Below are 128,723 nucleotides of genomic sequence, written 5' to 3' on the forward strand. Positions count from 1 at the left end.
ACATATTATTTGAGACATTTTCTGGCTCTCAGCAATTGTTCTCCTTCCGTTTGTTGGTCTCCAAATTATTAAATCTGGAACGGGTTTTCTTCTGAGGTAGGAAGGAAGGTGATGTGATGTTGGGTGTGTCATATGGTCTGGTGATTTTCGAGGAGAAATGGTGGAGGTGGACTAGTTGATGGATGAATAACCTATGGTTGTCTAGGTATCCCCATTTGTAACATAGTCACACATAAGTCATACACATAAGATATACAGCTTTTGGCAAACATAATTCCCCCCCCCCCCCCCCCCTTCATATTTTCAACATTTCACGCAGCGATGGATTTTTGGGATTTTGATTTGGAAACAAATCCGAATCCGCCAACGTATAATTTTACGAAATTGTCAAACAAAACTTTAGGTTAATTTTAATGATGTAACCTAGTCGAGCCAACTAAGGAAACTAATCAGGTTTGTGAACTAAATCGAGGGAATAAAAGTAAATACATGCATGAATAGTGAGCAAGTGTAGCGGGACTTCAGAGGCAGCCATTCCAAACTACACATCAATTGCAGGCGAAATCGATTATATTGATATAACCATTATGTTAGGTCGAAAACAGCTGGCTATCGACTACTAAGTTCCCAATGGATATTGGTCCCAATGGTCCAAATGAAGCTGCCACTAATACTTATAATCTGACCCATAAACTGGGTCTGAGCCGCTGTTTCTCTGCTATTCCAAATCTGACAGCGGCCCCCTTTCAGTTATAGTTTGACTTTGTTAGTTTGCCAAAGAAATCTATAAATATGCATAAAGCGGTCTTAGTGGTAGACACAAACATGGATTGACTTGGCTCCTGGTCTTGCGAAAGCCCCAGGCACTGATCCAGGCACTCACCACGATCCGAACCAGTACCATTCCGCATCGGAGCTGAGTGTTGGCCGCAGTATTTGATTGCTCTTAGTGCAGAGCTCTAGGAAGTGACAAGGAATTAGTTGATTTTTTTATACCAGGTATTCGAAGAGTAAATAGGGTATATTGTATTTGTGTGAATAACGGTTGTATGTAACTCACAGAAGGAAGCGTTTCCGACCCCATAAAGTATATATATTCTTGGTCAGCATCAATAGCCGAGTCGATAGAGCCATGTCTGTCTGTCCGTCTGTCCGTCTTGTTTGTCGGCTAGTTCTCAGAGACTATACGAGCTAGAGCCACCAAATTTTGGCTCCGGACTGCTGTATGCTTACACTGAAACCAGTGTATTTCAAAAATTAGCCCCGCCCCCTTCCGCCTCCGCAAAAGAGCGAAAACCTCTTAAATCTACAGTTTTGAAGATATAAGAAAACTTAAAATGCCATTCCGTAGGAAATGGCCATATCTATCAGATCACCAAATTGGGATCCGATTGGATCATTATTATAGCCACAATGGAGAAATTAATTTCCAGTGGCTAAACCCACCCTGTCCCGCAGAGTTTGTTGCTCATTTTACATTCTCTCATTCACACTCTGCTTCTGCTTCACTGGGCCCCTGCCTCTGCTCTCCCCCTGCCGATGCCTCTTCCGACTTTTAACCCACCCCGTCCCGCACCTTATATTCGTTTTTTTTTGTGTGCGGGCGCTGCCTCTGCCGCGAGTCTGCAGTGTGTGGGTCTAGGGAAGGGCGGCGAGCTAAAGGAGCGTGTTGGTGTTTGAGTGTTGTTGATGTAGATGACAGATGAAAAAAAAATTTAAAATTTGACAAATAACCGCTAAGGTGCAGATGTAGTACTGAGAGCCGGGTATAAAAGTTGTGACGCGTAAAAAGCGTCTCACACGTCCCTTCTCGTTGTTTCTCAATTGCATGCGCAATCATTCGAAATAATTTTGAGTGAAAAATCACAGAGAAATCGGGGCAGATTGGAGGACTGGGTTGATGTTGATGCTTCTTTGTGCCGTTTTTGGTGAAACAATCAACTTTACACTTATGTAAGTTATACTGATTTTTCGGATACAATTTAAAGAGCTATATAGCTTTGCCGATGTAGAGGAAGCTAAGGAAAAGGCTCTAAAATATATAGATATATATATAAAAAAAAAATATATATATATAGAGAGAAAATATATTTAAGTGGGTTCAAGAGAAACCATGATTCATTTTTGGGACTTTACAGAAGCAGCTGCCATCGGGTGAGTCTTTCCATTAATATTAAATCAGAAAAGTTCATTGGCAGGACGCGCAGCCGAATGCTAATTGATATCTGAATCAGTGCCCCAATCTGATGATGATCGGGGCGATTTGTTGGCCAATGGCCTATCATGTAATGAAACATTGGATAACAAAATTGTGTTTGAGAAATATGTTGAAAGCAGAGAACAGTCCAGATTGTTACATGGCTTGGAGTGTTACTGGACTCGGATCCCATAAGCCTGCCCTTGCAATGATCGACTGATTAATTAAGTCGAGATTACAAAATGCGCACTCAAACAAAAGACTGAAGAAACGAACTTGCTGCAGACGTCTCGTGTGATGGCTCTTGGGCATTGATTTGCACTTTGCGGAATGCTGCTGAAACAATTTTAATGCAATTAGCACACTATTAATCTTAATCAGAATCGAATATCCAACGAACTTGCCATTAGAACTGTACTCAGTCACCTTTCCACCTTTATCATCAACAAAAACCGATTTCTTTCAGTTTTATTTATCGATCGTTGAGCTCAGCGGCGCTTGAGACTGACCTGGCACTGAGGCATCCTTCTCCAAAAATGTTCCCTCAGTTTTTATTGAATTTATTGCGCATACAAATTTTCTGTTTACGCAATTATTTTAATTTGCAGGAAAATCATTCAAACTAAAGATTTTGATTAAATGCTAACAAGAAGACATTTTTTTTAACCCTTAAACGTGCACATGTACTTAGCTTAATACACTAACCAAATAGTATACTATACTATACTATTTGGTTAGTGCTTAAGATTATCTTCTGTGACAGAAGTTGTTTGCAATATTCAAAAATTACTTCTAGCCCTAAGGAGACGAAACCCAGATTTTGGTCGAGCTTACAAACTAATTTAATCAGCTAACTGCACCCACGTTCCCAAAGCGTCGTTAAGTTTCAACCGAAGTTCCTTAGCCTTTTGCCTGAATTTTCTCCGAATCGAACGTGCGGGCTTAGACTCATTTAAATTTGGGTTAATCAGCGATAAAGCGCTCATCGCCATTGCCAGCACCGAAAACCGGCAACACAGAGTGCGAAATAAATATTTACATTTACATATCTTGTAAAAAATAACAATAATAAGAACGTTCAATTAATAAAGCGGCTTTGTCTCGCACTGCTAATTGTTCGTCATTAATTTGCATGATCAAATTAATTGGCGGCATTTATGCAAATCCAAAACAAAATAACACAAAAAATCACTTCCTAGGCAATGTTTGGAACATGACAGATCCCAAAAAGATGACACCCCAGTCGAACATGACTTGGTTCAGGCAAGATCACCTCAGAGCCGAAGCCACTTGAGTTGAGGTTCAAGTTTTTGCAATTGACCCAAAAATTAATTATTCATGCAAAATGCTGGTAACTGTAATCTATACGTAATGCTTCTCCTCCTCTATGATTGTGTTATTTCCGTCAACATTTCATATCGCTTGTTAGATACTCGTACAATTTGCAGTTGATTTCAATTGTTTTTTATCTGAATGGTTTTTTATCTGTATGGGAACTACTGCTGATGTATTTTTGAATACATGGTCCAAATGTCATGAGCGTTCAACTGTGGGCCAAGGCTCAGCCAAGATTTGAAAATGTCTTTAAGCCTTCAAACACCCAAACAAACCTTTTTTTTTATGAGTAATTACCGCATAATAACATCAATTTCAGGCGCCACAACCATAAATATATATCCGTACACTTCAATAAACTAAATTCGAAGGGACGAATACTTAAATAATCTGAATTGAAACCATTTTATTCCCAACACAAAGAGATAATCAAATAATAAATTCATTTTTTCCTGCATGTAAACGAATTGATCGATAATTTATAAATTGGCTTAATGCACTGCAACCAACTCATATTTTTGTTCCACCTTAACGATATTCCGTCAGTGTAAAGTAAACCTTGACCAGAGCCCTTTCCTGGCTGTCAAAACTGAACGTAATGAAGAGGGCATAGTCCCCGGATGGCAAGGGCAGCATTTCCAAGGCCTTTACCGGGAATCGAAAGTGCTCCAAAATAATTTCCGGCTGCAGATAGGCAATTCGAAGAAGATTTTAAGTAGAATGAGGATATTGTAAGGATATATCTGGATTCTAATAACTTACAGGAAGGGGGCACCGGTTCACATTGGTTCGATTGGTGAAACTGTTGAAAATTATGTTCACGAAGGGGTGATTCCGCTTCTCCAGATACTCGCACACGTCCGACTGGCAGATATTGTAGAGGAATGGCTTATAGCCACTGGCCCGCTTTAGCAACTGTATCCGCATCTATAGAAAAAAAAGTATATTGATATGTTTTATGTTTGTTCATGTATCAAGTGAGGCTTTGTAATGTCAGATCTGTCTACACAAGACAGACATATATTTAAATCACTTTTCATTTGATTACGATACGTCGATGTTAAAACTAAAAATATAAAGCAAAGAACAATTCAAAATTATTCAAAATATTTTGAATTAAATCATTTTTCAAAATTAATTCTTTTCTTAAAAACCGAAAACAAAGTGAGATGTGTCTCTTCAGCTGTGTAGCGCGTGTTCTCTTTTACACCAGCGGTACCATTTTGCCGGCTTATCACACATTCAAGGCTCTCTCCAATGGGATGGAAAAGGAACTCGCGGCCTGGGCCAAGTATTGGATTGTGTATGCCTTCTTCGCAGCTATCGAGGTGCTGGTCGATATGCTTATCTCGTGGGTTCCACTGTATGCCATCACCAAAATGGCTATGATAATTTGTGTTGTTTTCACGGCGCCAGCTGCCAATGTGTGGATTTTTAATTCAATCCTGGGTCCACTACTTTTCAAGCGTCAGAAGCAGATCGATCATTTCTTGCAACGAGGCAAGCAGCAGATGCTAAACGACGTCGTCAGCTGGGGAACGCAGTTTATCATCCAAAGCCGTGCCGCCGTGCTTCCCATTTTCTTTCGACTGCTGAAACATGATTCCATTGAGAAGCGGCAAGAGTCTAATGTTGCAGACGGTTTAGAGGAATACGAACTGTTTGATACTTGTTGTAATGACAAGGAATCTGTCCCCAATATACATCCTGACGCCGAAACAGACGCTGAGAGACTGGCTTTATCGGCCGCCATGACCCACATAGCGATGGCTCACTCGCCTAAGAACTCATCTTGCGAGCTGGACCTGAAAACGGTCTTGCCTTCGGAATCATCCGGAACCTTTCTTAATCGCTTCGATCGCAAGCGTTGGTCTTCATCCTTGTGTTTCTCTAACGCGAAAAATGAACAAAAAATGGATGAAAATGAAGGTAGACCTCCAATGGCACTCCCAATTCAAAAGGATGAAGTTAACGATGAAACAGAGAATCTCCTAGCCAAGTCGCGAAAGGAAGGCAGTGGTCGCACCTTCTGCCAATTCCTAAATCGTCGAGACAATAAATTGTAATCAGATCACACCAAACGCTATTCAAGAAATATACCTAGAGTGAGCACACTAAATGGGTACAAGCACAGAAATCATATAGAATGTACATACATATATAAATATGTATATGACCGCGATTGGGGTCACTTGTGGCTACCTTTGAATTGTCTGTTTCCGCACAGCGTTCAATCGTTATACGCAATTATTTCAGATCAAGTCGTCGTTGCCAAAGTGTGCGGTACTCATTCAACCGAAACAAAAAACTCATCAACACAGAATACACAATGTGAATCAAAAGCCAACTGAGTCAAACTCACCGAAACTCGACGCTTGGGCCAATGTAATACCTTGGCGATCAGGCTCATCTCAACCACATCCCTTTTTACGGCATAGAGACGACACCGAGAAAAGTTTGCGAACATTTCATCAACACCAAAACACTGGACATTGGTGAACTTGGCAATGCCACAGACCTGAGAAGAGCAGAACCGTAATTCGAAACATAGCTAGATATGAGGAAGGCTCCTAACTTGCCTGGATAATATGCCAAAGCCCAATCCACACGAAGAGGTGGCACCACAATGTGGCCATAACCGCAGACAAAGAAAAACGCTTTATGACTGAACCAATCAGTCATCAAAAACGAAGGTGATGTGCCATCAAAAACCAATTCATGCGAGAAAAAAAGCTGACAAAAATGAATCATTATGGGCAATTATTAATACCATATCAAATAATTACTTGAGCTGTATTCTGCTCTTGAAGTTTTAATTAAACAAAAACATAATTTTTAGGCGGAACTTAACAACTATGTTTGGGTGGTTGGGCGTGACTGAATTATGGAATAGGGTTGAATGGCTGGGAGTCTAATCGCTGCCCTCATCTTCCTCCTCATCGTTCTCTTCGCTGGCATTGCTTTCATCATCGCTATCCTCCCCTTCGCTTTCGCTTTTCTTCAAGTTCTTATCCTTGTCATCAGCTGCTGATTTGCCTCTCTTCTTTGGGATTTCTTTGCCCTTTTCTTGATCGTCGCTGGTGGATTCATCATCAGAGATGTATTCCTTGCTCTTGAAGCCACTGCCCGAGGTATTTGCTTTCTTCGTAGGCGATGGCTCTGATTTGCGTTTCTTGGTTTCCTTGATGGTGCCGCCGTTGTCGTCCTCACTGCCGCCGCCCACTCCGGACTTGTAGTTGCGCATCTCTTCTTGATAGCGAAGCTTATCCTTGTTAGCGGCCTCTTCCCATTTGGACTTGTCCTTCAGCTCTTTCCACATTTCGCCGCCCTTTTTGGCTATCTCGGTGACTTTGATTCCCGGATTTTCGCGCTTAATGCTTTCACGGGTATCATTAAGCCACAACATAAAGGCAGAAGTGCCCCTTTTGGGCTTTCCGGTGTCCTTCTTCTTGGTTGGTTTTATCTGGAAAGTACAAAAATGTTTAATACAGTTGAAATATTAAGATTTTCTCTTTTCTACCGTTTTTTCCCTTTCCTTATGTTTTTTTTCCCTTTTCTCGCTCTTTTTTTCCTTGTGCTTCTTGATGGACGAGCCGTCAAGGTCGCCATCTCCACCGCCTCCACTTGCATCACTGTCATCCGAATCACCTTCCACATTGCTGTCATACTCTTCGGCCACATCCGATTCGTTCTCATTCGGTTTGAAGTCCTCATCGGTCGACTCTTCATCGGAATCATCGCCGTCATCATCATCATCCTCCTTTTCTCTAGCCTCGGCCTTGAGGCGGGCCAGGTAAGCATCGGGCTCGTTCTCATTATCCGAGTCTCCAAAGTCAACATCTTTGTAGCCACTCTTGTCCTTGCCCATATTGCTCACATGCAACTTTTTCTGTGTTATGAAGTCAAATAGCTTGGCATACTCTTCCTTCTCAATGGACGAGAATATGTGCACGGTTCCGTTTTTCAGGGTGACTTCGAAGTCAAAAGATCGTGTGGATCCGCCACTACGAGCGAAATTCACCGAGCTAATCTCCTCAAAGCGGATGTGCAGGGGCGGCTTGTGAATGTAGATGAAGCCACGCTCAAGGGGATACAAGTAACCAGCGGCAGCCTTGAAAGAACAGCCCACAGCTGCCGTGCCCGAGTGGCCTATGAAGTTACCTGGCCCGGTAATCTTTCGCCCAATGAGCACCTTCATCACCTTACCCATTACCTCGTAGACTGGCCCCGACAATTCCTTCTCCAGTTTTCCCTCGTATTTGTCTCTCAGCTCAGCTTCCGAGAATGGCAGTTCAATGGAGGTCTCCTCGTCAGGTGCGAAGAGCAACACCAAATAATGATACCGCGTCTGTCCTTGCTTAATTGGAGGATCCAGTGAAAGCACGAAAAACATTTGCCGGCTGTCCTTGTGTGGCAGCATGAACAGGCGTAGCACCGAGTCCATGGGTATCTTATAGTCAAAGGTCTTGCCATGCAGCTGAAAGAAGGTCGAAAAGATCTTGATATCGTAGCGACCGCGTGGTGTTAGTATCTGAATCTCTCTGAAGATGGCAATGGACTCGCCAGACGCTGAGATGACCGAGGCCTTACTCATCACATTCTGATGGAATTTCTCCACTGGGTCATCATCCGACGACTCTACGGCAGGAATGTGAAACCTCATCTCGAGGAGGCCAACTGGAGCATCGTCGTTTTGATGGTATTCCAAAGTGACCTCATTCTTGCCAGTCACACACTGAGACACATGGGACAGCGGCACTTCAAATATGGTCTTCGAGTCCTTATCGAAGCTCAGAACGGAACCCATGAATCGAGCCGTGCCCCAGTTCCAGCCTTTGACACACATCTCCTTCTCCACCATCTCCTGCGAATACGAATCCTTTATGAATTTTGCCAACTTCTCATGATCGCTGTCCCGAAAGCCGGTGAAGCGATGAAGCGCCCCGGTTTTGGTGAACACTCGTAGTCCCCAGGTGCCCACAAATTTTTGAGAATTAATTAGATCAATATCATCCACCGAAATCTGCTCCACCTTGCCCGTCTTGGTGTTTTTGAATATAATATTCTGGTCAGTTAGCTTCAGACGTCCGGATGACTGACATGTGAGGGGATAAACAAATCAGACGAATTGTGCGAAAAACTATTGCATTTCTTGCGACTCACCAGGACACCGCGGACTTCGGCATTTATGTCGTTATACTCCAAGGAATCCGTCATGTTTGATTCCCAGTGCACGAAGAACTCAAAATCACCAAATAATTACGCCACCAGCGGAAATTAGTTAAAAATCTTTTTAAAGTTAACACGAGCAAACGCCGCAGACAACAAAAAAAGACCGCGGATTTATCGATAACGGATACCGCACGACCCTGAAAAATATACCAAAATATCTTATTTCAAAATTTACCTGAAATCTTAAATAATTTTCCTCGGTTTTAATATTCTAATTAATATTACCAGCAAAAGCCCAGTTCTCAGTTGCGTAATATTTTCTTGCGACAGAGAGTGCCATTTATTTCGCTCTGTGCCCAGTATGACAAAAGTGGACAGAGTGTATGCTTTCTAAGTATACTGTTGTCTGTTTGTTTACAAAATTAAACCAGTTAATAGTTCATAGTTTATTTGAAAGCAGGAACAGTGTGATTTTTCAGAGTGGATATTGAGGTTGGAGGACAACCATGCATGGAGCAAGCACCGCATTATTGGATAAGTCAGTTCGGTGGGACAGGAATGCCATAAACATATGTTTTGTTTAATAATAAATGAATTAATATATACAAATTAATACATTTATTTAATAATAAATTAATAGTATAAGATTCTTAAATTCTAATATCCATACAATCAGTTTTCTTTCGACTGCACTAATAAGTTTTAAATCGTCCTAATTTAAGGCTATTACTGCCTTCCTTGTTTTTTGTCTCTGTCGACAAAATATATATACATTGTTTCTTTCGCTGTGGTATGTGTAGTATTAAACCGGCTGCGTTTCTGGTATATTTTCTGCCGATCTAAGTACTCAGACTGTAAATATCATCCTTGATTCCGTCGCAAGAAAATTGTGCGCAGCTGAGTCAGTGTGACCGCGAAATTATCGATAATTATAGACTCATCGTCTGCGACCAACCAATTTCGCTGTAGCAATTAAATAACAAAAATAAATAAAAAAGGTATCAAAACCATATTATTTCTTTATTGGAGATAATTTATTTCCTTTCTTCGTAGACCTTAAACGAAAAAAACATTATTTTCCTATTATTCACCCTATTCACTATCGTCATCCCTTCAATTTCCTTTTGGTTAGGTACTTTATTGTTTCTATGTTCTTCAGAACATAATCGCTCACGCGAAATCGGCAATTGAAGTCAATTTCTCTAAACGGTAGGTAGTGCTCTGAAGCAGGAGCTATTACGTTCATTCGGCTCTTCTCTTCTTTTCTTCTTCTCTTCAAATCAACCTATAAGCCTAGTACTCAGATCGAAAAAAACTTGCTAGCAAAATGTGCAATATATATTTCTAGCAGCAGAGTGGGACCAGAGGTGAAACCCGCATTCCGTACGGTTACACTTCTCAGGCAGCTGTGTTGTTTTGTTTACCTTTTGAAAATGTGTGAATATTGAATAAAAGGTTTTAAAACAATGAATGAAAAACGGATGGATGACTCTTGCATGATCGGAGGAGGACACCTCCTCGCCGCCTTCGCCCCTTGGCACGACCCTGTGGAGCAGTACTTGGTCCCAAAAGGAAAACAACTTAAAACATTTTGTTAACAGCCCAGCCGGGTCTGTGTCTTGGCAACATGAAGATACTGGCGTTCAAATAAGTTAAACAAATTAAAAACTCAAATAAATTCAATATAATCTTATTAATCTAATAATTGTTTCCTTCTTTGTCGTTTGATGGCCTTAAGCTCGTTTAGAAGCACGGTGGTCAACTTCAGTGGCATTGTTGCCTCCATATGACTGAGACTATACTCTCTGTTTGCAGTCTCTCGGACATTAAAACAGATCTTCATTTTTCGAGCTGCTAGCAACATACCAACGAATACCACACAAATACTATGAATACCACACAAATACTATCGGCCTGTTTTTTTTGTCGATCTGAGTACTGCCTGGCGTCACTAACCAAATATTATAGGTTATACTATACCTAAAGTATAGGTTATACTATACCTATAGTATAGGTTATACTATACTTTTTGGTTATAAGTTATAGGTTATACTATACTATTTGGTTAGTGCTGGCGTACAGTCGCTAGAAAGCAACTTGTGCGCACAAAAATTTCTTATCGGTTCCATACGAATATCATCCCTGATTTGTTTCGCGGCCCCAATTTTTCGATCTGAGTACTAGGCTATAAACGAGAGACGAATATGTTAACATAGCGAACAAGAATCTAATAGAAGCACATTTTTTATACCCGGTACTCGAAGAGTAAATATTGTATTTGTGCACAAAGTGAATGTATGTAACACACAGAAGGAAACGTTTCCGACCCCATAAAGTAATATATTCTTGATCAGCATCAATAACCGAGTCGATTGAGCCATGTCTGTCTGTCCATCCGTCTGTCCGTCCCTCTTGTTGAGCGCCTGGGTCTCAGAGACCATAGAAGCTAGAGCCACCAAATTAGCATCCAGACTTCTGTATGCTCACACTGTTACAAGTGTGTTTCAAAAATGAGCCACGCCCCCTTCCGCCCCCCTCAAAAGGGCGAAAACCTCCCAAACCTACAATTTGGAGGATAAAAGAAAACTAAACGCCATTCCGTAGGGAATGGCCATATATATCAGATCACCAAATTGGGATCCGATCGGACCATTATTATAGCCAGAATGAAGAAATTAATTTGCAGTGGCTTAACCCACCCTGTCCCGCAGCTTGTGTAGTTCGTTTTACATTCTCTCATTCACACTGCTTCACTCGGCCCCTGCCTCTGCCCTCCCCCTGCCTCTGACGACTTTTAACCCACCCCGTCCCGCAGCTTATATTCGTTTTTTTTTTGTGTGCGGGCGCTGCCTCTGCCTCTTGGGAAGGGCGGCGAGCTAAAGGATCGTGTTTGTGTCAGAAGTGTTGTAGATGGAGATGACAGTTGAAAAAAAAATTTAAAATTTGACAAAACACCCCTAAGGTGCAGATAAAAGTATGGTATACAAGTTGTGACGCGTACAAAACGTCTCACACGTCCCTTCTCGTTTAAAGTATGTTTGATCGTCCGCAAAAGAATGTAAAAAATACGCACTTGTTCTTTTTAGTATCACCGTGTTGTCAAATTGATACAATGCGACTCATAATGTCGTTTTTGAAAGCCTTGAAATAAATATCGACCCCATTTTACTCCTGAAAAAACAATTGTTAGTGGCTTGTAGAGCCTCCCAGTCCGGTCTATAAATTTTTTGAAATCTGGTTGAAATCTTCTCAAATATGTGTTACCTTCTCAAATATATAATATACCGTAATATACCGAAAAGTATAAAATATACCGTAAACGGTCTCCCTGATCTGAGTACAGGGATTAACAACAACAAAAAATAATATATTTATTTAAATAAAAGCTAAGCATTAGTAGAGGTTCTCAGCCATGCAACGTGGTAAAATATCCTTCGGGAAAATCCAATTAAGCATTAACCAATCGCTTGACGGGACAAATGCAGGTGCGAATGAAAATGTGAACGACTCTGGAAGCAGTGGAGTAGGCGGCTTTAAGAAAATGGACAAACAGCAAATGATTCGACAAATTGAAGATGTTGCGGAAGATTTTGAAAGCCAGCACTTAAAGGAAGTGATGGGCATCAGCGGATTCGGACGCAAAGCAGCCCAAGTGTTTGACATTAATGAGCAGATAGCCAAGGCGAAGATCACACATCCAGTCGTGGAGAAGAAGAGAGAGGTACCTGAGCAGGAGGACGAAGATGTGATCGGGCCATTGCCACCGGCAGCACTCGAAGATACAGAAAGAGACAACAGTGACGAAGCCACCAATAAGGTGAAAGACTCCGATGACGAGTCCACCTCTGATGAGGACTCCGATGAAGAGCAAAGCCTCTCAAAACGCATACCCTACACACACGAGGTCCAAATGCAGCATGGCTCACGAGCTGTCTTGGCCTTGGCAGGCGATCCTTCCGGTGCCCGTTTAGTATCCGGCTCCATAGACTACGATATGTGTTTTTGGGACTTTGTGGGCATGGACTCAAGCATGCGGAGCTTCCGGCAATTACAGCCATGCGAGAACCATCCGATTCGAGCCCTACAGTACTCAGTAACCGGGGAGATGATACTGGTCATCTCTGGCAATGCTCAGGCCAAGGTGTTGGATCGCGATGGCTTTGAAAAGCTAGAGTGTTGCAAGGGCGACCAATACATATCGGACATGTCCCGCACAAAGGGGCACGTGGCGCAGCTGACCTCGGGCTGCTGGCATCCCTTTAATCGGGAGCAGTTCCTGACGGCTGCTCTAGATGGAACACTTCGCATTTGGCAGGGCCTGAAGGCCAAAGAACAAGTTCAGGTTATCAAGACGAGGGCAATGGGGGGCCTGCGGACTAACGCCTCGTCCTGCAACTTCAATAGAGATGCCACTCTGATAGCAGCCGGTTGCGTGGACGGCTCCATTCAGACTTGGGATACACGCAAGATGTTTGTGAACACAACCCACTGCGTGAGAGGGGCCCACCAGAAGGGCTCGGAGATTACATCCATTGTTTTTTCATACATGGGCCTGCAGCTGGCCACCAGGAGCAACGACGAGACCATGAAGTTATGGGATCTGCGCCAATTCAAACAGCCCCTGCACACTTGGAGCAATTTGTATTCTCGCTACGACTCCACTGACTGTTGTTTTAGTCCAGACGATCGGCTATTGGTCACTGGCGAGTCCCTCCCGAAGAATCAGGCGGAAGCTAATCTCTATTTCTACAGCACAAAGACCTTTCAGGAAGTTCAACGCACCCCCGTGTCGAACTCGCATGTGGTCAAGACGCTCTGGCATCCGAAACTAAACCAGCTCTTTGTGAGCTGTGGAAACGGCACTATTAAGTGCCTGTACGACGAGAAACGCAGCATACGGGGCGCCACGTTGTGCGTGGTCAAGACCCACAGAAAGCGGCAGCAGATGGAGATGGTGGGCGTATCCCAGATTATCACTCCTCACGCTCTGCCGCTGTTTCGACACGAGAAGTCCCGCTCCTCCCGGAAGAAGATGGAGAAGGCTCGTATGGACCCTGTAAAGTCAAAACGTCCAGACTTGCCCATCACCAGCGGACAGGGTGGGCGTGTGGCCAGCTCCGGTGGTACGCTATCGTCCTATGTTATTCGCAACCTCGGTCTGAGCAAGCGAGTAGACGATGATCAGGATCCTAGGGAGGCCATTCTCAAGTACGCCAAAGATGCGGCTGAAAATCCATATTGGATAGCACCAGCTTATAAAGATACTCAGCCCAAGGCAATATTCTCGGAAAAACTGCCCACAGACAGAGACGAGCTGCCCATAAAGAAGCCCAAGACGGAAGCGGACAAATAATTAGTTAGCCAATTTGCATCTAATAAGTCATGTAAATAAAAATATCCACGTTTCATCTTTAGTCTAGCTTGTGTTTGTAAAAAACATTATGAACTAAGGGTTCTATGTGATCAGAGGGTTACTTCCTGCAGGCGATAGCAGTCCGAGGCGATCTTCCACTTGTCGTCCTCGGCAGTTACAATAAACGACTGCTGGAAATTCCGGATCGGCTGGTCGTGGTACTTGACAGTGCCGCTAGCCATTACTAAGTACGTTAGCTGATTTCCCACTGCAGCATCCAGTATCGGCTGGGCGTCTAGGGTGTTCATCTGATGGCTTGACGAAGGCAACTCCAGAAAATAGCGTTCGATCATTTGCCGTCCATTAGCTCCATTTCCATTCCAGCTGAAGACGGCATTTTCAAGGTACAGACGCCCCAATTGCTTTAATGTATTCCATTGTTTTGTATGTTATTTCGCATTGCAAAGAAGCCGCCGCCCGGCGTGGGGAACTTACATGGCGGCGATTGTCGAAGGAAGCGTAGTAGAGGCGCGTGAAATCCTCCGCTGTGTGTGCACAGCTTTCGACTTTGGTCTTCAGTTCCTGCGAACAAATTGTCCTTATTATTTACTAGTTAAATAGTTTACTTCAGTATCCATACGCTGTTCATATTGTTTTGTCCGGATTTGTAGATTACCCATTTTGACCCTCAAATGTATACCGAAATATACCGTTTTCTTTTCAAAATATACCGTAAATATACCGACGAAAAAGTTAAACTTAACCCATTGACCCACTGTTAAAGCCGTTAAAGGTTCTGTAGCATTTTAAATTGTAAAAGTGTATTAGCATTGGTATTTAAATAAATACTCAATGAACTATTAAAACATCTAAAACATCTATCTAAATTACAACATTTTATTGCGGCTGCTTCACGGTTGTTGTTGCTCCAGACAGCTCCACAGCAGCGAGGCATGACTGAACTCATAAGCCTCTGCAAAATTTAAATTGATCCGAAAAGGGGCATACACGGGCAAAAAGCGTCTTAAGAACCATATGATTCTATAATAATTGATTAATAGCATGTAACTTGATCCTTTGTGAAGTGGTGTGCTGAACAGAGGTAACAGTCCACAGAACACACGTGCAATTGCTAGCTTAAAGCTTAGAATACACAGGAACAAAACATTGGACAATTAAAGAACTAATCACAACTATAAAAATACATGTATTAACAAAAATGATTGAAATACCTCGACCTTTTATTTCCATATATTCATTTATATTTAATCTTTGAAATCGAGCTTAAATAAAATATGCAATGTTTCCCGCAATTTTTCACAAGTCAAAGCACCTCTGGAATCAACTGACTTTGAAAGCGCTCAAAAATATATGGTACTCCGTAAAATCTTCTAAAACCAGTTTTATTCCAACTTGATACTTAGGAATCAGAAAGTTTAAGTCGAATTCAAATATTTTACCCAAAAGAAAATTACATTAATTCCAAATATTTGGGTAAAAACCCATATATATATTTTATTTGATAGACGAATATATTTTTCTACGGAATTTGACTCAATTTTTGCTGGTCAGCGCTGGTTTAGCTATAAGCATGGACATTTTTCCACCGTTTATCCACTAACACTATCCGACACGATTTTCCCTCAAGGAAAGCTTAAATCCCTTCATTTGTTGTAAAATACAATGTAAACGAAAAGAGACTTGTAAGACGCTTCGTACGCGTCACAACTTTTTTACCCGGTACTCAGTTGGTATATCTGTTACCTTATTGTTTAATTTATACCCGGTACTCGAAGAGTAAATAGGGTATATTGTATTTGTGGGGAATAACGGTTGTATGTAACGCACAGAAGGAAGCGTTTCCGACCCAATAAAGTATATATATTCTTGATCAGCATCAATAGCCGAGTCGATAGAGGCATGTCTGTCTGTCCGTCTTGTTTGTCGGCTAGTTCTCAGAGACTATAAGAGCTAGAGCCACCAAATTTTGGCTCCGGACTGCTGTATGCTCACATTGAAACCAGTGTATTTCAAAAATGAGCCACGCCCGCTTTCGCCCCCGCAAAAGGGCGAAAACCTCCCAAATCAAAAATTTTGAAGATAAAAGAAAACTAAAAACGCCATTCTGTAGGAAATGGCCATATCTATCAGATCACCACATTGGAATCCGATCGGATCATTATTATAGCCACAATGGAGTAATTAATTTCCAGTGGCTAAACCCCTGATCACGCAGCTTTTGTTGCTCTTTTTACATTCTCTCATTCACACTCTGCTTTTGCTTCACTCGGCCCCTGCCTCTGCCCTCCCCCTGCCGATTCCTCTACCGACTTTTAACCCACCCCGTCCCGCAGCTTATATTTTTTTTTTGTGTGCGATCGCTGCCTCTGCCTCTTTCGCGTTTCTGCAGTATGTTGGTCTAGGGAAGGGCGGCGAGCTAAGGGAGCGTGTTGGTGTGAGAATTGTTGTAGATGTGGATGACAGATGAAGAAAAAATTTAAAATATGACAAAACACCGCTGATTTGCCGATGCACTATTGTCCCAATGACCAGTTTTGGTGTCTGTTTACGCGAAATTAGCGCAAAGGCCTCATGGCCGGGAGCAATTAGTATTTTGTATAAGTAAAATGAATTTTTAGCATTAAGATATTGAATTGTTGCATTTACGACATACTCACCGAAGTTTGTTGCTATGGAACATACATGTAACATGTGAGAAAGAGGAGGAACATGCATTTAATAGGTGAATATCGAAATTGAAAAGAAGAAGAGATTAAATTGATTTGAATTCCGACTCGGCCGAACAGCAGCACTTGGCTTTTTATTTCGAGATTTTGATTCTGAACTGGTTGAGAGGAGTTTGCGGAAACAGTGGCCAAAAGCTAATTTCTTAAAGTTTAAACCAAGACTCGGTTTTTAACGCTCTGTATTAGAAAAAGAGTGACCATCAAAGATGCGTATAAGAAATTTTCATAGAAACTTTCGAAAAATCTGCTGTGAAACCTAGCGGTCATTATTGCACAGAATGTGCAGGGAAAAAGTACCAATTTTATTGCTGTTTTAAATATCTCATAAATTGGAAAATACGATTAACTGATTCAATTTTTTTGATGCATTTTATTTAGTAGGCTTTTTACTTTGTGTTCTGTAATGTGAACGATATCTAGTGGTTGGCGATGTCTTCTACATCTAGATGTAGTCCTGAGTGCCGGGTATAAAAGTTGTGACGCGTAAGAAGCGTCTCACACGTCCCTTCTCGATTAATTTCATATTTGAAATTTTTAATTTTTTCTACATCTGTCATTTACATCTAGATAACTTCTTACACCAACACGCTCCTTTAGCTCGCCCCCCTTCCTAGAGCCGCACACCACACGAAGCAGAGTGTGGAAATAGAGAATGTATGAATGGGCGGAGTGGGTTTAGCCACTGCAAATTAATTTCTTCACCCAATTCGGTGATCTGATAAATATAGTTCTTCCTTACGGAATGGCGTTTTTAGTTTTTTTTAATCTTCAAAATTGTTTCTGTGGGAGATTTTCGCTCTTTGTGGAGGCGGCAGAGGACGGGGCTTTTTGATATGCTGTGGTTTTAGTGTGAGCATACAGCAGTCTGGAGGCAAAATTTGGTGGCTCTAGCTCCTATAGTCTCTGAGAACTAGCCGACAAACAAGAAGAAGAGACGGACGGATGGACAGCCGGACGGACGGACAGACATATTCGGTTATTGATGCTGATCAAGAATATATACTTTATGGGGTCTTGAAGCGATTCCTTCTTTGCTTTACATCCACTTTTCCCCTCTTTACTCTTCGAGTACCGAGTTTAAAAATACGTTTTTAAAAAAGCTGTAAAAGGGAACTCTGCCATAGAAAACAAAAAAAAAGTATTGTAAAGCATGTTTAAAGTCCCAAATGTATCAAAGGGTGTAGGGTGTGATATAATTCGATCGTTTAGGAGTTATGAGTGCAACAATTTATTGAATTCCTTTTCACCTTTAGTAAGCTGAAATCTCCCACTTTGGAACGGGTCTGAGGCTCGCCTGTAGCGACTTCTGTCTCGGACAGCAGAATAAAGGGAAATTGAGACTCAGCTTTTTGGTCGCCTATCCTACATCTTGCTATAGTGTATGTATTGTGCTATGTATCATGCATAGAGCAACTTTGAAACATTACCAGTTGGGCATCAGATCGTGCATATCCATCGTCCATCGACATGTCGATTATGTTAATAGACTGCTATGTGTGTACATATGTATGTATATGTACACATGCATGCATGTATGCATGGACACATGTATATATGTACGAGTATACTGGTTTAGAAAATACATTTTCTGATTTTGAAAAATAAAACCAGTTAATTTCATCTAAACTAACTTTACCATTTAGATATTTACATATGTATGTCTGTATTATTTTATTAAAAAAGAGATACATTTTAAAGCATTTTTATCACAATTTTAATTGATAAACGTAGTGCGTGAAGATTACCATGTTGGAATGACTGATGAACACTGGAAAATCTATAGATTTAAAAACCTGCAAGGCACTACGAATACAGCTAAGAGTACGCCATATAATAACTAAGCAAACTAATTATAATCTTAACAGGCCTGTATAAAATCTAGTCCCCTTAAGAGTAATTTAAGCGCTTTCCGTTGCGTTTCCTTTGAGTGGTTGTAGGGACGTGAGCTTTACCGTCTTGTATCCACGGTCCCGACGGAACCACAGCCAGTTTTTGGCATTGAAATAGTCCTCGATGTGCTCCAGGCTGCGACCCTTCGTCTCGGGCTGAAATAGGCACATAAAGATGGTTAGCAGGAAGCTGGAAAAGCCAAATACCAGAAAGACCCCTCTCATCTTTAGCAGCGACTGTAGGGCAGGGAAGCCTTTGGCAAAGATGAACAGTGCCACGTTCATGGAGGCAAACACTCCGCCCGCCGTCCGGCCACGAATCCTGGCCGGAAACAGTTCACCAATCATGATGCCCGGCATCACCATTAGCGCTGTGTTGAAGACGATATAGCCCAATAGGCAGCCACCAGCCACCAAAACATCGTACGACATCTTTGTATGACCCACCCGAGCGTACATGAAGCCACTCAAAGCCAGGCAGAATACGCCCGAGCCGATACCAGACAGGATCATGATGCGACGCCTCCGCACAAAGATTAAAATTGCACAGAACATCATACAGCAGACGACCCGAACAGCAGCCGTCCATATCGCAGCCTGTTTAGTATCAAAGTCGGCTCCGAACTCCGACACAATATCGATGGCATAAAATATCACAATGAAGGTGCCAGAGAACATCTGCAGGAGCGAGAACACAATCACGATGAACAGAGGCTTAATAGCAACCCGCTGACAGCACAGACTAAAGATATTCTCGTTGGTCTTGGTCGTGGCCCGCTCCTTGTCCAGCCTCATCTTCATTTCATTCACCTCCTTCTGGGCACTGATCCCGCTGCCCCTGAGAAAGATCAGGGCTTTCAGGGCTTTCTTCTCATGGGCGTTGCGCAGCAGCCAGGCCGGCGTCTCGGGGATGCAGTAGATAGAGACGACAGCGAGGAACGGCAGTACGTTGGCACACCAGGCTACATTCCTCCAGTACATTAGCGAACCCAGTGAGTAGACAAGCAGTATGCCACATGAATACGCTACGTAGGGTGCCCCAATCAAAAGACTTCTAAGATTGGGTTCCGCTGTCTCGGCTATGTAGACCTGTGGGAGTTGACAGAGATTTAACATTAAGCAACTAATATTAAGCAACACAAAATGGTATCTTGATCAAAAACTAAAATCAAAATACCAATTGTTGAATTGTAGAAGTGACCCAACTAAGCCCTGACCTAACACAAGAAGAAAAACATTTTCTGGTCGCAGACAAACAAACTATTTGATGAAATTGATGGTCACAAAAGCATCAACATCATAATCCTAAGTCGAAATCTCAATATTAATCTTCTGAATGGGGGAACTCTTGGGTGGTAATCATAATATCGTAAATCAAACCATTAAGAAAACGAAAAATTGTTGAGAAGACACACACGCGCAACAGTCGCATTAAAAAGGCATCCATCCCATTCCCCATCGCACACCCACCCACCACTCTCATGACAATAATCGCAAAGCATTATTGTAGACTAAGGTCAAGAATCCGGAACTGGAGCGGTTGTGTGTGCGGAATGATTGTGCTAATGCAAATGATGCGCGGCCATTTCAAGTCGACACTGATGAATTGGAATGACGAAGACCTCAGCGCTTATGTGTCCGGCTATCGGTATCATTTTGGCCGCAACATAAGTCACGGACAAATCCATAACATACGAGTAAATAAATAAACAGCCGGCTTACTCGCATTATCACAGACACAATGGCAGCCCAGCTTGGACAACTTGTCAGCAGCTGTCTGTCCCGCACACGGTATGGTTCAAGGATGAGCCATTTACGGCCATTTATGGGAGGAAAAGTGAATGAACTGATGATAGCGTTCTGAACGCACATACACAAAAGGATAACTCACCTGTCCTGGTCCGCCCAGAATGCCAGTGGCAAAGCCGCACAGAAAGCGTGCAAAAATCATAATTTTAATGCTCTTGGCTGTGGCCAGCGTGGTCCAGCCTAGAAAGAGGGGAATCACCGAAACCAGCAGAGTCTTGCGGCGTCCCAAATAGTCAGCCAGGGGCCCGGACAGCAGCGAACCAAAGGGCGTGGCCAAGCTGTGGACACTCGCTAAGGTTAAGAGAGAGAAGAAATTAATTATATCCAGAATCTTATTCAGACTAGAAGGATGTACTAAGGGTAACCAACAGCACAGATCTTGTCGCAGTTTATAATTTTCGCCTCAACATACCTATCCACGAGCCTGTATTGACATCAATGGGTATCTCTGTGGTATTTCCATCACTTAGCTGGGGCAGCAATACCGCTGAGAATCCAATGGGCATGCCACAGCCGGCGGACAGCAACAAGACCGCGCAGGTGGCCAGAACCTGGAAAAATCAAACGAAAATGTCAATCAAAAGGAATCATACCATCAAGAGCTCAATTGAGTGAAAATGCAACAAGAGTCCCATGCTTAAAATATCATGCAAAATAATTGGCTTTATTTGAAGTTGCGACTCATAAACCACACGCCGTTCGATGTAGTAGGGTATCCGTTCCATGAACATGAGACCATTTATGATTTCTGGTGATAGTGATAAACGATCTCGCGACTGGTTCTTGATTGCCCTTGCTGCTACATAACCAATTAAATTGTTTTGCGGGCACGTTAAAGTAAATGAAAGCCAATTCAGCCCCAATCGATTCCATTCAATTTGAGCGCCTTCATCACATGAGTGCCACATGTAGCCCCCACCAATCGCGTTTCATAGCATTGTGTAAAGAAATTTTAGTTCAATTCCGTATCTTATCATTTTGTCGTTCACAAAATATATAGGTAATATCTTCCACGCCTTCGCATGTCTCGTCAGTACCGAACTTTTACAAATCTTTGACAAGGGACTGACCAGATTGTAGAGTTAAGCAATGTGAGCATTCCCTACGGAATAAGTTTTATCTTTAAAATTGTGGATACAGCAATATATAAACTTTATGGGGTGGGAAATGTTTCCTTCTGTGCGTAACATATGTACATCCACTTTTCATCACAAATACAATATAATCTATTTACTCCTTGCGTACCAGGAATAAAAATGACACCTGACGAAATTTCCCATTTATATTGACAAAGCATGTCCATTTAGCTTCAAAGTCGATATAAAATTGGCTTACCTGATTTATCATTCCTCTTCGATTAGCCTTTTCATAGTCCTGCTCATCGATGGTCGATAGCTTCCTAGAGTTTTGGTGGACTAGTTTGCACTGGAACTCAGTTCCGGGCACCACACTATAGTCAAGTTTGTTCGGCATAAAAGTGCTGTATACGTCATCCCTGTTTTTGAAGTAGGGAGGAGACAAATGTAGTGGATTTAGTACATACATAAATTGAGTCGAAAGAATCAAAACAGCTTACAGTTGTAAGTACATACGTACATAAGTGAAATATTAAAAAATAACATCAAAGGCAAGTTGTTTCTAAAACTGTGTGGACCAATTAAGATGTAGCCAGCATAAATATATTTCTTGTTACAGTTTTCTGTATTTAACTTTATCACATTTCACGGCAGTAATTCAAAACCTAAGCAATTAGTTATGTATTGCTATCTTAAATTGCCCTAACCATTGCAATTGTCGGGGATCAGGCCCTACGATTGTCTGGTCTGGTCTCTTATCGGTTCCATGGTAATTAGACCGCTTTTAGCACGCCACTCGGTGAGATTGTACTTGCACCTTTTTCATTTATTGTTGTACTCGTCAATAAACTTGAAAAATTAATTTTTTTTGGATTAGTCACTTAAGTTGCTCTCTCTTTCCAGCACGCAAAATAGAGCGCGGGCAAATATGGAAACATCTGTGGATATAGGGCCGCCTGAGAGAATGGGAGGAAGTGTAGAGGTTAATGCCTACGTTACAAATTTAGCGTTTGAGTTTCTGTTGGCTCTTGCTACGCGATGATAACGCAAAAAAAAAAAACGATACAAAAAACAAACTAGTATTGGTATTTATTATTATTATATCCCTTTTGGTTTGCTATTATTTGTGCGTTTGGAGGTTCAATATCTACATTTCGAACTACATTTTGGTGCCAAGGCCATGAGTATTCTTTAAGTATTCCAATAAGTGCTTGCCTTGAAGATATATTGTACAACTTTTAGCATTGGCCACACCATACATCCGTTCTTCGTGATACGCATATTAACAGAATACAGTAATGCAGCCCTTTTCGGCAAAGTAACAGACAACAATCAGAAATTTCGGGGGAAATGGTTAGACTTTGATTAAGGAAGTATCCAATATTCCAAATCAAAACACCAGGCATTATATTATGTGGCGTACCAGAATGGCGTACCATAATATACAACATAATTATTTTTTAAGCGGCTTTGCTACTATGTCACCTAAAGATGCTTTTTGATAAAGAATCGCACGATGGACTTGCCATTCTAGGTAAACCAGTTAAATCGCAGCCAGTCAAATCTGTTTGGTTATCGATTTTTGGATGTGTGAAACACAAAATATTAATTAATTATTAATAGAAAAGGTATGATATGCTCTTACACTGTTGACGCCGCAACCTAAGTATTTAATAACAGATCACTCGCAGAGAAATCGCTTATCGCGGCATGAGTCAGTCCAATCAATAAGCACAAGCCTATTACTACGGGTAGCCATAGCCCGGTTCACCCGGCGTTTACCTACCAATTAAATTGCATCGCAGAATTGCGAAAGATAAGATAAAGCGGGCCAGAAGCGTGGGAATTTCGTTAGTTCCCTTACATAAAATTCTAAACGAGGACAATGGGCTTATCATCCAATTAATAAGCGGGTAATTTCTGGAGTACGCAAACCCAATTAAGGAACTTAAGAAGACATCAGAGCACACCGTTTGAGAATACGATAAATTTCACAATATTCTAAAAATATTTTATTTGATCAATTATGTGTTATGTTATCTTTAAATGCTTTTAAGGTTAATTAACAGTAACAAAGATTCCTAATAAATTTCAGTGGTAGCATGTTCTCGTATAGTGACAATTGATTGATCTGGTAATCAGTCAATTTCTAGATAGAAAGCAAGTACATATGCATGTATGTATGTATGTAGCACCAGGCAACAACATTCGTCATCACGGCTATTATTATTGTTAAATTCTAGAAAAGTAGGAGTATACAATGCACTGCGAAGTTATTTACTTTTAACTTTGCTTTTTTACCCAACAGCTTGGCACGTGTTTTTGTCTGCAAACCCCCAACTATCTAATCTCAGTCATATAAGAAATACAGCAAAGAATATGTTTTGTATTAATTTTTTTACAAATCTGCCCCTCTCCAAAATTTTATTGAGCAGCCAAGAACCAAAAAATCGCATTTGGCCAACGGAAACGAATTCAATTCACAATCATACATGCACATGTACATACATATATACATACATACTCATAGTACTATGGCCACCCACACTCGCTGAGATAGCACTGAATTAGGCGAATGCTATCGATGGCGGTGGTGCTGCAGAATACAGTAATCTCAGAATTGAAGCACTAGTGCTGTCTACCTGACCCTGACAACAGGTGAAGGCTAAACCCGGCAAAAAGAACCGAAAACTTGTTATATTTCATACGCTTAGAGGGTTTAAAGTCGAATATTGTATTTTTAGCTGTCCAGGCAGAAAATTCTCATACAGTTCGGATGAATATGAATTATTAGCACAATCGAAACAAATACACATGTTTGTACGTGAACATATTATGTTCGTAAATACGAGTTTATTCTGTATTACTTTGTTTTATTTTGCTTGAATTACCTTTCGACGCTCATTTTGACGCACAGATAGAATTCGCCTTCTTTGTTATGCACTTATGTAACTTGCACTTTCCAGTCCCGATTTAATTCGCCTGTTTAGACAACATTTGTTAAACAAAACACAACACAACACGCGATCGGTGTTACAGTTTGGCGCTTTTAATGGACAAACGTATAGAGACGCACCATAGGGCAGCAGAGAGCTACTAGACGATCGCACCTACAATTTTGATTTGAGCAAGTAGTTCAAAAACGGCTTTTATTTATGAGAATCGTTTGCCCGGCACGGCGATCACAACACGCACACATGCACGCAATTAATTTCGCTCTCTTCGCATTCCGTCTCAGCTCGGACAACAATAACAACGACAATGAGAAGGGACGTGTGAGACGCTTCTTACGTGTCAAAACTTTTATACCCGGCACTCAGTACAAAATCTGCACCTTAGCGGTTATTTCAAATTTTACATTTTTTCTTCACTGTCATCTACATCAACAACACTACTCACACCAACACGCTCCTTTAGCTCGCCGCCCTTCCCTAGACACACACACTGCAGACTCGCGGCAGAGGCAGGGCCCGCAAACAAAAAAAAAAAAAACAAATATAAGCTTTGAGACGGGGTGGGTTAAAAGTCGGAAGAGGAATCGGCAGGGGGAGGGCAGAGGCAGGGGCCGAGTGAATCAGAAGCAGAGTGTGAATGAGAGAATGTAAAAAGAAACAAAAAAAGCTGCGGGACAGGGTGAGTTTAGCCACTGGAAATTAATTTCTCCATTGTGGCTATAATAATGATCCAATCGGATCCCAATTTGGTGATCTGATATATATGGCCATTTCCTAAGGAATGGCGTTTTTAGTTTTCTTTTATCTTCAAAATGTAGTTTTGGGAGGGTTTCGCCCTTTTGAGGGGGCGGAAGGGGGCGTGGCTCATTTTTGAAATACGCTGGTTTCAGTGTGAGCATACAGCAGTCCGGAGCCCAAATTTATTGGCTCTAGCTCTTATAGTCTCTGAGAACTAGCCGACAAACAAGACGGACAGACAGACGTGGCTCTATCGACTCGGCTATTGATGCTGATCAATTCTGTGCGTTACATACAACCGTTATTCCCCACAAATACAATATACCCTATTTACTCTTCGAGTACCGGGTATAAAAACAGCTGATCAAAACACGGCACTATGGGAAATTGTACCACTTTTTCTGACCGGAACTCTTTTTTCAAAAGTACCTGAAATAATATATTTTTAACATATATCTTTAAAGTTGTGTAGTCCAAATTTTAACATTGACTGCCACTGTTAAGTTAACATTTTTGTGACATAGCTGTTAGCTCCATAAATAAAAAAATATTTCTTGCCACTTTTAATTGGTATACAATTTAATACAGTTTAAACAAATAAAGTTCAATTTTTAGAGACGCTTTATTTTCTTTTATTTTCCGTAATATGTGTTTGTGTGCTTTTCTGTGCTTTTTATGAGAAATTAAAATTTATTGGAAATAACCTAAGGCTTGAAAATTCAGGGTTGTTGCAATGTTGAAGTCAGTGAAGAAGAAAATTGCATATACATATGTCGTTGCAACAACAGCGTCACATAACGGTTTCTTGTGGCCTTCTTGCGAACTTGTGCTATTTCGCTGTTCCATCTCGAAAGCTTTTGCGGCCAAGCAAAGACCAGAACCACAACGCATATTACACCACTCGACAAAATCAAACTTTTTTTCCTTTAGGAACCAAACCTAATTTTCTGATCTATTTCGGGTATTAAAATGTTGTTAATTAATTATGGTTTTTTTCGGTTTCTCTTTTCAAATTACTTAAGTAACTTAGATCTGACTGTGAAAAACGTTCGTTGCATCAGCTTGATGCAGCTAAAAAGGTTCTAAACACTTTGTGGTTTTAGCTTACCGTCTGGGAAATATTAAGCTTTAAATGCAAAAATGTTGATTTGTGCTTCGTTTAAGGTACTTTCATCAAAATCTATAGAAAGACGCCCTTAATTAAAAGAAAAAATAAAAAAAGAACGTTTTTGGCCAGAGTAGTTCGATAAAGAGTTCTTTTACACTCTTTCGTCATGGCACCGTTTCTGAGTTTTAACTCTAGAAAACATTCCAGGCAATTTTATACCCGGTACTCGAAGGGTAAATAAAGTATATTGTATTTGTGGTCGGAGCAAAGGGCGTAACGCACAGAAGGAAAGGTTTCCGACCCCATAAAGAATATACATATATTCTTGATTAGCACCAATAGCGGAGTCTATGTCTGTCTGTCTGTCCGTCCGTCCGTCTTGATGAGCGCCTGGATATCAGAGACTGTAAGTGGTAGAGTCACCATATTTTGTGTGAAGACACATGTGATATGTTAATGTTACTTATTTAAAAATGTATAAAAACTCAATTTTTTAGGAAATGACTATATCTATCAGATCTACGGATCATTATTAAAGCCAGAATGAAGAAATTAATTTGCAGTGACTACCCCCATCTCAACCCCCATCCAGCAGCTTTGCTTATGCATGCTTTTTGTTGCAATTCTTTCTGTTTTCTGGGGGAGAGTGGCGGTCTAGAAGGGCGTAAATGGTGTAAAATTAGAAAAAAACCACTTAGGTACACATATATTGTCTGATGTCCGGGTATAAAAGTTATGACGCTTACGAAGCGTCTTACAAACGTTCCTACTCGTTATGGGTACATATGTAAATTATCTTTATGTCGTAATGGTCCGAGCTGCGGTATGCGTTGCGTTGGCTCCGGCGGCAGCGATCGGGTTCCCTTGGGCCGCTCTTGTAGCGGGGGACGGTGGTTGCGCAACCGTTGACTCAGAAGATGGCTTCTAATACAACTCTCCCATTGACGGGAGATAAAGCAACCGGGAATTCCGAGTTGTTATATTAATATAATTATGTGCAAAATGCTGAGCACAGTAAATAAGCAGGTTAAGATTTGACTTCGAATGAAGATTTGGATTTGGCTTTGATAGCTGGCGAGCCGGCAGCGCACAAAAGAGCCGCCCGCGCACAAAACAAAATCATGCGATCGCTGCAACGGGATCTACTGCATCGGCGCCCTCAGTATCAGACTGGATAAGTTAAGGCGGCTAATGATAATTCGTATTTCTTATGCCCTAAGTTAGGGTGGCACATGAACATTCGTGTTTAATTTCTTACACGTTATTTCTTATGTGTTAACTACTCCCCCCTTAAATCATCTCCGTTCTCGGCGATACCTATCTGTCTGATGACATTTTGCAACTTTATTGAGGAGTTTCTCCGACTCCAGCATTGATGTAATAGGATAAGGCCACAGAGCATGAGGCTAGCCGCCAATCAGCGTCGACGCTGATCGTTGCTCGCTGCCCATTTATGATGATTATGCCATCGGACGAACGGAGTTCGTTGTGGCGCACCCGCTGACGGCTAGGATCCCCTCCTCGCTTTCCGCCACGACATTGTCGTGCATTTGTAGCACGGTGTTTTTACGCGCTACCGGAACATTAGGACCTTCTTACAGGTAATATTAACCTGGGGGTATTCTACTATATGAATAATAATGTGGTAATGACAAATTCTTATATTTGATACAAATTAGCTAGCGAGTCCCTAAGGATCTGTTTAACATTTTCTTGGGCGGCCCTATTGGCGCGATTGTGTTCGGTTGTAATTATCTCCGCCTGCTCGCTTGCATCTGTGATATCGTTCACGAAGTTTTTGCAATGCCAAAACTTGGTTTCTGGGAACTCAAGCACCAGAGCGTGTTGGGAGGGTAGCTAAAGTCGGAAGACCACCTCCTTTACTGACTTAATTAGTGAGTCCTTATAGTTAAAGTGAATAATGTGGCGGGTTTTGCCGCCGAAAATTATTAAGCTTCACCGTAGAGACTGGCTTGATTCTTCCAGAATTATTCGGTTTCTGAAACAGTTGAGGGGCTTATCCGTGGTTTCCACTGTGTAAGACAGAGAGAGCTCGCTGTGCACCGTGGCAGCATCGGACTGAGGCTCTTCTTGTAGGTTATTTATGTTTTGTCGGGACAGGGCGTCGGCCACGAAAATTTCCTTACCCGGCTTATAGAACAGCTTAGCGTTATGTTCCTCTATGAAGGCTTTCCACCGTTTGATTTTGGCATTTGTGTTCCTATCGGACACAGCAAATGTTAAGGGCTGGTGATCGGTAAAGATTCTTACTTCCTTGGTACCGTATAAGTAATTTTGTAACTTCCCTATAGCCCATACAATTGCCAACAACTCCCTTTCGTTTGTGGCGTAGTTTAATTCGCAATCTTTAAGTGTTCGCGATATCATTGTGAATGGCCTGCCGTTTTGGGACAGAACCGCCCCAATGCCACTTGCTGAGGCATCGGTAGTTAGTTCGAAGGGTAGTTTGAAATCAGGGTACGTAAGGATGACGTCCTCTGACGCCAAAATGTTTCGCAGACGGTCGAATGCGTTGCGTTGCGTTTCACCGAACTGAATCGCAACTTTCTTGGACATGTGTTTGCTGACTGTACCATTTTCTCCTTTGAGTAATGCGGTTAAGGGTCTCGCTATTGTCGCGAAATCTCTGACAAAGCTCCTGTAATAGCTCACCAGCCCGAGGAAGGACCTGAGGCTGAACAGTGTTTTGGGTTCAGTGTATTCCTTTATTGCCCTTACTTTTTCTGGGACGGTCTTGGCTCCTCCCTTGGTAACTATGAAGCCTAAGAACTCTACGCTTTCTTTAAAGAACTTTGTCTTTTCTGAGGCCACTCTCATGTTTCAATCGCAGAGGCGTTGTAGCACTTTGCCGATGTGTTTAGCGTGATCATTTTCGTTTTCGGAAAAAAATTATTACATCATCTACATAGACATAACATATTTTCCCAATGTGTTCTCGTAGAACATCGTGGATTGCCCTTTGGAAAATGCTCCCATTCTTTAGTCCAAAGGGTAACCGGCAAAACTCATATTTCCCTCCGTTAATTGAAAACGACGTTTTTTCACGGTCTTTTTCCGCCATGTGTATCTGGTGGTACCCTGATTTTAGATCTAGGGTAGTAAAAAATCTTGCCTTTCCCAAGTTCGCTATTGCTCGGCATAGGGTATCGATCGGCAATTGTTCGCTCGTTCAGTTTTCTGAAGTCGATTACCAGCCGCTTTTTCCTGTTGCCTTTGACGTCAGATTTCTTTTTGTCTACAACCAAAATTGGGCTGTTGTATGGCGACCTAGAGGACCTGATTATGCCGTCCTTCAGCAGTTCTTTGACTTCTTTGTTAACGAAGGCTGCTGCTCCCATAGGGTAGGGGTATAATTTCGAGTAGACTTGTTCGTCATTCACAGTTCGGATGGTGGCGACGACTGAGGAGTTAAAGGGAAGCGCCTCGTTAGAGGTCGAAAAAATTGTAATTCTCTTCAGTATCATCTTTTTAAACTCGGATTTACCGAGCCTGGGACCACCAGGTCATCGACTTTGGTGAAACTTAAATTGTAACAGTTGTGGAACCAAAGTTGTTCAGTAACGTTTCCGTATCTGATTGTTCTGCTGCGCAGGTTCAATGCCGCTCCCGCTCGCGTTAGCAAATCGGAACCTATAATGGCATCGAACGTAGTTAGAGTGTCTAACAAAAAAAATGGGTCGTTTTGCCCGAAAATATTCATTAGGCACTTGTTTTTTATTTCACTGGAGCCATGTATCGAGCTCATGGTGAAGGGGGTGTCGACCGAAGTTACGTTTTTCAGCTCCTTTACGGGCTTTACGTAATTTTTAGCCGCACCAGTGTCGATTACAATTTTTAGTTTTCTGCCAGCCAACTGTCACTCGACAAACGGCAATTGGGAGCGCTCCCTAAAAAAATTCAACAGGTCGTTGCCGCTAGCCGAGTCACTTTCTTCGTCAATATCCGCAACCGCGGCCTCGGCTAAGTTTGCATAATCTTCTTCCCCTTGGTTAGGGGCCTGCTTATTATATTATTTATCCGTTGGCGTCTTTGCCCAGATATACGATCTGACGTGTTACGCCTTTTCTGAGCTTCTCCCTGTGTGACGTCGCTTTGTGGTTTCCTCCAATTGGTCTGTTGCCTCAACCTAGACATCGATGGGTCAACCTCCATAGGCTGCACTTGGTTTTCTTGTGGGGCCTCTTTATTGTTTGGCTTTGGCCAATGATCACCCTGTTTCTGGCTATTTTGATTACTTTTTCCCACAAAATGTGGGTTCTTTTCCTGACCTCTACCTTGCCTGGCCTGGGCCAGATGACCCTGTCTATTGCCGTCGCCTGAATGGTTTTTTCCTCGATCGCCTTTGCATACGTAGCGGCAAATGCGCTTCTCTCAATGGTATTTTCGGCCTCGCGTGCTAGAGCTAAGGCGGATGGCAAATCCTTGGGCTGTGCCGGGAAAACGAACAATTTTAGCGGCCTCTTGAGGCCCGCTAAGAATGCGTGTAAAGCATCATTCCTAAATTCCTCGTTGAGAATGGTAGCTGCCTCCTCATTATGAGTCATGACCACTTTGTTAATGACGAGCGTGAGCTTTCTCTCGACTTCGTCATAATATGCCATTAGATCGGTTTCACCCTGCCTAACCATTTCCAAGTGTTGACGTAATACTCGTAGGGATGTTTTGTCCGCATATGTGCAATCAAGTCTAGCTATGATTGCATCAAAATTGAGCACCGTGTTGTGCGATGTGAGCAATGCTCGAGCTGTTCCACAGATTTTATTTTTGCCTCGTAGTGTGTCTGACTACCAGCGTAGTTTTTGAAAACTTCGCATGCATCTAGAGCAGATTGTCTCCAAGACACATATTCCTCATGATTCCCGTTGAAAGTTGGTACTGATTTTATGATATCTAGTTTCACTTAGAATTGAAACACATTTTATACTAGTGTCAATGGTCACTCTCTTATAAGTTTCCACCTGAGGGACACCTACAGTTAGGGCGCTCACACTATTTCTAACTTTTTCGAGTTCCCTGCCAAATTCTGCACTCAGTCGTCGTTCCTGTTCGACGAGGGCTGTGTTGATTGCGCCTTCTACTAACGCTTTTATCATGGCTGGATCCATTTTAAATTGATTCTGTACTGCTCTGACTGGGGGCTGGTACAATAAGTCTATGCTCTCTTCGCTGTCGTATTCGACCTTGTTTCTATAGTCCCAACTCATGAACGATCAGCGAAGGGGAAATAAAAATTCTCTCACAAGCTTTATTTTTTCCGAACAGTCACTTACATGTTATTTTTTCTTGGGGACGTGGATCCTAAATCCCGTTGGGCGCCAATTATCTTTATGTCGTAATGGTCCGAGCTGCGGTATGCGTTGCATTGGCTCCGGCGGCAGCGATCGGGTTCCCGTGGCCCGCTCTTGTAGCGGGGGACGGTGGTTGCGCAACCGTTGACTCAGAAGATGGCTTCTAATACAACTCTCCCATTGACGGGAGATAAAGCAACCGGGAATTCCGAGTTGTTATATTAATATAATTATGTGCAAAATGCTGAGCACAGTAAATAAGCAGGTTAAGATTTGACTTCGAATGAAGATTTGGATTTGGCTTTGATAGCTGGCGAGCCGGCAGCGCACAAAAGAGATAAGAGCCGCCCGCGCACAAAACAAAATCATGCGATCGCTGGCGCCCAATCAGATAAAAGAGCCGCCCGCTGCAACGGGATCTACTGCATCGGCGCCCTCAGTATCAGACTGGATAAGTTAAGGCGGCTAATGATAATTCGTATTTCTTATGCCCTAAGTTAGGCGGCACATGAACATTCGTGCTTAATTTCTTACACGTTATTTCTTATGTGTTAACTTGTTCATACATCCAGTCCACAAAAAATGGCTTAATGGTGAAACGTCTTACGTTTATCGCGATTGTTTAAAATACTTGAAACTGTTAAAAAAATCAACTTCACACCTAAACCAAACTAAAGAGAGATGGAAGTACGAGAGCCAAGAGTTTACGAACACCTTATATACAATATTATTGTATGCTTCAACTGGCTCAACTCATAGCGCCCTCTTCAAGGTTGTAAAGGTGAAACAAAGTGTCAGCTTCTCGCATTGTCTACGCAACCTCCCTAATCCCAAACTTCCTTCTAACAGCCCAGGTGTGACTGCAGGGGTTTCCCTGGGTGAAGTGGTTGCTGGACCCTGTAATAACTTCCAGGGCTTAATCGACAACTTGTGCTGTGGCTGCCAGAGTAAACTTGCCCCAAGGCGTAGACCCTGACGTAGAGCTGCACAAGTGCTAGGAATCAATATAAATCCTGCATACGTTCCGTGTTTTGGTACTGAAAAGTGCACAAGAATCATGGTCAAGGTCTTATTAAACAGCTCTATCACACTCTTTTGCACGCGACAGGACAGCCAATCAGAGACAGTCCGAGGGTTCACTAAAACTGAATACGATGAGCTTTTCATTCATAACAGTCCCGGCAACGGCAACGGAAACTGGCATAAAACGACGTCAACGACGTCAATAAAACGGCAGAAAGCCGCTTGCTGAACTGGAATGGAGCGTTGTGGAAATACATACATATGTCTTCCTCCAGAGATTCTAAATATTTCCAAAAATTTCTGCAAACGCCATTGTTGCTGGCATTGCTTCTCCTTTCCGCTGTTTCTAATTTTCGCTAAGCTGGAACGCATGCACAAAAACCTCGAGTGAATGCGACTGCGAGCGCTCGGCACTCTCTCACGACTCTCCCGCAGGCAACGCGTTTTCAGTGTCTAGGTCGAGGGAGCTTTCGTCGACGTAGCGAGTGTGTTCCTGCGTATGTATGTTTTAAGGTCGCCAACTCTTTCGGGGCCTTCAAACAGTTATGGTGTTGGCCGTTTTTCTCGTTTGTTGTTAAGCGAGGCTTTAGCTCAGAGATAGAAAAAAACATGAATACTTTGAAATACACATATGTTATATGTACATACATTTGTACTTTTAATATTGCTGGTTTATACAGTAGAGTTTTCATCCCACTCCAAAAAAAAAACACTTGATTATCATCTGATTACCTTTCATAAAGTTCAGTAAAGTTCCAGTAAAGTCATCTTCTCCCGGATTAAGCTTTAGTTGCAATCAGATGATTTGAGAACAGTTCGCCATTATGTTTCTACTGTTAACAGTACGGAATCCGTTTCCGTTTGGGAGCGTTTGAGCCTACTAGTTTTACCCTATCTTACCCAAAAACGCAGTTTTGCGCAGGAGCGAGTTGCCTGCAACGGTTCAGGGTTTCAACTACCCCAACAAAAGGAGACAGCAAGAGACAGGCATTGCAACGTGCCACGCGCACGGACTCACCCACGCCCACACATTCATAATTAAGTGAATTATTATTCAAGGACCAATTCAAGGAAAGAGAATTGAGAGCTTATCGCTGCATTGCCCTCGCCTGCTAGCAGATAGCAGCCCAGCCTACATCCACCCCTTCCCCCGTTCAGAATCCCGTTCGCAGTAAATCAAATTTAAAATCAAAAGCATCAATAAACTTGTATGGCTATGAGAGCGAGCTTTTTTTGGGACGCAGAAAAGCTCTCTCTCTCTCTGCTCTCTTGCTTTTGCAGTCCTGGTGTTGCTGCTTCCGCCTCGATTTGAGTTGCTTTCGAATGGTCCGCCTAATTTGACGTTTCCCTGTGGCTATATAATTTCGAGAAACGAAAAACTAATTCTTGCAAAAAGAATAACACGAACGGCAACAGCGGTGCAACAAAGGGCGTTCGAGCTTGAAGCGAATATTCCACAGCAACGGGCGGAACGTTTAATTTTGTAAGTAGCGTTTAACGCAAGGTTTTATATACTCGAACTCGTATTCGTATAACTGTGTGAGTGTGCCATAGCTGTTCTGGTGCGTGTGTCCTTCGGCCCTTTTGTACCAATGCGTTGGCAATGCTGAACCCAGAAAATATTTGAAACAATCAACAACCAAAGCGTGGCGAGCGTAATGACAGGTACATTTCGAGCTACGATCGTCAGTGCACGGTCTTCGGTCTTGGGAGGACGTTGCCAAATCTAATAAAATGGCGCATTCCGCCCATTCTGGCCACCCTTAATTTACTCTTTATTCCCAGCTAATGTTATTGCCATGCCAATTATTTGAGGATTCAGTTTTATTATCTACTACATGCACTGGCCTGATTCTGGCATGCATGAAAAATAATTCGAAGATCGCTTTTTACTCCTGTTTAAATTACCTTTAATTTATATTATCGTTTCCTGTGTCGGAATGGATAGTTCTGGCTGTGATAACGTTTGGCACAAGTTGTCTCTCCTTCCCGCTATCGGGAATGCATTGCCCTCCCCCAGTGACATCCACCACAATGCTTAGCCCCAAGCCCTTCATTCCGGCCTGAATAAACGCAAAATTAATTCCACCCTCTCATTCCCCCTTGGGGTCCTGGCTTTTTCTTGTTGAACCTTGGTTGTTTTTTACTGTCTTTTTCTAACTTTCTCTCTTGTGCTATCTAGCTTTCCTTTTATTGTTCCCTTTTTTGTTTTTACTCATTGCTATTGGTATGTAGTACATACATATGTCTAGGTCGGGTTTTTCTATATGTACATTGTTGTAGTTGTCGTGGCCTTTGTTATAGTTATTGTTTCTTTGTTGTTGTTACCTTAGCATCCTTACCCTTGGAATCTGGGCGCTTCCTCTGCTCTTCTACTGGCGTTTGTTCTCTTCCTGTGGGCCGTGCAGGACCGTGCGCATGGTTTCCTTCCTGTTCCACATGAAAGTGCGTAGTGTCCTTTTCTCAAAAGCGTTCGTTCTGTCATTGGTACGTCCCTGTCCGTGTCCGAGTCTTGTGCTTATGTGCTTGCACATTACCTTAAGTATTAAAAGTGCAATTGTTTTCAGATGTGAAAGAACCTACAAAGTTGTAGAAAAAGAGAGAGTGAACGATGATGGAAAAGGAAAGCAAAAGCAGGGTTTTGCAGTAATGTGAAGAACTTTGACCTTTGCGGTGTGGACCTGTTCACCTCTCTCTAGCTGCATTCCTCTGAATTCCTCTGTCTGCTTCGTCCCATGTCCGTACATTTTCATGAAATTGAAACTGCCAACATGTCTGTGCTCGTATCTGTGTCAGTGCGAACTTTAATTTCTTCATAAGCACGATTGAATTAGTTATTGACATTCCATTGGCATTTATAAGTTGTTTCGTTTCTCGTTCGAGGGAGAGTAAAAAGCGCCAAGGGAGCAGAAGTTAGAAGAGTGTTTATGCAACACACATTTGAAAATCAAATCAGATTCTACAAGTCAATAATCCCGCACATATATATATGTATGTAGATCAGTGCTGGGTACGCATACATTCACCCCGGCCGTTTTTTGCGTTCGTATGAGAAGAAGCACCAAGTCGGACCTTGTGGAAGTGGTTGCGAAAAAGAAGCGTTCCCTGCCGACTATGTAGAACAGACTAACCTAAAGAAGCGTTCGTTCAAGCATCTTTTTCCACCAAGAAAGAGTAAATGTAACCCGAACAGCTTACCGCGTGTATAAATTGTCCTTGTGCATCTCCATTATTTTGGCCATGGTACTTCAATCCCTTGTATGTTATCTGAAAAATAAAATAAAGGCATATAACTATTAAATTAACTACATATATAAAAAGGATATCAGATCAGTTTGAATACTATTTCATAATCATTTTTATTATAACTCACCGCATTTCGGTTAAGGTACGGTGCAACCCTTGCTTTCTTTCATCACTTCTCACGCCAACACGCTCTTTAAGATTGCCCCCCTTCCGATAGATCAGCACACTACACGAAGCAGAGTGAGAGAGAACGTACAAAAAACAAAAAAAGCTGCTGGACGGGGTGGGTTCATCCTCTGCAATATAAATTTCCTCAATCTGGCTATAATAATCCAATCGGATCCCAATTCGTTGATCTGATAGATATAGTTCTTCCCTACGGAATGTGCGAGATTTTTTCTCTTTGTGGAGGCGGAAGAGGGCGGGACTAATTTTTTAAATAAACTGGTTTAAGTGTGAGAAGACAGCAGTCTGGAGGCAAAGTTCGGTGGCTCTAGCTCATATAGTCTCTGAGAACTAGCCGACAAACAAGACGTACAGACGGCTACAGACGTACAGACGGACAGACGTACAGACGACGTACAGACATGGCTATAAAGATTCGACTATTGATGCTGATCAAGAATATATATACTTTATGGGGTCGGAAACTGCTGCTCCAACGGGACGCTTGAGTCCAGACTTTTGCCACTGTTGGTGTCGTTGCATGGATGGCATTTGACAATAAAGTTTTGCAACTGAAAATGCAAATACGTGATGGGTGCGGTAGAATCTGTGTCATTGTCACAGACAAAGTCTTTCAAGGAGGTAAAAGCAAAGGGAAATTAGCAAACCAAATTATCAGCAATCCTTTCGGGACTCCCGAATAATGTATCCGTATAGTTGTCACTTGCTTTGACACAGTCGTGCACACAGGGCGAAGGGCACCAGATGCACCCTCTTTGGATTCTTCTTCGACTCCTTGACCTTGTGCTGATCAAGATCTACTAATTGACCTTTCGACTCGCTAATCCATTCCATTGTCTTGGTAGGCCAGTCGCAGCCCACATCCCAAAACAACTGTTAATTTTTTTAGTCAAAAGCTTACTCAAAATTTACCTCATTACTCTCTCTGAACAATCGCTGTTCAAATTGAAAGATCAATTAAAATGTACAGTTAAAGCTTACAGAAAAAAAATTTAAGAAATACCTTTCCAAAGAATCAAGACGGATTTTTATCCGCGGTACTCGAAAAGTAAACGGATAAAAGTCATAAAAAAACGTTTTCGACCCCATAAAGTATACATATGTACATACGTATGTATATTCTCTATCAGTATCAATAGCCAAGTTGAGATAAAAGGGCGTGTTGGTGTGAGAAGTGATATAGATGTATGCAGATGACAGCTGTGGCAAAAAATGTAAAATGTAACTTGTATAATTTAAAAAATCATAAAATCAATCCTTACATATCTTCTGACTGCGTACAGGTATAAAAGTTAGGACTAGTTTAGACTCACAACGTCTTAAATGCCTTTTCGAATTAACCATTTTCATAACTATTGAATGGGCATCGGACACTTTCACGCTCAAAAATAAATTGAAATAGCAGCAGAGGCAACCTGGGATAGTAAATAGATATCGTCGCCAAGTGACATGATCTGGCAACGCCAAAGAACGTTTGCGCCCCCAAGCACCCTTTCTATTCAAAATTCGATGGTATCTAGTTTCGCCTCGTGCTAGTAGCTGTAAACACGAATTACAAAAGTTTTGCAAAAAATGTTTATGTGGTAAAGACACAGAGCCCTTTCATCTATTATTTACGTTTATACATATATACATTTGTACATATAAACATACATATAAATAATGTATGTCAGTTTCCTTTTTCATCTATATATCTTCTTTCGATATTATTCTCCGAAAAAAGTGTATGAGCTTTCGTTCCAAGCCAGTCGGGAGTAAGAAAGTAATTGAATCAAAAAAGTTCAAATAAATTAATAATAAACCTCAACTAACATTTAGTACATGAAATAAAAGTTTTAATTTAAGTTTCGAGGTTTTTTTCGATTTTCGAAATGATCACTACTATTTCATTGAACAGCAGATTTTATAGGGATGTGTCAAAAATTATAAAAAACAAGAACATGGAATGCAAATGTTCCAGGATAACTTCTGGGTTCTAATGTTTAAATTATGCTTTCTAAAGAGGTACTATTTTTTTAATTTGGATGAACTGAAACATCGCAAATATAGTTTTGAAAGTGGTGAGGTTCTGCCCTACTATTTCATTGAACACAGCTGTAAATACATACATATGTACGTACACACATACACACATACATGTGTACAATGCGTTCATAGCCGCCTTTCAAGTTTTCTGAAAACATTAAATCTACGTTTCGGATCCTGGCGCATTTGTCATAAACCAAATAAAAAGTTTGCCCACAGGCGTTGAGAAATTACATTTAAATTGCAAATTTTAAGTGAAAACATATACTCCACATTATAAAGGACACACAATTTCTGAGGAAAGACAGACTCAGGGATGAGTGAAAACCGAAAAAATGGAAAAGTGAATTCAAAACAGCTTTACCCAGACATTATTTTACTTTGGTGCTGTCAACCACCCTTCCACTCTTTGTACCCCTTACTATGAGTATTTTCTTGTTTTCCTCTACATATTTCTCAGGATTTTCCGATTTTTATTCAAATGTTCTTTTTTGTCCTCAAGGTTCAGGTTTATCATATCCCCAGCTATGGGAATATTAACGTTAATAAGAAATCTTTAAAATTTTAATTCTTAAAATATCAGAGCCGAAGCTCCACAGAAATTCCAATTCCACTAAGTTTGCTTTGCTCTCTTTTTATTCGATCTGCTAAATCGAAAATGAATATTAAATTAATGTACAAACATGCCAACATATCTATGTATGTATGTATTGATGTATGTATATATGAATGGTTAGACGGCACAAATCCTCTCATATTTGAAATGCCACACAATGGCGAGATTTCATTGTGATTTAGTTCTGAATGTGGTATTACCTAGAAAATGACAAGGACGATAGATGGAATAGAATATGAATATTTAACGAGGTGAAAATAGGTACTCCTCGGCTATCGCGTGTAGTAGGATAGATGAATTGCATTGTGGAGAGAGGTCAGCTGAACAACAGCTTCTTTTAATTACAACTACATTCATACATAGATACATACTTATACAGACATAGATATACTATGTATACACATACGAATGCATGAGTACAAACATATGTATTTCCTGTGTAGTGCAATGTTCAGGCTGCTCTTGGACGAGTAAATAATCAATATCGTTAGTTGACAACAGGTATGCCAGCAGCATGAAAGTACTGCCGTATCCAGAGCAGACTTTGTTGTCAAAAAATATGGAAATTCAACACCCTTTCAAAAGATTTACCCGAGCAAATAGCATCCCCTGATTGCTCAATTGTCGTTTTTCTGCTGATTGCAGATGCAGTTCCAACAGCAAATTGGAAAAAGCTTACAGTTTGCTTTACGTGCCCAGGCCTGAATGAGTACAAATGCTGGCCAACCTCTACACCACAGAAAAATACCCAATTCTGTCCAACACAGGATAGTGGCATGTCCCTCCTTCTCCTTTTTTGTTGTTTGTGGGCAACCTTCGTATGGATCAAGTTCAAGTGCTTGCCCCTAAATAATTGCCGAGACTTTTGCTTCAACAATAGTGACGATGATGAAAATGAATGAAAATGAAAAAGGCGTTAAATGCAGCTCGTTTGGTTGAACAATTTCAAGGTTATTTGATGCCAACCCCTCCACCAACATTCTGGTGGACTGTAATCGGTGCAAATTAGCCATGGCGGAAGTGCCAAAAAATTTTCACACTCGAAATGACCAAACACTAACAAGCGAGTGTGAAACTAATCGTGAATTTTTTCCTCTTCACTCACATTTAAAGAGAATAAGTTGTGCAACTCTTGGTCAAACGTAATCATTTCGCTGCACACTAATAACAAAATTTCACCCGACAAAATTTTACTTTTTATACCCGGTACTCGAAGAAGAGTAAATAGGGTATATTGTATTTGTGTGAATAACGGTTGTATGTAACGCACAGAAGAAAACTTTTCCGACCCCATAAAGTATATATATTCTTGATCAGCATCAAAAGCCGAGTCGATTGAGCCATGTTTGTCTGTCCGTCTGTCCGTCCGTCCGTCTGTCCGTCTTGTTTGTCGGCTAGTTCTCAGAGACTATAAGAGCTAGAGCCACAAAACTTTGGCTCCAGACTGCTGTATGCTCACACTGAAACCCGTGTATTTCCAAAATGAGCCACGCCCCCTTCCGCCCCCTCAAAAGGGCGAAAACCTCCCAAATCTACAGTTTTGAAGATAAAAGAAAACTAAAAACGCCAATTCCGTAGAGAATGGCCATATCTATCAGATCTCCAAATTGGGATCCGATTGGATCATTATTATAGCCACAATGGAGAAATTCATTTCCATTGGCTAAACCCACCCTGTCCCGCAGCTTTTGTTGTTCTTTTCACATTCTCTCATTCACACTCTGCTTCTGCTTCACTCGGCCTCTGTCTCTGCCCTCCCTCTGCCACTGCCTCTTCCGACTTTTAACCCACCCCGTCCCGCAGCATATATTTGGTTTTTTGTGAGCGGGCGCTGCCTCTACCTCTGCCGCGAGTCTGCAGAGTGTGGGTCTAGGGAAGGGGGGCGAGCTAAAGGAGCGTGTTGGTGTGAGAAGTGTTTAAAATTTGACAGAACACCGCTAAGGTGCAGATGTAGTACTGAGCACACGTCCCTTTTCGTTTAGAGATAGCGCATATATTTTCCACAGTTGCAATTGAATGAATTTGGTCGTTCTAAAGTGCTTATCTATAAAGTTTACCCAACAACTTTGTGGGTTTAGCTTACCGTCTGGAAAATATTATGCTTTGACCTCATGATAAGTTCAGAATTATATCCTATGTCTTCTATTTTTTTATCCATTTTTTAAGGTACTGCTCATTAAAATCTATGGAGTGTCGGATGAGCTAACATTGGTCGACTGGACTGGACTGACTCGAATTGAATAGAAATTTTACCTTTAAAAAAAAACTGGACTGTTAACAATTTTATTTTACCTAATATTCACTCCATTTAATGCAGATTACTTTATAAGCTACTAGTGAAAATTTCACCAATAAAATATTCACTAAATACGTTTACTTTGTTTTCTACTCTCACAGCTCTACTGCAAAAACTAGCATGAAAAGCTAGTCCGGATGCTAGGCTAGGACGGAGGCATTTGTTTGCCGCGAAGCTATAATTAATGATGAAAATCACTTAAATCACATAGAACTGCTAGCCGCAAAAGGGAAGGAAGAGACAAAAATCACTTCGGACTATTAGGAGAACGAATCAAGACCACACGAAGAGGACAGCAGTGACCCATGGACAAGAGATCAAATAGTAACGCTAAAATGAAAGGACCTAAGTCTAACAAAGAGTCGAGTACTACGCTGGATGTGAATCTGTGGGAGGTAAGTGTACAGTTTGCTTGCTGCAACTATAATTGCATAATTAACAATACTACCCGACTGGATTTTTCCGCTTCGAACCAAATTTACTTTTTCTGAAAGATATGGGGCTGAGAAATGGTTGGATGATAATTGTTTGTTTATCTATGCCAGAACGTTTTTTTTAAGAATTTTTAAAATCTGGTATTGTTTAACAATTTATTAAAGTGTGTAGGGCTTCTTTTTTTACATAACTTAGGTATCTTACATCTGGTTGTAATGTACGTAGCCACTCTAGAAATCTGATGAATGCATCTATAATGTATCCCCAAAAACACTGTGGTTTTAGCTTACCGTCTCGAAAATATTAAGCTTTCAAATGAAAAAAATATGATATTTGTGCCCTATTTTGTAAGAAATGTTGACTTTAAAAACTAAGCTGCATTTATCAACTTTTTAGAATGACAAAGTTCATTACAACCAGATGTAATATAGGGTATAGAGGTTATAATAGAGGGTGCGAGCGAGCAAGAATAAGCAAACAAAAAACAAGCACAAGAAAAGCTGCTGGACGGGGTGGGGGTAGCCCCTGCAAATTTATTTCTGCACTCTGGCTATAATAATGATGCAATCTTATCCCAATTCGGTGATCTCATAGATAAAGCCATTTCGTACGAAGTTGTATTTTTAGTTTTCTTTTATCTTCAAAATTGTGGATACTGCAGATTTTCGACCTTTGTGGTGGTGGAAGGGGGCTTTGCGAATTTTCTAAACTAACTTGATTCAGTGGGATTTTACATTATTCTTCACACAAAATTTAGTGACCTAGCTCTTATGGTCTCTGAGAACGAGACGTCAAACAAGACGGACGGACAGAATTACATGTTTGTTACATTTTTCTACCACAAGTACAATACCCCCTATTTAATCTTCGAGTACCGGGTATAAAAATTTGAAATGTTTTAGTTTCTCTGCACAAGATGAACTGTGAAAACGGGCATTGGGCCAAACAGTTGTAGGTTATTCCACAGACTGATCCACCAAAATATTATTATTTTGGTTCCGTGCATTCCAGCAAAACGAAGACCGCTTTACCACCATCGACATGCCGGGATCCAGGGCATTGTGCAAGAAGGGCGCTGCAGAAGTGGTTATCGGAGGGGGCGGCAGAGGAACCGCACCAGCAATGGTGCCAGCGGTAGGAGCTCTGTCCCGGGTTGTCTGTCCTTCTAATGCATCGGCCTTGGCCAAGGACGTCGTGTCAACAGCAAAGGCATCCAAGGCAACAACGCAAATGAGCACCACCCCCACAGCCCTAAGCATTGCTGGCTGCGCCTCTGGCACTGCTCTGGTTACACTCGATTCCGCGCTCGTGGAGGCTTCCGATGCGGAGTCTGAGCCTGAGCGGGGCAACTGGAGCGGTCGCTTCGACTTTCTGCTCTCGCTGCTGGGGTACTCCGTGGGCTTGGGAAATGTGTGGCGCTTTCCATACCTGTGCTACAACAATGGCGGAGGTAAGTGTCAGTTATGCTGGCATACATACATATGCACGAGTATGAATGTATACAATTTTGCTTTTGCTCCCACCTATTTTCAGGGAATACTTATTACTATAATTAGAGTTATGTATTATCATCTTTGGGTTAATTACTATTGTTTTCCATTTCAATCAGCATAAGTTAATAGTCCATCTTATGTGCAAGACACATCTAATGTGTCTTAAGTTAGAATTCGCATTGCTCCTTGCAATTGAATATTTTTGCGTGAACATTTAAATTCTTAATTTAAAGCATCGGCCAGCCGAAGCCCGAATTAATTTCTGGATCGTACTTATTTATAACTGCTGTTTCCTCTTCAGGTGCTTTTCTGATTCCATTCACCATAATGCTGGTGATTGCAGGGCTGCCGCTAATGTTCATGGAACTGTCCTTTGGACAATACGCTGCTTTGGGCCCGGTGGCCGTATACAGGCGGTTCTGCCCTCTGTTTCGAGGCCTGGGCACTGGCATGATCCTGGTATCGGCTATCGTTATGCTATATTATAACCTTATCATTGCTTGGACCATATTCTATATGTTTGCCTCGCTGGGCACTACGCTTCCTTGGCAGAACTGCGAGCCGGAATGGAGCACGAAACGTGAGTACCTAAACGAAGCCCTCGAGCTGGGCTGGGACTGCGGCGGGTAAGTGGATGAAAGTGGCTACAATTAATTAATAGCCCAGGACACTCAAGACAATAACCAATGGAGCAATACGCAATAAGATTCTGTCTTACTTTTGTTACCTTTTTGGGTAATAAATTAAGCAAAATGCAAGCCGCCAAAACTTGAAGTTTATTATACCCGGTACTCGAAGAGTAAATAGGGTATATTGTATTTGTGGGGAATAACGGATGTATGTAACGCACAGAAGGAAACGTTTCCGACCACATAAAGTATATATATATTGATCAGTCCGTCCGTCTTGTTGAGCGCCTGGATCTCAGAGACCATAAAAGCTAGAGCCACAAAATTTTTCATCCAGACACACTGTTACAAGTGTATTTCAAAAATGAGCACCGCCCCCGCAAAAGGGCGAAAACCTCCTAAACCTAAAATTTTGAATATAAAAGAAAACTAAAAGAATTCCGTAGGGTATGACCATAAGTATCTATCAGATAACCAAATTGGGTCCGATTGGGTAATGATCCGTTTTTAATAATTATTATAGCCACAATGAAGAAATGTATTTGCAGTGCCTAAACCCACCCCGTCCCACAGCTTATATTTGTTTATTGCACATTCTCTCATTCACACTCTGCTTCGCGCAGTGTGCGGCCACTGCCTCTGCCTCTGCCGCGAGTCTGCAGTGGGTGGGTCTAGGGAAGGGGGGAGAGCTAAAGGAGCGTGTTGGTGTGAGAAGCGTTGTAGATGTAGATGACAGATGAAAAAAAAATGTAAAATTTGACAAAACACCGCTAAGGTACAGATGTAGTACTGAGTGTCGGGTATAAATGTTGAGACGCGTAAGAAGCGTCTCACACGTCCCTTCTCGTTTTTAGCTCAGTTCTGTCTCTTGCTTCATTATTATACCCGGTAAAAAGAGTAAGTGTTAGTAAATTATATTGTATATGTGGTCGGACCCTATAAACTTTATACTATAAAGTATTTATATTATTGATCATCATCAATAGGCAGGTTTATGTACATATGTCTGTCCGTCTGGCCGTCTGTCCCACCGTCCGTCTTGTTTGACGCCTGTTTCTCAGAGACTATAAGAGCTTGTTCCCAAATATTGGGCGAAGACTCATGTGGTACACTGAATCGACTTTGTTTTAAAACTTCGCACCGCCCCTTCCGACCCAACGAAATGAGAAAATGTCTTATACCTATCAGATCCCTGAATGAGATTAGATTGGATTATTATTAAAGACAAAATTCATGTCCAGTGGCTGCCCCCACCCCTTCCAACAGCTTTGCTTATGTTTGTTTGTTGCTGTCATTCTTTCTGGCACATGCAGTGTGCGGTTTTGGGGGAGGTTGTTGGTGTGAGAAGTGATGTAGATGTCGATGACAGATGTAGAAAAAATGTAAAATGTAAAATTCGAAGCAGTAATAAGGTTACATATGTACATATAAATGTACATATATACTGACTGAGTATAAAAGCTGTGACGCGTGCGGAGCGTCTCACGTTCTTCCTCGTTCTGTTCTAGGTAGGAACTGCCCGTTTGTAACGCCTTTAGAACTGATGGTTGTTGTAATATCAACTTTGTGAAACGCCTATGCTTTGAAATGCAAAAATATGTATTTTTTGTATTTATTTGACGTCGTTTAAGGTTATGCTCATCAGAATCTATGGAAAGACGCCTGAGCTAAAATTGCAAACTATAAAACAATATTTCCCAGCCGGTAAGCTAACACCACAAAGCGTTTGGGTCCACTTTCTAGCTGCATCAATCAGCTTTTCAGATAAACAAAGTTCACTAAAACGAGATCTAAGATACTCAACTTCTGTGAAAACACCAACCGCTGTCTCCTAAAAAATATATAATAAAAACTGAAATAGTTAATATTTTAAAATTACTGACCGAAATCTATCAGATCAAGTCGGTTTGGTTCCTTGAGAAAAAAGAGTTCGGTTTTGTGGAACTTAAAAAAATTACTTTTTAATGTAAATCACTTATTAAGGCATTAATTTTTAGTGCAATTTATCACTTATAAACCATTTTACTCTCGGTGACACGTCATCACTTAAGCTACTAGGACATCTCCGTGTTAACGACATCAGTTTGTTGTATGGAAAATCGTCGCTTATGTCAGATGGGTAAATGACGCTGGCGTCGATGTGTTTCCGCTTACGCATCGATGGAGTACTGCAGGGTAACCATCAATCCGATATGGCATATGCCATTGCCATTGAATGTTTTATGCCCACAAGCATTAAAAACTCACATATGTACACACACACACACACGAACAGCTGGGATTTATTAAAGGACAGGGGACCTTGGGACTGTCTCAGTGATGGCGAATACTACTCAGGCTGAGGAATAGCATTTCTCTAGAGAAATTAGAAATCGATGGATAAAGTATATATATTCTTGATCAGTATCAATAGCCGAGTCGATAGAACCATGTCTGTCTGTCCGTCCGTCCATCTGTCCGTCTTGTTTGTCGGCTAGTTCTGAGAGACTATAAGAGCTAGAGCCACCAAAGATTGGCTCCAGACTGCTGTATGCTCCACTGAAACCAGTGTATTTCTAAAATTAGCCCGCAAAAGGGCGAAAACCTCCCAAACCTACATAAAAGAAAACTAAACAAGACGGACAGACGGACAGACAGACATGGCTTTATCGACTCGTCTATTGATGCTGATCGAGAATATATATACTTTATGGGGTCGGAAACGTATCCTTCTGTGCGTTAAATAACACCGTTATTCCCCACAAATACATTATACCCCATTTACTCTTCTAGTAACGGGTATAAAAAGCCATTCCGTAGGGAATGACCATATCTATCAGATCACCAAATTGGGATCCGATTGGATCATTATTATAGCCAGAATGAAGAAATTAAATTGCAGTGGCTAAACCCACCCTGTCCCGCAGCTCTTGTTGTTCTTTTCACATTCTCTCATTCACACTCTGCTTCTGCTTCACTCGGCCTCTGTCTCTGCCCTCCCTCTGCCACTGCCTCTTCCGACTTTTAACCCACCCCGTCCCGCAGCATATATTTGGTTTTTTGTGAGCGGGCGCTGCCTTTGCCTCTGCCGCGAGTCTGCAGTGTGTGGGTCTAGGGAAGGGGGGCGAGCTAAAGGAGCGTGTTGGTGTGAGAAGTGTTGAAGATGTAGATGACAGATGAAGAAAAAATTTAAAATTTGACAAAACACCGCTAAGGTGCAGATGTAGTACTGAGTGCCGGGTATAAAAGTTGTGACACGTAAGAAGCGTCTCACTCGTCCCTTCTCGTTTTTTTTTTTTACCTTTCCATCTATTTAGACCATGTACAACTTATTTTGTTATTTTAAAAATGAGTATAATGAGAAGTCGCCCAACCAGTGTGGTACGGCCGTGAAGCACTGCTTCACACCAGTGGAGGCGTCGCTGCAAGTAGCTTCGAAAACATCCGGGGCCGCTGAGGAGCTGTGACAGGTGTTAATTTACCTGGCGGTGGTTTTTATCGACTCAAGCTTTGATGAATGGGATAAGCTGATGAGTCTATCACAATTTCGTGGCCGTATCCCAACGGTTTTGCCACTTCATAAGTTTTCCGCTGGTAGTAGGTGGATCACTCCTCCGCTAGGTACAAAAACGGTGCTATACCCTTAACTTTGACCTTATGCCGTTTTCCACTGCCAGCAACAAATATTATATAAATATTCAAATGCTTTTGACCTTTTCATGCATAATTCTGGAGCAAGGGAATGATAGGGGCGATGAATATCCCGCCATTTCAATTTATTGACGGCTTTTGCAGATTGCTTCTCGTATGTCCAGGCGGATCAGTGCGAGGCCATAAACGGAACCTACTACCTGCGCACCTGCTACAATTCAACCATGGCCGACGAAAATAACATCACGGCCCTGGCCCTGCATGCTCTGAAGCGTCCACCAGCCGAGGAGTACTTCAAGTGGGTCCTCCAACAGAACCCCTTCTTTCCTATTTTAAAGTGATTTTCATTGGATTTTGCAGCAATTTTGTGCTAGGTCTGTCGTCCGGAATCGAGGAGACTGGCAGCATTAAGACCTCTTTGGCGGCCTGTCTCTTCATGGCATGGGTTATTGTGTTTCTCTGCCTGTGCAAGGGTGTGCAGTCCTCCGGCAAAGTTGTGTACTTCACCGCTCTCTTTCCTTACGTCGTTTTGGTCATTCTTTTTGTGCGGGGTGTAACCCTTCCCGGCGCTAGTACTGGCATACTATTCTATCTGACACCCGACTGGAAGCAGCTAGCCAATGCACAGGTAGATATTGATTCACAGCCCGGACTTTCCTGTCATTCATTTTTTCTTGTTCTGTTCTTAGGTGTGGGGTGATGCGGCGGTGCAGATATTCTTTGCCCTGAGTCCCTCCTGGGGTGGCCTGATTACCCTATCCTCCTACAACAAGTTCTCCAACAATTGCTACAAGTAAGTGAACCATTTCTTATCTAAAGTATCAAGCATTGAAGAGCGTTGAATCTCCGGCAGGGACTCCATGATCGTGGCTTTCTGCAATATTGCTACCTCGTTCTTTGCTGGGCTGGTGATTTTCTCAATCATTGGCTTCCTGGCTCATGAGCTGGATGTGGATGTGGGAAAAGTGGTAGATCAAGGTGCTGGCCTGGCATTCATTGTCTACCCGGAAGTCGTGACCCGTCTGCCAATTTCCCCTGTGTGGTCGGTGCTCTTCTTTGTAATGCTTTTGACCCTGGGTCTGGACTCGCAGTTCGCTTTAATGGAAACCGTGACCACCGCCATTTTGGATAAGTTTCCCAACCTGCGTCACTCCAAAATCTGGGTGGTGCTGTCGGTGGCTATATTTGGGTACATCGGCGGACTCGGCTTCACCACCAATGTGAGTCTCAATGTGGATCTAATCATTTTGAAGTATTTATTTATTTTATTTGTTGTCTTTAGAGCGGGATGTATTGGCTACAACTAATGGACAAATACGCAGCCAATTGGTCTGTCCTACTCATTGCTATCTCTGAGTGCATTCTTATTTCCTGGGTGTACGGATCACAGCGTTTCCTCAACGACATCCAGGGCATGATTGGCAAGAGATCTTGGCTGTGGAACATCTTCTGGGGCATCATGTGGCGGTACATAACACCAGCCACTCTTCTGGTGAGCTTTTATCAGCACACGAACTGCGAAAGTTGATTGAGCTTTGTTCCCATTGCAGTTCATCCTGTTCTTCAATTGGGTGGAATACAAGCCGGCCAAGTATGGGCACTACGTCTATCCCTTGTGGGCTGACACTGTCGGATGGATCATCGGACTGCTGCCAGTGCTTATTGTGTTCCTGGTAGGCTTTCAGCAAATCTGGAAGGCGCCCATGCAGCTCAGCTTCCTGGAGCGTATCAAGTTTCTGCTTAGACCTACCGCCGAATGGGGGCCGGCGGGCAGACCCTGCGTTAACCTACATGCCGAACGTTATCAGACCCAGAACTACGATGGCGTGACCAATACACAGATCCTGATCCATGGTTCCTCCGATGTGCCAGCATTCGAGGATGCCGAATCTAATGACAATGGCAGTGGCAGTAAGACCCAAAATAGATGCTGCGACGAGGCCATGCAACTTTGAGAACGGGTTAAGGCATCCTCGTTGACAGTGGTGACCGTTGATGTGGACGTTGATGCCCTGCCACTGGCAACTGTTGGCAAGCTGCCAGGACCAAGCATCCTAAAGTCCTCAGCGAGGCAAAGAAGCATTCAACATGCTATAGTTGAGAACAGTAGCCACAGGAAGCAGACCCAGGCACTCACCCATACCCAGACCACTTCCAGCAAGCAGCCTGTCGTCTTGACAGATAAGGAAACAGTGAACAACCAAACTGTTGAAAAAAACTCGGTTGGCACTACCAAAGTTCTGGCAACTGGCACCATGAGCAGCGGACGTGAGTGCATCACCATGTCCACATTCGCAGGCGTTGGGGAGAAGGACTTCAAGAAAGTAAATCCACCGTCACTTGGAACTCTTGCTTCAGTCAAAGTGTCCGGGACCTCTACTGTTACATCTCCTACAAAAGTATCGGCACCTGCAAAACTCGGTGCTGCTGTAACTCCAGCCACCATGGCGTCACCGGCAGCAGCCATATCCTCTATCGTGGATGCCATCAAAATGACTTCGTCAGCAGAGGCGGCTGCTTCTTCAGTCTCAGAAGGGATCCCGGAGTTAGCTAAGTCCAAAACCATTCCTGATGCTAGGGTATCAGAGGACAAGCCTATATCAGGCCTCACTATAAATCCCACTGAAACGAAACCAACTGCACGTCCGACAGAAGCTAAGCAGAAAACTAAACCTTCATCGACTGCAAACGTTAATATGGCCAGCACCACAACAGTCAATGCCAAAGTGATTGCGAATGCATCAGATTTTCCCAAACAGAAGGCGCAAGTAGCTGACTGTATAACGGGCACATTTACCCAGACAGGTCTTTGTGATGCCAAGGAGAGAGCGAAGCCAACTACTGTCAAAGGATGGTCGATTTCCAAGATTTCAACAACAGCAAGCACAGCGAATACTGCAACTGCAGCACCAAACCCTCAAGTAGCAAAATCCATAACAGCGGGTACTATTTCTACCAAAAGCACAAGCACAACAGCCAAGGGATCATGTTCAAAGCCTACAACAAGTGGAGCAAAAGCCACGCCAGCAACTGCCAAGCTATCCGAGGGATCGGAAACCGCCCCAAGGGAAATAACATCTGTCAAACCATCATCCACAGCTCTTCAAACAAAACGGAGCTCTGCAACATCAGACATCGCAACAAAAGCAAAAAACAAAGTGAAGGCCACCAAACCAGGCACTGTAAAGCCAATAGCTTCAAGTCCCACAAAGTCGACAGTCAAGCCAATAAACCCAATGGCGACCAGTCCCACAAAAACAGTAAAAGGAAAGTCTATAACATCACCTGGAACCTCTGCCAAGACAGCATCATCAGCTGGAACGTCTGGTAAGACAGGAGCACCTACCAGTAAGACTACTAGCAGTCACGGCAAAGCGAAGGCATCTAAATAGGCAGACGAAGAGATCTCGTATTCTCTCATACAAATAAAAAACGGTTTGAATGAAAAAGAACTGTTACATGCTACCCCTACCTAATACTATTTTGATAAGTATATCTACAAATACATAAATATACATATGTACGTATATATTTATGTACATATGTATGTACATATGTTTGTTAAAAGCTAAGCAAACAATTTTTAAGGAAGATTTAGTTTGGCTTTTACTTTTGAGAGGCAGGCAGAGGTAGGTCAGGAGGAAGGTTGGATATGGACGGGGACTTCCAGCGAGAAAGACAAAGCAGAACATTTTTCATGTTTCCTATGAGAAAAGTACCTATTTATGAGAATTATATTCCTAAGTACATACCCACAGATGATATAATAGCATGGATCGGATTGGATGTGGATGCGAATTTGGAAAGACTTAGCCATTAGGTAGATAAAAGATCCAGCTCATCGCGAAGTTGTTCCTGTAGTTTAGCTATGTACATACATACGTGTACAAACATGCATATGTATACATATTTATAAGTAATAGCACAGCGCATACAAAAAAGTGTGTGTAAATGAGAGTGGGAATATAGATTCCAATTTGATCCCTGAGATCAATTCGCAGAAAAAAAGTTTGAAGTTAATAAACAATTTTATCGGCACAAATATTCAAATATAATAAAAACAAGAATTTCATGGTTTTTTGTTGTTGTTGTATACCACACATTTTTTCAAATATTTTTGAAAGATTGAAAGCGGGACGGATTAGAAGGGGTAATTTTTTTATTTTGTATATAGTGATCCTATATACATATGTAAATACATATCTAAGTATGTATGTATGTATGTTTATCATAACCTGTGGAAATGCATGTGTTTGTTTTCCCCATGTTTTCTTAGCCTTAACCAAATGAGAGACTAATGTACCTAACTGAAAAAAAATTAAGTTGCATCAGATCCTACATTTTTATGTATGTTTATGATCAAGAATCGAAAATTCAGTTACAAATGTTTTTTTGTGTAAGATCTAGAAATACTAAGCAAACATCAAAATGATCATATAAAACAGAACAAATAAAAAAAAAAAAACAAGAACTATTACCACAATTTAAGAATTTATATAACCATTGTTGTGTATTCATGTTTGAAATGTAATTGATTAGTTGCCAAAATTAACGGCAAATAAACGAGATATTAAAACACTTGTATTATTATATACATATACAAAATAAATATAACAATATATACAAATGTACACAAAGAAATGTACATATACACTATATTTATACATATGTATGTATGTAGATACATTTTAACACAAACATTTGCATGTGTTTATACCTGTAGTTAGTTTAGAACATAAATTATGTGTTAAGTTTGTTTTATACCGGTATTGATATTTTTGAAATGTTCGTTTTGTCCATTTGAATAGTGTCAATTCGAAGAGGTAAATATTTTGCCATTTTAATGTATAATTTAAGAGGTCATAATATGCTTAAGTGTGCCTATCAATATACATATGTATGTACATGGAGTTATTTTGATTGAAAGCCTTCCCCAAAAAAACTCGGAAAAGTGCGTGATAGATAAATTGAAAAAGCTCAACATAGTTTTCGAATAAAAATTTTAGTCGTAAGTCATGAAAACAGGAATATTAAATAAAAATTAATGTCATTTGGGTTGGTTTTTGTTGTTGTTGTTTTTTTATCGAATTAGCTGTGACCCAAGCCTACATACATACATACATATGTGCATATGTACCTTGAACCTATTATTGTCATACACACAACAAAAAGATCATATATACATATATGTATTTATATATATCATATATGTACATACATTTGTATTTCTACATATATACAGAAATATATTTACAAGTATTTGCATACGAATAATCCATTGATGTTGCATGTGTGTTAGTTAAAATGGATGTGTACCTGTGACAAAACCACGAGATTTGATTACAATCTAAGCAAAAAACAAGCGCAAATAGAGTTATTAACAATAATATACATACGAGTAGATACTGAAATACATAATGGCTGTCAAACAATATGTAGGTATATTCAAAATTTGAATAGGTAATATCAAAAATCAAAAGCAATTTGCTCTGAAAGAAAGAAAAACCGAATACCTGTCAATTTAGATAGTTGTTTGTACGTGGTTTTCATTATAAGAAGAAAATGTGGAGTTGTAAGATAAAAATGTACTACTCCCAGTACAGAGTATATTCATATTTACATACAATTTTGAACTATTGAGTGAATAGATATCGGCGTTCGGAAAACAATTTATTTAAAAGATATTCATATCGATGTACCGAATCTAGTCCTGTAGCATTTGTAACATCCCACCCGCTCAATGTACAGAAACATACACATGTTTGCTTGTATGTATGTATGTATGTATGTACATGTACATACATACATACATACTTTCTTGGGCATTTCCGCGAAAATGTCAACAAAGCATGTCAAGCAACTTCTGTTTAAATGTTAATGTTGCATTAATAACATATGAGTTATGAAAGGACTAACACTAAATAATTCATATAATTATAAATCACTAATAAATTATTAGAAATGGGAATGAAATGTGTCACCAGAACGGAAATGCCCATATGAACAGAACAACAAATATATATATACAGACATCTTAAAAAGGTGGATCATTGAAAGTAGAATGTATACACATACTCGTAATATACTCAAACAATAAAAAAAAAATAAAAAATATAAAAATCATTGAATTAAGGAGAAGAAACGGTAAAGGATTATTTACAATAAAAATCAATAAAAATCGAGAAGGGACGTGTGAGAAGCTTCTTACGCGTCACAACTTTTATAGCCGGTACTCCGTACTAAATCTTTACATTAACGGTTTTTTTTTAATTTTACATATTTTCTTCATCTCTAGTCATCTTTAGCTCGCCCCCTTCCATAGAGCCACACACCGCATAGGCACGGCAGAGGCAGCACACTGCAGATGCAGAGTGTGAATGAGAGAATGTGCAAAAAACAAATAAAAGCTGCTGGACAGGGTGTGTTTAGCCACTGCAAATTATGTTCTTCCCAATTTGGTGATCTGATAGATATGGTCACTCCCTACGGAGTTTTCTTTTATCTTGAAAATTGCAGGTTTTGGAGCTTTTCGCCCTTTTGGGGTGGCGGAAGGGGGCAGGGCCCTTTTTTTAAATACACTTGTAACAGTGTGAGCAAACTGAAGTCTGGATGCAAAATTTGGTGGCTCTAGCTTCTATGGTCTCTGAGATCCAGGCGCTCAACAAGACGGACGGACGGACAGACGGACGGACGGAAGGACGGACAGACAGACTTGGCTAATCGACACGGCTATTGATGATCAAGAATATATATACTTTGTGGGGTCGGAAACGCTTCCTTCTGTGTGTTAAATTTTTTCCCCACATATACAATATACCCTATGTACTCTTCAATGGGATTTAATGAGGAGGAACGTCATTCCTTGTGGGGGCGGATTTTATTTAGTGTGATATCAAATGAACCTTTACACAAACTTTTTGGACTACAGCTCTTATAGTCGCTAAGAACGAGCCGTCAAACAAGAGTTTATACTTTATAGGGTCGGAAACATTTCGCCGATCACAAAACCAATATACGAGATACGACCCAGATTTACGAGTACCGGGTATAATTATTCAGAAAGAAAAACTTTGAAAGAAATCAAAATTTAAAATATTGTGAAGGGAAACAAGGATGATAGTTTTCCCAAGGATTTAATAACCGTTATGGGCACCGAAGGCAAATTCCCACCTTTTAATCAATCTACCTCCTCTTGCATTTACGGCATTAATTATGGGTAAATTAATCCGGCCAAAGAGAGGGGCGCGCGCAAAGGGCATCCATCACCACACCACACCACCCCCCCACCCCCCCCCCCCCCCCCCCCCCCCCCCCCCCACCAACACACACACACATACACATATATTCTCCTTCACCGCTTCATAATTCCAAAATTGTATACCTCAAATTTTTGTCTCCGCGCGGACTTGACCTCATGTCATTACTAGTCCGTGAGTCCCAACGCGCAGCACCACAAATTCTTTCTACCCGAAATCGAACAATTGTGTATTTTCCTGTGGAAACAGAACACTGGCACTGGCGACAAAACTGGCGCCACATTATTAAATTGCCGTCGAAGTTCATAAAATTGCCGTCGTAGGTAATCAAATTCCAGTGAACAATTCAATAATTTCAAATTTTTACATGACATCTACAGTTCAACTACATGGCGACACCTAGCGTTGCTTTTAAATACAGTGTGCGTATACATTTTTGCTCCATCCCTTTTTGACATATGTAAATCAAATACTTGGCTTAATTGGGTATACATAAATATACATTTTTTGTTTATAAAGTTAGAATTACTTTTAGTTTTGATCTGTGTTCATTTTTGGCCAAAAAATCTGTGAACTGTCAGTTTTTGACATAAAATTATATTCGACTGTGTGTATTTATTTTATTTGATTTGTTTTACTTTATTTTTTTTTTTTGAGGTTTTAAGTTACCGCTCTACCCTTAGGTAGAGGGGAATTATTTGGCCACCCGCCTTTCAAGGGGGAAATCGCCACGTCGTAATATGTAACTTGTTACAGCTTTGCTCCAATACTTACCTGGCGTAGAGGTTATGTTCCCCACGTGCTTGCAGTGTGCCCAGACACAGGTTATTTTTACTTTATTTATTTCATTTTAAATTGCTCAATTTGTTTGTATATGTTTGTGGAAACATTTCCAACCCTGTTTCACCGATGAACAGAGAGGGCAGACGATCAAAGAAAACATAAATGTTCATGCCCATGCATGTCGGTTTTTCGTGAATATCAGTTACAAGAGGTGCAATATGATCGAAATAACCGACATTGAAAAGGATTCTGATAGACTGAGGGCGTTCCTTTTTTTTAAGGATTTTGGTTTTTTTTTTTCTATAGCAAATTTTTTATACCCGGTACTCGAAGAGTAAATAGGGTATATTGTATTTGTGTGGAATAACGGTTGTATGTAACGCACAGAAGGAAGCGTTTCCGACCCCATAAAATATATATATTCTTGATCAGCATCAATAGACGAGTCGATAGAGCCATGTGTGTCTGTCCGCTGTCCGTCCGTCCTTATGAGCGCCTGGATCTCAGAGACTATAAAAGTTAGAGCCACCAAGTTTTGCATGTATGCTGTATGCTCACACTGTTACAAGTGTATTTAAAAAATGAGCCCCTTCAGCCCCCGCAAAAGGGCGAAAACCTCCCAAACCTACAATTTTGAAGATAAAAAATAACTAAAAAAAGGGACGTATGAGACGCTTCTTACGCGTCATAACTTTTATACCCGGCACTCAGTACAACATCTGCACCTTAGCGGTTATTTGTGAAATTTTACATTTTTTCTTCATCTGTCATCTACATCAACAACACTACTCACACCAACACGCTCCGTTAGCTCGTCGCCCTTCCCTAGACCCACACACTGCAGACTCGAGGAGGAGGCAGAGGCACCGTCCGCATACAAAAACAAATAAAATCTGCGGGAAGGGGTGGGTTAAAAGTCGGAAGAGGCATCGGCAGGGGGTGGGCAGGGTTTCCATGCATTGTTGCCCTCCAAGCTCTATATCCACTCTGAAATAACACAATCCTCCTTCTTTCATGCAAAATGCATACATTCATAAGATAAGCATCACCAGCTGCCTGGGGTACGCATATCGCAAAGTCAACTGAGATTTTTCGCGTGGATGAACTTACGAATATGATAAAGCGTGCTAAATTAATGTAGGGTGTTAAGCGGGGTATGTACCTTTTTTTCACTTGTAGGTATATAAGATATATGTGGTATTTGTTTCGGTATATTTCTGAAGGTCTAAACTATAGTTTATCGATGCCTAGCGCGCATTTTCGCAAATCGCAAAAAACACAATTAGCCTGAAACTTCCGAAAAGAAGTAGACAATGGAGGAGGAAAATTATGCATACTGCACACAGATGCTTAAGGAGCCACTACAACTTGAGTTAGCATACAAATTGAAGCAATTTGCAGTCACTTGCTTCTTAGTCGCTTTCTCTTAACATTATAGAAAACTCGTTGGCCTTGGATCGCAATTTGAGGTGGAACAGTCGCCATTTAGTGCCGGCGATGATGATTTTAAAGTCGACGAAATGGATGATAGTGAAAACTGTTCAGATGTCGATGAAGAGGAGCTCGTTTCTCCGTGGACCCAATCTTTCGAAGAACTTAAGAAATGTATGGTGCCGATCAATGCGAATATTTTCAAACGCGTCACTCGTGAGGGGCAACAGGACCGTGGCCAGGTACCAGACAAGGCACGAGTTGCTGTGAGATACAGTGGCTATTGGGAGGGCGAGAGTTCTCCATTTGATTCCTCGCTGTTGCGCCGCAATACATTTTATTTTGAGACCGGTGCGGGCTGTGATGTGCTGGAAGGTCTTCAGGCCGCTGTACTTACCATGCGTCCATATGAGATGGCCGAATTCATTATATCCTATAAGTTGCTATTCCACGAGATGGGCTGCCCGCCGCGAATTAAACCTCGTGCAGATGCACTTTTCAAAATCGAAGTTCTCCACTTTACGTTTATCGGGGACTCGGATGCCTTCGCGGAAATGTCCGCTGCAGATCGGGACAAGTTTGCAGTAGTTTATCCCAAGGCATTAGACATGTACATGCATGGAAAGGACTGTGTAAAGCGATATCGCCACCACAACGCCGTCACTGCCTTTGAGAGGGCCGTAAGCTCACTGAACTATTGCCGTCTGGCCAATGATGAGGAAGAGCGCAAGCAAATCGATCTCTTGATCACCCTTAATGTAATTATGCAATTTTGTCTCTGGTGGCCTACTGATGTTCTTTAAACTTTTCCAGCAAAACTTAATGATTTGTTACAATAAATTGCAACATCCAAAACGCGTGTGCATCACCATGAAAGCGTTGCGAAGTCTCACTGAAAATAAGCCTTCCTGTAAAGCACTCTACCAGGAGGGGTGCGCCCTGTCCGCTTTAGGCGAATACGAGAGGGCTCGTTGTATTTTTATGCAGGCTCAGGCCAAGCAGCCCGATAACAAAGAGATCAACGTTAAGATTACCGACCTGGATAAAACAATACAAAAATACAAAGTGGAAACTCTGGAAATTTGGACTCGAGCATTGTCAGCCCAGAAGTATAAACATGTGAAGGAAGGAACCAAATGTAATGCCAGTCTTGAAAAACTTTTGATGGAGTTTCGGAATTCGGAAAAGACGTCGTTGGGACTTTTGCGGGCTGTTTATATGAACTCCGACATCGAAGTGTTATCCAAAATGGCCAAGGAGCACAAAATGAAACTATCAGTGTCCCCCATTGACGAGAAGGTCTTCACTTTGTCCAAGCTGAATATAAACTGATGATTTTCTTATTGAAGGATTAATGAAGGTAGGCGAAGGCTGCCCACTCTAATTTATATTTTCCAAAGAAGTCAACAGACTATATAATTAGTTTATTTATTACACACTAAAGAATAGGAAAACTAAAATGTTTTATAGGACGGACAGACCTTATCGACTGGTCTATTGATGTTGATCAAGAATATACGTACACATGTATGAATGTACTTTGTGGGGTCGGAAACGTTTGCTTCTGTCTTCCTTCCTACATCCACTTTCGACCACAAATCTACCATGTTTACTCTTACCGGGTATAAATATAAACTTTTAATATTACTAGGTGGAAAGCCCACTGCAAAACTTCCTTCGCTCGTGTTGTTATAAATCATATACTAATGAAATGATAAACTCATCTCCACAAAAACAAATGATGTAAGACAACAAATGAGATGATACTTAAGTTATGTGAAAAAATCTAAAAAACTATCTCTATCTCTAAAAAACCATTACAAACGAGAAGGGACGTGTGAGATGCTTCTTACGCGTCACAACTTTTATACCCGGCACTCAGGACTACATCTGCACCTTAGCGGGTATTTGTCAAATTTTACATTTTTTCTTCATCTGTCATCCACATCTACAACACTTCTCACACCAACACGCTCCCTTAGCTCGCCGCCCTTCCCTAGACCCACACACTGCAGACTCGAGGCAGAGGCAGCGCCCGCACACAAAAAAAAACGAGAAGGGACGTGTGAGACGCTTTTTGCGCGTCACAACTTTTATACCCGTCACTCAGGACTACATCTAGATGTAGAAGACATCGCCAACCACTAGATATCGTTCACATTACAGAACACGTAGTAAAAGCCTACTAAATAGAATGCATCAAACAAATTGGATCAGTTAATATTTTCCAATTTATGAGATATTTAAATAGGTTTCACAGCAAATTTTTCGAAAGTGGCGCCATCTATGAAAATTTCTTGTACGCAACTTTGATGGTCCAATGGTCTGCACATTCTGTGCAATAATGACCGATAGGTTTCACAGCAAATTTTTCGAAAGTGGCGCCATCTATGAAAATTTCTTCTACGCAACTTTGATGGTCACTCTTTTTCTAATACAGAGCGTTAAAAACCGAGTCTTGGTTAAAAGTCGGAAGAGTCAACGCCAGGGGGAGGGCAGAGGCAGGGGCCCAGTGAAGCAGAAGCAGAGTGTGAATGAGAGAATGTAAAAAGAGCAACAAAAGCTGCGGGACAGGATGGGTCTAGCCACTGGAAATTAATTTCTCCATTGTGGCTATAATATAACATACATCAGGACCGTATTGAATCAGTACAGAAAAACTTTTTATTATTTGCCCTACGGGGCCTCAACTGGGATGCAACTGTGAGACTGCCATCCTACCGTAGTAGACTTCCTTTAATAAATCTTCCATCCTTAGTTAGTCGTAGAAAAATGCTTGGTGTAATTTTTATGCACAACTTGATCAAGGGGGATGTACACAGCCCTGACTTGCTGAGCCGCATAAACTTTACGATTCCCATTAGACCCACTAGAAACTTTATTCCTTTGTTCCTTCCACTATGTAGATCGAATTATGCCTCACATGAACCCTTTAGGGTTTTATGCTCGGATTATAATTCCCTCTACCACATTATATCCTCAACTAACTCCCTTCCTCTTCTTAAATCTCTTATACTAGCCTACCTCTCCCGTAGTTAGTTTCATTTTAGTGATTTTGGTAATTTTTGCTTGCTTAGCTATAGTAGCTCTAGTCTAGTTATGTTTAGCTCTAATTTTCCTCGAATATTAGCCTAACATCTATCTTTCCTGCATGCTCGCTACCGGTTCGGTTAATCGCGCCGCGCGTCATGCGGCAGCGCCCCTCGGTCGGTTGGGCGGGAGGAGGGCTGCGTTCTGCTGGGTTCCGCGCGTAACAGGCTTTGGCTTGGTGTCGCATGGGCCACTTGATGGTGCAGTCATTGCATATCAACGTCCAGGAATAATGATCCGATCGGATCCCAATTTGTTGATCTGATAGATATGGCCATTTCCTACGGAATGGCGTTTTTAGTTTTCTTTTATCTTCAAAACTGTAGATTTGGGAGGTTTTCGTCCTTTTGCGGGGGCGGAAGGGGGCGTGGCTCATTTTGCGGACGGTGCCTCTGCCTCCTTCTCGAGTTTGCAGTGTGTGGGTCTAGGGAAGGGCGGCGAGCTAACGGAGCGTGTTGGTGTGAGAAGTGTTGTAGATGTAGATGACAGATGAAGAACTAATTTAAAATTTGACAAAACATCGCTAAGGTGCAGATGTAGTACTGAGTGCCGGGTATAAAAGTTGTGACGAGTAAAAAGCGTCTCACTCTTCCCTTCTCGTTTCCATCTTAGTACTGGCACTAACCGCTTGGCTAGTGTCTGAATACTCCATTGCGAAAAGCTGGCTGAGAAATTTTCTGATGAGAACATCCCTGATTCGGTCGACCGAAGATTTAGCGCGTGATTACTAGGCTTTACACTAAACATATGTATATTTACCCAGCTAGGTTGCTGTCGAACATGCAGGCAACCATTGTGGTACCGGGTCGAACATGTTGGCAGAGATTATGGGACCTCAGTTCGCTCTGCTCGCGGTGACGATATGTTTGTATGAACTGGCACATCTATATACTGTATAATTAGTGATCTGGTTTTATATAAATACACTTTTAAACGATACTTGGCACCAGCGCACAATAACATAACAGATTTCTTTATGAAGTTTTTATTCTATGAATGAACGCGAATATTTTCCTTTTGGTTTGTGTAACAAAAAAAGCTGAAAACTAAAAAGAGGAATGCAATTGCAATGGAACGGCCTTCAGCGCATCCAGTATGCGATATGCCACGACTATGTTATAAATATAAGAAAGCGTGCAATATAGATGCTTTGATTTATGACCTCTCTAAAGGAAGCTATTTTTTTAGCAATTTATTCATATCCTTGTTCTGCCTAGTCATCTTCAGGTCGACATCCTCGATTTTATAGTTCATGTTATCCAGTAGCTCATTTTGCGATTCAATCTCAGTGCCCAAGTCGGTGGCCAAGAACTTCAAGCGGGACAAATTGTCACACATATCTTCCAGATTTGAGTCCAGATGGGCTTGAAAGGGGTTACCAGCCTGAGTTTGCGGCTGATATTTACTGTTGGATTCCCCGCGGATCCGACTTACTGGATGATTATCGTAGTGCTCAGCGGGTGAAAGGGGGACCGAGGATCCTCCGAAGGCTCCAGCGTTAATATTGTTGGCTTCCTGCGAGGATTGACTGGCCGTGGGCGAGGCCGTGGCCGAGGATGGCTGTTCCCGGTTGCCTGACAAATAGTTTTTAAGTCCTCCAAATACACTCTTCAGACCATTTAGATGACGCTGGCTAAAGCGTAAGGTAGAGTTGATTTCATCCAACTGATGAGAGGTCTTCTCCAATTGCTCCCTTTGCTTGGCCAGTTCTATGGCCGTGGCCTTCCCAACCTCTTCGGTTTCGTAGAGCAGACCTGTTAAGAGTTTTCGTTTGCGTAATATCAATTAGTAACGCCCATTATTTCACAATTCAGCCTTTCGCCTATATTGTTACCCAGGCTTTTTTCCGTCGAGTCCAGAGTACGTTGCTCAATTGCTCGTCTCTTCTCTGCGTACGCCTGCCTCTGAGCTGAGATTGAAGAGGCTGTCGAGTCCTCGTCATCGTCAATTTCGAACGGGTTGGTGCTGCGCTGCTGTGGTTTGTGGCTGCTAGCACTTGTTCGCTTGTTCTTCAGAAACAAATCATCATCGATATCCTCGAAGCGGTCCACGTCATCGAAGTAATTGTGCACAGGCTGCAGATAATTATTGGCCATATTGTGGGCAGAACCACACGAGATGAGGTAGTCTAGTCGAGCAAGAGAGCTAATAATTTTGGTTTTCAATGTTATGATTGTAGTCTTTTTTGTTTTTTATTTATCGGTTTAGCAGAGTCGCAAAATACGTAAATCGATGAATTCAAGATTGCCGATGGTGGCTGGATCTTTTGGTTATATTGTTACACCAACTACTATCGATTGATGCTATTATCGGTCGACAATTTTCGCAGTCGGCGTCAAAGTTTATTACTTTAGTTTGAATTTTTCATTATAAACGCAACATAAATAGTATAATTTGGAAATTAAAGTAGCCAGTTCTATTGCGGCAATTGGGACATATTGAGGGAGTGACTTTAGAACAAGAAAAAGAGAAAGAAACAAATGAAGTGTACTTCGCAGCTTGTGGCCGCGTCATGTGTCATAGCGGTACTGATGTTAGTGACCGCGCAGTCGACACATGCGGCTACGTCTCAGTCAGGACTGCAGCCAGGTGGCAAGCTAATCGAATTGAACGAGGATAATTGGCACTTGATGCTGAAAGGCGAATGGATGATTGAATTGTTAGTTGGACAAAGTGACTCCCTTCTCGTAATGCATCCATAAATCCCCTCCCCGCCTGACATAACGCAGTCGCAGTCCGGTGTGGGGTGTGCCTCATGCGGCAACAAGCTTGCAACAATAAATACGCCGGGCAAGCTGGTTTTTTGGAATGCAATGCTGCATACCGTTCTGTGCTTCTTGCGATACGCAGTGCATACTCATGTTGATGACGCAGTCCCGTTCTTGACCCCGTTCCTCCTTTCTTCCCCCCACGTCTTACTTATCGGCAGCTGTTTTAATGTGTATTTTCAGCTTTGCTCCATGGTGCCCGGCATGCAAGAACCTGGCACCAACTTGGGAACGGTTTGCACGCGTGGCGAAGGATGTCAAGGTGGAGGTGGCCAAAATCGATGTGACTACATCGCCATCCCTCAGCGGCCGTTTCTTTGTCACAGCCTTGCCCACCATCTATCAGTGAGCCGTTAAAATAGTTATAGAACTAACCTACCCAAAACTAAGACCTACTTTGCTACTTTCCAGCGTAAAAAATGGCGAATTTCGTCAGTATCGTGGAGCCCGCGACGGGGACGCTCTGCTACACTTTTTGAAGAAGCAGCAGTGGCAGAGCATTGAGCCGCTGTCCGCCTGGAAGAAGCCCGACACTATCCATATGTCCGTGCTATCCTATTTCTTCAAGCTGTCGCACACCCTAAAGGTACGTTCACCTGTATTTGTGTCTGCGCTGACACACCAGTTCATTGCATGCGGGATGCGGAAGCTTATCAGCGCCAACTGACCCCTGGTGTTAAGAGCCGATTGCGTTCCGTTCCCATTTGCTAATTGACTCATAATTCTGGTCTTTGCTCTCTGCATTGATCTGTGTTTGTTGTTCATGTACTAATAGCACACGCAAAAACTCTTTAAGAATTTTAACGGGCGCTTACAAGAGGAATACGGACTGCCTACATGGGGCTCCTATGCTCTATTCGCAATCGCCACCATCTTCGTTGGTGCCGCATTGGGACTGCTTCTTGTATGCCTTGTGGACTTTGTGTATCCACCCAAAAAATCTCAGCGGCGGAGCTTCTCAGAGTCTCAGGACAATCTAGCTGAGGGCGTTGAAGACCTGGCCACAGAGGAAATCGAAGATGATGGCGAGGCTGCCGACGATGATGATGAGGAGCAACCGGGCGATAGCGTCGAGGAAGAAGAGGAGGAGAACGATGAAGACGAGAGAAGCACGAAGGACTCTAACGATGTTCTAGTTTTCCAGAAAGAGGCCCACAAAGTTGCCGATGAGTTGGAAAATATAAAAGAAGTAGCGAAGCAAGCAGGAGATGCCGGTCCAGAAAAACTCGAAAAAACAGACCAAGTGCGCAAGCGCAAACCTCGCAAGGCGGATTAGATCCAGTCCATTTCAGTAATTGGACCAGCAAAATAAGACTAACAAACGGAAACAGAATCAAGAAAAATTGAGCATTTTACGAAGCAAATTGTTTTTACATATACATATAAACTTTAAGCATGTCGGGTCCTCGGCTCTGCGCACATAAAAACATATTTTTTTCCACACTTAATACCAACACCAAATGCATACAAAGTTTACACGAGGGATGGACCCTTAATATGTATTTCCTAAATATGGGATGCAACCGAAACGTAACAATAACTAACTTAAACCTTAGTCGTACACTTTCCTTTTCATTGTTCATAATTTCTTTCACTCACGATAATGTACCAATAATTTCTCTGATTAAGCATTTCATTATGTATTTGAATTTGAATAAAATTTCAAAAATGATGTATTAAAATGTATTAAAAAATAAATTTAAACACGAATCGTAAACCCCCAAAGTATCATAACTGATGGTATGTCTTAATCTGTAAGACAGAATTGTGTGTATGTGGTATATGCATGCATTCGACGGTATCTCTAAATAATATTAGTATTTTAGAGTGTAAAGTGCGATTATTAGAAATTTTGTGAGATTCAATAAACGAAGTACAAGTTTTTTTCTGTTTCTTATCCCCATCCCTTAACGTTTAAGGCTTTAAGAGTGCTGCCTTTTGGTTAAATAAAATATTTCCGTTTTAAATAGTTTTCTTCTTTGGAACTCGCCCTACTAAGCTAGAGTTAATTATTTGTGTTGTGTATAAATGTTGCGTTTAAACCTAAAAGTTTAAACAATAGAGAAATACTTGAATAAGACAAATTTTTCGATTTTATTTTTATACATTTTCTTTCAGTTTATTGTAGGATAATATAAAATGAGAAATAATCCCTGCAATTTCAATATAGTTAAGTGCAATTAATGGATAGAGAAGTGCGAGTGTGTGCGCCAAATGTTTTTCAATTTCCAATTAATAATATTTGCCAAAAGAAAGGTAAAACTGTCACTATTGCTTAAAATAGTTGGTTTGTTGAGTCATACAAATACATATGCGTATATAATAGTTATATAAAAGAGTACAAAATGGCATACAAAATGTATGTCTTTATAAAAGGTGATTCATCCATCTTATGCTTTGATCTGCGTTGGCACTTGTGATTTTAATCGGAATTAACTGGTTTAATTACAACATTTTGATTGATAACAAATAACGTTTCTTTCAACAAATTGCTATGGCTATTGTTCGGTTTATCTGGGGGATCGTTAGGATAAGGTACTTGTGGTGTGTGTGTATATAATTAATTTCACATATATAAAATATATATTTGATATATATTTGTTTGGTTGTAAAAGTTGTACTATTGCAGCGTATGGAGGAGTTGTTTGTGGGATAGTTTTGGGATCAGGATCTGGAGAAACTGGGATCTGATTGGTTTGTGTGGTTTGTTTCGGGTGTGTGTTTTCAAATACTTTAAGTAATTGTCTGTGCGTGGTTTGGAAATTTTGCTGTTGCAAATTTTAGGCGCAGGCTGGCCTTCAGTTAATTCGTATTCCGTTCAAAATGATGTAATGTCGTCAACAAGAACAATTGTTAATTACTTTAAATATTTAAAAAGCAATCTTAGTCGTGCGCCTTAAATGCAACTGAAAGCGGACTCCCCAATTATCGAGCATCGTACATTTTGCATTATGTTCTGGGGTTTTTGTAGGGCTTAGCTTTCAGCTTCAGATATCTGTTGTAAAATTAACGTGGTGGTAACTTTATAACAAAGGCGCACTTTTGGCTTATACTACTAAATAACTATCTGAGGTATGAGTGTGTGTAGTGCTGTTGCTGGGTGGTTGATGGGTAGCTTGGTTGATTGAGAGAAATTTTGTTTGGGATGAAAATTTGGGAATTTTGTAAACCGGTCTATTGCATAAAATTGCAGGTTTTTGTCCGTCGCCGCTCGGCCCCAAATGGAAGTAAGGAAGGCAGGCGTATAACGAGGACGAGTAAAAAATGGTAGCAAACTAGTTTGGTTGGTAGTGGCCGCCAGGGCAGCGAAGGAGCGAAAAAGGACTCCTCCGGCTGCTAGGCCACGAAATCGAGCGGCCTGTTGAAGCCACCCTTGCGGTTCATATACTGGCGATACTTGCGCTTAAGGATTACATGCACTTCACCGACATCATTTCCCTCGACCTTCTTGTTCTTGGTGGTGTCAAACGTGCAGAAACCCATTGTCTTGAGCATCTCAACTTCTTCCGGCGATTTACCCTCCAGATCGGCATCATTGATCTGGGGACGATCAACAGCTGCCGTAGCAGCGGCCGCTGCTTTGTTCCGTGTGGTTCGCCTGGACGTCGATGGTCCCGAGCTGCTGTTGTTGCTGCTGCTGTTGCCACCGCCAGCTGCACCGCCGCCGCCTCTCGAACGTGATCTGCGAATTGGGAATTTCAGCTCTGGTGAGTGACAGAATCAGTCTGAAGTGGAAGATGATTGCATTTGAGTCGAGAAATGCTTGACAATGAACTGGGGCAACCTGGAATCCCATTGCATCGGTCATCAATTGCAAAGGAAACATGATACCCAGGAGAACGAAAACCTGTCGGGGCACTTCATTAAAGGGTGGTCTTATGTCTGTCATCCGTAGGGTGGTTTAAAAAACATGTTGCCTACACTTATTCAGTGTGCTTCGTGTTGGTTTTTTTTTGTTTGTATTTCGCATTGCGTTTTTAAATGACATTGTATAGAAGATAACAAAGACATCGCTTAGACCAAGTAAATATATAAGGGCGTGAATAGGACGGGATGTCCGCCTAGGACATATCCTCAATTAAGGCTGCTCGTAATTTAGTCGTTACCGCCGCCGGCTGTGCCTGATTTAGCTTGAAGACGCTCTCAATCACCGAAATCTCTGTGGCTGTTGTGTTCATGCCTACAAAAGAGAGCCAATCGTTGACCACCATGCCGGCCGCGAGGACCTCGCTACCTCGATTCACCGTGCCGGCTACGAGGGGGACCTGCAGAAGAGAGGACAATTCGTCCTGATCCTCTATGCTCGTCTTGGGATGCACCATGCCTCCCTGGTTGCTCAGCACTGTGTAGGAGCCGACCAAGGTGTTGTCGGCAATTGTCTGGCGGAAGACCTCCACGTTGAGGACGTCACCGATAATCTCCTCAGTCTCCTTATCCAAATCGGGATGAACAAGGGCAACATAATCGTTGCAGGCCACTACGTTGCCCAGGGCTGACAGTCGCTCCTCCACCCGTTGGATCTTTACGGCGTCTGGGAGACTATTGCGTAGGTGCTGCAGCTCCTCGTCTGTGGTTGAATTCGGCACCAGCAGCCCGTTGCGGTTGCCGACAGTGAGGCGCCCGATAATGCGACAGCCTCCCACGTTCGCATGCACCACAGGTATGGTCTCGGCCAATTCGGCCTCGAAAGCACTGTAGAAGGTCTCGGAGCCGCCAATGGCGACCAGACAATATGTATTTGTGAGCTTGGTGAAGACGCCGATGTCGTCGTTGTTCTCGAATTGCACGCGAAGAGCCATTTTTCTGCTTGTCTATTAAATTCGGTTCTTCCTGTGTTTGCTAAGTGGTAGGTATGCGGCTTGACTAAGCCCAAATCGACCGAGTATCTGTTTATGTTTTATACTTTCAATGAATTTGTTCGTCTTTGTGATGAAATTCTGTAAAATTTCACTTCACGTGGTAATTTCTACGGGCGCCGACAGACAGAGCTGCAATTGAACCGATGACCTGCTCGATAGCTCTCTCGAGGAAAAACCATTGAATGCCCTATCGATATTTTGCAAGTGTTTTTTCTCCTTAGCATCTGCCCCCCACATCTGCTCCCACCCCACCATAACGAAATATGTGTTATGTGCATCGGGAAATAATATTGGGGGATATTACTTTTTATACTCATCGGTTTTTGGTACACTACACTCTGTTATTCACCTAGAACGCCGTCCTCCTCCGCGTGCACGATCCCTTTCACGGCTGCGACTTCTCTCGCGTTCACGATCGCGGTCACGGCGACCGCTACTGCTGCTGCCAATCGCCTCTCTTTCTCTGGAGCGGCGTTCTCGTCTCTTTTTTCGCTCTGTACGCTCTTTCTCACGTCTTCTGTGGGCTGGAGAGGCGGGACTGCGACTTCGACCCATTTTTCCACACTTTCTCTGCGTGTTTGGGGTTTCTTCCCTTTAAAGTTGTGGGTACCTAAATATAATTCACACAAATAACTAACTGCTTCTGTCCAGAGTGAGGTAATTGCCAAAAAAAAAAAAAAAACGCCTCACCGTGGCTTTACGCTGTGTCTAGCATTATTTGGGCGACACCGGCATCGGCTAAAAACGCGCTAAAACTAAAACGTAAAAACAGAACGCTAAAAACTAGGGTATATCAAAATATCAATATATCGATACTTTTAAAAATAAAAATATATTTATATTGTGATTTTCTCTTCCCAAAATATCAATATATCGATATTTTTCAGTGATATATTTTATATTATTTTGATATTTTTTCCAAATAAAATATATCACCGATATGATATTTTTTAAATATTTTTCAACCCTTCCTTTAAAACGTGCAAGGTAGTGAATCTTAAAATATTTTCCTCGATTTGTACTATTTGATATTACTAGATTGCAAGGACTTTTCACACTGAAACAATAATTGAATCCGTTTTAACTTGTTATTGGTTTGCATACCTTAAGACCTTATATTTTACAATTTCAAACATTCAAATCTCCCCTTCTGGAAGCAAGGAAGCTTTGTATACTGTATGTATGTAACACCTAGAGACACATGTATGTTAACTGATATTATACAAATTTTTGAAAAACTGCGCCGCAATCAAAGAGATAAGAAATTCTATTATTTTACTGGAAGGAGGAGGGAATGGGAACATAAGAAAATATTAGAATGAGCTTGGAATGGTTTGGGGCGCAGTTCTTCTATCTTTACAACTAAACTCCGATATATCCGCCCGAAATTGGAGTATTGTTCTTGTGTGTAGAGTCCTCCATACAATTAGCAACAAATTCAACAAAATCTTTTAAAATTCGCCCTTAGAAATCTGAACTGGGACTACCGAATACCGATATACTCGGCTCGGCATGGCCTTATCTATTATCAATTATCAATGTGCATAGGACTCGGCTCAGCCGCGTACACGCGTATTACAGTGATTCGTACCAATACCTAATACCAAAGTCCAATGTATTTGCTCCAGACAACCCACAACCCGTACTTTCCAACCCCCCTCCGATTCCACATTCCCCATAATTTATGCATGATTACAAATTATAATTATGTAAACAAAGAGCTTTCATGGTGCGAAATTTGCATAACAACTAGGTGTCGACAAAAGGTAAATACGTCACAAAAATTGCAGTGGCGCCAGATAAATCCCTCAGAAAAACAAAGTTCCTGAAAATTTTGAAATCAAAAAGAGTTGTTTGCCAAACGAATAGCAAAAATAGATATTTATTTGAAAAATAAAAGCATAGAGGCACAAACGAGCGTTGGTTTAGCATTTTCCGGGACATTTCCTGACAATTTGGTCGGCTCCATCAATGAGCTTGTGACGTAGCTTCAATTCTTAGATCTCACCTCGAAAAAAAATACGGCATAATGTTATTTTTCGAAAAATTTCGACGTTTTTCATTGGTTGAAAGTGGAAAAGTCGGAAAAAATATTAAAAGTATTTATTTCAAAGTTCATGGCGGGAATGGAATAATAAATTGAAATAACAAATAGGAAGAATCTTAAATCTTAAGATCTTCAATGCAAAACTTCGGACGGACAGACGGACGGACAGACAGACCTGGCTCAATCGACTAGGCTATTGATGCTCATCAAGAGTATATATACTTTATGTGGTCGGAAACGTTTCCTTCTGTGTGTTACTCTATTTACTCTTCGATTACCGGGTATAACAAAAATTATTAATTTGACAAAACACCGCTAAGGTGCAGATGTAGTACTGAGTGCCGGGTATAAAAGTTGTGACACGTAAGAAGCGTCTCACACGTCCCGTCTCGTTTTCTTCTTCGGTCATCTACATCAACAACACTACTCACGCCAACAAGCTGCTTTAGCTCGCCACCCTCCCCAGAGTCACGGCAGAGACGCGGCAGAGGCCGAGGCAGAGGTACGGCAGAGGCAGAGGCCGCACACTGCGCGAAGCAGAGTATGAATGAGATAATGTGCAAAAAACAAATATAAACTGCGGGACGGGGTGGATTTAGCCACTTCAAATTAATTTCTTAATTCTGGCTGTAATAATGGTCCAATCGGATCTCAATTTGGTGATCTGATAGATATGGTCCGTCCCTACGGAATGGTTTCTAGTTTTCTTTTATCTTCAAAATTTTAGATTTGGGAGGTTTTCGCCCTTTTGCGGGGGACGGAAGCGGGCGGGGCTCGTTTTTGAAATACATTTGTAACAGTGTGAGCATACAGAAGTCTGGATGCAAAATTTGATGGCTCTAGCTTTTATAGTCTCTGAGATCCAGGCGCTCAACAAGACGGACGGATAGACGGACAGACAGACAGACAGACAGATAGACATAGACTCGGCTATTGATGCTGATCAAGAATAATACACTTTATGGGGTCGAAAACTTTTTCTTCTGTGCGTTACATACATCCAATTTTGCGCACAAATACAATATACCCTATTTACTCTTCGAGCACCGGGTATAAAAATGCAAATAAATTAAATATAATTTCGGCGTACAGCCAAATATCATCTCTAATTTTTCAAGGGGCCCTTTTTTCGATCTGAGTACTAGGTTTAAAACATTAATTAAATCCTTTTTATTGCACTATATACCTTATGGCCTTATATTTTACAAACTAATTACTACACTTTTCTACATATCGACAACGGTTCAGTTTTACAAGGGTTCTGGTAGAGTCTCCAAGTCGAGACCTAGATAGACCTAAAAGTCCGTGTATATAAAGTGGATAGAATAGTGTTCAGAATTAAGTTTTTGAATAGAAAAGAAAAGAGAAAAAGAATAGAAACATGGATCTGAGGACACTGAAGACAATCTTCCTTGATCTGGACATATTCCTAGGACGATGAAGGGACATCAGCTGACGTTCACACAGGTAGGCGTTCAATCGATTCGGAGACTCGTCATGGGCGGGTACCACTTTCCCTCAATTGGCAGAGAGGATCAACAGGGCGTGTGGAATGCGGTAGAAATGGCTAGGAATATGGCATATTGATTGCATACCGTACCGTCCATCTGACTGTGGCTTCGCTGAGAGTGCAGCTGATAGGAAGCATGGTGATTCTTAGCGCCCTGAAGAAGCTGCTAAAGCGGCTGCAGATTGTCTGCCGTTGTCGCCGATGGCTGTTTTCCCAGGGCCTAACATTAAGTTGTTGATTTAAGATTTGTGCTCACTAGATATTAGCCCACCCGTACTTTTCATTAATTTTTAATACTCTCAATACCTTAAATACCTTAAGTAAATAACGAGAAGGGACGTGTGAGACGCTTCTTACGCGTCACAACGTTTATACCCGGCACTCAGTGTACATATGCACCTTAGCGGTTATTTGTCAAATTTTAAATTTTTTCTTCATCTGTCATCTACATCTACAACACTTCTCACACCAACACGCTCCGTAAGCTCGCCGCCCTTCCCTAGACCCACACACTGCAGACTCGAGGCAGAGGCAGATCACCGTCCGCACAAAAAAAAAAAAAAAACAAATAAAAGCTGCGGGACAGGGTGGGTTAAAAGTCGGAAGAGTCAACGTCAAGGGGTGGGCAGAGGCAGGGGCCGAGTGAAGCAGAAGCAGAGTGTGAATGAGAGAATTTAAAAAGAACAACAAAATCTGCGGGACAGGGTGGGTTAAGCCACTGGAAATTAATTTCTCCATTGTGGCTATAATAATGATCCAGTCGGATCCCAATTTGGAGATCTGATAGATATTGCCATTTTCTGGCTTTTTTAGTTTTCTTTTATCTTCAAAACTGTAGATTTGGGAGGTTTTCGCTCTTTTTCGGAGGCGGAAGTTGGCGTGGCTCATTTTTAAAATACACTGGGCTCAGTGTGAGCATACAGCAGTCTGGAGCCAAAATTTGGTGGCTCTAGCGTTTATAGTCTCTGAGAACTAGCCGACAAACAAGACGGACGGAGGGACAGACATGGCTCAATCGACTCGGCTATTGAAGCTGATCAAGAATATATATACTTTATGGGGTCGGAAAAGTTTCCTTCTGTGCGTTACATACAACCGTTATTCACACAAATACAATATACCCTATTTACTCTTCGAGTACAGGGTATAAAACACACAAAATATTTTTCACAGCACACATTTTTACGAGCATGTCACGTTTTTTAGTTTGCTGGGCTTCATAATTACATGTTCATGGTTTAAAACGTGTGTCAAATTGTTAAGAACATAAAGGAGGCTCCTTACAAAAATATTGGGAAATGAAGATCGCAGCTAAGATGAGACTTAAAATTTTTACAATTTCGGTAATGGTTCTGGTATTTATGATGAAAGTAACTGGCATACGATTGGCTGACTACAAATGGTGTATCGTGGCAGTGGATGGGGTCTGTGCCTAGTCACTTTTCTAAATTTGTCATTTTACCAATAAAGAGTTATTATTGAAGCAGCAAGCTAAGCTTAGATTTATATCAAAAAGTATTTTAATTATATTGAGCTAACAGCTGATCTGAACGCGTGTAGCTCTGAGATACACTACATTACATGTGGAACGCCAAGACGCTCTCCAACATGCCTGTCTTTTCGAGGGGCAGTTCTATCAAAAATGGAGCCACCACATCTGGTACGTGTGGTACGTGTTCGTACCACACTACACGAGGTCCTGCTAACACCTGATGGCAAGATAATCGTTTTGGTAGTGCAAAATCCAAAAGATACACATTGTTTCCGCAACTCCTCGCAACCAGTTCGGAATAAAATTCTCGAAGTAAAAAGCCAAGTGCCGCTGGTTCGACCGAATCGGATTTCAATCAATTTAATAATCTTCTTTCAATTTATATATTCACCGGCTATATGCATGTTCTTCCTCTTTCTCTGTCGATATTCATATATTACATATATGTTCTTTAGCAACAATCTTCTGTAAGTATGTCTTAATGCTACAATTCAATTTCTTAATGCTACAAATTCATTTTACTTATACAAAATACTAATTGCTCCCGGCCATAAGCCCTTTGCGCTAATTTGGCGTATACATACTCCCGGCCTTGAACGCTCCTTCCAACAATTTTACTCGGTCTCTACAATCGGTAACGGGCAGATCTTATGTATGTTGCGCTTGTTAAATCCTGATTTGGTTTTGATGGTGACTACACGAACTACACCATCAGTGCCAGGATGAACTTGATGTACACGACCCAGAGCCCATTGTCCTGGGGTATGTTGTCTTCTCCAATTAAGACCAAAATGCCTGGTTGAATGTTGTTGCATACCGAAGACCACTTACTTCGCTCCTGCAACAACGTCAAATACTCCAGCGACCAGCGTCTCCAAAATGCGTGGTGTACTGCGACGATTCTTTTCCATCGATTAGTAGTAGATAACTTCAAAATGTCCTCATCAAATGTCTCAGGCATGCAGTTCAATGGTCGACCAATTAAGAATTGACCCGGCGTCAATGCCTCGTAGTCATTACTGTCCGACGAGAGTGGGTGAAGCGGTCGTGAGTTCATCACTGCCTCTGCTTGTGCTATCGCAGTGACCAGTTCTTCGTAGTTAAGGGCTGTGCTATTGAAACTTCGCACCAACAATTGTTTCGCCGCTACTTTCACCGCGCTCTCCCATAGTCTTCCAAAATTCGGCGATCGGGGTGGTATAAAATGGAAACTGACACCGAGTTGGCTACACTGATCCACAATTTGGTGCTTGCCACTGTCATTCCAGATCAAATCCGCTATTGCCTTCAGCTCCCGTGAAGCACCAACAAAATGTGTGGCATTGTCACAAAACAGCTCTGCGCTGATCCCACTACGAGCAAAAAAAGTGTTTGAGTGCGGGTATAAATGCGTTTGTGCTCAGGTCTAGATGACAAGCCTTGCTCAAAAAGCACACAAAAACGCATAAATAATCCTTGATAGGCCGCCGCCCTCTTTGGTTGAAGTGCTTCCATAGCGGTCTAGCGTAATCGAGTCCTGAACGTTCAAAGGGCCTTCACTCATTGCTGCACTCGGCTTGCTGGTAAGGAACCCATAATTTGCGTTGCTAATATCGGACGTTGTCGAAAACATGCAATGCAACTCCTTACCGTGCTGCGAGCTAGTTTTCTAGCATGCATTTTAATTAGTAGGCTTTTTACTTTGTGTTCTGTAATGTGAACGATATCTAGTGGTTGGCGATGTCTTCTACATCTAGATGTAGTCCTGAGTGCCGGGTATAAAAGTTGTGACGCGTAAAAAGCGTCTCACACGTCCCTTCTGGTTTTGTTGTTGTTCCTTTTCGTATTTTATTTTATTTTATTTTAATTCATGTGTGAAGACTTGTGTTGTGGAATATCAAGTCAAACGAAAATATATGTGATAAGTGACAACTAAAAACGCCATTTCGTAGGGAATGGCCATATCTATCAGATCACCAAATTGGGATCCGATTGGATCATTATTATAGCCAGAATGAAGAAAATAATTTGCAGTGGGTAAACCCACCCTACCCGCAGCTTTTGTTGTTATTTTTACATTCTCTCATACACACTCTGCTTAGCGCAGACACGTCTCTGCCTCTGCCTCTGCCTATGCCCTGACTCTGAAGCCTGTGGCTCTCGGGTAGGGTGGCGAGCTAAAGGAGCGTGTTGGCGTGAGTAGTGTTGTTGATGCAGATGACAGATGAAGAAAAAATGTAAAATTTGACAAATAACCGCTAAGGTGCAGATGTAGTACTGAGTGCCGGTTATAAAAGTTGTGACTCGTAAGAAGCGTCTCACACATCCCTTCTCGTTTAATTTTATTTTTATTTTTCTTTTTTTTAGTTTGCCGGCGATTTATCTATCTCTCTTCTTCCTGGAAACTGACCCACGCAATAAAACCTTCACGGCCACGTTTCCTTCTCTCCGCTCCCTTGCCACCATGCAACCCTTCTTTTAGATTCCCAGGATCCGCACCAGAGGCCGCTGTCTCCTCTCCTTCTCCAGCCCTGTCGACTATCGGCTACTTCGGAAAGACGTCCATAACAAACATCAAAATCGAGGAAAATAATTTAAGATTCACTGCATATTTACAGTATATTTTGAAAATTTAAGGGTGTATTTTGGTATACTTCCGAGGGTCTGTCGGTATATTTGATCGATAATTCAGCGGTCACACTGCCTACAGCTGTCTATTTAAACGTCGTCGGTTCGGTTAAATAAATTGGAAATTCGTCAAAATGTCAGAGCTTCCCAGTGAACTTCAGCAATTCTTCGCGTAAGTGAAAATATACTTGTGTGAGGGCATGGGTAACTTGAAATCCTGTTGCCTGTCGCTTCTAACGGGAGACAGATTGTGCGGGAAAAATCGGAGAGCGCCTGATAAGGGGCGATAGTCATTAAATGCCAATGCAAAAATCAAAATATTCTTGTTCGCCCTCTGGCGGAGTTAAAACACGCCAAAGATGGCGCTTACGTGTAATTAAAATGGCACTTTTAAGGAATGTTAAGCAATAGCTTTAACAGTACACAATTGTTCGAGCATTTTGCGAAGCTCTCGCTAAAGTCACGTTAGTTAGTTTGCTGGGCTTCATAATTACATTTTCATGGTTTAAAACGAGTGTCGAGAATATAAAAGAGCCTCCTTACGAAAATATTGGGAACTAAAGATCGCAGCTAAGATGAGACTTAAAATTGTTACAATTTCGGTAATGGTTCTGGGCTGACTACAAATGGTGTACCGTGGCAGTGGATGGGGTCTGTGCCTAGTCACTTTTCTAAATTTGTCATTTTACCAATAAAGAGTTATTATTGAAGCAGCAAGCTTAGCTTAGATTTATATCAAAAATTATTTTAATTATATTTGAGCTCCCAGCTGATCTCAACGCGTGTAGCTCTGACATACACTACATTACAATGCAGGCAGCCCAAACTGAGGTAAACACATATGCACATAAGTATGTACATATGTATATATGTACATCATACATATTTGCAAAATGTAGACCTCAAACAATTCTTATTCAACTAATCGCCAATTCCACAGCCCAAGCGAACCCAGAGTTATATTGATGAGGTCTACCGCCTTTTGGAAGAAAAGCCAGGAGTCGAAGATATATTAATTATGAATCGTTCGGGTGTGCCGATTAAAACTTCAATGGAACGCCAAGACGCACTCCAACATGCCTGCCTCTATGAGAACTTGCGTGAAAAGTGTCAGGCATTTCTATCGAAAATGGAGCCACCACAGCTCCTGACCGTGTTACGTGTTCGTACCAGACTACACGAGGTCCTGCTAACACCTGATGGCAAGATAACCGTTTTGGTAGTGCAAAATCCAAAAGATACACATCTTAAGGTTCAGGATTTGAAAGGCAATTCCTTAACTATTTAAAAATGTACTTTATTGGTTACACTAAAACCATTTTTCTCACATTACACACAGCCCAAACACACATAAAAATGCTCCTTTATTTAACTAGCTGAATACAAATTTCTATCAAATAAAGTTCTGCATAGAGCATAGGCTGACAACCAGCTCTCGAATACATGTTCAAGCTTCTTTGTCCCAGTGCAAATGGTGAGCTTAACATTAGCCTCAGCGAAGGTACGTTGCCCATCAATTTTCTGTTTATTAAGATAGCCAGCATATTCTGTAAATTCATTCTAAAACAGAAATATAATATATTCGTGTACTCGTATTTATAAGTTTCAGTTTTCCTATTTCCAGTGGCTAAACCCCTGACACCCTGTCCCGCAGCTTTTGTTGCTCTTTTTACATTCTCTCATTCACACTCTGCTTCTGCTTCACTCGGCCTCTGCCTCTACCCTACCCCTGCCGATTCATCTTCCGACTTTTATCCACCCCGTCCCGCAGCTTATATTTGTTTTTTTTTGTTTGCGATCGCTGCCTCTGCCTCTGCCGCGAGTCTGCAGTATGTCGGTCTAGGGAAGGGCGGCGAGCGTGTTGGTGTGAGAAGTGTTGTAGATGGAGATGACAGATGAAGAAAAAATTTAAAATATGACAAAACACCGCTGATTTGCAGATGCACTATTGTCCCAATGACCAGTTTTGGTGGCTGTTTACGCGAAATTAGCGCAAAGGCCTTATGACAGGGAGCAATTAGTATTTTGTATAAGTAAAATGAATTTGTAGCATTAAGATATTGAATTGTTTCATTTACGACATACTCACAGAAGTTTGTTGCTATAGAACATACATGTAATATGTGAATACGATAGAGAAGGTGGAAGAACATGCATTTAATAGGTGAATATCGAAATTGAAAAGATTAAATTGATTTGAATTTCGACTCGGTCGAACCATCAGCACTTGGCTTTTTATTTCGAGATTTTGATTCCGAACTGGTTGCGAGGAGTTGCGGAAAGAGTGGCCAAAAGCTTATTTCTTAAAGTTAAAACCAAGACTCGGTTTTTAACGCTCTGTATTAAAAAAAGAGTGACCATCAAAGATGCGTATAAGAAATTTTCATAGATGGCGCCACTTTCGAAAAATCTGCTGTGAAACCTAGCGGTCATTATTGCACAGAATGTGCAGGGAAAAAGTACCAATTTTATTGCTGTCTTAAATATCTCATAAATTGGAAAATACGATTAACTGATCCAATTTTTTTGATGCATTTTATTCTGTAATGTGAACGATATCTAGTGGTTGGCGATGTCTTCTACATCTAGATGTAGCCCTGAGTGCCGGGTATAAAAGTTGTGACGCGTAAGAAGCGTCTCACACGTCCCTTCTCGTTTTTTGTGTGCGGGCGCTGCTTCTGCCTCTGCCGCGAGTCTGCAATGTGTTGGCCTAGGGAAGGGCGTCGAGCTAAAGGAGCGTGTACTTGTACGTGTCTAAGTACTGGGCTTTAAAGTTAATTTGTAAACATTCCATGAAACGGAAGCCGTGAAAATAAGTCCCTTTTGTGGAGAATTGATTGAGAAATCGGATAAAAATATAGTTTTAGCTCGTAAACTCCTAACTAGCTGGTAATATTGAATAGAACATCAAAATCGAGGAAAATAATTTAAGATTCACGGCATATTTACAGTATATTTTGAAAATGTAAGGGTGTATTTTGGTATACTTCCGAGGGTCTGTTGGTATATTTGATCGATAATTCAGCGGTCACACTGCCTACAGCTGTCTATTTAAACGTCGTCGGTTCGGTTAAATAAATTATAAATTCGTCAAAATGTCAGAGCTTCCCAGTGAACTTCAGCAATTCTTCGCGTAAGTGAAAATATATTTGTGTGAGGGCATGGGTAACTTGAAATCCTGTTGCCTGCAGCTTCTAAGACAGAGACAGATTGTGCGGGAAAAATTGGATAGCGCCTCATAAGGGGCTATAGGCATATAACTGAATGAGTGAATGCTTGTTTATCAGTTTTATTTGGACGAACACAAAGATTTTCGTGGACGAGTAAAAGCAATGAACGGGGATTTGCATTTTATCTCGGACGACCGATGGCTGGGGTACGTTGCAAAAGTTTCTTCTCGTTATCTCTTTCTTTGTTTGATGAGTGATGGTTGACGAGGGGCGAGTAGAAGAGGCAGAAAAGAAAACCGCAAGCACGATTATCCATAGTTTTCTAGTTCATAGAACTTTTTTTTTTCTTTAAATATTTCACACGCCCATATCTGGCTATGATTAAATTTTTTCTAGCTTCGTTGATGGCAAGAAAGTCGATTATATAGATGTACTGAAGACTGCTGTGGGAATTCAGTCCGTATCGGCTTGGCCTGATAAGCGCGGCGAGATCGATCGCATGGTTGACTGGACCGCAGACAAGCTGAAGAGATTGGGCACAGAAATCGAGCTTGCGGATGTGGGTAAGCAGACCCTGCCGACCGGCCAGATAATTCCGTTGCCAAAGGTGCTGCTGGGGACTCTGGGGAACGACCCCACTAAGAAGACTGTCTTGGTCTATGGTCACCTTGATGTGCAGCCTGCCCTTAAGGAAGACGGCTGGGACACGGATCCTTTTGTGCTCACAGAGGTCGAAGGGAAGTTGTTTGGCCGTGGGGCATCCGATGACAAGGGCCCGGTTCTGTGTTGGATTCATGCAATAGAGGCATACCAGAAGCTGAATATTCCACTGCCACTTAACGTGAAGTTTGTGTTCGAGGGAATGGAGGAGAGTGGCAGCGAAGGCCTCGACGAACTGTTGATGGAACGCAAAAATGATTTCCTTGCTGATGTAGACTTCGTTTGCATTTCGGACAACTACTGGCTGGGAAAGAAACGTCCTTGCCTCACCTATGGTCTCCGTGGCCTGGCATATTTCCAGGTGGAGGTAGAGTGTGCCACCAAGGATCTGCACAGTGGAGTGTTCGGTGGCACCGTTCATGAAGCAATGCCAGATCTTTGCTACTTGCTTAGCGTACTCGTCGACAAGGACACCAAGATACTGATCCCAGGAGTGGATCGTGACGTGAGTGTTGATATCAGATAACACACGACTAGTTGCTAAGTCAAAAATTCGACACCCAATAGGTGGCACCGCAGCTGAAGAACGAGAAAGAAATCTACGAAAACATCGACTTTGAAGTGGCCGAGTATAAGTAAGTTAATCTTATCTGCTTAACTACATCGTAAATCTCTGTAATCGGTGCAATCTACGGCAGGAAAGACGTTGGTGTAGAGCAGTTACCGCATAACGGCGACAAAACGAGACTGCTTCAGGCCAGATGGCGGTTCCCCAGCCTGTCCATTCATGGGATCGAGGGAGCTTTTTATGAACCGGGCGCAAAGACTGTAATACCCAAGAAGGTAATTGGAAAGTTCTCCATTCGCCTAGTTCCCGACCAAGACCCGAAGCACATTGAGGAATGCGTTGTGAAGTACATCAATGAAAAATGGCTGGAGCGTGGCTCACCCAACAAGATGAAGGTCTGTGGATTAAGAGCCTCCAAACATTGGTGCAGGCTAACCAAATTTTGATGTTTGCGCTTTTTAGGTCGTCATGCTGTCAGCTGGCAAGCCCTGGACTGAGGATCCCAACCACCCACACTACGAGGCTGCGAAGCGTGCCATTAAGCATGTGTTCAAGGTGGAACCGGACATGACTCGCGAAGGTGGCTCCATTCCAGTCACCCTCACATTGCAGGAAGCTACAGGCAAAAATGTCATCCTTGTGCCTGTGGGTGCCTGCGATGACGGTGCTCATTCTCAAAATGAGAAGATCGACATTTACAACTACATTGAAGGAGTAGGTTTAAAAATAACGAATAGTTTTCCTTTTGAGTACTAACTAACCACCCTTTTCAAACCAAACTTTCAGACCAAACTCCTTGGCGCTTATCTGCACGAGGTGGGAAAGTTGTAGGAGAGCTACCATAGTGACCTACGAGTATCAACTACAATAGCGATATAACATCACAAACGTGCACTTACTATATACATACACATAAAATATTATCTTTTGTATTGAAATATTAAATCTTATCATACGCACATATGCACTCGAGTAAGCAGAACTTAGTCGAGAGTGTGATATAAATAAACATAAACGATATGTAGTGTATTCATGCAGTGTGTTGACAATTTTGACACCAATTCTTGGTCACAAACCGTCCGATAATTCTCTACTTTTACTCACTTTCGAAAGAAACATAGTTTAGTTTAACATAGTTAGTTTAGAAGAATTACAAGTTTTGATATATCTAAATAATTTTTCTTTATTTCAAATTTAAATTAGAAACTAAATTTAGATGAATAGACACTTTATACAACATTTTTAACATATTAAGATATTACCTACACGATTTACAATACACGATATAGGAAAAGCTTTAAATAACAGTAAAAATATGTGTAGATGCTGCAGCTGAGATGTGGTAGACGTAGAGATGGTGGTGGCGGTGGTGGTGCAGTTGTGTAAAGGAGTGCCGTTGTGCTTACGTCTAGAAAAAGTGCACTGGGCAGGACTTAACCTACGAAGTACACACATGGATTGACGAAAGTATAATGTAATCATTTATAATCTCAAATTTCAATTCAAATTCTTTATGGGTGGGTCCTCATGGTTCGTAATTAGGTTGGCCATTCAAAAATTCATGTGAAGAACCTATTGCTTAAGACTAATTATTGTACAACTCGGTAGTAGTTTTCTCTACTATTGAATTGAATTGGATCTACATGGTCGGAGAGCTGTGATTGCAACAGATTTAAACCGTGATGTCCCACTCAGGCTATTTTGGGTGCATAATTAGATATCTATAATGTGGGAGTGGCAGGTTGCGACTTAGAAAACAGTCGTGCAATGTAAGCTAAAGTTGCGATAGCTCAGCTAAAATCAATAGACTATCAACTGCCAGGCTGGAGCTGTTCTATTGTAGGTATTATTCAATCTCTTCGTTCACTGCTTCCCAGTACTCCTCATCGGAGAGCGGTTATCTATGCGTCCTTTTGGGGCTTAGAAGCGCTTCAGGAGCAGCGGCTTGTTCCTGTCGGCAAACGCCGTGTTAATCCACTTAATGTCGGGCTTGGCAAAGCGCACCGTCTGTCCGTCCCCGCAGGAGTTCTCGGCGCTGAAAACGCCCTTCAGGCGGACATTCGACCCGCTGCCGCAGGCGAGCGCGCTTCCCAGATCGAATTGGCATGCGTCAAACTTTGTGGCACTGCATACGCTGGTGGCGTCCGCTCCGCATTCGCTTCGTCCCTGTGACGATGTGTCAGTCACGTGCATAATGGCGCCCTCCTCATGAACTGTTTGTGGTTTGAGGAGTGAGTGAATAAATATGGATGTGTGGACGTATTCCGAACTTACTTGACAAAGCCTGCTTGCCCCAGCCGGAGGTCACGCACTGCTCCGAGGCCTGTGGATCCTCGTCGCTGATGCAGATTGGCTGGATGTGGGTGGCGAACTCCAGGCGTTTATCCAGTCGAATAATGGCCAGATCGTTAGCATTGCTTGAGGAGGCATATGAGGGATGGACGTCAATGGACTTGGCCCCTGTCAGCTGGAAGGGCAGTGGCTCGTTGGTGCTTCCAAGCTCCCATTCTCCTGCCTTGATGCGTATGTCATTAACCGGCAGCCTAAACGTGATTCGATTCTCATTAATATTGACAAAAAATTGAATGTCACTTGTGCAGTCATGCTCGTACCCGTTGACGCAGCTGGCGGTGGTCAGTACGAACTCGTCTCCAATTATGGCACCACCGCAAAGCAGCGTCTTGCTAGACTCCCGCAGAATCATTGCCTGCCATGGGATCTCGGCAAAGTTGGCATCTAGGTCCTTAATACCAGTTGGCTTAGTGCTGCGAAAGAAAAATCAATACCAGTCAAAATTGTTGAATGTTGTTGTGGGGAGCCCTAAGCTTTGGTTGCTTACCGCTTATTTCTCGTGGCGCAAACGCCAGCCAAGTTGACTGGCCACGGGTCTACGTAATTCGGATCGCGGCAACATTTTCCAGGTGCTCCGCTCTCGGCCTGCAAGCAGTCGGTGAGGGGTACTCGGAAAGCCGCTTCCATGGGGGACAGCTCGACAGGTGTTTCGGAGAGCACGCCAATGGCATTGCAGTAGCTTTCGTCCGTGCAGACCAAGGCAGAGGCGCACTTGGCAAAGTATTTTGGGACATTCAAGGTCTGTGGCGTTGGGAAGATCTGTGGCGACAGCTGATCCTCGCCGCGGTACACTGGCTTCTCATTAGAGGGTTGCGGCACACGGTCTGGCTCGTAACGAGGATTCTCCCGGTGAGGAATCTCATTCACCGATACGGGAGGCAAATACTCGTTGGTAGGCCGACGGGTAGTCTGAAGCTGGCGCTGTGTCGGTTGTGGTCGGTAGGCGGGTTGCGTGGGTTGGGTTTGCGGGCGTATGGTCGTGGGTGGTGGTTGGTAGACGGTACGTCGGGTTGTCTGGGGGGACTGTTGATACACCGGCCGACGAGTCGTCTGTGGTGGCAGGTACTCGTTGGTAGGACGAGTGGTGGGCAAAGGACGTAGGGCGGGCTGCGTCGTGCGAACGGCGGGCACCGTGGGGTTGGTGGGCAGCGGGAACGTCTTGTCAGGCAGGTTAAATATGTATCCGTCTTCGGTCAGCGTTGTAGAGGGCATCCGGCAGCACACCTCGGGAGCGTAGCAACGGTTGGGCTGCAAGAAAAAAAAGTGGAATAGTGTTAGCGATGGCATGGGCAAGAAATATCAGTTGGGGCCTCAGTACATCCAGCTGGTAGTGACTGGTCATTGTAGCGCTTCGTTCATGAGCCAGCTTATCAAATTGCAGCATTTTCTGATCACTGGTTGACTGGCAACGGGTTGCAACTTGGTCATTAAGGCGGCCATGCTGTCTGGGTGTAATGTGTATATGTCTGTGCGGTTTCAGGCTGAAAACGACACGCCGAGGGCGGGGCCTTTGATATGCTGCAGTGGCAGACGCTAGTGGATGCTGATTCAAGTTTGTCAGCCGAATCTATTGTTCGCTGAAGCTCTCAAATATATGTACGTATGTAGGTATACATATATGCTGCCTTCCATGCGGAGGTTTGACAATTTGATGGAAGGAAGGAGCTGATGGCCAAATGAGGTTTCAATATGGATTCTGATTCTAATTCTGATTAATAGAGTCATAGGCTCTTATTTATCGACCTGCTAACTGCTAACGCTAACTGGCTAAATTATGTATAAATAGGCGTTTAGTCAGCGGGTGGCGTTCATAAGACGAGTATTATTTCGTGCATAAATCCATACACATACCTACATAAATATACATACATATGTACATGGTATGTACATATGTGTGCTTTGAGAATGTATCAAGTTGCGGAACCCTTGGAAATTACTATTCAAATGGGAAATCATTTGCATATTTTTTAGAAGTCCACAAATTTACTGACTCTGTTGGCTGGCGGTTCGAATTGCTGCCTGCTTACGCAATCATCGCGATTATCATTACCACAAAAGAGTTGAATTAAATGGCACCCCAAGCTCCCCCTCCCTTTCCCCACTCGCGGCGAATTTTCACACGCCGCTTGAGCCCCAAGCTCGGCCCCAAGTCGAGATGTCATCGGGACACGACCTTGGGCTTATTGTTTCGCGTAATTTGTAACTCGTAAGTCAGAGTGCAGCCGCCGTCGCCCGTAATGTTGGAGTAAAGTGCCCATTTGTTGAAATTAAATAAAATCTCATCCGTGGTCAGCTGATAAAGGCAGCAGGCAGCAGACAGCCGCGTGCTGACTGCTGATTGCCTGAATGGCAAATTAATAATAATTATTAAAGTATATGCGCTTCCGTTTGACAAGTCTTGGTCTGATCTGTCCAGGCCGGACCGGACCGGACCGGCTGAGCTTGGCCCAATTTCCGATCATTAATTGTGCACTGTCCTTCTGCTCTGGCGGCTCCGCTTAATTTCTCAACATTATCATTAGGCGCAACTGGCGACCCTCTGCGTAATTTCCATTAATTAAGAGTTAATCAAATGTTATCTTAATGCAGACATCACTCATTGCAGCGAAGACGTGTGGAGCGATTAAACGCATTACATTTTATGTAATACACGAAATACACATGGTACCAAAGGATGCCATACGACAGCCAGAAATCGAAGCAATGTCCAATGACAATTTCGGTAAGCGAAAAGAGCTGGCCCAGTCCTTGCCTCCAGACTTACTCAGCCCTACTGTCGAGCTTCACCTGATCACCGATTACTTGTGCGCGCTGGCCGTTGGTCGCTGGTCGCCGGCATTGCTTATGATCAATCATTTTGCGGCCAGATAACAACATCAACAATGAAAACCATAAGCTACTTGTGTACCACTGACAGCTAAAATATGTAATCGCCTGAAACCAGCCACAGCAGCAGCAACAGCAACTCAGAAATGCTTTTAATAAATGTTGTTGGTTGGTCAGACCAGACAACGTGTCCATTGTTGACGTTTTCGTTGTATTTGTTGTTGTCTCTGTCTCATAGATTGTCTGGCGCAATTTGTAAATAATGTTGCAATTATTATAAGCATTCGAATATACCATAATACCCGTGGATAATCGAATTTTTGAAATTTAGCTTTCTTGGCATTTCCAAGTTCAATGCTTGCTTTATACCCCAATGGGCAGCCGCTGCTTGAAGGACATGCCAATTTCCAAGTCGATCTGCAGCTCCGAAATTTATGACTAAAATGTTTCACAGCAAAGACGAAATCATTTTTATGACCGCATTAATGTGCCACTAGCACATCAATAAATTCCTAGACTCTTGCTCTTCGTTTTTTCCGCCTGCAATTTATGCGCCTATAAAATTAGGCAATTTTCGATGTGGCCGTTTTATGAGCCTAAGAAGCAATGAAGAAGCTTCTTCGCGTCAGCACCGCTGTCGTCTCGGCCCTGAGTGCATGCAAGTCGCCAGCCGCTTGAAACCAAGTTTGGCGCTTAAGTCTTTTGTTTATGTTTGTGCTGCCTGCAGCGCAGTTTATGCATAGGCGTCAGACCAGGGGCTCGTGTGTTAGTCAATAATTTACGACCCTACCGGACGAAATATAATTTAGAAATAGGCGTAGCCTTACTTATAATACCAATGAATTATTTCTGCAGACATAAGAGCATATTCACAGATATTAACATATGGTTAATTAAGGTTTAACAAAGCAAAGACACTGACATTGTATTGATCTCGCACACCAATAAAATCATAATAAGAATTAGAATATTATTAATTGTTATTAGAGTAAAATAAAATAACAATAAAATGACAGCCACATGAATCCCCATGAAGAGTTACCAACAGTAATTCACTGTCAACGACTTTCTGCCTGTGCTTTGTCTCCACCGGGCTGAATTCGGCTTGGACTTCGAGTTCGATCTAGACCTTGGGTTAACGCTTCACTTCCCGCTCCACGTCGACTCCGATGTGCTTTGGTGAGTATGTGGTACGTGGGCGCCTTCTTCCGATTGATATAGTTTTCAAGCGGAGCACCAACGAACTAAATTGAGGTCGGAACTACCTTTTTTAATGGAATTGTGCATCTACGCAGCCACGTTCACCTTATTGGCAGCAAACCTACGTCCAGCGTGAATCTACAAGACTTATCCCAGCCAGCCTCAAACCGGCTTTCCCAAAAACAGTGTTTTGCACGCATTAGTTCGTAGGAACTGAACGGCCACGACGAAATGATAAATGGCCAGAGTGCAAGTATGCCCTATAACATTCATAATTATCGGTGATTTGGTGTGCCAGTGAAGGCATGCGTGCTCATCGATTGACTCGACCCAACTCAAAATCCGCTTCCATTAAAACGATGTTCATGCTGGCGCTAGCGTGGGTATGTTATCGAGTCAGCTATGCCAAACGATGGGCATAAAGTCGCTCAGCATACTACATTGCACCTGGCCGTGCAGTGGCCATCCGCTTCCATTTCCAGAATCAAGCTTAAGGTACTGCCTATTTGGAAGTCTCCCGGTCTTGGCCTCAGGTCCCAGCCCAGCACGACCTTGATTGCATTCCGCGCATTTTCAACTGCTAAACTACTCAAGTCATTTCTCCCCCTTGTACTCCTGCATGTCGGGGATGGGGAGGCGACTCGGAGCAACTGGTTGCTAATACAGCTGTTTCTGTTGGTTTCTTGGTCTGCTGCAGACTGACGACACTGGGCTGGCTCCAGTGTGCATTTTGTAGTATACCACACAATTGGCGTCAATGCCTGCATAACTTAACGAGTTCGAGGCATTATGGTGCGTAATTGACGTGAAGCGTACGCTGAGGAGTCTGCGATCGGGGGTAATTTTATAGGAGCACCTGAGCGAGGGCCAACAAGAAAGGCATACTGGTCGGAGGTCATCGACACTAACTTACCCTATGAACTCTTGAACTCGTCGAGCATTTCAATTCAGCATGATTTTTGTAGTAAATTCTGTACATATTTACATACATACATACATACAGTTGCGGCAAAAATAATAGCAGCGCGTGGTACAAGTCTTTATTGTTTAAAAAAATGGGTTCTATACATTTTTTGTACTTGGAAGTAATATAAAGTAGGTTGAGATGTCTTCTATCTGAGAGAAGTGTCCTTACTCTCACCCTTTTGGCGGATCTCAATAATTTTTTCAATTTTTCGAAAAAGAAGCGAAATTGAACGGCAACAAAAATAGCACCCATAATTTGTATTTAATTGATATAATAATCGGTAGTTTAAGTCGTTTGTAAACAGAAAGTTAAAAAATATTAGTTTTTATGAGTCGTCGAAAGCACTTTAGCGAAGAAAAAAGCCAAAGGATTAAAACTTTAACTCCAAAAGAAGAAAGCTAACCTTATGAGAGGTAAATAGTAAATTTCTCATCTACAATGATTCTTAATGCTTTAAAACATGTTACCAACAGGAAGCTCGTGAAAGAATTGACGCAATATACACTTTTCGGTTGAAAATGCTTGGTTCTGAGTGCAAGATGGGTTCTTTAAAGCCGGCCACATAGCTTGAAGTGGATCTTAAAGGTTAAGCAAAGCTAGATTTAGCTTAAAAGAATATAAATTAGGTTTTCGAAGTCTGAGAAAAATTCCAGTTTAGAAAAGACACCATGGGGCAAAGTAAATACAATATAGAAAAAACACTGGAATTGGCCCAAATATATTTGGATAAGATCCTGTGATCCGGAGAAAGCCAAATTTTTTGTTTGTTGCCAAAACTTTAGATCTTATGTAAAATGACTACCAAATGAAAAACACAACCCTTTGACACATATTAATATCTAATAATCATGCTGAGACAAGAATCATGGTATGTGCATGACTTTCGTATTATGGAGGTGGTAAAGTACCCGTGCTGGAATCGAAGATGAATCAACATGGCTTTGTTATTATGTTATTAAACAATAACGCTGCCTTATATGCAATAGAAAATGCCGTTGAGTTGTTTTTTTTCTCAGGGAAAGGACCCAAAACAGACCAGATAGAGAGCTCTAAGGGGTTTTAAAACAGTGACTTTCATGCAATGTTTTCTCTTGCTCAGTCCCCAAATATGAACCATAGGGAATATTTTTTTAGAACAGTTAGGGAATATGTTTCTAATACGCAATCAAAGATAAAGTATGACATTTAGGGGTTCTGCCAGGTTTGTGGAGATGAATCCCCCAGGAAAGACGCGAAAATAAGGTTACATTTTATGACAGGACTCTCAACCTTTTTTTTACTGCAAAAAGCTTTAAAACAAATTATAACCTTTAAATACAATTAAAGTAAACCATAGTAATGAAAAATTGTGGAGACTTCTTTAAAATTTTAAGTTTTTTGAGCTTTTATGAAATTGGTGCTGTTGCCGCCCAAATAACGGAATAATCATTTTCCTTCCAAATATTTCCAACTAAAGCCATCAAAGCACCCCATCTCTCGGATAAGTTGAATTAAGCCTCAAAGTTGAAATAATAGTTTTAAAAACCTTCATTAGAACCATTGTTTTAACAAAATATATTAAAGAAAAAAATTATTTTCGTGGTGCTATTTTAAACGCCGCAGCTGTACATACATATGTACATATGTATGTTTTTATAATTCTTGGTAGTTGGCTCTTTCTTGGTAAAGAAACTGAATAAAGTATCAAACAGATTATTTCTGACAACTCTAAATATGTGAGCTGTGTACACAAAACGCATCCATTGAGATGAATCAATCCTTCAGCATGTCACGTTCAGGGAGTATACAGTATACCCGGACAGTGGCTGAGTACCGAGCACAAAACTAAAACGATTTTGCCTTAAATGCGATCTGCAGCTGCAGGGACGTCCGTCTTTGCCTGGGCTGCAACATATGTACATACATCCAGACGGTGCATGCAACAATAACGTACGCAACCGACCCGTTTTGTTGGCCGTTGCATGTAAACAAATTATGCAATTGCAATAGCCAGTGGAAATATCGAGATGTCCCTTTGCCCCCCTACCAGATCATCTCTTGGTAGGCCGTAATTTAACACTTTTTTGGCTTGAATGTATATTGCATTATTGGAAGGTAAGGTCCAACCGCATTCCAATTTGATTGCACCCGACGGCGTCAAGTTCGTTGCCTGAGTGCTGCGCATTAACATTTCCCCTTGTGGCAATGACAGAGATATGTACGAGTACATATATATGTATGCATGTACGCATGCACCGATGTATGTACGGATGTATTTAAATATTTATGTACGAATACACATGGGGCATACCACACGCAATACCTTCATATGGGCATAAATATTCATATAACCGTCACGAGAACGTACATTTAGTTGTACATAAATATGTACATGTATGTATGTTTATAACGTCACCCTTCAAATATATCCAAGTTTACAACCACCCACCCGGTCGGTTAGAGCTCGGGAGAATCTCGAGACAAAAATCAGATCACTGGGGGAATAAAACTAATTGTGTGCTAATAAGCTGTCGGAATATGTGTGATGGTTCGGTTGCTTGATTGTTTTTTTGTTTGGCTCTTTGGGGTTTCCCCATGTGCTTGCTGCATCGCAGGGCTTATGAAATGCGCTGGGATCGGTGTGGTCGACTCTGATTCCGCCAACGCAGGCGGAAACTGCTTCTGCTCTGATCGCTTTGTTTCGGGCGCTTGTCTCATTATTAGTGCATCAAAGAGGTTTTATTCAGCTGCCGTGTGTTATACTTCTCAATCCGAACATATGGGGAAACCCTGCATACTAAGTAATCTGCTTCTTGCGGTGTGTTGGCCCGATGGAGTCGAGTCAGCCGAAACTTACCCCTTGCTTCTTCACATAGTTGATGGAGCTGATTTCCCCACTGCGGCAGTCTTGGGGCGCTACACAATCCGAGTCACGTGGACAGGTCTCAAACGGCACAGGTATGGTGGTCGTTGTGGTGGTGGTGGTTGTTTGTGGTGCGCGATAGGTGCAGCAAACGTTTGAGTCCGGCTCGCAGTTCTGTAAGACAAGGAGAGACTGCAATGAATAATTTCCAAAAGACAGACATTCGCTGCTTCAATTAGAGATAAGACACCCCACCCACAATCTACCAACTGTCAATGCGACTCGACCACTTGGGGTGTACTTGACCAGTGCAGCAGCCATGAATCGTTTGCACTCTGCAGCATTAATTGAGAGACAGCCGTTGCTGTCGTCTTTGTCAAGAGGTCACCAAAGTGCTGGCAATTGCATTAATGATGTGTTAAGAAGTGTTCAGGCAGGTGCCTGGCACTGGGGCTCGGCTACAGCAGTAGCATTTGCATTGAACTCTGCCGCCGCGGACTTGAACATGTTCAACCGAACCCTCGCTGATGCTTTTGAACATTTTTTACTGGCTTTCAGCAACTCAACATTTGAAAATTAACTTTGTCTGCTGCAGTGAAAATTACATGCATACGTAAATAAGAGTACATAATAAATACATACATACATACATATGTATGTAGCTGTGCGACCCGAATGTAGATTTCCCAGACTGAGAAAGATCTTCAAGTGAGCAGATTTCTCAAAGATACCCGCACACAGTAGTTTTGAAGCTGACACTCAATACATCAATTCGACCTGTAAGATCATATTACAAATCAAAGTGTCCACGTTTAATTTATTCCTGCCTTAATGGCTCCCAAACAAGAAAATCTAATATCGGAAACCCATTTAAAAGCTGGCGTGCCGTGCTTTGCGTTCTGAAGAACGACCTTGAGCAATGAAGAGACTCAGCGCGAGCTTATTTTCGAGCTGAGCATGATAGAAGGGTAATAAATGGGTATAAGCCACAAGATTGAGTTTAAGCACGGGTTTTCGAAAGTGCCAGGATCTGGTTTTTAGATGAACTGGTCATGGAATGGAATGGAATGTTAATGCTTAAACCAAAAGGGGGGCAAGTCATTAGATAAATTTATGACAAATGTCTAGATTCGGTTATACTCGTGTTACGTACTCGGTTATACGCACGTGGCTTATGGAAAAAAGAGCTGACAAGTGTTTGCTTGTGGCGGCATCAGTTTTCCGTTTTACGGGATCTAAGCTGGAGCTGGAGCTGTAGTTCTAAGGTTTAAGGTTTAACTATGTGTTCATATGTATATACTATAGATTGATCATTATGTGTGTGACTCACAGGTTGATAAACCCATCAAGAGGCGGAACAACTGAATAAGATCTCCTCATTAATACCCACACGCAAAGCGTACTTTTTGACATCATCGGCTGAGAAATATGCGAGATTTCATTTCTATTTGTGTTCTTTAATTGCTTGCCTGTGCTGTGCTGTGCCCGTGTCTTGCAGTCGTTTCGATAATTATAATTATTCCCATCTGCTCACTCGAGATAAAATATTTGTTCACATTGCTGACTATTGACTAAATAACTTTGCATGCTCAGTATTGCGCATACATAGCTTCCCGATAAAATTAGCCAGATTTCCCGCTTCGCATCATTACTGATAAAGTGTGCGAAAAGCCAGCGATTTTCCCGTTCGCTCCCCTTCCCCCAATTATTTTTTGTGCTGCTCATCAACAGTAAATCAATGTCAAGATCTCAAACGGCTTACGATTGTTCAAACAAGTTGCCTAGTTTGGCTAGACACTCTCCTGTCAAGCTGGTCTCGTCTGTCTCGTCTTGATCTTGTCTTGCGCGAAGAACTAACCGAGAAACGCCCACGAGTCTAGGTGACAATTGTTGGGTCTCGGTCTTTCCGCCTGCTGTTTACCCACCACAAAATGTGTTCACAATTTGTGTGAGCAGACTATGGCAAAGTTTGATGGTTTTAGGCGCTTGTAGTAGGAGTAAATAATGTCAATTGACTGGCGCTGAAAATTCAGTCGGAAGGTGAGTGTTGGCGATGGTTCAAACCACTTTGGAAACCTACCGGAGCATGCATGCATGCAGCGTTCTGTGCAGCTGAGTTTGTCGCCATTAAAAACGCATTTCTTGTTGAGATTCGACTGGCCAAACTTGTCGCTGCACTGGGCTCCGCTGTACCGGTCGGTCAATGGGTCAAATCTTCACTCCGCGCCGCAAGAGTCGCAGTCGCAGCTCCTTAGCATCAATAATTTTTAATTAAAAAACATAATTCAGAAGTTTTGCAATGTGCAGTATGCGGTGTAGTGAGAAATAAAATGCATATTTTATATCCAACTGTCACCAAATACTTCATTAGGGGTCCGCCGGCAAGCTTGTTGCCGAAGTCTTCACCTTGGGTCTCGTCGCCCATAAGCACGAGCCCAATCGCCAGAGTTGCCTTTTGCATCACAAGAATGTCAGTTTGCCCTAAATGACTTGCACAACTTTCCACCGTTGTACGTTGTACATGGCTCTTTTCCCGTCCTGCCACTGCTGTGCACCGTCGTGTCAGCAGCTCCATATGCACCTCCAAGGGTGTCGGGTGAGGAGGAGGAAGCCCCCAAGAAAAGAGAAATCCGCGCTCAAGTTCAGACTTTGCTGGAGCACAGGCACAGGTGGATGAAACAATCGAGCATCGATCGAAGAAGCATTGCATTGCACTGCGAACGTCTTGTTTGTATTATTTATGAACGCGAAGGGCTGCGAAGCCACTGACAAATATGCAAAGCAGCAGCGGCAGCAACGTTTTTACATACTATACGTTTATGTGCATGTGAATGTGGATGCGAAGCAAGCTTGGCGAGGGGCAATTAAACATGAACTTCGCTTTTTACTTTCTGGGATTACGACATTCCCATCCCGATACCGGGGGGTGGAAGTCTGGGCTGGGCAGCGGAGTGAGCGGAGTGTACATATGTATGTATTTATGTACGGATTTCGGTACTGATGAAAAACTGGAAAATAACGGTAACTGTGCTCCACGACAAGAGGTTGAGGTTAACGCCACCGATCAGCAAGAGCAGGCTGGCTAATCAAGCAAAGCAACAGCTACGATTGAAATATTTTACGCGTTATCGCTGAGGACGGCATTTTAATTTTTTGATTTTGGGTCTTCTGTGGACACGCTACGCAGAGCACGGAGCTTGATAGCTTGCTCGGAGCACGATAAATTTATTGTTGTTTTTGCGTGGCTGTCAAAACCCAAATCAATGTCCATTATGCAATAGACAAGTGGATGAAACGAATGAATGTGTGCTCCAGGTTAGGGAGTGCACGACCGCTGTTGGGCTCTAATTGGGGCTTACCTGGATCTTGGGCAACTGCTGGGTGTAATACCCATTCTGACATTGATCCTGGCGCACGCACTGCTGGCCGGAGGCGCACTTCAGGAACTCCTTGGGCGGCAGGTAGGTGGGCCCCTGGAAAGGCGAGGCCTGGCGGCTTATGATGGCGTGATTCAGGAAGACGTTAGACGCGGCGTTCACGGAAAAGTGGGTTTCCTGGTGCCCCTTTGCGCCGTTCTTGTACTGGCCATTGAGGAACATGTTGCCCTGATATTCAGCGCTGGCCAGTGCCAGAGCCATCATCGCCATGGAAACGACGAATACGAGCTGCTCTCGAAACCGGAACATGGCTTTTTCCTTCACTTAGCTGTGTATTGCTACTAAAAACCTGCGAGGAAGACACAGTTTGTATTTTAATAGTGTGTAACAAACAGCATACCCTAGTATGTATGTAAGTACAATGTTTAAAGACAAAGGGGGCAGGGGGAGGGGTGACATTTAAGAACACGCAGACTGACAAGCGTTATCGATTGAGCAGTGTTTCGTCGTCGCTGAGGGATCGTGAAAGCGCCATAAAAGTCGAAAAGTTGGAAATGCGAAGCCACCCGAGTATTTGTCAGCTATGGATATGGATGATATTGCATAGATGATGGGGCAGGTATTCGGACCTGAGATCATGGCAAATGGCACTTGCTGTTCGGGCAACGCTGAAGACGGAGTAGCTTGTCCAAAGGAGGAGCTTAATTTAACTTAAGACAACTCGTCTTGGCACGGTTGGGTGTGAGATTACCGGTCCCCGACGTGTTTCATGCTTCTAAACACTTTTTCAATATGTGTTCCCCATACGTAGTACTACACATGCGTGTGTGCAGGTAGTAACGACCACGTACGCATGTATGTATGTATGCATGAAATTTGTCAGAGATTCTTAGTCAGTTAAACGACTCCTCGGGTGGCCCTGCTACTGCTGTCTGCTCTGATGGATCTGAAGAAGTCTACGCTACGCAAAGGGGAGTCTGTCGTTTGGTGTTAGTGCGTCAATTTCAAAATTGACGATACTAGATAGCATGAGCATGAGAGGATGCCAATGGAAAGACTGTTTGACGGGAATTTCCACAATAAGATCCGGATATGCATGATTTGGCAATATCTATCCTGAGTCAGGTCGACTAAAGGCTGTGTCTCAGGTATCTTGGCTCATAAATCGTTAGCTTGATTGTTTTAACCTGCAAGAGCTGGTGAAATTTGCATGAGACCATAAACAAAGTCTCAACAAGAACTTAACCGAGCTCGAGACGAATCGCTAAATCGATCTGTGAGCCAAATCGCGGGATGCGTTCCACGTGAGTCATACTTAAAAATAGTTGAATATAAACAAATCAAATTGCGGGTTTTTACCAAACAAAATTAGCATACAATATTTTCAGAGTTTCTTCGATTCATCGATCGACTATTCATTTTGCCTTGGGATCTCGAAATTCTGCGAATTTCTACTTTCTATTTCAAGAGCTTAGAATTTATGGAGTTGCGTATAGTATTTTTGCTCGTATTCATATGCGCAGTCAGAAATCAACCCGCGGCTGGCTACTACACACGATTCGTTGACACACTTTCAGAGGGAATTGATGAACATGTTGTCCAAATTGCGGGAAAACACAAAAGACTTTAGCGACAAACTTTCTTGAGGTTCAAATCGGGGCCTGCTAATTAATTGAATCTCAGCATTGCCAATGGCAAAAAGCTCAACCATTCGGTAAATGCATACATACATTCACATATGTACATACAAGTGTAAATTGCTTTACTTTTACATGCCTATGTACTTACGTATGTACATATGTTTGTATGTACATTTGTAGGCAAATTGTCTTTTGTTTTGTGTTGGGCTGGTACGATTAGTAATGTAATGTCCGCGCATTGCTGGGAATACTCCTAAGTTTCAGCATCTGTGGTGTCTGAAGCTGTTCTGCGACCGCTTTTCACATAAATTAAAACTTCAGATCTTTGTGCTGCTGTATTTTGCAACAGTGCAACAAAACACAAAACACAAAACAACATGCTGCAAAGTTTAGATCGCATCTCCAACAAATAAATTTCCACCACTCCAAGCAACGGTCGAAATGGTTGCAGTTACAGACAAGACACTGCAGAATGGGGAGAGGGGACACATGGGTGGACAGACAGGCAGATGCAAAGGCAGAGGCAGAGGCAGGGACGGACTCGGCATCCGCAGAGGAGCGACAACTGCAACTGAATCAATGAAACTATCCATCAATCAATCAACTGCTGATGAATTTAATTTCTATCCACAAAAGGCTGCGTCAGCATAATTTATACTCGTACTCGTGCTCGTAGTAGCGGTATAAATTGCAGCATCTGTGGATGAGCCCCTATAGAGGTCTGGGAACACAAGGAATTTGCTTTTCTCGAACGTCCTTTATTTTTTCACTTCACCACCAAGTGGCCAGTCACTTTTGCGGTTCGATATGAGTCTGTGGCTGTGGCTGAGCTGAGCAGTTCTCATTGAACTTGGGTCTGAGCACTTTTTGCATATGACAACATACCGAAAACTGAACTATGGACGTAGTCGCTTACACTGAAAAAATTCCAAACACCTCTCGAAATCGAGCGCGCGTACGAACAGCTTGAAAATGATTGTGAATATTTTCCCAAGATCGTCTGTTTTATATGTACCCAGCAGGCTCTGCTCGCGTCGCAGCCACTCCGCAGCCTCAGACGGTCGCAGCAGCCCCAAGCAGCGCAGAAGAGGCTTCAGCTGTAGCAGAAGATGCCAACAAGTGTATTGGTACGAGTAAAACCAACAAACACGATACGTTTGCAGCACAGTCAGCCAATGAGTCAACCTCAAAGCTAAAGCCAACGCCAACGCCAACGGCAAAGCCCACAGCGACGCTCACTCTCATGCTCACTCAAAACTTTCGTTTTGGCGTCTCTGAGAGTAAGCTTCAAAAGTTGGATGTCGGCGTGTGGGTGCTCGTGCTTGGCTCCGGGAACACGCATCACCGTGCTGAGAGTCGGCTTCTCTTCACTCTACTTTATTTTACTGTGCGCATTCTCAGCGGATTTCGGCTTGTCCAGGTCCAGGGATTTAATTTGTTTTCGGCAGCTTTTTGCTTTGCCAATTCAGTGGGCTTTACATTTTCATTAGTAGTTATTTGGTCTTGTTTCTGATTTTGGTAATTTTTGATTGCTTAGCTATAGTTGCTCTAGATTAGTTGTGTTTATCTCTAATTTTCCTCGAATATTAGCCTAACATCTATCTTTCCTGCGTTCTGCTGGGTTCAGCGCGTGGTGCAGTCATTGCATATCAACGTCCAGACAAAAAAAATGTTTGGCTCTTTGGCTCGTTCTAATGGAATTCGTTCTTTGGGACAAGTTTAGCTAATATATAGTTTGTTTTTGCGTGCGGGCATCGGCATAAACATAATATAGGGAGCGGGAGAATACTATTTAATCGATTTGTAGTGTCCATAAAGCACTTTTTGTGGGATTCAATATTATTCAATTATGAGGATCGTAGTAAGTTAAATGCGCTACAATGAAATGGCGGAAAAATACAAGTCCGGGCAGTTCTAGGCTCCATCACTATCCCAGTCTCCAAGTGCACTGCTGCATCCGCTTTCCAATACTCATTTGGCGTGGAGAAATTGAAACCAAATCAGAGCGCCAAGAAACTCAAATCCATTCCACAAAACCATGTTACAATTTGTCAAAACAAATTTAGTCAAAACATCAGCAACACCACCGTGTGGCTTATGTATAAATCAATCTGATTTTTATATCGATTAGGCACATGCTAATTATTGCTTTTTTAGTTCGTTCAACATATACATGAATATTTAAGGAGAGGGATATATGTACATATGTACATATTTAGGTGGAGCTGAGGCCACTTCAGTACATATATGTACATAGGTTCATCATTATTTCATTATACCCCGAGTCTGTACGAGTTGATGTTATGCTTATCAAAAGTTAGTACAATTAATGGATATTTAACAGCAGATTTAGGATTATGGGCGATGCTTAGAAATTTAAAAGCGGGTTAAGGTCGGCTTTGATCTGCGGCCAGCAGTTACGGCCCCGAATCCTCTTCATTTTGCAAATCATCTCTTTACCAATGATATCTATTATACTTCAGTTGTTTGATATATACATAAACACATACATACATACTTATGTACATACATATGTACATATGTATTTAGGGCAGGGCTCGACACGGCCCTATCTAGAGGGTATAGGACAGGGCGCTGCTGCTGCGCTGCCGCTCACGTACACGCGTATTACATTGATTCGTACCAATACCAATAAAGTGAAATGTTCCGTTTTGCGTGCGTCTTCACACACAAGCGCAAAAACGGCTTTTTAATTGTATGGGTGCCGGCCCTGATTTAGGGTGATCTGAAACAATTAGAAACTAACGACACTTTCTGCACTTCTTATTCAACAAGTCATAGTTGATCATGGTGGTGATATGCCCCGATGAGACTGCATTAAAATGCACATTTGCCAAATTCATTGGCCTATTGTGCGCTTGTGGTTTTTTTTATCAGGTCAGTATGTAGTCCATTGATACAATTTTACCACAACTGTTCACTTCGGATCATTGGAGCTATGATGAAATCCATCATCTTGTGTAATTATGAAAAGTGAACGCGAACTTGTTCGGAACTCAAATGCACGTTACAATTATTGCTTTGGGCTGCCTGGGACTTAAGTCAAGAGCGATTCAAGTATGATTTTAATTTGAAAAATTTCACAATTCTTCACAAAAAAGTCTCCCAAGCTATTCTAAATTAGAAAACATATCTCTGAATATTTGTTCTTAATATCCTGACCATCTTTTGTCTAACGATAAAATCCCCAAAACAGCGCCCTCAGCGCCGCTCACGATCTCTGGATTGCGAAATTGTGCATTCAGAGGGTAGCCACATACAATACTTAGAAGGTTCATTCCCATTCTAATGGCATTTTCATGCAGGTTTCTCACTGGCACATTGAAAAATGACTGCTATTCATTCAAGCTGACCCGCAGCGCCAAGGCGGAGCTGACCTATGATAATGCGAACATTTACGGTTATTTGTTAATGCAGCAAATGACAGCAAACTGTTCGTAAAGTAAAGTCAGCGTGGTCACCTTTTGACGCAGGCACAGCTGTCCGTATTTTAACAGCTAACATTTTTTGTTGTGTTTATCAAATATTTCATAGACATTTTTACAAGCCGCCAAGATGTTCTTTGCAGCCTTGTAGTGTTGTTAATTCATCGACGCCGTGCTCTTCGTGCATCCAACTGTAATTATATATTTTTTATCTTACTTTTATTATTATTCATACGGATTTTTGGGGCAATCTCTGTCAAGTCGCGACAAATTTCCTTGAGTTGTGTATCGGAACAATCTCTTTTAAATATCACACAGAAAGAGGACTTCTTATGCGATCGTCATATGACGACATATGTGCAACTGTCAAAAACTGCCCATCGTTTCCCTTATAAATATATATCGTCAGGTTTCAGGCTGGCACACACTGTGAAATTCTCAATTGAAGTAAAAATCCATTTCTCAACAAATATACAAATTTACACTTTTATAACGATTGAACTTGATTGGTCTACGTGACTACATGCACAAACAACGCCTTCAGTCCACACCTGCAAGCATCCTCACAGCTCCTTAGTTTCAATACCGCATTACTGCATGCCGCTCAACGAGAATTCGAATACGACGTTAATTGAAGTAGTTAAAATTAGTAGATTAAATCCACTTTTAAGCAAAACAACACCAGCTATTAACGCAGGACAGACCTAGCTATATACGTGGTTGCCATTCTACATTCCATCAGATGAAAAAAATCGTCTTCTTATGGCCACTTTTACAGGCGGATCCCAATCGTCTTATGGCAAACCTACAGTAACATGGTTTTGTGGTCAAGCTCCAGGTATGCTTATTTGTAACGCGGCTAGACTACCCGGCCCATTGTCTTGAGGCGCATGGCCCCAAGGTCGTCTGTTGAACGACCTTACTGGTTGAGTGAAACTGATGCAAAACAAAATAAAAGAAATTGTTTCTCCACCGCTCTGCTTTTGTTACCTGCTAGACAAGTATTTCTAGGCGAATTAATTTTATTATCCAGTGGACCATATTTCTGTCTGCCCAGATTCCCAGATTCCGCTAAACAGTCTGTTACATACTCGGCGTCTCTCCTTCCAGGCCTTTTGTTTACTTTATTTCTGTCTCCGTGTCTTATTCTAAGGAACCTAGGGAACATACATATAAAGAAGGAAAATCTATTGTAACCTATAAATATTATACCCAAACCGATTTCAAACGTATGTATGTATGTATAAATGGTTTTTCATTATGCTCGTAGCTTTCATATTTTTATGTCCGATACTCGAAGAGTAAATAGGGTTTATTGTATTTGTGTACAAAGGGGATGTTTGTACCGCAGAGAAGAAAACGCTTCCGACCACACAAAGTACATAAATTCTTGATCAGCATTAATAGCCGCTCGATATAGCCATGTCTCTATGTTCGTCCGTCTGTCCGTCCGTCTTGTTGAGCGCCTGTAAAAGTTGTGACGCGTAAGAAGCGTCTCGCACGTCCCTCTCGTTTATTTGAAGTTTCAAGTCCAACGGCGCGCCAATGTTAGCTGTCTAGTTTTTTATACCCGGTACTCGAAGAGTAAATAGGGTATATTTTATTTGTGCACAAAATATGTAACACAGAAGGAAACGTTTCCGACCCCATAAAGTTCTTGTTCAGCATCAAGAGCCGAGTCGATTGAACCATGTCTGTCTGTCCGCCCGTCTGTCCGTCCGTCTGTCCGTCCGTCCGTCTTGTTGAGCGCCTGGACCACAGAGACCAGAAAAGTTAGAGACACCAAATTTTGCATCCAGACTTCTTCTGTATGCTCACACTCTTACAAGTGTATTTCAAAAATGAGCCACGCCTCAGTGGTTGAAAACCTCCCAAATCTACAATTTTGAAGATAAAAGAAAACTAAAAACGTCATTCCGTAGGGAATGACCATATCTATCAGATCAATTGGGATCCGATTGGACCATTATTATAGCCAGAATGAAGAAATTAATATGCATCGGCTAAACCCACCCCGCCCCGCAGCTTATATTTGTTTTTTTCACATTCTCTCATTCACACTCTGCTTCTGCTGTGTGCGGTCACTGCCTCTGCCGCGAGTCTGCAGTCTGTGGGTCTAGTGAGGGGGGGCGAGCTAAAGGAGCGTTTAGGTGTAAGAAGTGTTGTAGATGTAGAAGACAGATAAAGAAAATATGTAAAATTTGACAAAACAACGCTAAGGTGTAGATGTAGTACTGAGTGCCGGGTATACAAGTTGTGACGCGTAAGAAGCGTCTCACACGTCCCTTCTCGTTTGTTGCTGTTTTTATCCCTCCGGAATTAATAATTGACACTTATAGTTGACTATTTTTGAACGCTGCCATCGCATGACTTCAAAGCCAAGCATAAAATCTAGGAGCTATACCTTCAGATGTACACATGTAGATATATGAATGTATGTATGTATGTATATGAATTAAATTGGACGCGGTGAAACCTGTTCCTGTCCAATATTTTTGATGTGAGGCAGACACGGGCTTGCAATCATTTAAATGTGTTTCGGGGCAGATTCTGATTCTTGCATAGCCTTTTAGATGAGATGGGTTAAAAATGCCGGAATTATGCTAATATCGGAGTTGCCCATTATGTCAGATCAGCAGCACGCCACACATAAGCTGCGAGAGTTTACGGGCCGACAAATGCGGAGCGCTACCATATCTAATCATACACATGTACATATGAACATACATACATACATATACATTCGTAGCGGAAATAGCGGGCAGATACAGCTGCAGCCAAACACACAGTATACATACATTTGTATGTATGTATGTATGTCGGTGCCAAGATTCTTGAGTGAAGTAGCTCTGAGGCATTAGTCAGCACTCTGATTAATGAAGCGGAGCCAAACTTGATCTGACCAAAAGGGTATAATCTTCACGATAAGACTTTGTATTGATGGGGTGTTTAGCATGTTTTAAAAATCCATTTACAACTTCTATATTTTACGTTGTTTTTAGCACTACATTTTTATGTACTTTGCATAAATTCTGTGCCATGGCTTCGGACTAAAATTTCAATGAAAACTATTTTAATTTTATAAACTAAATGAGTCATTTAAATTTCAATCTCGAAAACAAACAAAAATTCCATTGCAATAAAACCCACAGCAATATAGGGGAATTTATTCCGCGTTCCATTAAATGACAAACATTTCGAGACTCAATGAAGTTGCCAGTTGCCATCTCCCACGCAGTAGTGCTGCCATTATAAGTTCGATGCTTAAAATTATATATGTGCGTACATACATACAAACATACATTGTGTCTTATGTGTCATTATCTTGATCTCTCGTCTCATACCAGAAGCCACACCGAAATATGTCTAAATGCATCTAAGCTCTTATCTCAAATCGCCGCCTAATGACTTCATTATTATATCTCATTATTTAAAACTCTTCTTCCCGATTCATGAATGATAAACATACTATTATGCATACATTTCTGCTAAGAGACTCTATCTAGAATCCTAGAGTTACTGTCCCTAAGATTTCAAAAAACTTAGGAACCATTTTGCCATCCAATATCAGAACGTACGCAGTACGATATACATACATAGGTAACCGAAATTAACCGAAATACATACTTACGGACAGTTCCTCTTGTAAATTCAACGCTATCGCCATAACTGAAACCTGACTTAACTCTTCCGACTCCGATCATGAAATTTTCTCCGAAACGTTTACTACATACATATATAAAGGATTGTCCATTATTTGCTTTTGGGATTCTTATTGCAGTAAAAATTATTGGTATTGAATTTTTTGCAGTCAAAATTCGTATTGTATGTTCCTGCCAGATCAGATGCCGTTGCTTATTTGAACCACTTTTCTGCAATTCATTCTGTAGTTTCGAAGTAGACCTGGTAGTCAACATGATTTCGTCGATGGTATAACTCACGTCTCCTTTGCCCAAATTAACTCTGTCAAAAACAATAAAGGTAGACTTTTACATCTTATTTTTGCCAGCCATGCCTTTCGAGCAACGGTTTTCAGAGGCAATATATATTTTCCTGAAGATCCGTATCATCCTACTTTTTCTATCGAGTTTTCAAGTATTAACCTTTAAAAAGTTGAATAAAGTGCCTTTGCAAACCTAATTTTATCGATCTTGGCCTACATCTCTCGAAAGTAATTGGTACTTTCTTTGGTCCTCATCAAATATAAAGGAACCGTATGTGTTTCTTGCAAGCCCGCCCTGGTTTTATAAGTATCTGTCCTACCTAAACAATAAAAAAATCCGGCTCTATAAGAAGAACCCGATAATTAGTTCTTTATCTGTCTTTGCTTAATATTATTCTGTCCACTCTCAATTTCTTACTGCCAATAAGAAATACCATAACCTCTATCTTTCACAATGTGGTACAACTTTTCGTAATGATCCGTAATGGATTTCCAATTCTAACGCATTTTCTTTTTCCCATCTTTGACAGGATAACACAGAATCTTCAGTTCAAGTTATTGTAAATTTGGTTGCCACCTTCTTTCAATCGACGTACTTATCGGATCCTTATGACTCCTCCAACCCTTACGCATACCATCTACCTCATGCAAACAACGTATTTCTTCCCTTCGTCGAAGGAAAGGTTTCAATTGACATCTTTTTCTCTGCGGACCCAGATAAAGTTCCGAGCTGTATCCTAAAATATTGGGCTCAAGACCTATCTCATCCTTTGACCTTCCTATTTAATTTATCCCAGGAGCGTTCTCGTTTCCAAATTGGAATGAATCCTACCTTGTTCCTCTTCACAAAAACGGGTCCAGATTTTACATCAAAAACTACCGCGATATTGCAAAACTTTCTGCCATTCCGAAGCTTCTCGAGCACCTTGTAACTCGTCAATTGCAACATGCATGCAGCATGGTTTTTTTTAGACATCGTTCAACATCAATTAACCAAACAACCGAAGCTTGTAAAGGGGCTTGCAAACAGACGTAATTTTTACAGAATTCAGCAAAGCTTTCGACTCTGTTAATCAGACTTTGCTGATCCATAAACTGTCTGTATTAGGGTTTTCTACAAATCTCATAAATTGGATATCATGTCTATCGAACCGCATACTGCGTGATTTGTTTACCAATGTTTTGTCAAATTTCTTGAATTTAACCTCAGCTGTTCCTCAAGAAAGTCATTTAGGTCCGCTGCTTTTCAATCTGTTTGGGAACGATCTGCCTCAACTTATTTTGCACTCAGTTACATTAATGTATGCTGATGCCGATACAATTTGTTTCCCTTTTCCGACTGCTACTTGCATACTTACTTGCCTACAACTTGAACAATTCTAAGTGTAAACTTATGAACTTTCACCGCCGCCCTCCTCATTTGGTCTCCATTTCTGGATCCTTATTGATCACAAACTATGTTATAAAAGCCGTATTGCTTTATTGGGTAACAAAGCTATGGATTCCTAGCGTTTTGTAAGCGTTGATCAAAAGAGTTTGAAGACCCGTGTATAACTACAATTTTATTTTATTTTTATTTCTCATTGGAACGACCGGAATATTCTTCTTGTGTGTGGAGTCCACAATACGAGGCAAAACCATTTCATATTGAATCCGTTCATAAAAAATTGTTAATATCCTCCGTTAGAAATGTACCCTGGGACTCTGAAAGACTCTTACCACCATGCCGATCTAGGCTCAAACTAGTGGATCTACCCGCTTTATATATACACAAACTTTTTTAGAGTTAGCGCTTTTTTATTTCACATAATTTAAGTATCTTTCATCTGGTTTTAATGAACCTAGCCATTCTATAAAGCTGATTAATGAATTTGAAACGTATACCCAAACACTTTGTGGTTTTAGCTTACCGTTTCAAAAATAATAGGCTTTGAAATGCAAAAATTTTTCTTTTTGTAAGGTACTTTTACGCAGTTTTCTCTTTAAAAACTCAGGAAAAGTTGGAAAATATTACATTTTTCACATGCTTATTCGTTAACTTATGGGGGAGGTGTTTTTCTCTCCTCAGCTACCGCCTCAGCTTTAAGTTCAAAAATGCTTTAACGGATTTTAAATCATACTTAATCTCTTAATAACATTTTTGTACCCGGTATTCGAAAACTACACACAGAAAGAAGCGTTACGTTGAAGAGTAAATAGGGTATATGGAATTTATGGGGAATAACGGATGCATGTAACGCACAGAAGGAAACGTTTCCGACCCCATAAATTATAATATTGTTGATCAGCATCAATAGCCGAGTCGATAGAGCCATGTCTGTCTGTGCGTCCCTATCAGATCACCGAAATGGGATTTGATAGGATCATTATTATAGCTCGAATTAAGAAATTAATTTGAATTGGATTGGGGGAGTAGCTGGGTCGTGTCATATTCAAAATTGGATAATTTCGAGTCCAAATCCTAGCAAAACAAATTTAAATTGCAAATAAATTCAATATATTCCCAGTCATCTACAGTAATTGTTTCCTTTTTCGCCTAACGATCTCTATTAGGTCTAAGAAAAGGACGGTGTCATTTTTCTTTCCACTTCAGCGGAATTTTTGTCTCCATTTTAATTATATTTAAAATCTAAATTTCTTGTGACAGAAATGCCATATACTTTTTTTGTTTTTTGAGGTTTTATGTTAATACTCTACCCTTGGGTAGAGGGGGATTATTTGGCCTCCCGCCTTTACAAGGTGGAAATCGCCACGTCGAGATATGTAACTTGTTACAGTTTTACTCAAATTTTGTCGATGAACTCGATTAAAGTTAGGTACGAGCTAATTTGTTCTTTTTCGAAGAATTTATAGATATTATTATATTTTCTTAGCGATGGGTAGTTTAGTCTTGTTGTGTTGTACTTGGTACAATTAAAAATTATATGCGATGCGTCATCGATAGTATCGCAAGTATCACAAATGTTACTTGCGACTACGTGCATTTTGACAAGTGTGTGCCTATCAAATGCACTGCCGCTAAGCAGTCTATTGATTCTTTAAGTGTCAATGGCTTTTAGTTTATTTCTATTTAGGAACCATGGTTTTTACTCTCTCTCCCATTCTTCTTTCAGTATTCGGTGTATCTCACATATTGCATGTTTAAGATTCCAGTTAACGACTGTATATTTTCCCAGTCTGTGTGCTTCTTTGGCTGCTGAGTCACTGCCGTGTTCTGAGTGATGTTGGCGTGGCCGGGTAAAAAATGGATTTCTACCTTCTTTAGGTATTGGGCTTGACGGATATTCTCCCTGATTTTATAAGCGATAAAATTATCCTGAATGCTCCTTGTTTCTGATGTCAGTTAGGATGACGATACGAGAAAACCGGCCGGAAATATCATGGTCCAAGGCCTTTTCAATTGCAAGCAACTCGGCGGACAGAGATGACAAGGTTTTGTGCGTGTAAAAGCTGTATATGAAACCTGAGCTGTCGTGTAGGAAAACTGCACTAGAGTGTCTGTTAGCTACTGATCCATCAGTGTAGTAGGTCTCGAAGCATCCCCTTGTCAGAAGTGCCCTTTTTTCCCTATGGAGAACTAATATGCCCGCCTGGTCTAAGCTGTGCTTGTTCTCAGCAGCCCCCTTAAAAAAGTCTAAGTCTGACCTAATTTTTGTGCAATGCGAAGTTGTACTCTCAAAGACCTCGATTCTCTTCAAAATATTACCGAACTTCCGAAATGCATTGGCGTAGCCCGTGCTTATGTCCCTGTTTAGGGACACCGTCCTACTCGCTGGGAGGCTGTACGCAAATGCCTTGGCTAACTCTTTTGCCGCTAGGAATCTCATTCTGTATTCCGGGGGAAGTTCTCCTGCCATGTGGTAAATAATCGGGACTGGGGTGCAAATGATTAAGCCTAGTGACTTTCTAAGGTGGTGGTTACAATGAGATTTGATATTGGCTAAGCGGATTTGGACAAGTTGCTGAAAGACGAGCAAGCGTATTCTAGTCTAATTCTGACAAAGGCCTTGGAAACTATGAGCCACTATAGAAGTGGCTTCTTTATGTTCGTCCAGCTTTAACTTTATCAACCCCTCTATAGACTTAAACAAGGTGTTTATTAGGCAAATAGGTCTGTAGTTTTGGAAGGAAGCGGGGTCCGTATTCTTCTTGGGAATTGGTACCACCTTGATTCTACGCCAGACCTCTGGGATGATTCAATGAGCCATACTCTGTTTATAATTTCAAAGATGTTATGTTTTTCCCCACAGGAAGTTGCTGCAGCATCCTGAACGAAATGCCATCTGGGCCTCTTGCCTAATTTGGGTTCCTGGATTCCAGGAAGGACAGAAATTCCCCCATGTCCAAAGGTTCGGGGTCGCCTGGTCCAATCAGAGGTGGAATGTTCTCTGGGGGTCTACTGCTTGCAGTGGAGGGGATCTCTTTGACCATTTTTAGAAAGCCATTGTCGTTTTCGTCTGTCCATGTGTTCCCTACGTTTTTGACTTGTCCGTATTTCTTTAGATTCTTTACTCTGCTCCACATGGAGCGCAAAGAGGAAACCTCTTCTATGAACTTTGAGAAGTTTGACCTTCTGCAATTTTTAATCTCATTTTGCAGGTTGCGGTCGGCCTCTATAGTGGCCCTGGCATCCTCCAATTTTTTGGTGTAATAGTATATTTGCCTGCACGCATTTCTCACGCGAAATAGTCTCTCTATACCCTCGTTCCACCATTTTTTGGCAATATACTTGTTGTTGCTGGGAATGGTAACTGTGTTCTTACTGGTCAGGGATTTGACCTTATCGTTGAGCTCTTGCACTTGGTAAAACTGCTTGCTCCTAAAATACGATTTATTCTATTGTGCAGCACTTTCTTCTCTTGAATGGAGGCATCTAAACCTTCGGCTGTTATGACGATTGGGAAGTGGTTGCTGTTGGTTATTTTGGATTTATGAGCTTGCCAGTCAATTCTACCGTTCCTGTGATTGGAAAAAGTGAGGTCAAGAACAGAGAATTGGGAAGGGTTCCTGGAGAAAGTTGGAGATCCGTCGTTAAGACAGATAAAACCCTCACGAGTAGCATTCTCGATGTTGGGGCTCTTGCGGTCACTGGAAGGGTTGGTTTCCCAAGGAAACCCATTATTGTTACGAACCTGTTTTGGTGTTGGGGCAAGGCCGGCTAGCCAGTCATCCCAGGGCTGAGTTCTTCCCAGAGCCCCAGGTCGCACAACAAACCAACTGTTCGGACATCTCGAACAAATATCAAAAAGTTTGCTATTAAGTTTTGTTACGTAGCCTGAAATGAGATGTAGATTGCCTGTTTGTAGAGAGGTTGTGTCTGCACCTGTTCAGACTCCACGGCTACCAGATCGAGGATGCATGAGATGGACTCTACGCTGAGTCTTATGGAGTCTAGAGGAAGGGTTCACACCGCCTGAAAGAGGTAGAGCGGCAACACCAGGGGAAAGCCCCCCATACTAAACACACTGGTTTCCCCAGACGGAAGACTTGGCGTTGAAATCTCCTCCTACGACTGAAGCTCGAACACCTTTTTAATGCCCGATTTGAATTGGGAAAGTGTCATTGAAGGCGCAGCGTATGCGCTAAAAATGTTGAGGTTGTTTTTGAGGTTCAAGGTCTTAATACCTACGATCTCTAGATCACTGTCTATTTTCAGAATGCTAAATCTAATTTTCTTTCTAATATAGATTACTACTCCGCCGTAGCCGGGTTGTCTGGGCTTGCCGATGAAGTTGTAATCTAAGATACTGCAGTCCGCATTATTTACAACCCAGATGTCCGAAAGGATTCCAATGTCTATTTCGTTGTTCATTAGAAACATATTGAGGAGCTGTTTGTTGTTGTTGTAAGTCAGACTTTGAATTTTTGTTGTTTGGGTATCCCGCTTCCATCCCCTGCACAATTTGCAAACATGTTGTTAACGTGTTAACATACTCCACGATCTGTTGAAAAAACTTCTGCACCAATTCCCCCTTGGAAATACTGCTGGGTTCCACCAGGAACGCTGTAAGCATGGATCCCAGTGCGTTAAGCTTTTCCTGGGCCACAGACGAAACCACGGGCGATGTTCTCACAAATTTCTCACTCAATTGAGAGCTATCTGCGTTGATCGCGTTCCTGCATTCTGCCATGTTGGCGGCTGCCTTAGCCGACTCCAAATTGCGGGCTGCCACTCTTTTGGCTTTGGTCACCTCGGCGAAGGAAGCAACCGAGTGAATTTCCCTAGCTGCCTCTGTGTTGTTGTTTTGGACTTCGGGGAGGGTGCCATTTTTCCAGGTGGGTCGGGGAAACTCCCCTGGGTCCCCAAGGTTGGGTGAAGATCTATCAAATAGTGTCGGATCGCTCCTGCAGTGCTGCGCCATATGGCCGAACCTAAATGATACCATATACTTACATACATATGTATTTCGCTCTGTGCCCAGTATGACCAAAGAGCGCAAAGTGAATGCTCTCTGCTTACACCGTTTTGTGTGTTTTCAAAATAAAATCCGTTAAAAATTTACATTTTGGATTAGAGCAGGTAAGAGCATGACATTTCAGAGTGAATATGAAACTTTTGGAGAACAGCAATGCATGAAGAAAGCACCGCATTAATGGGGTTTATGGGATTTACCTCCTTATAATTGATCAAATGAGTACCGAGTATAGGATTATCAAATTATAATATCTCTATAATCCGTTTTCGTTCGAATGCATGAATAACGTCTGGGCGTTAATATGCAATGCCTGCACCATCAAGTGGCTCATGCGACACCAAGCCAACGCCTGTTACGCGCGGAACCCAGCAGAACGCGGCCCTCCTCCCGCACAACCGACACGCCGAACAGAGAAAATAAAATAAAACTAACTATGCCATTATAAGTGATTTAAGAAGAGGAAGGAATTATAATACGAGGATAAGACCCTAAAGGGTTCATGCAAGGCATAATTCGATCTACAAAGTGGAAGGAACAAAGGAATTATGTTTCTAGTGGGTCTAATGGGAATCGTAAAGTTTATGCGGCTCAACAAGTCAGAGCTGTCTACATCCCCCTTGATCAAGTTGTGCATAAAAATAACACCAAGTATTTTTCTACGACTAACTAAGGATGGAATACTCCACGATCTGGAAGTAGTCTGCTACGAAGGGGGGCAGTCTCACAGTTGCATTTCAGTTGAGGCCTCGCATGGCAAAAAGTTTTTCTAGGACTCCTCGTGGGTGATCTTTTAGGTTTTAGCGGAACAGACAACTACGTGTTCCATATTTAAAAAAATATATATAAAAAAATATTCTCAAAACAAATAAAAACTCTCCATATATTTTGATGAGCTATTGCTCATTTTAAGCTTTGAAATTAAAAAAATGTTGATTTTTATGCGTATTGTATTTTGTACGAAATTTGTTTTTTAAAAATTCAGGAAAGTTGAAAAAAATTTAAACGAACTACAAGAGAGCGGATAAATGTGAGGGCGTACTTACGGGAATAAACAACATAAACAACAAAATCGAACTTTTGTTTCCTCAAGGAACCAAACACTAACACTAAACGACACGATTTCATCTGAAGGAGCCAAACCAACTGTTTATGAAAGATATGGGGCTTAGAAATGGTGTGATGATCATTTTTATACCCGGTACTCGAATAATAAATAGGGTATATTGTATTTGTGCACAAAAGTGGATGTATGTAACGCACAGATGGAAACGTTTCCGACCCCAAAAAGTATCTATATTCTTAATAAGCATCAATAGACGAGTCGATTGAGCCATGTCTGTCTGTCCGTCCGTCTGTCCGTCCTTCCTTGGACGCCTGGATTTCAGAGACCATAAAAAGCTCTTCGAGTATCGGGTATAAAAACCGTGTTGGCGTAAGAAGTGATGTAGATGTAGATGACATATGTAGAAAATATTTAAAATGTCAAATGTAAAATTCGGAAAAAACGAGAAGGGGACGTGTGAGACGCTTCTTACGCGTCACAACTTTTATACGCACTCAGGACTACATCTAGATGTAGAAGACATCGCCAACCACTAGGGATCGTTCACATTACAGAACACGTAGTATAAAGCCTACTAAATAAAATGCATCAAACAAATTGGATCAGTTAATATTTTCCAATTTATGAGATATTTAAAACAGCAATAAAATTGGTACATTCTTTGACCGATAGGTTTAGTGGCGCCATCTATGAAAAATTTTTCGACGCAACTTTGATGGTCACTCTTTTTCTAATACAGAGCGTTAAAACCCGAGTCTTGGTTAAAAGTCGGAAGAGTCAACGCCAGGGGGTGGGAAGAGGCAGGGGCCGAGTGAAGCAGAATCAGAGTGTGAATGAGAGAATGTAAAAAGAGCAACAAAAGCTGCGGGACAGGGTGGGTTTAGCCACTGGAAATTAATTTCTCCATTGTGGCTATAATAATGATCCGATCCCAATTTGGTGATCTGATAGATATGGCCATTTCCTACGGAATGGTTTAGTTTTCTTTTATATTCGAAACTGTAGATTTTCGCCCTTTTGCGGGGGCGGAAGGGGGTGTGGCTCATTTTTGAAATACACTGGTTTCAGTGTGAGCATACAGCAGTCCGGAGCCAAAATTTGGTGGCTCTAGCTCTTATAGTCTCTGAGAACTAGCCGACAAACAAGACGGACATACGGACAGACGGACGGACGGACAGACGGACAGACAGACATGGCTCTATCGACTCGGCTATTGATGCTGATCAAGAATATATATACTTTATGGGGTCGGAAACGCTTCCTTCTGTGTGTTACATACAACCATTATTCGTACAAATACAATATACCCTATTTACTCTTTGAGTACCGGATATAAAAACCATAACGTACAGATACTAACTGAGTAACGGGTATAAAAGTTGTGACGCGTAAGAAGCGTTTCACACGTTCCTACTCGTATATTTCTCAAATTATAACTAAATGTGAATTTTATAGATGTGCTGTTGGTATACTTTGTTGATCAAAAGAGATGAAATTAATTTTTAATTAATTAATATGATTTCGGCTCAGCTCAGCTGCTCAGCGCAGCATAAATTAACCGTGTCGGCATGCACTATGCTACCCGAATTAGAATGGACTCTCTCACTGCGAGCTCTAGTGTTCATTAGAGATGGTCTGAAACAACGGTCTTGATCGATATAAGTTTGTCTTCCTCAACTCGATGTGTTGTTATTATGGTGTCATTCATTTGGATCTTAGCTTAAGAACGAGAATCGGAGAATTTCATCTGCGGGTCGAAATGAACTGAATTAGCATAAATTTAAAAAGTTACCCAGCTTGATTATGTGTTTGTATGTACATATATCCACACAAGCGCGTCCTAACATTTTAATAATTACACTACCAGACAAAATTTAACTTTGTTTCGCTTAGAACCAAACCGCGTTTTTCTGATAGACTGAGGTCTTTACATTTTTGTAAAGCATCATGGTTTTTTTCTATGACTGAAAGAAAGAAGAAAAAAAATGAAATTTACAAAATAAATACAAGATTTTAAAAATTCGTATAAAGAAGTTCTGGAATAGAAAAAAAAGTTACCATAAAAACATTTCTGAGCCCCATATCTTTCAGAAACAGTAGGTTTGGATCGAAGCAAACAAATCGTGTCTGGTAGTGTTCTCAATATAAAAAGTAATATATATGTAAATATTTGTATACATACATAAACATATGTATGTATGTACATATGTACGTACATGCATGTGAGAGATTTCTATGCAAATATGCGGCAAAAGCTCCAAAGCGGCACGTCAGCAAAAGGCAAATTTATTTAAAAGTTGGGCAGCTTCAAAGAAACTGAAAGTTTGCATTGGACAACAATTTCATGGTGCAAGAACAAGCTTAAATTTAAATTGACAAACAAATTGTATTGAGATCCATAGCTCTATCACAAATGAAAATGGTCTCGGCGCGACTTTTTTTATGCAATGAAAACCAATTTGATAAATTGTTGAGAAATCTGCAAAGTCGAAATCAGCGTTATATGATTTAAATGGGTTATTTTGTATTCTATGGATATTGTCCTTTTATTAGAACTCCCGGCACCCCGCTTGGGACCATATTTTAAATAATTTTAAACAGCATTATTCCATCGCTTATTAGCTTCCAATAAATAAAAACCGTTTGGACAAGGGCAGTAACAGTGCCGGGGGGTTTGAATACACAAGCAATTGAACAAAAATACGAGGAACACAAAGTATAAAAGGGAAAGTTAATTAAAGAGCACTAAAAATGGAACAGTGGATTGTGAAATTACATTAATCGCCAGCAATTTTTTTATGTCTATGGGTACATGTGGGTGGATGATCAACTTCAAACTGGACTGATGCCAAGGAGTTGACATTCGATATTGACATTGATCTTTGTAAGCATATGAAATCAAGCCGAGTATATTCTGTGCATATCATTAGATATAAAATATATTTTGGTCATGCCCCACGGTGACAGAGTACGATTTTAACTTAATTTTGTGCTTTTTATACCCGGTGCTCGAAGAGTAAACAGGGTATATTTTTTTTGTAGTCGGAGCAATGTGCTTAACACACAGAAGGAAGTGTCTTTTTTTAAGCATACATATGTTCATATATGTATGTTCTTGATTAGTACCAATAGAAGAGTCGATAAAGCTATGTCTGTCTGTCCATCCGTAAGTCATAAGAGATGGGCAGCCAAGTTTTGCATCCAGATTTCTGTAATACCGCACTGTTACAAGTGTATTTCAAAATTTTGCCCCGCCCCACCTATCCAGCAGCTTTGCTTATGCTTTTTATTGATATTTTAAAAGACTGTGAAGCACCAATGACTCGTAATTCTTGAATTTACGGATCCTCCCCCCACACCTACAAACTTCTATTTAAGATTCTGTTACCTTAACTAAAACGATGGGAAAATGTTGTTAATTTATTATAGTTTATATTTATATAATTTTATAAGTCATGGAGCCTGATCACATGCCAATAGTACTTTCATGAAGAGGGTATGGAGTTCTCAATATTCATAAATGCAGCACGCTGAGTCACGACTCAGAATGGCCACCCCTAATGTTGCTAGCAAAGCCATCCGCCTGTGGTTTAATGTGCGTAAATAATGAGAGGAATTAAAACCAGCACCTACCCCCAGCCACCATTGGAATTACCGCCATGATGGAATGTCTGAGCATTACTCATACGCGCCTTCACTTGGGATATGGTGGCCACATTATAAAAATGTTCATTTTACTAGATGAGAAAATAATACGTCGTCATCTGAAAAAAAGAAACAAAAAGAAACCACTAATTAATTAAGCATCGTCAAGGAGAGACGACTTAAACATATTTTTGATACCACAACCACGACGCCGCTAAGCGACCTGGCGCGGATCGGCGTCAGAAGTTTCGTGGAAGGTTTTGTCGTGTCTCGACTAATTCGCGTAGATGCGGCGGCTTGAAAACTAATAGATCAGTTTCATATCAATCACACTTTATGTTGGTTGGACTGGTTTGAGCACGCACACTGATAATATCTGTGCTCATCTAAGAAGACAAGACTTCAGCGAGCACAACATGTTTTATGCACTCAGGCGCTTTTCCGTCGTTATAAGAATCTTATGTCCAATAAATATTTATGAGAAATTCATTTGGCGCCAGGTCAATTCCGAATTGTTCACCACAGTTCGCCACATTCAAAGGCATACTTATATGAAAATAAATACATTAACTATTAACATTAACCACATTAACTAAAGTTACTTCCAGTAACTTTTCTATGATACAATTATTCCAATATATCTTCCAATATATCCAATATAGCTTATAATTAAGTATGGACAATGCGTGATACTGATTCAACCTCTGAACTTTGCTTAATTGAATTGCATATCAATGCAAAGCTGTATGCCGCGAGTCGCGCTGCGCTAATAAGACTATTTGAAACCAACTTGTTTGGTTACCAGGGGGAATGCCGAATTGGGTTTTCCGGCGTGTTGCTTGAAAACCAGTTCAATTGTTAGTATTTATACGTTTATATCAACCACATTAGCATTTGATGCTTCAGACGAAATTCAAATTGCACCTTTTAAAAAAGAGGTAATAAGAGTCGCTTCGCAATTGATAAGAAAGCATATTTGCTCATTTATCCATTGAATTCCACTAACCGACACGATTTCGCCTCAAGGAACCAACCCAACTTTTTATACACGGTAGTTGATTAGTAAATAGGATATATTGTATTTGTGGGGAATAACGGATGTTTGTATCGCACAGAAGGAAAGCTTTCCGACCCTGTAACGTTTATATATTCTGGATTAGCATCAATAGCCGAGTCGATCTAGTGTGTGTGTGTGTCCGTCCGTCTTGATGGGCCCCTGGATATCAGAGACTATAAAATCTACAGTAACCAAATTACGCACCCAGATTGATGTGAAATCACACTGTTACAAGCGTATTTCAAAATTATCCCGCCTCCTTTACCCGAGCTAAAAAGACGTGATAAATGTATGTATATTTAGAAAACAAAGAAGAAAAAAAAAAAAATAAATAAAATATAAAACTCAAACAAATTATGAGGTATGTATTTATGTACATACATATGTATGTAAATATGTATATTACGGCACACTAGGGTAACATACATATTTACTGACTGAGTACCGGGCATAGAAAATGTGTCTGGTCCCTACTCGTTTTTAAAGATATATATGCATGTACATATTTGTGTATGTATAACCGGTACTCGAAGAGTAAATAGGATATAAGTATTGTAAATCATATAACGCACAGAAGGAAAGGTTTTCGACCCCGTAAAGTATATATATTGATCAGAATGGCAATGTTCCTGACAACCAAATCTAAGAAACTTAAGTTATGAGAAAAGACGAACCGATACCTCTTAAAAAAGCATTAACATAAAATACCTGTTATTTTAAGCTCTTCAGAAAAAGTTCTGAAGATTAAAAACCATAATTCCTTAAAAAATTGTTAAAAAAGAAAATGTTGGTTTGGTTCCTTGAGGAGTTCGATGGTTCGATTTTGTGGAGTAGTGTTATCAGAGTCTAAACACATGGATTCTGTATTTCAAAAGATATTTTAGTCGATGGAGCGGCTTTTTGGTTAATGTCAGTCTCTGGGTAGTGAAAACCCCAGCATGAACATAGGCGTGACGACAGGTGCTCTTGTTGAGTGGAAGCGTAGTTGGAGTTGAAGTCATGTCACGCTTGACCTTGACGCCTTCTTTGGGTTAATGCCGGACAAGCAAACTCGAGTAAGTGAATGAAACGTAGCACTCAAATAATCGCAGTAAAACCCAAGTGACACGAGCAAAGCTATGTACATGCATATTGCACATTTCATTTCTTACTTTCTGGTTGTGAGTATTGTCAATTGTGGCATTGGTAATGACCAAAGGTGCGGACCTCGCCTCTCGATGGATCGATTCTTCTTCTTAGAAGTTCAATCCAATTTTACTCTGGATGGACAAAAAACTTGTAAGTTTCTAGTACATATGCATATATACAATCAGGGAAATGACCCCACCTTTATTATAAAGAACCGACAGGAGGTCATAGACCTTACCCTAGTGTCCCATAGCATACTAGGCTAAATTAAGGGCTGGAGAGTCCTAGAAGAGCACTCCTTCTCCGACCATAGGTACATAGAGATGATAATATCTCTCGAATGCCCAATAGCTAATAGTTATTTCAATCCCAGGAAAGCCAACTGGGAGATATATTCTAAAACCCTGTCCTGATACACAAGACGACCTTAACAGTCTTGTAAATAGGTTCACGGAGGCATGCAACAAAGCCATCAAGGCTACGTGTCCCTCAATAAAACCGAGAGGGAAAAAGAAACCCCCTTGGTGGTCTAGGAACATTGATGTCCTACGTAGAAGCTGCAGGGCAAATTTTAATGAAGCCAAAAACAGCATCGAGGACGAACTATGGGCAAACTACAAGACCAGCCTTGCCCTATACAAACAAGAAACTAGGAGAGTGAAAAGAGCCTCCTGGCAAAAGTTCTGTACCGAAATCGAGGAGACGGCAGAAGCCGCAAGGCTGCAAGCAAGGAGTCCCTACACATCCTACTCGATACTCACTTCCCAGGGTGCACAACCACCGAACCACCTGAACGCCCCGGTGAAGGCCCAGCCATCTCGATGGCGCACCTTCTCACAAAACGGAATATTTTCTGGACACATCGTGTGTCCCTCAGCTCTAGGCTAGCTGCTGTGTTGTCGCCATTGCTAAAATTGTGGAGCAGAAAGATGTTTATGTGCTTTCTAGCTAAAATGCAGGTACGAATTTTACCTCCTTTGGTGCTACAATCGGCTTGTATTCCTTCGTCGCTAATCCACAGACCTTGTCTCTACTCCAAGCGGAGTAGGAGGGCAGCAGTTGCTGCTTTACAGTGGTGGAGACTTATCTGAAGAAGCCTCAGAGGGATCCTTGCATATCTCCACCACTGTATTGTCGGCATCCGACTCGCTGGAGCTCTCATTTCGGCACATTGCCTCGTATTCGAGCATCAGCTCCGACTCAGGTGTCCGGTGGCCTCAGCTAGGCCCCCTTGAGCCACCTCACGCTCGTTGGAATCGTCGGAACCTAAACCCCTAAAGAAAGAGTGAAGAAGGCCACAATGGCCCTATACACCTGCAAAAAAGCCATCGGACTAAAATGGGGCATGAACCCACGTCTAGTCCAATGGATTTACCAAGCTGTAGCCAAACCAATACTGCTCTACGGAGTCACAGTATGGTGGCCGGCTCTGTCAAAAAAGACAATCACCGCTCAATTGGCAAAAGTGCAACGAACGACCACTCTTTGCATCAGTGGCGGTTCCACCATGCCTGTAGGGTATAGACCTTGCAGGGAAGGAACAGGCAGTAAGGAAGTAATACGACTGCGAGACTCGGACCAATGTACGTCACGACCCTATGGTCTCTCGGCGATCTTTAGGGACACTAACATAGTACTCCATAGAACTGATTATTGCGTTCCAGGAGAGTACAAAGCCACTCCCTTCGAGGCTATGATCCCCAGCAGAGAGGAATGGCTCGAGGGCACACCTGGCCCAAAGGGCGCCATAAACATCTTTACAGATGGATCCAAAATAGACAACAAAGTGGGCGGAGGAATTTACTCCGGGCAACTAAAAATGAGGTGATAAATGAGGCGCCTTCAGGAGATCTCAGTCGCTGCTATGCAGCCAGGCGACACTGAAATCACTAAACGCGATTTTGTCGAATCCGACCACAGTGGTCAACACAGCTGTCACAAATCTCTACATGAGATGGCAGGGCAATATGTTATTAGCCTAATATGGGTCCCGGGACACCACGACATTGAAGGCAACTGCATAGATGAGTTGGCCAGATCCGGCACTACACTCCCCCTTAATCAATATAAGGAGGAAATACGTATGCCATGCCAACTTGCAAGCTCAAATAAAAGAGTACCCTGCAAACAAACCACAGATGGGAAATGGTCCCAAGATGTCACATCACCCGACAAACGTCGCCAGACATCTGGAAAAAACGCACCGCTGAACTATGCAAACTCAGCAGACATAGGTGCAGCCTATCATCCTAGTCATTCGCTCTCTCACAGGGAATTGGCTGATAGGCAACCACGCAAATAGGCTGGGTGCCCCCTATAACGACTTCTGCCACAGCTGTAGAGACGAGCATGAAGAGGAAACAGTCGAACATCTGTTCTGCTCCTGCTCGGCTCTCAGTAGAAGGAGACTAAGATATCTGGGCTCACCTTTTCTTAACGACATTTCAGAAATGGCTACTATAGGCCCCAGGAAGACAAACGGGATGAGAATAGGAAAAGATCCAAGCGGAATCACAACGGTCCGAAACCGGCCTAAGTGTGTCGGATTGTGAAATGCCGAGAACCGCCTCAACCTAACCTAACCTATTCATATATTTTATATTTATATCTGCGGAGATGATAAAAAAAAGATAAAAACGTACAACATTAATTTTTTCCAATAAAAACAAAAGCAGTAATAGACATGGTAGAGGCAATTATATTAAATGTGGCATGTGAAATGGCATGGCAAAATGTACATAAGTACATATGTATCTATGTTTATATGTACATATGTATTTATATAATAATGAGAGATAATAATAATAATAAAAATCAATCTCAAACATATCGCAAAATCCTTACATTATATACATACATATGTATATATGAACATACATACATATGTACTTATGTACATATTTTATATAATTGCCTCGACCATGTATATTACTGCTTTTGATTTTATTGGAAGAAATGTTGTACGTTTTAATCTTTTTTTTTTTCATCTCCGCAGATATAAATATAAAATATATGCATATGTACCAGAAACTTTTAAGTTATTTGTCCATCCAGAGTAAAATTGGATTGAAATTAAATTTTAATGATCTTAAGTAGTTAATTGCGGCTTTAGACCGAGTTGATGAGCTAATTGAAATAACCAAAGCACGTTTCGGTAAATTTTGAGTCGTCCTTCAGCCGTCATCTGAATTAATTAGTAAGGCGCGTGGCGCTTTTCGCCAATTTTTGTACATTTGTCGTGGCACTGCCACTTTGCACACTGTTTTCCCATAAGGCAGATATATTCAGTTATTTTATAACAGTTGCCCAACCTACCAGCATCTTTCATAAACCAGGCAAATGAACCCAACAAATCAAGACTCAAAAACATACAAAAACAAAGCGCTTCCGTTCAGAATGGTTAAAAAGTGAGCTGGGTCATCTACAATGGAACTGAGCCAACAAATATACCATAGACCAACAGCCAAAACTGTATTCGAGTTGCTGCTGCTGGTTGTGTTGATAGTGATGTGTTGTGCTTGCTTCAAGTTCATCGGATGGTTGGGCAGCATTCGCTGTGAAACCTTCTCGAAAAAAAGAAAAAAAGTTAATACTGTTGAAACTCTTCAAATAAACAACAACACTGTTCGGGCTGGTGTGCTCTTCACCCAGGCTCTAATTTATTTGTTCATCTTGATCTATGAAAGAATAAAATTTAATGGAGCATTATGAAAGAGTTCGTAGAAGAAAACCAAAACAAAAGAAACTGCAGAAACTGAAAGGTGGGACTGACAGCACCGCCAGGTCGACAGGTCGGATAGTTGCGCGTCACGGCGTGACTTTCTGTTAAGCATCTCCAGAACCGGGGACCAGGAATTTTTCGAGTAAGCCTTTGGCAATTGCAGATGCTCAATGGCAAATGGTCAGCGCCCAGATAGCAGATAGCATACAATTAAATAACCATTACAAACTTCGAGGCAATGCCACCAGTCTAAATGGCGCCATCTCAGTAGAGTGATGACTTACATGAGCTACACCTTGCATTGATTAGCAACAAATTTAATTAAATTGAAAATAAAATAGTGATTCAGAATATTATTGTGCATTATAAAGTTCCGGCAGTTATACTCGTAAATGCAGCCAATTAATTTTCCAAGCTAATAGATGATGAACGTAAAACAAATCTGAAACGGGTCCCGGTGTGGTGACTATGACTTTTCGTAGACGGATGTAAATTTCGGGGTTTTACCAGCAGCTTTTGTTTTTGTCACTGGATCTACAGCTTAATTCTAGAATTAAGAAATGAGAGAGGCTGACCTTCGGCTCAGTTTCAGCAGCTCTGTACACTGCCACTACCCTTCAATTTTTTGTTCACTATTTCCGTTACGATATCGATTTCCTTTGTGTATTGGAGCTATAATACGAATACTGGAGCTATAATGCAAAATATGCATATTATTTGCTGTTCATAACACCCCATACCACTTAATTATGTATTTCAAAATCGAGTCGATTCCTGCCATTACAGCTTAAAACACTTCACAGCCACGTGATTTGACTAATAGTTTCATTTAACACATGTACTTAGGTATGTGGGCAATGTAAGTACATACATACATATGTACCGATTAATATAGGCCCAGTGGCTTTGGTCTAGGCTCAATTGACTTCATCATCAAATGGCAAGGACGTTTTCCGCACGTACTACGTAATGGCCATTACTCAAATTCTGCTGTGTTAAGAAGTATTTTTAACGAATATTAGAGACGTCATTCCGCCTGTCAGGGTGGTTAATAATCAATTTAAATATAGTGACAGCTTTGAGTCTCTCGATCCTAACCTTTTGATAGTTGTGACCACGCTAACAAATAAATGCTACTTATATATATTACTTATTACATGTTTTACATGTTCCCCCTCGTTAATGAATGAAATCAATGAATGTGAAAATTTTGGAAGTCGTATAGTGAAAGTTATTTCACGCTTCTGAAAAGTTATAAAGGCATGTATGTTCATATGTACATGTCATTGAATATATTTTATATGCATTCAAATCCGGAGCTTGTGACCTGCCGAAAAATTATTTCGAAAATCGGAACCTCTTCCAGATGGTTTATCTGTGGCTGCTACGCCAACGGCAAGCAAATGTCAAAAGTAATAAAAAAACCTAGTAAAAATCAGGCTTTGGGAATTCATTTGCTTACATATTCATTTCGGAATCTGTAGTAACAACGTTGTATATGTTGAGCTACTTTTAGGGCAATTGAGCATGCCAAAAATTGGAATATCTCTCTTGTCTGATACACAACTTAAATATATTTTGTTGTACATATTGTACAATACTTCCGATTGCGTGAAAAATGAAAAACAAAACCTATTAACTGAAATTCATGCTCGTCTCAGTCTAGTCGAGGGTCTGTTTATGCAAAGAAACAGGAAGCAAACAGCCGCCACAACGCATGACACGAGAATAATGATAATTTCGGCTTCGTCTGCCGCACTGGAACACTTGCTTTGCCCATTGTAATGAGCTCAACGCCGCTTACGGCCGATGGCGACGCCAGCGGGAATGGTTAGTGGTGGGGCACGATTTGACCTCAGTGTTTTAATGTTAATTGATGTTTTCCAACTAGCCCAACCAAGAAATGTTCATATATTTCTTGGTGCGTACCAGCGGTGGGTGCTGACGGCTAAGTCTAAGTGGCTCGGACATGTATTTAAAATTGTATCTTATTGGCTGCCTTTTTCTATACTTTTTACACCCGGTGCTCGAAGAGTAAATAGGGTATATTGTATTTATGCACAAAGTATGTAACGCACAGAACTAACTTTCTTCCGTAGGGAATATCTACCATATCTATCAGATCACCAAATTGGGATCCGATTGGATTATTATTAGAGCAGCTTATATTTGTTTTTTGCACATTCTCTCATTTACACTCTGCTTCGCGCAGTGTGCCGCTGCCTCTGCCACGTCTCTGCCTTTGCCGGGACTCTGCAATGTGTGGGTATAAAAGGTATAAAAGGGTATAAAAGGTATAACCGAGTATAAAAGTTGTGTCGTGTAGGAAGCGTCTCACACGTCTCTTCTCGTTGCATCTTGTTTTAATTTATATTTATTTATTTGCTATGTTATTATAACTATATTAAAATTGTGATAAAACTAATAAATTATTGATTGGTTGAAAGTTGAAAACGCGTAAAAAGTCGGAAAAAAGTATTTAAAGTATTTATTTCTATATAGAATTTCAAAGTACATGGCGGGATGTAATTTAATGGGAAGTAAATCTTAAGATCTTCAAGCCAATGTTCTGGGCAGGGAGTTGATAAATCTTTAAAATTTACCTAAAAACCCTAAATGTACTAAAAAAAACGTCGACCACAAACTACTTTATTACGGGTCAGTCTTACAAGTCTTCTGGTAGAATAACCAAACTGAATCGAGTTGCTACCAACATTTTCTTGTATAAATAGTGGACAAGAATAGTATTCAGTATTCAGTTTTCGAGTAGCAACACTGCGGACTATCTTCCTTGATCTGGACATTTTCCGAGGACGAGCAAGGGACATCAACCGGACTTGCAAGCATGTTAGGCGGACGTCGCAAAAACAGCAATTAGCGCGAGGCAAAATCAACCGATTTGGGGACTACAGGCAGCCCTTTTTCTTGGGCATGGACGAGTACCACTGCCCTCCATCATTTGCGGCCAAGAATGTGGCATCAATATCGCCATTGGGATACAGTCATCACAGGCATATATACCAGCATATATTCTATATTTGTAGCTCTTATTGGCTACGAAATTGACGAAATCATCGAATTTGTCAATCGAACTGCCGATCCCGCTGCAACGCCGCCGCCGCCACAAACAGCGCCGGGTCCACAAGAGCCCAGCAGTCCGCCGCCGCCAGAATTTCTCGAAATGTTGGAAAACATTTTAAGCAATTTTATAGTGTTTGAAAATCTATACAACGAACACTTCTTTTTCCAGAGCTCCCAATACCCGAAAATAGAGTACTTGAGGCGCCAGATTCTGAGGAGGGTGAATTGATGGCAACGCGACCAATAGTCGGGAGGTCCATGTATGTCCGAATAATTTTTGGAAAACCCAACCTAACATTAGACTTGAGTACGGGCAGCACAGACACACATGCCAGCAAGGAAAAGACCAACGACAACTCTTCATCTATGGACTCTTCTTGCTTAGCGCACTCTGACTCTGACTCGCTTTCTTCAAAAGCTTTGTCAAACTGCCTCAGGGATTCGAAGATGCCCCAGGATTTGTTTATGCAAACCAGTGCCCAGGACACTGCGGTCATTGCGGCAAAACCGCAAGCAACAAAATGCTATCTTATTGAAAAGCCATCAAAAAACACTCGCTTATTGCCTCTATGCAAGGACAAACGGCTGTACTGTGTGTATTATGGAATTATTATCATAACTAACTAAAATTCAATTTTTATTTATTGTTTTCCATCTCAATTGTATTGCTGTAAATCAAGTACGCCAAGTACCATTTTCAAAGCTGTTATCTATAAATTCTTTACTGTAGCCCAATGTGGCCACAATTGGAACTACACGAACTACATCCTACTAAATTCTACATGTAAGGTAAAGTTCATCTACACATACCATGTAAAGTTTAATTTGTGGTATTAAAACAATGAAAAAATTCCACAAGGGCTGGAAAAAATCGATATTTAAATTGAAAAATGTATTCGATATCGTTGTTGAAGTGTTCTCTCATGATCTTAGTTTTAGAAAAATAGAAAACTATAATCTCATTGAACATTTTTTTGAGTGTTCGTTCGGCAAACAACTCCTTTTTGAGTTCAAAATTTTTAGTAACATTTGTACCTGGTCAATGCGGACTCATCAAAAAAAAAAAATATAATCTCATTGAAAAACACAGAGAAGATGGCTATGAAGGGGTGGCCATCGCTCATAAAAAGAGTTTATATCTAAAAAGAATCGTTTTTGAAACCAATCAAGATATTGTAATAGCTAAAACTAGTGTAGGCGGACTAAATGTAGTCATCTCATCTGCATACTTTGAACCCCTGATACCACTCACCATTTTTAAGCAGACAATAGACAGGCTCATAGAGAAGCTCGATTCATTTGAAAGATGCGTAATAGCAGGAGACTTCAATGCAAGACAAACTGGCTTTGGAGACACAGTCAATAAAAGGAAAGGAACTTTTTTGAGACAGGCTATGAATAATGCGGGTTACATACTGGCAAATGATGGCAGTGTTACTTTCAGAAGAAACATTGATGCAAATGTAGGCTTTGTATTGGATCTGACTTTTGTGAAAGAAATTAAAATAGAAAACTGGAAAAACGAAAAATTTTTTCTGGGAGGCAGTCATCATCATCCGATAGTTTTTGATATGGCTGGAAAAAAAGAGAAGGCTGTAAGATTTCTTGCCAAGAAAAGACTATTAACAAATATAGGTTAAAATAAATGGAAATATAGAAAGTCTAGCAAAACATTTTGGCAGAGAAATAAGAGCTGCAACATATCAAATGCGACAAAAAAAAAAACCAAAACTATGGTGGGATGAGAGTCATGCTGAACTTTTAAGATGATTCCGTGACTCCGTGAATTCCGTGAATGCAGAACCTTCTTTTCAAAAGTACTGTAGGGCGTTTGAGGCAAAGATAAAATGGAAAAAAGCAGGAAAAAAAACCAGCTACGCCCGTACAATAACAGAAATTAACATACATAAATTCAAACTGCAGAGAAGCTTGGAAGGTTATAAATAATCTTAGAATTCACTGTGGAAGATCTCGAAGAGGTTCTTGGCCGTAACAAGATAACAGCTGTAGGATTGGATAAAATTACGTATGAAATGTAAAATGCTTTGAACGATGAAACAAAAGCAGCGCTAGTTGGTTTTTATAATAACAAAATATCAAATTGTGAATTTCCATTCCAATGGAATGGCGTTCTATAAAAATCACACCAATACCCAAAAAAAAAAAGATCTTACAGATATTAAAAAGAGATTTCGCCCAATATCACTGATTTCGGTCATGGCCAAAACTGTAAATGGAATCATTAAAAACAGATCGTATGAATATCAGAAAAACAAATCTGCATCGATGTGCATAAATGATGTTATCAATGTAACTGCCTCAAAGAAGAAAAACAAGGAACATGTCGTATTTGCTTTTGTAGACTTAAACAATGCGTATAATTGTGTAAACGTAAATTTCTTAAGTATGATAATGAATAGTGAAAAGTTTCCCAAAATGTACACAGACTGGATCAGTTAGAATGTTAACGAGAAGGGACTTGTGAGACTCAGTACTACATCTGTACCTTAGCGGTTTTTTGTCAAATTTTAAATTTTTTCTTCATCTGTCATCTACATCTTCAACACTTCTCACAACACCCACACACTGCAGACTCACGGCAGAGGCAGAGACGTGGCAGAGGCAGCGGCAGCGGCCTCACACTGCGCGAAGCAGAGTGTGTATGAGAGAATGTGCAAAAAACACATTTAGCCACTGCAAATAAATTTCTTCATTGTGGCTATAAAAATGATCCAATGGGATCATGGTGATCTGATAGATATGGTCCTTCCCTACAGAATGGCGTTATACTTTATGGGGTCGGAAACGTTTCCTTCTGTCATACAGCCGTTATTCGCACAAATACAATATACCCTATTTACTCTTCGAGTACCGGGTAAAAAAATGGGTGATGCTGTGGAGATGGTGCAGGGTGGATTACCACAAGGGTCTTCTCTGTCACCTCTGTTATTTAACGTATACACAAAAAGACTACATCAAATTATTGACTCTAAAACACAAGTAATTCAGTTTGCGGATGACTTTGTCCTTATTTCACATAGCAAACATCTTGAGGGGCTGTTGCAAATTTACAGGGAAAATTGAATGACTTCAATCTCCTATGTGGGAATCTGGGTTTCTGCTTTAAACCTAGTAAGTCTGCTATTCTTCACAAGTTTAAAAATAGGGGAAACACAATAAACAACGTCAATTAAATAAGGGCTAAAACCAATAATGAGAATATACAAGTAGGAGCAACGAAAGATATGGAAAGACCTATGGCTATGGTTTTGAGAAGGTACGTGGGAGTACCACCGGACACATGCAAACATACGATTTTTGTACTAGCGGGAGTAGCTCCCGGGAAAGGAGGGGTGGAAAATTCTGTCAACGGATGAATTAGTTGTGCATGACACGGTTGGTAATTGGCATTGTAGAATTACCTGACAACAAACTGTACAAGTATAAAATAGAATCTAATCTCTCATCAGTAGGTGCGGAGTTAATAGGAATTAAGAAGTCTAGTGAGTTAGTTATGTTCCAACAACAAATATAAAAGATCTGTGATTTTTTTTTGTGATGGGTTGGGAGCATTTAGGTTAATCAATCATAAGCAAACAGACTCTTACATGGTTTGGAATACATAATATAATAAGTAGAGCTGGATACAACAATTAGATATTATTGACACAAAGGAGTTGGGATTAACGAAAAAGCCGACTTTGCCCAAAAAGGTCTACTACAGAAGGAGAAACAATTTACACCAAGTTTAGTGTTAAAGAAGCTCTTAGGGAAGCAAAGAACCAAATATTCAATATGTGGAATGAGAACTATAAGCTAAAATGTAGAACTAAGGGCACGAATCTAGTCGATTATTTCCCAGAAATACCCAAAAAACCGTGGCACTACAGTTGCAAATGGAAGGCCAAAAGTATTAAAATGATAAACAGAGTAATGACATACGACAAACCCTTTTTGTTCAAGATCAAAGCTGCAGACTCGGATAATTGTGATCTATGCAAAGTTATAGAAAATGCTGAACACTTGATTTTAAATTCCAACGGTTCACAAACCTCAGTGGTAAGTTTCGTATTTTTAAATACTATAATAATCTAAGATAATAACAAGTGTATGGGAAGACGCTCATGCGCTTGTTGATGCTTTAGGAGTCCAGCAGTCCACAAATGAATCCGGTGTTTAAAGCGGAGTCGTTGTACTATCCACAGTCCACTGGCCATCAAGAGCCACTTTTAAACTGAAAATATAGAAGTTGCTCCTTTTATATCCGGTACTCAGTCAGTATATTTTACCTTATTGTTATCTTTAGGTTGGTTGATCTGATAGATATGGCCAATCCCTACAGAAAAGTATTTTTATACCCGGTACTCGAAGAGTAAATAGAGGTATAGAGGTATATTGTATTTGTGCGAATAACGGCTGTATGTAACGCACAGAAGGAAACGTTTCCGACCCCATAAAGTATATATATTCTTGATCGGCATCAATAGACGAGTCGATAGAGCCATGCCTGTCTGTCCGTCTGTTCGTCTTGTTTGTCGGCTAGTTATCAGAGACTATAAGAGCTAGAGCCACCAAATTTTGGCTCCAGACTGCTGTATGCTCACACTGAAATCAGTGTATTTAAAAAATAAGCCACGCCCCCTTCCGCCCCCGCGAAAGGGCAAAAACCTCCCAAATCTAAAATTTTGAAGATAAAAGAAAACTAAAAACGCCATTCCGTATGGAATGGCCATATCTATCAGATCAGCAAGTTGGGATCCGATTGGATCATTATTGTAGCCAGAATGAAGAAATTAATTTGCAGTGGCTAAACCCACTCTGTCCCGCAGCTCTTGTTGTTCTTTTCACGTTCTCTCATTCACATTCTGCTTCTTCTTCACTCGGCCCCTGCCTTTGCCGTCCTTCTGCCCATGCCTCTACCGACTTTTAACCCACCCCGTCCAGCAGCTTATATTTGTTTTTTTTTGTGTGCGGGCGCTGCCTCTGCCTCTGCCTCTGCCGCGAGTTTGCAGTGTGTGGGTCTAGGGAAGGGCGGCGAGCTAACGGAGCGTGTTGGTGTGAGAAGTGTTGTAGATGTAGATGACAGATGAAGAACTAATTTAAAATTTGACAAAACACCGCTAAGGTGCAGATGTAGTACTGAGTGCCGGGTATAAAAGTTGTGACGCGTAAGAAGCGTCTCACACGTCCCTTCTCGTTATTTTTCTCTTGTCTTCAAAAGTGTGGACTCAGCAGATTTTCACTCTTTGTGGGAGCTGAAGAGAGCGGGGTAAAATTTTCACATACACTTGAGCATACAGAGGTCTGGATGCAAAACTTGGTTGCCCTTTTATGGTCTCTGAGTACTAGGCGCTCATAGGGACGGACGGAAAAACAGACACGGCTTTATCGACTAGGCTATTGATGCTGATCAAGAATTTATATACTTTATGGGGTCTATTTACTCTTCGAGTACCGAGTACTTGGCCAAATTTGGTAAATAGGGAATATTGTATTTGTGGTCTGAGCAATGTGCGCACAGAAGGAAACGTTTCCGACCCTATAAAGTATATACAAATTTTTATAGGCAAAATACCAAATATAACATTTTCTTTACATCCATAAAATTGAGTTGGGTATTGCTATTAGCAGAGGAAACTATTGTCTAAAATATCAGAATAAACGCTTATACATAAAGATATAATAACAAATAAATAAGAAGGACGTGTGAGACGCTTCTTAAGTGTCGCAACTTTTATATCCGTTCAGCCAGTATATCTGTACCTTATTTTCGAATTTTTAAATTTACATTTTAAAATTTTTGTACATCTGTTTTCTACATCTACATCACTTCTCACGGAAACACGCTCTTTTAGCTCGCCTCCCTCCCCTGCAGCCACACACTACACGAAGCAGAGCGTGAGAGAATTTGCAAAAAATAAGAATAAACTACTCGGCATTTGCCACTGCAAATTAATTTCTTCTCTTCTGTTCGACGGTGAAACAGGGGCCTTGCATCAATGCTGGAAATGTTTCCACAATCCAATACAACCAATTGAATAATTAAAAATAAATTAATAAAATGTAAACCCACACAAATATTATTTAATGTCAAAAACAGCTCCCTCAAAAGCAACTTAAATAAAAAACATTAACAACAGTGATTAACAGGTAAAGAGTGGTTACATGATGTAAGACCACTTCGATTTAATAGTTAAGTCCGCACAATATTATTTCTCGTTCAGAAAAGTAAAGTTGTTCTTTCCTTCAAATGTTTCGTATAAAATATGGTGGATTGGCAATGCCATTCATTCATGAAACTTGTTAAATTATTACAGTGCTTAGAAGAATGCCAACTATAATAATCAAAACGAGAAAGGACGTGTGAGACGCTTCTTACCCGGCACTCAGGACTACATCTAGATGTAGAAGACATCGCCAACCACTAGATATCGTTCACATTACAGAACACGTAGTAAAAAGCCTACTAAATAAAATGCATCAAAAAATTGGATCATTTTATGAGATATTTA

At 41.4% G+C, this 128,723-nt stretch overlaps 15 protein-coding genes and 1 long non-coding RNA gene across 18 annotated transcripts; 7 read left to right on the plus strand and 9 right to left on the minus strand.

The window, feature by feature from the left end:
* Positions 1 to 3,913: 3,913 nt before the first annotated feature.
* Positions 3,914 to 6,178, minus strand: LOC117584398. The gene is made up of 4 exons (XM_034273261.1): positions 6,112 to 6,178; positions 5,895 to 6,050; positions 4,295 to 4,459; positions 3,914 to 4,216 (listed from the first exon to the last, which is right to left on the minus strand). Exons 1-4 carry the CDS (start codon positions 6,166 to 6,168, stop codon positions 4,061 to 4,063), a joined length of 534 nt encoding a protein of 177 aa, XP_034129152.1. The 5' UTR covers positions 6,169 to 6,178; the 3' UTR covers positions 3,914 to 4,060.
* LOC117584389 (putative HVA22-like protein g) lies at positions 4,621 to 5,606 on the plus strand. The gene has a single exon (XM_034273247.1). The coding sequence runs from the start codon at positions 4,702 to 4,704 to the stop codon at positions 5,596 to 5,598; it is 897 nt and encodes a 298-aa protein (XP_034129138.1). The 5' UTR covers positions 4,621 to 4,701; the 3' UTR covers positions 5,599 to 5,606.
* Positions 6,179 to 6,314: 136 nt separating the features above from the next.
* Positions 6,315 to 8,862, minus strand: LOC117584381 (FACT complex subunit Ssrp1). The gene is made up of 3 exons (XM_034273235.1): positions 8,696 to 8,862; positions 7,053 to 8,627; positions 6,315 to 6,995 (listed from the first exon to the last, which is right to left on the minus strand). Exons 1-3 carry the CDS (start codon positions 8,747 to 8,749, stop codon positions 6,444 to 6,446), a joined length of 2,181 nt encoding a protein of 726 aa, XP_034129126.1. The 5' UTR covers positions 8,750 to 8,862; the 3' UTR covers positions 6,315 to 6,443.
* A 3,168-nt stretch (positions 8,863 to 12,030) lies between these two features.
* Positions 12,031 to 14,118, plus strand: LOC117581373 (gastrulation defective protein 1 homolog). Its single transcript, XM_034268512.1, has one exon. The coding sequence runs from the start codon at positions 12,117 to 12,119 to the stop codon at positions 14,055 to 14,057; it is 1,941 nt and encodes a 646-aa protein (XP_034124403.1). The 5' UTR covers positions 12,031 to 12,116; the 3' UTR covers positions 14,058 to 14,118.
* LOC117581391 (NTF2-related export protein) lies at positions 14,108 to 14,783 on the minus strand. Its single transcript, XM_034268537.1, has 3 exons — positions 14,698 to 14,783; positions 14,553 to 14,639; positions 14,108 to 14,479 (listed from the first exon to the last, which is right to left on the minus strand). The coding sequence occupies exons 1-3, from the start codon at positions 14,704 to 14,706 to the stop codon at positions 14,168 to 14,170; spliced, it is 408 nt and encodes a 135-aa protein (XP_034124428.1). The 5' UTR covers positions 14,707 to 14,783; the 3' UTR covers positions 14,108 to 14,167.
* Positions 14,784 to 18,473: 3,690 nt separating this feature from the next.
* LOC117581382 (facilitated trehalose transporter Tret1-2 homolog) lies at positions 18,474 to 24,680 on the minus strand. The gene is made up of 5 exons (XM_034268524.1): positions 24,470 to 24,680; positions 21,838 to 21,997; positions 20,915 to 21,053; positions 20,585 to 20,793; positions 18,474 to 19,782 (listed from the first exon to the last, which is right to left on the minus strand). Exons 1-5 carry the CDS (start codon positions 24,481 to 24,483, stop codon positions 18,703 to 18,705), a joined length of 1,602 nt encoding a protein of 533 aa, XP_034124415.1. The 5' UTR covers positions 24,484 to 24,680; the 3' UTR covers positions 18,474 to 18,702.
* A 9,336-nt stretch (positions 24,681 to 34,016) lies between these two features.
* Positions 34,017 to 50,767, plus strand: LOC117589432. Its single transcript, XM_034281372.1, is given in 11 exon segments — positions 34,017 to 34,193; positions 41,181 to 41,474; positions 42,526 to 42,964; positions 43,309 to 43,587; positions 47,411 to 47,564; positions 47,627 to 47,894; positions 47,956 to 48,059; positions 48,120 to 48,486; positions 48,549 to 48,758; positions 48,817 to 49,131; positions 49,207 to 50,767. Coding segments are annotated over 10 exon segments (3,678 nt in total). The 5' UTR covers positions 34,017 to 34,193; positions 41,181 to 41,384; the 3' UTR covers positions 50,659 to 50,767.
* Positions 50,768 to 56,530: 5,763 nt separating this feature from the next.
* LOC117591810 (inactive peptidyl-prolyl cis-trans isomerase shutdown) lies at positions 56,531 to 58,383 on the plus strand. The gene is made up of 3 exons (XM_034285120.1): positions 56,531 to 56,677; positions 56,744 to 57,494; positions 57,550 to 58,383. Exons 1-3 carry the CDS (start codon positions 56,619 to 56,621, stop codon positions 58,066 to 58,068), a joined length of 1,329 nt encoding a protein of 442 aa, XP_034141011.1. The 5' UTR covers positions 56,531 to 56,618; the 3' UTR covers positions 58,069 to 58,383.
* Positions 58,384 to 60,968: 2,585 nt separating this feature from the next.
* On the minus strand, positions 60,969 to 62,010 carry LOC117587891 (synaptosomal-associated protein 29). Its single transcript, XM_034278905.1, has 2 exons — positions 61,661 to 62,010; positions 60,969 to 61,580 (listed from the first exon to the last, which is right to left on the minus strand). Exons 1-2 carry the CDS (start codon positions 61,920 to 61,922, stop codon positions 61,003 to 61,005), a joined length of 840 nt encoding a protein of 279 aa, XP_034134796.1. The 5' UTR covers positions 61,923 to 62,010; the 3' UTR covers positions 60,969 to 61,002.
* A 121-nt stretch (positions 62,011 to 62,131) lies between these two features.
* Positions 62,132 to 64,119, plus strand: LOC117587745 (thioredoxin-related transmembrane protein 1). Of its 2 annotated transcripts, none has more exons than XM_034278710.1 (4): positions 62,132 to 62,485; positions 62,778 to 62,939; positions 63,006 to 63,180; positions 63,370 to 64,119. In XM_034278710.1, the coding sequence occupies exons 1-4, from the start codon at positions 62,307 to 62,309 to the stop codon at positions 63,868 to 63,870; spliced, it is 1,017 nt and encodes a 338-aa protein (XP_034134601.1). In that variant the 5' UTR covers positions 62,132 to 62,306; the 3' UTR covers positions 63,871 to 64,119. The 2 variants fall into 2 exon arrangements, with proteins under 2 accessions (XP_034134601.1, XP_034134680.1); XM_034278789.1 differs by having other exon boundaries at positions 62,135 to 62,485; positions 63,391 to 64,119.
* Positions 64,120 to 64,686: 567 nt separating this feature from the next.
* LOC117588054 (U4/U6.U5 small nuclear ribonucleoprotein 27 kDa protein) lies at positions 64,687 to 68,245 on the minus strand. Its single transcript, XM_034279148.1, has 3 exons — positions 68,144 to 68,245; positions 67,803 to 68,063; positions 64,687 to 66,276 (listed from the first exon to the last, which is right to left on the minus strand). Exons 2-3 carry the CDS (start codon positions 68,006 to 68,008, stop codon positions 65,931 to 65,933), a joined length of 552 nt encoding a protein of 183 aa, XP_034135039.1. The 5' UTR covers positions 68,009 to 68,063; positions 68,144 to 68,245; the 3' UTR covers positions 64,687 to 65,930.
* On the minus strand, positions 66,537 to 67,625 carry LOC117587977 (eukaryotic translation initiation factor 6). The gene has a single exon (XM_034279025.1). It carries the CDS (start codon positions 67,391 to 67,393, stop codon positions 66,656 to 66,658), a length of 738 nt encoding a protein of 245 aa, XP_034134916.1. The 5' UTR covers positions 67,394 to 67,625; the 3' UTR covers positions 66,537 to 66,655.
* Positions 68,246 to 75,192: 6,947 nt separating the features above from the next.
* Positions 75,193 to 80,536, plus strand: LOC117580060 (cytosolic non-specific dipeptidase). 2 transcript variants are annotated; one of them, XM_034266310.1, is made up of 6 exons: positions 75,193 to 75,281; positions 78,676 to 79,444; positions 79,507 to 79,574; positions 79,638 to 79,902; positions 79,970 to 80,221; positions 80,294 to 80,536. In XM_034266310.1, exons 1-6 carry the CDS (start codon positions 75,244 to 75,246, stop codon positions 80,336 to 80,338), a joined length of 1,437 nt encoding a protein of 478 aa, XP_034122201.1. In that variant the 5' UTR covers positions 75,193 to 75,243; the 3' UTR covers positions 80,339 to 80,536. The 2 variants fall into 2 exon arrangements, with proteins under 2 accessions (XP_034122201.1, XP_034122193.1); XM_034266302.1 differs by lacking the exon at positions 75,193 to 75,281 and adding an exon at positions 78,094 to 78,242.
* LOC117580074 (dynein light chain roadblock-type 1) lies at positions 75,718 to 76,549 on the plus strand. Its single transcript, XM_034266322.1, has 2 exons — positions 75,718 to 75,940; positions 76,050 to 76,549. Exons 1-2 carry the CDS (start codon positions 75,920 to 75,922, stop codon positions 76,395 to 76,397), a joined length of 369 nt encoding a protein of 122 aa, XP_034122213.1. The 5' UTR covers positions 75,718 to 75,919; the 3' UTR covers positions 76,398 to 76,549.
* Positions 80,537 to 80,670: 134 nt separating the features above from the next.
* On the minus strand, positions 80,671 to 95,761 carry LOC117580051 (inactive serine protease scarface). Its single transcript, XM_034266292.1, has 7 exons — positions 95,628 to 95,761; positions 93,054 to 93,420; positions 89,689 to 89,868; positions 82,347 to 83,107; positions 82,120 to 82,272; positions 81,782 to 82,050; positions 80,671 to 81,720 (listed from the first exon to the last, which is right to left on the minus strand). The coding sequence occupies exons 2-7, from the start codon at positions 93,378 to 93,380 to the stop codon at positions 81,428 to 81,430; spliced, it is 1,983 nt and encodes a 660-aa protein (XP_034122183.1). The 5' UTR covers positions 93,381 to 93,420; positions 95,628 to 95,761; the 3' UTR covers positions 80,671 to 81,427.
* An 11,460-nt stretch (positions 95,762 to 107,221) lies between these two features.
* LOC117592221 lies at positions 107,222 to 111,233 on the minus strand. The gene is made up of 3 exons (XR_004574511.1): positions 111,222 to 111,233; positions 111,186 to 111,191; positions 107,222 to 107,329 (listed from the first exon to the last, which is right to left on the minus strand). It is a non-coding gene; the product is annotated as an uncharacterized LOC117592221 (long non-coding RNA).
* Positions 111,234 to 128,723: the final 17,490 nt, after the last annotated feature.

Source organism: Drosophila guanche, unplaced genomic scaffold (genome assembly GCF_900245975.1).
Source record: "Drosophila guanche unplaced genomic scaffold, DGUA_6, whole genome shotgun sequence".
Classification (NCBI taxonomy): domain Eukaryota; kingdom Metazoa; phylum Arthropoda; class Insecta; order Diptera; family Drosophilidae; genus Drosophila; species Drosophila guanche.

Bases quoted from the DNA above. Each gene is read 5' to 3' on its own strand.
- LOC117584389 (XM_034273247.1), top strand. From the start codon at position 4,702: ATGTGTCTCTTCAGCTGTGTAGCGCGTGTTCTCTTTTACACCAGCGGT.
- LOC117584398 (XM_034273261.1), bottom strand. From the start codon at position 6,168: ATGGCCACATTGTGGTGCCACCTCTTCGTGTGGATTGGGCTTTGGCAT. The intron at 6,051-6,111 runs GCAAGTTAGGAG...TGCTCTTCTCAG, and splicing joins GGCTTTGGCATATTATCCAG to GTCTGTGGCATTGCCAAGTT. The intron at 4,460-5,894 runs GTGAGTTTGACT...TTTTTTCTATAG, and splicing joins GGCCCAAGCGTCGAGTTTCG to ATGCGGATACAGTTGCTAAA.
- LOC117584381 (XM_034273235.1), bottom strand. From the start codon at position 8,749: ATGACGGATTCCTTGGAGTATAACGACATAAATGCCGAAGTCCGCGGT. The intron at 8,628-8,695 runs GTGAGTCGCAAG...CTCACATGTCAG, and splicing joins CCGAAGTCCGCGGTGTCCTG to TCATCCGGACGTCTGAAGCT. The intron at 6,996-7,052 runs GTAGAAAAGAGA...TGTACTTTCCAG, and splicing joins ATAAGGAAAGGGAAAAAACG to ATAAAACCAACCAAGAAGAA.
- LOC117581373 (XM_034268512.1), top strand. From the start codon at position 12,117: ATGCAACGTGGTAAAATATCCTTCGGGAAAATCCAATTAAGCATTAAC.
- LOC117581391 (XM_034268537.1), bottom strand. The intron at 14,480-14,552 runs GTAAGTTCCCCA...AATACATTAAAG, and splicing joins CCTTCGACAATCGCCGCCAT to CAATTGGGGCGTCTGTACCT.
- LOC117581382 (XM_034268524.1), bottom strand. The intron at 21,054-21,837 runs GTAAGCCAATTT...TGATTTTTCCAG, and splicing joins GAAGAGGAATGATAAATCAG to GTTCTGGCCACCTGCGCGGT. The intron at 20,794-20,914 runs GTATGTTGAGGC...TCTTAACCTTAG, and splicing joins CAATACAGGCTCGTGGATAG to CGAGTGTCCACAGCTTGGCC.
- LOC117591810 (XM_034285120.1), top strand. From the start codon at position 56,619: ATGGAGGAGGAAAATTATGCATACTGCACACAGATGCTTAAGGAGCCA. The intron at 56,678-56,743 runs GTTAGCATACAA...TTAACATTATAG, and splicing joins AAGGAGCCACTACAACTTGA to AAAACTCGTTGGCCTTGGAT. The intron at 57,495-57,549 runs GTAATTATGCAA...AAACTTTTCCAG, and splicing joins ATCTCTTGATCACCCTTAAT to CAAAACTTAATGATTTGTTA.
- LOC117587891 (XM_034278905.1), bottom strand. From the start codon at position 61,922: ATGGCCAATAATTATCTGCAGCCTGTGCACAATTACTTCGATGACGTG. The intron at 61,581-61,660 runs GTAACAATATAG...AACTCTTAACAG, and splicing joins CTCGACGGAAAAAAGCCTGG to GTCTGCTCTACGAAACCGAA.
- LOC117587745 (XM_034278710.1), top strand. From the start codon at position 62,307: ATGAAGTGTACTTCGCAGCTTGTGGCCGCGTCATGTGTCATAGCGGTA. The intron at 62,486-62,777 runs GTTAGTTGGACA...GTGTATTTTCAG, and splicing joins GGCGAATGGATGATTGAATT to CTTTGCTCCATGGTGCCCGG. The intron at 63,181-63,369 runs GTACGTTCACCT...ATGTACTAATAG, and splicing joins AGCTGTCGCACACCCTAAAG to CACACGCAAAAACTCTTTAA.
- LOC117587977 (XM_034279025.1), bottom strand. From the start codon at position 67,393: ATGGCTCTTCGCGTGCAATTCGAGAACAACGACGACATCGGCGTCTTC.
- LOC117588054 (XM_034279148.1), bottom strand. From the start codon at position 68,008: ATGGGTCGAAGTCGCAGTCCCGCCTCTCCAGCCCACAGAAGACGTGAG. The intron at 66,277-67,802 runs GTGAATAACAGA...CCCAATTCGCAG, and splicing joins GGAGGAGGACGGCGTTCTAG to ATCACGTTCGAGAGGCGGCG.
- LOC117580060 (XM_034266310.1), top strand. From the start codon at position 75,244: ATGTCAGAGCTTCCCAGTGAACTTCAGCAATTCTTCGC. The intron at 79,445-79,506 runs GTGAGTGTTGAT...GACACCCAATAG, and splicing joins TCCCAGGAGTGGATCGTGAC to GTGGCACCGCAGCTGAAGAA. The intron at 79,903-79,969 runs GTCTGTGGATTA...TGCGCTTTTTAG, and splicing joins GCTCACCCAACAAGATGAAG to GTCGTCATGCTGTCAGCTGG.
- LOC117580074 (XM_034266322.1), top strand. From the start codon at position 75,920: ATGCAGGCAGCCCAAACTGAG. The intron at 75,941-76,049 runs GTAAACACATAT...CCAATTCCACAG, and splicing joins TGCAGGCAGCCCAAACTGAG to CCCAAGCGAACCCAGAGTTA.
- LOC117580051 (XM_034266292.1), bottom strand. From the start codon at position 93,380: ATGTTCCGGTTTCGAGAGCAGCTCGTATTCGTCGTTTCCATGGCGATG. The intron at 83,108-89,688 runs GTAAGTTTCGGC...TTTTTCTTGCAG, and splicing joins ACTATGTGAAGAAGCAAGGG to CCCAACCGTTGCTACGCTCC. The intron at 82,051-82,119 runs GTACGAGCATGA...AATCACGTTTAG, and splicing joins ACCGCCAGCTGCGTCAACGG to GCTGCCGGTTAATGACATAC.